The sequence below is a fragment of the Pelmatolapia mariae genome, linkage group LG1 (assembly GCF_036321145.2).
Source record: "Pelmatolapia mariae isolate MD_Pm_ZW linkage group LG1, Pm_UMD_F_2, whole genome shotgun sequence".
Lineage (NCBI taxonomy): Eukaryota > Metazoa > Chordata > Actinopteri > Cichliformes > Cichlidae > Pelmatolapia > Pelmatolapia mariae.
The window spans coordinates 28,710,810-28,822,566 of record NC_086227.1 but is presented as its reverse complement, the minus strand read 5'-3'; the positions used below and the strand labels follow the sequence as shown (position 1 = coordinate 28,822,566).

Below are 111,757 nucleotides of genomic sequence, written 5' to 3'. Positions count from 1 at the left end.
AACGCGGAATCAAACACGCTTTTATTAATTAAAAAAAGTACACACACATATATATTTGTTACTAAACGAATGAATTTCTATTAAAAGACTATTATTCCTGAGGCTAGGATTTCTTAAATTAATATTTATCTCATTGCTTAACAGCATAACTAATGAATAAAGGATCCAACTAGAAATGTGCACTGTTTCCAATCGTGCCAACCTCATGCAGTCAACATATAGAATAAAGAAACGTTAAAAGAAAAGCTATTTTTAAGGTTATTATTGAAAAGTGATTTGTTAAATCAAATGATAATCCTCAGTGGGAGATCATCGGAAAGAACCATGCAGCGCCGTGCGCAACGTGCCAATGGGACTGCTGCGTAAAAGCATCAGAGCGAGTTTCACACTGGATGCCGACCTGTTTGCTTCTGTCCTCAGATGCTTTCTTATCTGACTCGGCCTGCTCAGCTCTGTCCAAGGCATTCTCCTTGTCGAGCTTGAGCATCTGCATCTTCTTCTTGATGGCATCCATGGCTGGTTAGTGTCGGCGGTCTCTGCGTAAACCAAACAAAAGAAACTGAATGAAGGGATCGGAGCGTCTGAACCACTCTGAACGCCAAGCTGGAGTGCGAGCTCGGTTAGTCTGTAGTGAGTCAAATATGTATTTTGGCTGGGCAGTTACTGGATACCGAATACAGTTTTGGAAAGAACTACAGCTGCTTGCCAACGTGGAGACCCGTCTTTTTTTCCTAAATCTCTTCACTGATTCGCTCCTCCGAGACATTTGACCACTTCTATGACTATACATGGGGTACAGACGTCAGAAAGGCACTACCCTCTCACAGCAAGACGTCCACTCCTATTTCTAACACCCTCCAAGTGGAAGTAAAGTGTCAAGACTCAAAGAGTAGTTCTCTGAGGGGGGTTATTTGGAATAAATGTGTTGGTAATGACGACTCAGTTAGCACCCAGAAAGATAAGCCACAAACTACAATACATGTGAGAAAATGTACATTTAAGACATCAACTGACTTTTATCCTATAATTATTTTAAAACCTACTACTACACAACAGAGCCAAACTGCATCCACCAAATTGGGCCAAAACCATGTTTTAAATACCTTTCCGAAGCACTTTGTGACTGTTTTTGTCTTAAAATTTGCTATATAAATAAATTTTGCTTACTTGCTTACATAATCAGACATTTTGTTCTGTATCCAGAAATAAACACTTAAAGAATTACTGTACCAGTTCTTGTATCAAAGCTATTCCCACAAAGCAAATATATCTGATTGGTTAAGCCCCTGCGAAGGTTCTTCTCCCCTGGAGGGCTGTCATATTAGCCAGTATGGCTTGTTTGCTGCTCAGGGATCATTTCAGCAGCTCCCTTACAACATAGTTCAACATCCAAGCAGCAATCAGATAGGCTTTGCTTTCGGTAGAGTTATATCATCAAGTCTGTCCAACTCTTCTCTCAGCTAATACATGTGAGATAATTCCAGCTCAGATTTGCCACAGTGGGTACAGTGGTGTGCACATACAGAAGCTCTGGAATTTCAACATCACCCCCTCCCTGCGCCGCCTCAGTGAGAGTTCACACAGCCACTGGCACTGCTGCAGCTGTCACACACAACATACAGTCAGGACGGTTGAGAATTGATATTTTAACCTACTGTTGACTACAGTGATTGATTATTTGCATGTAAGAAGAACTGGACCCGAAAAAGAAAGTTGTGTAATACTGTATGAACATCACTGACCTTGTCTTACATCTTAACAAATAACAAAGCATTCTAAGAATATTTTGTCATCTCCTACTCGCTTTGTCCCTTATGCTATTTGTTGAGTGCATATTTTGGAATCTTGCTGCTTGGACAGCACCTGCTGGACTCTGTCCATGACCCCATACTCTTTACAGTTTGACTTTCAGAAGAGAGGCATCAACCACTTTTTAAACAAGCAAAGCACAAGCACACCAAATGATTCACTAATACTGTATTTGATAAACCACAATTTTATTATGTGAATGATTGTTAATTCACATGCTTAAAGAAGAGATTACAAGATCATTAAATAATTATGGTAAAATCTTGATGTTTTTAATTCTCTCCCTTTATCTCTGATGTACCTTTGCATTTTATTTTGTTGGTGGTCTGGTCTGATATCCTTCCTGTGGAGCTTTATTAAGGCAGTCAGCTGTCACTGTGTTGTCATTCTGCCATGTGTTTGTGGACAGTTCAGCAGCCAGCCAGGCATACCAGTCATACACAGAGATCAGAGAGGCTCAGGGCGCAATCCATGTCACCCTAGCACCCTGGATAGATAGAGAGACGAACATCGTCACATTGTACATGTCCAACAAATAATGATTTCTTCAGGTTAGGTTAAGGGAATTTGAATCATGAGACAGAAATGTATCAATTTGATAATTAAGAATGATGTATTTTTTTTATTTCTTCTGATTTTAGCAAATATTGCTATTTTTCTCCATGGCCTTGATACACAGACAACATTTTCAGCCATTTTGCTATCAGCCAAAGTGATCATTTTCTAAATCATTTGGGTCCTTTTGACCTTTTGTTTTTACCACCAGACCTAAAATTAGCAGCACCATGGCTCAGTGTTTAGCACTACTCCCTCACAGCAAGAGGTTCCTGGGTTTGAACCTTCTGTGTGGGGGTTTATACATTCTGTCATGTATGCATGGGTATGCACTCAAAGATGCATGCTCAGTTAATGGTTCCTGTCTGGGTCCAGAACACACATAGATAATTAATCCGCAAAGTTTCACTTTCAGTTCAAAGAAGACTTTTAAAAAATGTCACTAGTTAAATTAGATATTAAATGAGTGCTGTCAAACCTGTTAAAGCTTTAAGGCAGACAGGTGTGATAACTGAATCAAACCTCAGTGTTTCCAGAAGTCCCTACATGCAAAGAAGTGCATGGCCTTGTTACCATTATGTCACAGTCCTGTGAAGAGCCGCATGTGAACTGTAAAGGCTGCAATTTCATTTCATTAAGTGGTGATTGGTTATGACCTGTTTGTTGTTGCGAGGCGCTCATAAATCTAAACGCACTATGATTGAAAGATCATGCGGGCTTATGCGCCATCTTGTAATTGACTTCTTTTATTTATGTAATTTTGTAACGCCAAAGGTATTCAGCAGTGTTTTTACAGTTTGGTGTCAGACCACAAATATAAACTTCGTCACAGATCTGTTGAGACGGCTGTGTAAGTAGCTCCCAGACAAAAATAAAAAAAAATAAAAAATGGGAGTCTGGTGATGATATCATTGTGAATGTCTAGACTGGAATTTCTCACTTCCTCCTCAATAATTAAAAGATACCCACACATACTGCTGGCTTTTCACTTAAACCTGGTGAGTCAAACTTAATGAAGCTCATCAAAAGGGTTTAGACAGATTCATATGTGAGGCCGTGCAAATGAATGAGTGTGTATGAGTGTGTATGAGTGTGCAGCGTTCTCGTCACGGTAATCCATTTTAGTGCACCAGTGGAATAACACCACAAAAACCAGCTGATCTGACCCTAATCTTTTTATTGAAAAGAAAAGGTGAACGTGAGGTAGTGAATGTAGAGAGATGGGATGAAAGAGCAGATGAGAAGGAGATCAAGATGCCGTTTGTCCCCAAGGCGCCGCTAACTAACGACGGGTAATCTTACATTGAGCACAACTGAAGCGTCAAGACTTGCTATATAGTATGCTGTAGTCATCAGTAACTGTAGCTGCTTTCTGACTTCAATTATAATTAGATTTAGGACATAAAAATAATGGATGAGCTGTCTTCTATCACCTGCTTCTCCACATTAAATGCAATGCCCTCGTCCTTTCAGCCAGGGTTTTTGCTGTCTTGTCCGCAGCCAACAGGGCCTCTTGTTACAAGTCAGACCCACTGTTAACAGAAATGTTTTAGCAGCCACACAGTTTCAGATTTCTGCCAGATAGAAAAACACATGAGGTATTTGCTTTAAAAGCTGATTTAGTGAGAAAATGTCAGGGGAAAAAAAGGACTCCAGGTTTTAAAACAGTGCCAGGAGCAGCTGTGCCACTGCAATTGACTTTGCCTCCTCAAATTTTAGTGCTGGACAAATTTAGCATAGGCTTCATTTTATAGTCCAGACTCAATATAGAGTCAGGTTTAGTGCTGACTCAGAAATACCAACTTGTCCTGACACAGACACTTAAAGAGACCTTGTTTGTTCGCCAGAAGCTACCCCTCTTGTTATTCACTTAGAGTGGTTTCACATTCTGCAGCTCCAACATCACACATGGATGCAACAGACATGATGAATCTGATGTTCTACATTATCAGCAGACTGTTAAATTCTGCTTTCTGTAAATATGATATCCCAACATAAAAGTCTTATAGTATGCTGGTAATAAACTTCTGGTAGAGTCCTTATATAGCATGATACTGAACCTTAGTGCATTTTAACTACACACTAAAACGAGTTCTTGACACACAGGATTAAACACTGCGTGGTCAAAGTTGAACGTGATATGTTTAAATTAGAAATTATTATTATTAATGGTCAAGAAGTACACGTACGATCTTATTCTCACCTAATTTGGTTAAAGATATTTTAATTTATGACGCCTTTGATTCAATGTGTGTTCCAGATAAATATTATTATTATTGGCAGAGGGTTTTGCCAGAATACAAGTGCAATCTTGGCAGCCAGTAATGATCTACATGTGATCAGAGTTCTCAGATATATTCAGAGATAAACCATCAACAAGCTATAAGACAAATTGGAGTAACTTCAGTACTTCAGTTTCTTTTCACAATAATCTTGTACTTTACAATTGAAACTAGAGCAAACTTTAGCCCACAAAAAATATTTTTGTTTCATAATGCAAATGTTTCTATTGTTACTGAACCTCTCTTTAAATAATAGAGATAATAATAATAATAATAGAGATCCAGTGCATTTTACAAAATGTTTTAGTTTCTTTTAATTTTGTCCTCACTAAAAGCCCAAATGGACCGTTTCTGAGGACAGACTTTGGTGTCAGTGGTCTCCAGGTAGCTGCACTTGACTGCACTTTCAGCATACCAGTGAAAAAGATGTTTCAAATGTGAAGTTTTAGAATTAGCCTCAACTAACTGCTAAGTATTAATAATTTCTTTTTATTTTTTTATTTACAGGAATATTGGAAGTTATATGCAATTTTAAAAGCCAGTAGCCCTGCATGGTGTAACAATCACTCATGCACTCTGGATATAGCTGCACGCTCCCATGAATTGTGGAGTTTTATTTTATATTATCTATATATCCATCTATCCACCCATCTATTATCATTCATTACCAACTTGTTAATTTGTTTAATTTAAAGGTCAAAGTCTGCATTTCAGTTACATATTGGCTGTTTGGTTTTCAACTGTGGTGCTGTGCTGAGGCAAAATTACAAAACATATACCACTATACAGAAACTCGCAGACCTGACTGCGTGCACACTACAAGTAAAACAACCACACAAATTTTTATTACATTGAAATGCTTTATTTTCAGTGAATACAAAAAAATAGTTTTTATCGAGGCCAGATAAATATCTTTTATATTGTATGTTATCATTTACCTTTATTGTAGCGAATTCCTAATTTTATTTCTGTTAAGGAAGGGGGGCGAAAAACAAAACAAAACATACAGAACACTTCAAATAGTCCACAGCATTGAAAATGCATCACAACATCTTAATGGTGACAGATATATCGAAATGTTCTTATCACATGTTTCGTTCATAGTTTTAAAAGCACAAGGAAAGAAAGCCCACCCATAAAATTTCAGTGACTTCATAACACACAATAAAGCAGTGGACAGGCTCACGTGTCCAGTCTGTCGTCATTTAGAAGCACTGTGGTACATGCCCATGGAATGCAGTACTAAAATGTGTTCATCCGTGTAATATACATATTCAGTATCTTCGGCATACTGATAATACATTTTAAAGGACGACACTTTTTTTTTTGACTGGCAGACAGTTCCTCCATCATCCCTAAAAGGCCTTGCATGTGGCAGAGAGGAAAATAAAGGGGGTGCAGTTGCTTTTAGCACTTAGAGGAACAGTACGCTAGCGAGTGGGAAATCAAATGTTAACAATCCACAGACATGAACCTACATTTAAAAGAAAAAGAACAAAAAAAATAGTGTGTCCACTTCCATTCTATTGACCACTGAGGTGAAGCTGTCACATAAGCAGACCAAACAGTGTATGGGCTACGGACTAAGGCACTAATAAAAACACTACAGACTTGACTGATAAAGCAGTGAACCCACCCCTCGCTTCTCACGCTCACACAAAAAACACACAATGGCAGAAAATTTCTCTGAATTCAGTCCCAATGCTTTAAAACAAACAAACAAACTTAAAGGTGATGGTCTGTCTTTAGCTCTTCACCGTCGTATACTATCCTCACGTGGAGGTCTGAAACTATCTGCATCCGAAACACAAAGCCATGCATTTTCACAGCAGGACCTATTCTCACAATCTACTGTAGTTTAATATTGAAACAGAGTCCATATAGTAAGACGTGAACAAAACACATTACAAACAAAAGGTTGTTCTATTGCAGCGAGTAGCATATTCAGTAACGTAGCACGGAGCACCCAGAACAGGAGAAGGATTAGTGTTGCAGACTGTTCACTTTCAGGTCATTCATGTTAAAGATTTATTCGTGTATTTATTTATTTATTCATTCATTTGTTAGAATCAGCTTATTGACCAATCTTTTAGATTCTGAATTTTGTTGTTTCCCGAATTTAGAAATGTGGAGATAAATAACATCAGTCCCTGGCAGTGATGAATTTTGCTGGAAAAAATGAAAGAAAAAAAAAAATACTAACATAAGGACCAAAGTAAATCTGTTGGGACCAATCATCAGGAAAAAGTGCATGCATAGAAGTGGCACTCTGCATGGCATTCGGCTAATTCAAGTGATCCCTGGCATCTTTCCAGTTATTCCAAACATGCATTATGTAGGAGTCGGCCTGCAGGGTTACGCAAACTTTTCCATTCTGCACGAAAAGTATAAGCAGAGCTCTGGATTATTACTTTAAGTTTACGTGGCAGAAGGGAAGCTAACACTGCCCCCTAAAGCACCATCCATCTTATTGCATCATGATCATATTCTGTTCATACTGTATATAGGTCCCATTACCCGAAATGACAAATAATTGAGAAAAAAAAAGACTTTTGAAGGTCTTTGAAGATATTTGATATCTTGCCAAGAAGCCACCCAGGACTCTGCTAGTGGTAGTAAATAAATGAGACCGTTTGCGACCCTGAAAGAGACAGCTCTCTGCTAAAAATACTCAGGAGTAATAAATATCCATTTTATGGTAACATGCCCTGCGTAGGAAAGCATTTACATGGTAACATAATGTAAAACATTCTATTTGAGTCTTAGAGGCTGCACATGAGGGTCCTAAAATCAAGGGTTGTGACAAACGTAGAATTTCTTGCAAGTTGCATTAAAGAAGTTTTGCACGTGGAGCGAACAAAGAGTATAAAAATTAGAAGAAAGCAAGCAAAGACGCTTATATACTGTAACTCTCTACACAAAGAGAGGATTGCTAAAAAAAAAACCCCTCCAAAACACTTTCACTGTTGAAATGGCCCAAGAAACATCCATACGCAAAATCTGACCTTCCTTCATATTAGGGTTTATGGCCACTGAATTAAAGTCAAGTCATGCCACAGTGATTTACACGATTCAGACAGACATTAAGGTGCCAGATTGGGGTATACAGGCAAACATTCATACAATATCAGAGTACCAAGCAGAAATGTTTTTGCTTTCAGGGTGTTGTTGCAGTTAAATGGCTATGTGACGTGAACAGCAATACAATCAGTTCTTCATTTTAAAGTTTATGCACAAGAGCTGCAAATTGTTAAACATTACAAAAATGGCGCTTAAGAACAAACGTGAGAGCACATGTGCTGTTTGAACTAAGCATGTCACATTCTGGTTTAGATCACATCAGTTTGAAGTAGTTATACATTAGGACATGAAGAAGTTCTTCAGGCGATCACCACAATCTTTTTGTTGTTTTCACAAAGTAGTCAGTATCACGTAGTAGTTTTTAAAACGTGCTAGTAGATGACCTTACATGTTGTCAGCGGTGTTCAATGCAGACCTTGGTTTGTTAATCAGTCACAACTTATCTGGATTCACTGGAGGACGGCGTACCAGTCCAGGTGTGCCATTAGCAGGATACAAATATGCACACAAAAACAGATGTGCTCTTCACACTGGTGCAAGCGTACGTAGCAGCAAAGGTGAGGCTGAATAACTAGTTGCTGTCCTCTCGCAGTTCGCTGGGCAGGAACTTGTACTGCTGCTGCCTTATTTGGGCCAGTTTCTTTCTGGCTTCTTCCAGCTCTCTCTCCTTTCTCAGCATCTCTTCCTGGGCGGCGATGATCTACACAGGCAGTGAGGAAACTTTTATGTCAGAGCATATATCATTTTAACCTTTTTTAATACACACACAACCCAAAACCTGCAAAATATGTAATTGTCACAATGTAATTGCAATTTTTAGAAAATGTACTACCTCAGTGTCTTTATGCCTTATGTTTCTGTGTGTTTTTTGGTTGTATAGTCTAACTTAAGATGTGTGTGAATGCACTTGTGTACAAAAACAGGGGATTTGAATTCCATGTATTGACTGAAGAAGACAAAAGTCTTTTCTGAGAACACTGACAACCATCAAGAGACAAAATGAAACGTGAAATAATTAACAAGTAGAGGGCATTTCAATAGCTTGTCAGCATTTTTCAGCAGCATCAAATCAATACTGCCAAATGCCATCACCCAGCAGTGCTGAAGCATGAGAAACTGAAAATATTTGTAAAGCTGGTGACTGTATTTTTTTTTTAATGTCAAATTCTGGATGCCTACAGGAGCAGATGATGTTGCATCAAACAGATCAATCATTAACCAAGAATGAATCGTCATTGCTTAGAAATGTGTGAAATGAAATTTCACTGACAATAAAACTGCTGAACACACCAGAATGAACAGATTTATTTTTTAATGCAACAGAAACTGGTTTCAAAATTAAATGCTCCTAAAAGCATTACCTGCGCAATTCCACCCACAAACTTCGTCTTCACCACCACGTTGTCTTCATCTGATTTTTCAAATGCTGCCTTCTGAGCTGCCCGCACCAAATTGTCAGATGCTTTCTTCACTGCATTTCCAGCAATCTAAAGGGCAAATACATCATTTACAGAACAGAACAACAACATAAAAACAAAAATATACAAGTACTAGCAGCTCAAGATGAGAAAACTACAGCGTTTGACTAAAAGCAATCAGTTCCTTTTAACTGGTGCAAAGATGAGCATAAACATTTTCTAATTAAATGCACACCTGTAAAGTAAGAGCAAAAGCTATTGAAGATGATCGCTAATCCTCTTCATATCAACGCTTTTAAATTAACCTGCTGTGTTTACCTGTAGTCTCCTCATGGCCTCAGAGTCTTGGTCAGCCTTCACCTTACAGGCCACCAGTAGCTGAGCAGTAGAGGCTGCCACCTGTTTGGCTGAAGAGATGAGTTTCTCCTCACTGGCGTGACCCTGCACTGAGGCATTTGCTGCCTCACACAGGTTGCTAGTTGCTGCTGCTACCATACGTGCCTGTTTATGAAAAAAAAGTTAATTTATTTAAAGTGAATTTCTGGCAGATGTGATTGTAACCTGTGTAAAACAACACTTTTCACTCCAGCACTTACAGCAGAGATCAGCCCCTGGGACCACTGTCCATCATCCACAGCATTTGCAGGGACGGAGCCCACTTTTCCCTGAGCCACCAGCTCTCTTTGGGCAGCTGAGGCTGATTTAACCAAAGCACTGGTGGCTGCAGCAATGGATTTAGCTGCCTCTAGGATCTGCTCCTCAAAGTTCAGGGTCTCGTCTGCTTGCTGAGGGAGAAGAGAACCATTCAAATGATTAAGTCTTTCGCCAGTGTGAAATTTAAAGAAATATCAAAGTTGATTAATCCTCTACTCAAACTGAAGTACTTATCACTGGAAACAGATGAACTTTGGATTCATTACTCCGTTAAATAACATTTTGTATGCACATTTTTAGACAGGACTTGATTGATCATCAGTGACCAAGGCTGGGACACTTGGTAAGAGAAGCAAAATGATGATTCATCCAGATACAGAGCTTCTTCTCAAACTGCAAGAGCTGATAAGGAGCTACATACAACAACATCAAGCAAGACTCTATAGAAAGCATCCTATTATACTCATCTGCTTTTTTTTTTTTTTTTCCTAAACACATACGCACACACCCTTTTCACACAAACACATTCACACCACATGTCTGTAGACAGAGCGGGACACTGTAGGAATATGTTTGATATATAGTTGGGACTGAATAACAACCTAATATATCAAACATATCAGACAGAGCCCTGCAGAGAAGGCCTCCGGTGGTGGGGGCAGGCAGGGAGGGAATAGGGAGGGCGGGGGGTTAACTGGGAGCTAGAAGACACAGACTGGGACAGGCTTAAGCTAGAACTACAATGAACTAACACAGGTGGCTGGATCGGTGGCAGGGTGGGTGGTGGAGGAGTGGGATGAACAGGAGGGAGGGCACAGTAAACATGATGGTGTTTGAATTGATCTGAATGAAGACAATATTATGTACAGTATCATGAATTTTAGTGAGTTTGTCAATACAACAAGTGTCAGCTACAGAGATCACATTAATACTTCCATGAACATGAATATGCAATTATATATATATACATATATATATATATATGCATGCACACAGTACTGTGTAAGACTCTTGAGCTATCCCTCATTTCTTCATAACTTGCACAAAAATAGAAAATGGGTGGAAATGGGTTATTGAATTATGTAATTTAGTTTGGACAGTTTTAATGAGGTTATGACCGCCTATATTCTTCAACACAGCCTAAACTCTCTTAGGTAAGCTTTTCTGTAATTTCTTTAAATTCTCTTCAAGAAAAGTTCTTCAGTCTCTTCTTTGGATGTTGGCTGACTTTTGTTTTCTGTCCAGATGAGACAACATTGTTCCAAAAATGTTGAGGTTCGGGCTCTGGGGAGGCCAGTCCATGACGCAGTTTCCCATTGTGTGGTTTCTGTCCAAGTATGGTTTCACTGCATTGGCATCGTTTTGGGAATCATTGTCATGCTTTATTCCTGGTATTGCATGATGGATCACAATTCTGCATTCATAATTCCATGAGTTTTGACAAGGTGGCTTACTGTTGTGAATTTCTCTCCTGACCTCTGTACATACATAATTTGGCATACCTCAGCCGTTCGTCCTGGTTTCCCTTCGTTAAGAATGGCTTCTTGACAGCTACCCTTCCACTGAGACCATGTCTGCGGAGGCTTCAGTGATCAGTAGATCAATCAACTGAAGGTCCAGATGCACCTCTCAGGTTTTGTGTCAGGTATTTGCTGGATTGCTCTCCATTACTTAAGACATTACTTTCAGATACTCTCCATCTGCTGTAGACAATTTTTAGGCCTGACAATTCTTCTGTCCTTCTCTTGTCCAGTTTCCTCAATTTAAAACAGTGCCAGTGTTTTGGGAAACATGTTTTTGTAAAAATACTATTTTATACCTGTCAAAATTTGTCTTTGGCATTTTTGTAGATTCAACTAAAGAAATGGGAACAAATGGGAAATTGGAGGCCTCATCTCTTTAAAATTGGAAACATCCTGTCTCAGAGTGATGCAGAAAAACGTCTCTGAGCCTTGTTCTGCCAGAGGTTTCTTCCTGTTAAAAGGGAGTTTTTCCTTTCCACTGTTGCCAAGTGGTTGCTCAAATTGGGTTGTTTGATTGTTGGGATTTCTCTTTATTATTGCTGGGTATTTACCTTACAATATAACGCACCTTGAGGCGACACCTGTTGTGATTTAGTGCTATGTAAATAAAATTGAATTGAATTGAACAATGTTAAGCAGCTTAAAAAAGTCCTCTGAAAATTGTCGGGTTTCAAGACTGGCCAGAAAATGAACAAAGAAAAACTTTGAAAACCTGGAGAACTATAGCTCAAGATCAGTTAAGAAAAATATAAGCCAGGCTGCTTCTCTGAAGCAAAATTTAAAGAAATATGGGATGGCTCAAGATTTTTGCACAGTACTGTATACAACAGCTTGACAGACAGGACAAGAAATAGAGCACCCTTTCAGTAATGTAACAAAACAAAATGTGCTATTTTGTTACCGTAAAATTGCTCCTTGTACAACTTCCAATAATAACACTGAAACTTGGATATAAACCACACAAAAAGATGTTTACAGGCACGCACAGAGCACTGTTTAGGATAGACTTGAACGTATTCCTAAGCTCATTTATATAATGTACAGAGCTGTAAACGCTGTGCAGTCCAAAGATCAAAATAAGAAGTTTTATCTAAAAGTCAACAAATCACTTGGCAGTTACAAGGATGACCTGTAATCTGAAAAGGTGAAATATTTAGTGCTCAGATCAAAGTGCACTCTACTCTAAATCACTAGTTTTTACATTAAATAAACTAACACATGTCCACATTACAGCACTGGTTGGCTTGTTGTTAGGTGCTTGCTGGGCAACATCATAATATCAGGCGATTTGGTGTTTTATAGTGAGATTATCAACCACACCCAATAACATTTCAGATGCCTCCTGTGACTCTTTGCAGAGGACCTGACCTTTTATTGGTCACCATTAAATTGTTACTACATAAAAAGCATTTAAGCAAGCTGTAACAGTAAAATCACACACACACACACACACACACACACACACACTCAATAATAATGCTATAATAAACAGAGCAATTACAATAGGTCCTTCACACACTAGTGCTCGGGCCCTAATAACAGTCTAGAGGTTATAATTTTTAGGCAATGTGTGTGTATTTTTACTTTTAACAGTTACATTGTTGTGTTGGTACTTTTTAGTAAAACAACTTTAATTTGGTTACCTGATAAAATTAGCACCAAAGTGCTCCAGCTCACTAATCTATAATCTATATTATAGAAAAGTTACATTATCATTTTCTTTTTAGACTTAACATTCACTAAAATTGTAAAGTCTGGACCGATAAAGATTTAACTAATGTGGCCAGCAGGGGATCCTGAGGCGTTTGGTTACAGGTTTTTTTGTAATGTTTTTGCGGTTTATTCCCCTTTTTGCATCTTGGAAACAACTCTACATCTTCAAAATAATTATTTAATGATTTTAAAGTATTTTAGCTGCTCATCACATCATCTTTGAAATACCATATAAACATCACCTATAGGCCATTAGTAAATTGATTGTTTAGGAATGATTTTCCATTCATACTTTAAATTTTCAAGTCAGGACATTTTCTTGTAACAGAGTATTTCTATCCACACATCATCTATCATGAAAGACTTTTATGAGCTTCATGATGAATATTTCTTCTTTATTTCCAGAGACTGCTGACAGAAACAATATCTTAGAAAGCTTTAAACTGTAAAAAAATGGAAAAAGGCCTTTTGACAGGTCCTGTCTTTCTCTTTAACATTATGTTGACACGATTATCTCCTTCACCTCTCTCCTCATTTATTCACCATACAGTCACCCACCTTTGGCTTGGCTCTGGGTTTGAGTTGCTCGAGCTTCTTAGCTGCTGCTTCGATGGACGCCGCAGCACCGAGCAGCTCCGTCTCTGCGATCACTGTTGGATCCTCGGGATCCACCCACTCTGAACCTGAGGCAGGCAAGCACACCCATATTCATGAATAAGATTTGAATTTGTAAATAGGATTTTATTAATGCTTCACAAAGCAGTGTTTTGACCGAACATGCTTCACACTGTGATCCAAAGAAAACAAGTACACCGTGACCACACACAGGAAAGTGTGCCATGTATCTTCACATCCCATGCATAGCTGACAACAAACCATCATTCACTGCAATGGAGACAGAGTAATGGAACATAAAAGAAAGCATGATGGATAGAGCAGATGGATGTAACTGAGAAGCCTGAGAGCAGCTGGATTTGATGAGATTAAATAAAATCGATGTTAGCGCTGAGGAGAGAAATTATTTAAGAGCTCACAACTGGCACAGTACAGAAAACGGCCCTAACTTACCTCCATCTGTAGCAAGAGAAGGAGGACAGGAATATTACCAAATGTTTGAGTAAATAAATATTTTTTTCTGTTACATGAGCTTTTTAAAAATACATTCTACCATTAATAGCAATATAATATTTGTTGGGAGCCTTATTAGAAAGTAAATAAAAGCTTTACTCATATGAATTTGTGTTTATTGCATGACATCTCAAAAGGACTCCTTGTGTAACATGTGGTGATGTGTGACTGTGTGCATTACCTTTCATGGCCTCAGCAGTCTGGATGAGCTCTGTTACTGCTCCCGCTACTCGCTTGGAACAAGCTGCCAGATGCTGCTTCTGCTCTGCAGTAGGCTTCTGCAGTACCTACAAACACATGGGTGCAACAGTGTAAACTTAAAATAAACTTTTCCTTATTATTTTTTATATATAGATACATAAAAAGTGTTGCAATGGTGGATGCTTATATTAAAGATGCTTAAAGTATCAAATAATGAGATTAGCGTTTGTACAAGTTTTTTTTTTTTTTTTTTTTTTACAGACTTGCTGGTGCAGTATTCAACCTACCAGCAGTACATGTTCCAGCAGGTCAATGTAAGCAGTTGTACATTCTGCTCCAAACATCAGTGCTCTGTTCTTCACCTCCTCACTGACCTCGGGATGGTAGGCTGCTTGCTGAAAGACACAAACACACACTTATAAATTTGTGTGGGGATGACATTTGTGGGTCAGAATTCTAATTTCAGTTTTTGGTTTGCATTTGTAGTGGCGAAAATGATTGATGCTGATGATGCTGGGCTCAGCCTTAGAGATGGGGCGAAGAGCTTAGACATTCGTAGAGAGCTCAGTGTAGACCCACTCCTCCTTCGTGTAGAAATTTGGGCTATCTAGTTAGAAGCTAACGATGCCTCGTTTGCACCTTTCTTTTGAAAATTTATGCCCAAGTTGAATGACACTTCAGGTAAACCACTGGAGATCTGGAATACCCTGCTTAGCCTTTGCTACCACAACCAAATTCAGATAAGTGGGAAATAATGGATAGATGGACATATTTTCTTTTTTTTTGCAACTTTTTGGAAGTACCGCAATAAATCAAATTTAGACATGCATGACTTGTTTGTGGCAATAGAGCACCTTGCAGGTAGTGAGCATGTCTGACATGGCTTTGCGGCTGACGTTGGCAGTATGGATGATGTCCTCCTGTCGGCCAGAGTTCCCTGCAGCCACCGCTTTAGCAGTTGCCATGGTGATTCCTTTAGTCATGCGAATGAACTCCTCAGGTGTGGTTGTCTTGTTGGGAGCATCCCTGGATTGAAACACCTGTGGACATTTTAAGTGCACAAACTTAATTCAGGGAATATTAAAATCAATAACTCCTCACTGTGGAAAAAAAACTAAAGATGTTTACTTTGTCACTCACTCAACATTTTCAATAATTACAAAAATATTACTCATCACACTTGCAAGCTGATCAGTCCCCTTTCTGAAACGTGTGATGCCACCATACTGCTAACTAACATTCACAAGCTCGACTCGTCCTTACCGACATTTCCTGTTTAATACACTCGATTGTAGCCTCAAGTGCTCTGGTACCGCGAGTAGCTTCATCCTCCACAGCTTTGACCGTCTTCAGCAGGGATGTCACATTTGTCACCATCACCTGGAGAAAACAGAGAACACTGTGTTCAGCCACATCCAAGCTCTGAATTAGAAATAGAGGAAGGACAACAGAACAAACCCCAAATGACTGACATTATGGAATATTTAGGACAACAGTCTTATTACTATGATAATATTACCAACGAGGAGGTTCAGTATTTGGTTGTTTTTTATAATAACCCCCCCCTCCCCTGAAAAACTTTTATGTATAATGTATATGTAGTTGTAATTTATATTTAAAAAAACGTCTAGGACTGTTTATTTTATAACTAACTGAGCAAATAAACACATCCCTAATCAAGATATTTCACTACACTGGTGGGCACAGCCTTGACGATCATCACATATGGGTGACACCTTTTTTTTTTAATATATATATTTCCTTGGCTCATCATGTTTTTATTTATAGTTTGAACTAATTTAATTCAGATGAAATTTCTATAGCTCTGTAATTTCACACTTATGTTGGAACAGTGAGAGGACATAAAAACAGAACACATCCAGTTAAAATCAGCTATAATACACCATACTGAAAGATAGGGGGCACACAAGCCCCATAAAGGAAAGACTGATTTGTCAGAGTTAACCCCCCCACCCCACCTCCAGTCCTAAAATTGTATGCGAGGCATGTTGTGATCTTCAGAGAGACTTCATGACACTCTGTGGTGTTGCTGACTGAGAACTGACATTTTTTTTCCCAGGCTTTACAGGTTGAGGTGATAATGAGCAGTCGACAGTGTCATCGGTGAGTTATGAGCCGTGACTCTGAAAATTTACAGCGCATGTGTGTCGGAGCAAAGCACTAAGCATAATCATCTTGGTTAGAAGTATTAGACGCTTCCTGCTATCCCGAACAGCCTGACAATTTCCATTACCAAGTCTCCAGTTTAACTCTTGTGGGTGATTTTACTGATTAATGACTCGGCCTGAGTAAGGGGAGGATGTCTGCGCATACAGGATGTGGGACGGTGGAATTATTGTCATCAATTTAAACTGATGTCAGTTCCAGTTTTCCATTTGAATAATCAGAAAATACGAACATAAGAGAAACCAACAAAAAATCAAATAGATTTTATTGTTTTTATTGAGTAAAATAAAGAAAATTCCAATATCCAGATTTCTATATTCGAGCCCACTGGAGGATGTTAAATTAGATGACAGTTTCAGCACTTGCAGACTGATCTCCTCACCTTCGCAGCGCTCTTTAGTTGGTACATAGATGGATCATCGGCTGCCTTGCCAGCGGCACACTTGGTGGCACTAATGAGCTCACCCAATGCCTTGGCCACATCTTTGACAGCATTTATCAGCACCACCTAGAGAAAGGACAGAAAGACATCGACTAATCACTGTGCAGTCCAGGAAAGCAGAAACACTGAAAGGTTATTGCCAGTCGCAGTTCATAATTCCATAATTCCTCCTATTAAACAGGCGCACTAGACAAAGGACAAACAGAAATGAGAGGATTACAAACACAATAATGGTCAACCTGTGTCTCAGGGTCATCAGAGCCAATGCTGGCAGCACCCAATTTGACCACATCTGTGAGCTGGGTAATGGTCTTGGCAGAAGACTGAGCAGCCTGTGCCAACTTCTCCTGACCGGAAGCTGCGCCGGACACCAGCATCTTTGTGTCCTCAACCAGAGCTTTAGCAGTCTTCAAAATGTTTTCCCTGAAACAGAAAAGGAAAGATTAAAGAAGGGGAAAAAAGACATAAAGAGACATAAAAAAATTCAACTGTGTGAGAACTGCTGTGAAAAGGACACACATATTGCTGCACAGCTCTTTTAATATCAAAGGCATTTTTTCATGAAAGCTTGTGCAAGCACGAGGAGGATTGCTAAGGTTATATAACAAGTCATGTCAGTTATTTTTTTTCCTAAAATTGACAAAGGAGATTATAGCAAGCAGCTGCAGAGTTTCTTCTATTATTCTGAGGTAGCTGTGTGAGATGCTCGGAGATTAAGTGATTCTGTTTTCTTTCATCGTGTCCCGAAACTGCTTATCTACACTTCAAAGATTCTTCAGTGAGATACAGTGAAACGTCACAAACAACCATCTGTAAGGAACTATAATGAAAATTTAGTAATGGAACACGTCTATTCTCTGCCCGTTTTGCTGTATTTTTCTTTACACACTAGTATTTAACGGCGGAAGTGCTGCCTTACAGCAGACAAGTGTGAGAGCAGGACAATAAGAGAAGTGTCACTCTGTGCATTTTTCAAAGCCTTAGGATAATTTATTGTTTCTATCAGCAGAGATTTCCTCCCCGTTCAGCAGCTAATATGTCACTCTGTCAGTCTGGGATGAAAGATAACAACAGGGTGTATTTTAGACTCCTGTTGGGTCTTGTAGAAATGTCTTGCACTACTAGGTGCACTTCAAGCACTAACCTGTGGTCGGCAAAGGACTCTTCGTTCTCTGCGTTGAGTGTGCCGGCGGACGCAAACATTATTGTGGTATCCAGATCAGCAATGATCCCAGACACAGCAGTGGCTGCTGTAATGCAAGCCTGAGTGCCCTTATTGCCTGCCTGGAGGGCTGAAAGCACCAAAGACACCTGGGGACATGAGCAGACCGTTAACCACACAGGTGAGGATGCGCAGAGGAAGGCTTTTTTCCCCCCATCAAGGATAGGTTGGTAAATTTTATGATGCACATTAATAAGGACAAACAAGTTTGGCAATTTGCAGCAAAGTAGTGTTACTTTTGGCTCAGTTTGAGTAAAGTACACGTTTACTAGTCAAAACAGAGAAGAGCAAGAGGGGAAAAAATGTCAGTACGTTGCAATGTGCTAACTCAGTAAAATAAATGTGTGATGCTTTTGAAGTATTTCCTTCTTATGTGTAAGTGGTATTAAAACACTGGCACACTTGAATTATTAGAAATAACAGCTGTGAAAAGCTCAGACAAGAGAAAACTTGATAAGAAAACATGTCAAGTATAATGTGTAAAATAAATATATACATATACATTATACATGCTTTGGAATCCTATAATTAAACCACACACAGATAAAATGCACCAGAGCCGAATCACTTCATGTGAAAACAATTCGCTAAAAACAATTTTACTCTAACATTCAATGAAAGAACAACACAGAGGAGAGTTCAGAGCGGAACATACTCGGCCAAGCAGAAATATCTGCAGCCTAAAGATGAAGCAAACAAACAATCGACAACAATTAGCCCGATGGGTTTGGGTTAATGGATGGGGGAACTAAGATAACCTGTTTTGCTTCAGTAGTGGGCAGAACTATTGTAACAAAACCGGAACAAAATAAAAAAGCACAATGTGTTTTTAATTAAATAAGGCTGTCCCATTTTATTGACAGAACAATACCTTCTCTGTGACTGCACGGGCACAATCAATGAGCTCCCGCTTAGTAAAACCGTCAGACGGGGTGATCTGCAGAGCTCCGGCCTTTTGGACCAGAAAGATGCAGCCGTGACCAAGGTCCTGCACTCGGGTTTTGATCTGGAAACCAATCTGCAAACACAAACCAAAGCAAGAACATAGAGGAGGTGGGGGTTTTTTAAATAACAAAATAAATAGTTAAAAAAAAGAATGAAAAAATGCCTCATTTCTGTTCCTGGACTAGAGAAGCTTTAATAATAAGATTTGAGCAGGTGGATGGAGCTTGTGTGTTCACAATGCACACAGCCAAGAAAAAAACCCCATAACAGAGTGTTTAGAGAAGACAGAAACTGGAATTTTGATTAAAATTCACCTACAGTAAATATATTTATATATGAATAACAGAAAATAAGGAAGAGCACATTAAGTTCCCTTTAAATCCACAGCAGCCTAAAGGTCACAAAGAGAAAATTCCCATATTGAAGGAGCAGAGCTCTTTTGTAGGTGAAAACTGTTTTCAGAGTCCTCCTCACCTCCTCTGGTTCAGCTGTGTGAGCAGCCAGTCGTCCCTGAACAGCGAGCTGGCTGTAGTCCACAGTCACCTGTGATGCCAGGGCTCCCAGCTCATCTGGACAAGTCACTGATTTGGTCATCTGATAAATGGAGGGAAAAAGAAATTCAGCACAAAAAAAACAAAACAGATTAACTTTTCTTCACTTTCCGTCAACAAACTATCGAAAATCATTAGGGCATTAAATTAAGGCTATCATCACGAGGTTACTAAAGTGATCAAATGAGAGGACAAAAGTGGAAATGGGACAAATGGAGAACATTAAAATAAATGAGGGACTGCAGGTAGATAAATAATTTTATCAGATCTTTGGATTCTCCCAGGTAGATAAAATCATTAAGTCTGTCTCACTTACTGACTACACTATGAAGTGCTGTGAAGTCAAAAATCAATTTTTCTTTTATAAATGAGCTTGTTTCTCTTCTATTTAACCAACTAGTCATCTCACAAAGATGGAGAATTAGGACCACATAACAGGACAATTTCTACTAACCGCAGATCTGCTGATAAACTACAACATCAAAGTGTGGATTATCAGAAAAAAGCTTGATTTCAGAATTGACATGTAAATCAAACTATTTCGTTTATAATCAACAATAACCCATTCGTAGGTCACAGGTGTACTTCAGGAACAAAAATGTTAAGAGTTATTTTGAGAGCTTACCATTTCCTGAGCAGTGACAGCAATGGCTTTAGAGTATTTCACCATACTGGTCTGGTAATCCACAAATGAGCCCTCAGGTTCGGGTGGTGTACCTTCATCCAGCTAAGGAAAAACACACATCAGCACACAGTTAAAATGCCACTGCATTTTTTCATTTTAGGCACGATCGGTTTGTCCTTCGCAAAAGGAACAAACATCTTCAAACGTGAAGGAAATCAATTTTTCAGCTCTTTACTTGTAATGGCACGTTAAATCTAATCTACCCTTCAATTATACCAATTCTGCCAGGTGTGCAGGCATCAGCAAACCGACATTAATGCAGCTTTATATTCAGGGAAACCCTCTGTATGAATGATAAACACTCATTATGAATTATCCACTCTGTAATTACAGCTTTAAAACAGCATCAACCCCAAAAACATTTGATCATCAGCTTGCAGTTCAAACATTATACGTTTCTAGCATTTCTGCCAAATTAGACTACTTGTAATATCACGGAAAAGGCAGAGAAGACAAAAGAGATTCCAGAAAAACATGCTGGTACTGCAAGATAGCATAATACTGCAAGTGCATGACGTTTGCACCTCCTGCTGATAGAAATAATGCGTTAAAATCTGCAGCCTCGACTAGGTGACTCAAAGTTAATCAGAAAAGCTGTTTAAATCGCCGCTGCTAAAAACCACAATGGAGGGTGACCATTACGCCAATGGGATTATTTGGGAGGATTATCCCCATTTAATCAACTACACTGACTGACACACAGACAAAACACGCACCTGCATGCTCAACATGTACCATGTATGAACCATTTTCATAAATTATTCATGACATGCCACACAAAGTTGATGCAAAGATGCTGTTCCCTCTGGTGAAGCCACACTCCTGAGACGCTTCTTCACCTTTGCAATGCTCCTCACTCAGTACGGTAAGGAGAAATATAATTAGCTGATGCTAGCTGCTGCCTGTACTCGAGATAAAAGGATTTTTCTTGGTTTTCAGGCCAATAGTTTCACTGTTAATTGGAAAGATAGGTCAAATTATCTGACTCTGAGTAAGAATGGCTGCGTTCACAGTCAATGTTCCTTTGCTTCAGTTGCTCGTGATTTGTATTAATATGTTAATCAGTGACTTTTAAATGATGCCTGGGAAACATTATGGTTGTAATCAAGATGTTACACAGAGCAACGGGAAGTCATGGGTCAAATGAACACAAGAAAAGAATAAAACTTTAATTAGATGATGATTGCTCTGTAACATTTGCTTCCATAAGACAACTTCTGTTATCACTATTAACTTTTAATCCATTTACCACACACTCAGTTTCTTTATAGCATTCTGGTTTCTGTAGGTGGGAAATGTTTCAAAACAGGATGTTTCCCCCTACGCAGGTTTAAAAATTCGTACTAAAATGGACTAACTGTGTAATATAATATCAAGTTGCTGCATTTTTAGTGTAATACATTTAATTTTCCATGCCTGTTTTGGATGTTGGGAACAGGGTGGACAGCAGGTGGTTTTGCTCATTGTAAGATAATGTTGGATGATGTATTATCTGACTAGCAGCCATGCTGTCTTGCAACACAAATGAAGACAGAATAGAGCTGTCAATCACCACGTAGTTGGTGATGAGCTGAAATAGATGATGGTGAAAGGCAGACAATCGCTGATGCGGACAAAGAGCTTAAAAAGTGGAGTTTTTTTAGAGCTGCAGTAATGTCTGTTATTTATGAACCAGAGAGTGCAATTTAATTCACCCAATAAAACTCTAAGCATATCTTTAAATTGGTGTAGACGTTATTCTGTGGTATCTGATCCAAATGACGACACACTGTAACCGGCTGCACTCACCTTGGCCATGGCATCTGCGATCGACTCCACCATTCCTCCCACCATTCCCACCTCACTGGCAGCTTCATTAAGTGTCACCATGATGTCATCAACCGCCTCCTTCATGAGCTGAGCTGCCTCTGCTATAGCATCATGCGTATGGGATGCCTGTGAAATGTGACATAGCACAAGCACATATGAAATATACGCACCTCCCATTTTCAGAGTTTTAAAATTACCTTGTCAAACTAGCCCATATATCAGGATTTATTTGCCTTGAGTAACATTTAGGTTTTTGCAATATGTATTTGAAACATTATCCATTTGCACTGAAACCAAGTCACTTTTGCAGTGTTTGGCTGAATCTGAGCAGAGAGTATAGCTCTGTACACTATAAACACTAGAAGCCAAGACATACTAGCACCCATGCATGTCCATGTCATAACATCGCCTCTAGTGTGTTTGACAGATAATGTGGTATGCTTTGGATCATGAGATTTGTTGGACGTGGGCTAGCACGTCCAACAAATGGGACGATGGGCAAATTTGCCCATCACCATTTGCCCATCATATTATGGCCAAATACTGCTTTTTTACCTGAGGTTATTCCTACAGCTTATAGCTCTATGAATTTGAGCTTTTGTCACCCCCTTTTCCATCTGAGGAGAAGAATAGGCTGCATTCTCTATGTCTGGTGCAGTTTCATACCTATATTGACGATACTCAATGTGATGTACTGTTGGTCTGCTTAGTTAATCCATCCAGAGGTAGATCTCCGTCTAAACAGAGGCTCTCCTACTGGATTATGGAGTCCATCTCCCTGGCATATGGTACAAAGGGACTCTCTTTTTTCCTCAGTGTGAAAGCACATTGCACCAGAGGAATGGCATCCTCATGGGGTCTTTTTAGAGGTGTTCCTGTGAATGATGTTTGTGCTGCAGTTACTTGATCGTCACTGCACACTTTTGTTTGGTTCTATCACTTGGACCTGGCAGTCCCGTCAGTGGTTCATTGTGTCCTCTCTGCTCGGTCTACCATGCAGTCAGATGATGGTGGTCTGACTCTGGTTCAGCAGCTGCTTTGTGAGGTGTATATATATTTGATACTATGTGTGTACAGAGTGAATTGCCTGAAAGGGTACAAACTGTTCTGTCCTCAACTTCTGTTCCCTGAAGGAGAGGAATTAGATACACCACCAGGTTGCCCCATTGTGCAGCTGGGCTCGGTGAAGAGCAGCTATCAAACTGAGGGATGACTGTGATGATAAGGGTGTATTATATGCAGGCAGGGCCTCACATATGTCACATATCATTTGCCTTAATGGCGTGAACAGAAGTGTCTTCAACCAGGAAGTGTGATATCTCATCCTATATGTGTTATATCTTCTTCAACTCCTTCAGGGAACAGAAGTTACTGACATAACAGTTTGTTTCTTTCCTCCATTTGGTTTCATCTGTCCAAAGATTTTTCTTTTTTATTTAGAGATATAAAAAATCTTGTCTCTGAGTGTAACCAGTGGTTTGCACTTTATTGTAAACCCTCTTTATTTCCATTCATTACGGTTTTTGAAGACAATTATGTGCTTACCAAGTGTTCAAGAATTGGTTAGATGCTGTGAAACTGTTTTACTTAACCATGGAAATAATTCTGCAATCAGACCTTTTTGTGCTGCCGAGCTGGTCAGTGTGCATTCATTATTTTAAAGAATTTAGCAGATTATTAATTTGATTACTCCTAATTCTTCTAGGATTATTTACTTCTTTTGTTTTTTCTGCCAAATGTCTGTAATTCCAAAATGGTTAATGCAGAAATTTTGTAAAACCCTTTTAATTAAAGCTGAAAGTCTCCACTTTAATCGTATTTTGATCGACTGATTAAAACTGTGGTGGCACACAGGCGTAAAAGGTGCCCGTCTCTCCCTCGTCACACATGTGTGATACTCTTTTGGTCCCGTTGTTTGGTAGGAGTTAAAAAGGCCTAAATGATGACACCCTTTGCTCCACCCTTTTGACACATCACTGTGTATCATAAGTGTGCAATAAATACAGTTAATTATACTTGTTGATGCACTGGAAAAGTTAATGATGGAGATCATTTTCCAATATGTGTAAAGGACGTGAAGGAGCACTTTAAACAAGGTGCATAAAGCATAAAATGGTCATGCCTTTGGGTTTCCTCCACCCTCTTTGGCAGCATAGAGCATTTGCAGAGCCGACTCAGCCAGAGTCTTTGTTTGGTCCAGGAAAGTCATCTGCTGCTGGTGGTCCTTCAGCTTGGACGCCACACCCACGGAGGCCTTGATCAGTGGCTCAAAGTAGCCAGCCAACTGAGTCACCTGAGGTAAAAGAAAAGTTTTTAATGAGTCCAGAGAAACAGCACGAGTCAGCACTAGACAGCCTACATATCGCTAAGTGTCATATTCACACGTGAAGAAGCACGGTTTCAGAAAATGAGCAGCTTCTCAAATTATTTCAAAATGGTACGGTCATATAAGTGTTAAACCTTTTATACATTTCACTTACTGGGCACAATTTCAGGCCATTAAGCAGACTGTTTGGTGTGCAGACAGAATAAAAAGGAATATGTTGCAGTAATAATCTTCTTTACAACACATGAAAAAAATGCTGATAAGTTTGCAAAGATGGACAGTGACACAGAGCATTCTAGTGGGAGGTGAAAGTTTACTCATATAAAAGTGAAACTAACCCTGCTGCTTGAACAATGCATCAACTATTTTTTTCAAAAATCACTATTATTTAATGATAGATAATGCTGAGATAATTATAACAGCCCACGGCTAACATAAGCATACAGGCAACACTCCTGCCACTGAATCCTGCTGCTGACAAAGTACAACTTTGTTGCTCCACAGTTGCAGTATAATAATAATTAAGGCACTGCCCTATATACCTTGTGTCCTAGTTGGGAAGCTTCGCCCCTGGCAGCAGTGGAAACGGGGTCAATTAAGTGGCCAATTTCCTGCACGGTGGACGTCAGTTGCTCTTGTAGTGCCTGAAGAGAGGAAATAAAAAGAAATTGGTTTTTGTGTTGCTTTTTATGGGAGACAGAGGTGCATTCAAAGAAGGCAGCTGGGACCTGCTAAAAAGCAGGAAACATAACAGAAGGATAACTGCCCTGAGCTACTCTGACTTTTAATATGCGAGCTTAAACTTTTTATTATTTAGCAGGTGCCAAAACTTCCCCATTAAAGCCAGTGTCAGGGTGTTAAACATAAGACTCACATCCCGTCCATACTGTGCTGAAGGACTACTGCAAGAACTACTGCCATTCAAATATTTTGTTACATTTAAAGACACAAAAAGAAAAGAAAGAAATAATCCCTAGTCTCTCTTGAATGGTCGGACAAAAGGAAAAGGACAGAAAACCTAATTAATACCACTAAAAATAGACTCAAAACCGACAGATTTAGCATGCAAAAAAAAAGTGGGAAAAGTGGAAGTGGGAAAAAAGAAAAGGCAAACAGAGCAGATTAATATCTACGCAAGTAACAAAAAGACAAATGAAAACACAGACAAAGTTTGTGTCTGCAAAGATCCTGAGCCATCTTCCGATGGCCGCTTACCTCCAGTGAGATGTCGTCTCTGCTGGGTAAGTTCTGGCTGACAGCGGCCAGAGAGGCCTGCTCAATGTCCCGGATACATTTGTTGATGTTATCGATTGACGAATCGCACTCCCGCTGGCCTGGGGCCTTGTCCCTGCGAACAGGAGAGGAGAAAAAGAGAACCAGAAAGACAAAAATGAGTAATGAAGAAAGGAAAAGACCAGAAGAAGAAATGTTAACATTGGAATTATTAAAACCCAGACACATTGCAGGATTTTTATCCCCCCCCCCTTTCTCTACTGGCTTCCTCATCTCATTGCTGCTCAGGTCACATCTGCCAAACTGTGGCCTGTAGGGCCTCGTCTCTGCATAGGGAGATCAAGCCAGGCAGCAAAATTAGCTTTGAAGCCTTTGATTTGTCTGTGGCTCCGGCCTCATGGGCAGATTAAGTTCGTTAAACATCCATTTCCATGCACGGTGGCACACCAAAAGTAAGACTAAAATAAAACCTCATCTCTGTGCTTAATGAGGCTGACAAAGTTATGAGCCCGGCTGTTGCAGGATGCTATGTGTATTCTTTGGCCTGAAATATATCACTGAATTCTATTACACTCCCAGTACTGAATATGCAGTCTAAAAAGGAAGACAGCGATAAGGGCATCAGAACTGAAAGCGACGCTAAGCCGGCTACGCATGAATGCTAATGTGCAGATGTTCTGAGACGAATGAGAACCTTAACATTCAGTGTGTTTGACTCAGGGAATTAGCCTCTCATGGGCATCAGTTTTGTTCTGATCAAGGTCAGGTACAAAACTGTGTGAAAGAGGAGATTAAAAATGTGAGCTGCACAAAACACAAGTGTACGTAACCCCAGGTTACAGCTTTTGGCTGCCCCCTCTCAAGGTGCTTTATACAGCAATACAAGCAGATAAAAAGGGAGCACAAACTGTGTTACGCACAATTCATCACTGCACGGAAATAGACTACAGTGGTGTTGAAGTGCGATAAATTATTAAACTGATGATTTGGAGTCTTCCTGGGTTGAAAGGGTTTCACAATCCCTGCCAAATCATGATATTATTTTGTTTTTGTTTAAACTCATCTAGCCTAGCTGTTTGCCCATTTTAAAGCTTAAATCTGAACAGATGCTGGCACTAACTTCATATTTATCTAACAGACATGAGCAGTATTGATCTCCTCAGCTAACCATCAGCAACAAAGTGAATGTACCTATCACCCAAAATGTCAAAGTGTTCCTTAAATGTGAAACCTTTGCATAAACACTCCTGCTGTAGTTTGTCTTTTTGCATCTAGTTTTGTAAAATCTCACTGAATCATTGTTAACTAACCGGATGGCTGTGATGAGACTCTTGATGGAGTCGGAGACAGTACGAGAATGACCGGCCAGGACGGACCACGTGGGCGGGTCTTTTGGGTTGATAACCAATGAGCGTGCGGTTTTGAGCAGATGGGTGGAGCTATCAAGCATAGACCGTGCCGACTGGAGGATGGGCTCCTGTGCTGCAGAGCCCTAGAGAAAAAACAAACTCAATTGAAATTTTGCATAATTTTCCAAATTTTTCTTCAACTGGTAAACTGTAAAAACGCGCAACAGTCCTGCACTAATGTTGACAGAGCCACACCTCAGTGCTGATTTTAGCAGGCACGCTGGCAAACTCTGGGTTGGAAGCAAATGTTGTCAAGTTTTCAACAGCTTCAATTAGTGGAGCCGTGGCGACTCGACACCTGTTCCTGTTTTCCTCTGAGAAATCACCATCTAAAGCCTGGAAAGTGAGATAATGGAATTAAAAAAAGGGTGTATGAAACAAATAGCATTAAAACTGACTGTATTAAAGTCATCAAAAGCGCTGAGAATAAATATTTTTAAAAAGACAGACATATACATAAAAACAGGGATTCCTCCAGATTATCACACAAGTCAAAGACAGAAATGTTATGTCTAAGCTAAGTTTATAGCTGTACAATGACAATTAGGTCACAGAGTCAAACTTTTGACAAGATAGAAACCTACCTTAATTGTTTTGACCAAGTTGGCAGTGCTGTTGGCAACCTCCTTGGCAGACTGCACAAAGTGCCTCTTGGCAACAGGATTGGTTGTCTTAGAAGAAGCGAGACGACAGGCGTTGCACAATGCCGAGGTGTGCTTAGCAACGATGGTGGCTGCTGAGAGAACCTGTAAAACAGTAAAATGGTAAATTGTCAGTGATACTGCAGGCATGGACAATCTTGATATAAGATTGATATAAGAGGCCCAAATGTAAAGCAAATGTACAGTCTTATTATTTTTGTTTTGAATGTTTTCTGGAACGTTTGGCTTCATGAGACAGTTGCCGCAGAGATAAGAAGAAATGAGATGAAAGAAAGCAGGAGAATGCAGTTAAGGTCTGGTTAGCAGGGAATCGACTCAGGAACTCCCTGCAGACGCCCATGTGGTATGTGTGCAGTTTTGTGCCATTACCATTTATTTGAACTAAAAATAATTTACTAATAAAAGATCTTCATTAAAATCTCTGGTATAGACCGATGAGCTGAAATGTGACTTATGTGAGAGTGCTTAGGAAGTTGCATAATTAGACAAAATGTTAATCTTCAATGCAGAGAGTTGTTGATGGAAATAAAGGCAATAATAGAGCAAATATTAATATTAGACTTCCAGATCTGCAGGGAAAGCATCTGGCTACCAAACAGTTGGATGCTTCTGCACAGGGTGTTTGCACAGAATATTAAGCAATTCGGAGCAAACAGATAACCGTCTACTTCAATAATTCTGTTTTCTAGAAATTTCTTAATTCTGACTGTTGTGGTGGTCTGCATTTAGTGACTGAATTTTCTTTCGAAACACTTCTCTTAAACACAAGAAGTTGGGTTTATTTAAACAAACAACAAAAAAAGTCTACAGATTACTTTATGTGAGCGTGAACCATCAACATAGGAATCTCTTAATGCAAGTCAAGCACCAGAGAAAGGCAGTAAATAACAAGACAGAATCAAGAACAAAACAAGACCGAGCTGCAGCAGATTAAACTATTCTGAACACATATCAGTCCAACACACTGGTCTGATAATGAATCATACTCTAACATCTCTGCAGAACAGCGTAACCACAGTGCTATGTTGGCACTGTACATTACACTTTTATATAATTAACTGGCTTTGGTTGTATATGAGGAGAACAGTGGATATACCTGGGAGGGGCTGCTTTCTGGGTCAACAAGATTCTGACAAGCCATCTGGATTGCTTGGTTGGCTTTAGCAAACTGTATGGGATCCACCAAACCCTGGTGTCCTGCCTGACTGTTAGGGTCTGACACACCCACCAAGTAAGAAGCCTGTGGAAAAATAGCACTCATCAAACAGCATTCCCCATCATCACCCCGACTGCTGTTTCTTTATTTGCCCAGGGAGCATGACAATCGCTGCTCTAACACTCTGTACCTGTCCTGCGGCTTCAGTGAGGCCACACAGGGCTTTAGAAGCTGATCCCACACAGTCTCCAAATGCAGACACGTCCCCGGTTTTGCAGTTCTGAGAAATGCCAGCCATAGACTCTCCCAGGACCTGACCAGAGAGTCGGCAGAGAAGAAATGGTACGTTTAAGATGCCTAATTGGAAGTGTGCCGTGTGCTTTGTATCTGTCTGCTTTAGTCAAAAGCCTACCTTTGAGTTCTCCATCACACTCTCGATACAGTCAAAGTAGGAGAGGTCACTGACCGGTTCATTGGGGTTGTCAAGCATTCCTCTGACAGCCTGGGAGATGAATAAAAGTTTTATAGAAGTTTGAGAGGCTTTTATTTTCACTTTATTCTCATTAGTCAGTGCCAGAAAAGAGCGGCGTCTTGTAATCTACAGCTTGTATTGAAACTCGCTGACACCATTGATGATTGCGAATGCTTGATCACAAGGTGGTAAAGTTTTATTTACCTCCAACTCTCTCAGGGCATTGTCACACTCCTTCTGCCCTGGAGCCTGCTGTGTGCACAGAGTGATCAGCTGGTTGATGCTGTCAGTCACAGCTCTGGCATAGAGAAGAGGAACAAACATCACACTCCAGTCCATGAGAGTATAAGGGAAACAGGCTTTTATTCTGTGTGCGTCGGTTTTGAAATGTGAGAATTATTCCCGCTTGTTTCTGTGTGGTAATAACACAGCTTATACACTCAGCCTTGCAAATACCTACGTCTTTTTTGTTTGTGCAAGCTTATCAATTTCATCCCCTTATCTGATCGTCTCAACATTTTGTTTGCATCTCTCTTTTTGTTTGCTTTTAATTTTTTAAATGACCCGTTATGGTTGGCAGCTTCAATTGGCCCCATTAAACCCATTAATGAGTATGTTATCATAGCAAGCAGATGTCTGAGTGCATTTTGCTGATAATGTGAAAATCATAACAAAGCCCACTTGCCTTGATAGACGCTTTTACCATATGCTCATTGCCGAATGAGTAAAGTGGTAGTTTAAAAAACAGATCTAAACCAATAGCAATAAAATATAATTATTATGTTCATAGCTTTGAACAGCTAATTATTTGCTGTTAGTCTTATTGCCGAACCCTGGATCTTGAGCCTTATATCGACTCTTTGATCTTAAGATCTATCATGAGATACTACCAATCAAATGTGCTGTAAATATTAAAAATCATGGTTTGTGGGTGTGGGTGTGTGTAGGGGCCAGCTGTAGTACCTTGCTGCAGCAGCTAGCAGGTTCTTGGCGTTTGCTGCTGCTGGGTCCACAGATAGACTTTTAGCAGCCAACAGCAGTTTGCTAGAAGCCATGGAGATGTTCTTCAGGTTACCAATCACCTGCACCTGGTCGTCCTTTTTCTAGAATGACACACACACATAAGCGTGTGAAAATACATTTCAAAGGAGTCTGAAGTCTTTGTCTCTATACTGGGATATCTGAGTTGTGATACGTGCTACTACTGTCTTAATATTGATGACCAGATGTTGGAATTGAAATACAAAACCAACCTGAGTGTGCCCAGCCATCTCGATGCCAGCATCCAGGAACTCATCAAAGTCTTGGCTGAACTTTCCAGAGGCCACAGCCAGCTGGCTGCTGGAGCCTCTGGAGGCATGGACCACCTCGCCTGCTGACTGGTTTAGTTCAGCTGCTGTTTGGTTGAGCTCACTCTGGGCCTCCTGGAATGACTTGGAGGCCGGTGGGATCTGAAGGCAGCACAAAATAGAATGATTCAAGATGAAAGAAATTCAATTATTTTTAAGCGTCAGAGTAATATCTAACAGTTCCCCAATGCATTTACAGTAGGTGTATCAGCAATAATGATGTCACTTTAGTGCTAACCCTATAAACTGAAAACTGTCTGTAAACCAAAACATCTTTAGTCTTAAGTTTGAAACTTGACAAATGTTTAAAAAGCAATAGAAAAGTAAATCTTGACCCTTTCCTGACTTGCATGCTGATGATAGAATGAAATCAGGTTTACACTCCCGTCAGATGAACAATGCTGCTGAATGATTTAAAAGTGGTCCCTAAAGAATGCTTGAAATGATATTTAAAAGGTCAGTCCTGCTCTTCACTTGTACGTGTCATTAATCACATATTTCTCGAGGTTGTTTCTTTTTTCCTCCCACCATGGGAACGGAAAGCAATCTGTGATGCCGATGTTGTGCCGGCAGAGCTCCGATGACTCACGGTTTCAATCAGTAGCTTCTTGCTGGCCTCTCCGATGCTCTTGAGAGCCATGTCCACATCCTTCTGGCCAGGTAGACAGTTGACGCAGTTGTTTAGGGAATGAGACACAGCCTTCGCCACCTGAAACACACAGCAAACTGGGTTAGGAGGGTGGGCACAGGTGGACAAGCTAATCTAGAAATCCAAACTCAAAACGTTAATGAGCATAGCAATTATCCCCAATAAGTGCCAGTTGTCCATAAGGCTGAAAAAGTTTTTGTCAGATGTAGATGTAGTGAGACTGTTCAACTGTGCCAAACTGTCACGCCTCTGAAAACAAACATTTTTCACTTCAAACTGCTGCACTTTTTAATAGACTTATGGAGTAGGCCATTATTTTTATTTTAAAGGGTCATTTATTATATAGTTCATTAGTTTATATAATCTTTTTATTACATTCATTTGTTGTATTACTTTTATTTGTATATTTTATTTAAGCCATTACTTATTTTCATAGACCTGAGTCTTAAGAAACTGCATCTCATTCTGTCGTGTTTCCTCATGGAAAATAACAGATTTTTTTTTTCATCATAAATATCACATAGCCAGACCTGAAGCACACAACATGACATGAGATCTCAGTGAAGCAGTTCAAAGATAACAGAGAGGCTCACACATCCAAACTTAATTTGTTTTACTAAACGTTTCCAAAAGGTCTTAGATAACACTATTTGGTTATTCTAATATTCATTTTCCTCCATTGATACCACATCATTTATTCATTTTGAGTGGAAAACACCTGGGCAACAAGGTATAAATAATTAAAATACTTTGCAATAAATTGCCACCTGGTTTATTATAGAGCTACTTGCTAAATTTGACAGGTGTTCACTTGACTGCATCACCAAGCAGATGTAGATGTCCTTCTAAACGTAAATATTCAACTAAACATATTAAGCAAAAGACAGAAAGGCTGATTAATAAATATATTAAACAAAAACAGAACCTGGTTTCATCTTTAAAAGTCACATCATATAAATTCACAACATATTCAGTAAGATCTATTATTAAACTTCCTGTTCAATTCCTCCATGAGTCCCAGGGGAAAAATATTACTTTTAACAGTGTATTTCATTTACACATGAGGTAGGAATTCTATCACATAGTCAAGGACTTAATTAGTGCTTCTAAAGCCGTTCAGGATTGTTCAGGAGTTTATTTTGATGACTTTACTTTTAAGGCACAGGTGCCATAATCTGAAAGGAAGCCGAGGGCTGGACCGAGCCTTCCTGCCATCTGCAGTGTTGGACTCCATAACCTCGAGCAATTCTGAACCATCTCACCTGTGCCAGTCTCTGCTGGCTCTCAGCGTCTCCGGGGGAAATCAGTGCCTGCTTAGCCTCATGTATGAGAAGCGCAGAGCCCTCCATAACGTCACGGGCCGAGTCCAGCATGGCAGCCGCGCCCTTGGGGTCCGTAGTGGAAGCAGCAACGCCACGGGCTGCTTGGGCGAGTGTTTTCAGAGCCTGAGCTGTCTCTCTGGCTGCTATTCCTACACGCGGGATGATCAGAGGTAAGAGAGAGTACAAATGTAACTGACACAGAGGCATCACAGTGCGTTATTAAAGCTATGACACTTTGTGACAAGACAGTGTTCACTGTCATCTTCGAGTCATAAAAATTTGTAATGGCATTTGTTAAAGGCACAAAAAGTAATTCTTCTGTCTCGAGAAATGTGAAGCAACAAGCAACAAAACAAAGGTGCCATGAGGCTCTTTCCCTCACAGACAGGAACCGACAATGAGAGTCTCATGAGAAATGTGACATCTCATCCACAACAAATTAGCTGGATGGGATAAAACAAATGGAATGAAACCATATTATGGTTCAGATAACAAGATTACTCAAGGGGGAGGAAAAAGGAAAAAGAAAAAACGGGTTCCAGGCGATGGGTGTATTTCTCCTCTGGTTCTTTGGACTGTGCTCTAACCGAGGATACTGTTAAAGCTAATGAAATCACCAGCGAGCCTTGTGTGTGTTACATTCTGGAGAGCAAAGCAAGAGATAATAGCACAGGATGAACTTGAGAAAGGTCAAGACAACTAGTGACCATAAATTCAGCTCATTAAGGTGCGACATCAAGCTGCGGGTCTAGTTGGTTTATAATAAAGAAGTAGGCCTTCTTGAGGCAATAGATGAAAGGTTGTATGTGGTTTCCTAAAACGATAAAGATTTCTTCCTCTTGCCTCGGTTTGAAGGTTTTTTTACTAGAATGATGTCAGCAGTACCAACCTGTGTAGTGTTCATTTCCTTGTGCAGCACAGGTGAGCAGCTGAGCCATAGAGGATCCCACAGACTTGGAGGTGCTGCCCAGATCCTGAGCACACTTCTCCAGCTAGAGAGGGGGGGAAAAAGAGAAGATAGAGGCTTTGTATTTTAGTAACTGAAAACAAAATATTAGCCTGCAAACTCGCTTCTGACATGCTCATGCACTGGCAGCATGAGCATGTCTTGAATCTAGTGCAGCTCAGTCCTGACTCTGTTTTATGGGGCTACAATGTTTCTTACTGATTCTCCAGGAAGTGGTTTTAGTTGGGCATTCACAGCAGTCATCTTGGCATCTTGTAGCTCACTTCTTAGGGTCTGGATGGCTGTAAGGGCAGAGTCTATCTCCATGGGGCCACAAGCTTCATGAGCCTAGAAAAAAAGCAAGTATATGGTCAGTTACAGCTGTTTCTGTTTCACCTGTAAGCAATGATCTTTGAACAGAAATGCAACTTTTTGTCTGTTCCTATGAGGTCTAAAATTTATATATGATCCACAAAGGTAAAATATGTTCTTGCACATGCGATCTGCATGTCCAAAATCCAGTCATTTTGTGAATACTATGCATGCAAGAATAAATTCCTACATGCACACATGGGAATGCAAGAATTCCCATGCGTGTCTATGCTCTACCTTCTGTGCAGACGTCCTCAGCTCCGCCAGGCAGGTGGCCAGGTTCTTGGCACACTGACCCAGTTGCATGGCTGCAGCCTGATCAGTCACCGTGGGAACAGATGACTTGGCCGAGGTCACCATCTTACTGCCAGGCTGTAGAGAGAGAGACATGGGAAAGACAGGGGAAAAAAAACATTTATTTCAATTTTAAATAAAATTTTATTTATTTAAATCTTATAGGGCTCAACGGAACACTTTCCCTTAGAGAATCAAGCAACCAATGCACTGTGTAGTTCACAGACTTGGTGATATTTCTTCAAAGGGTATTATGTGGGGCTCTGAAACCCCAGCTAGGTATTTAACACATAATACCATCACACCAGCATTTCTCTAACCACCCGCTAACACCAAAAAGAGGTTACCGGCCTATTTTTAACGTCCCCACATGACAGAAGCACTATTTATACTTTTAGCCTGGTTTCCAATGTAGGACTGAAGTTACCCAGTACGAGTGCGGGCACACAAACTTTTAACAATCCCCACACCAGCAAAACAGGCAAACCAAAAGATCATAAAGGGCTGCACCTGTAAGAAGTTCTGGCTGGCAATAATGAGGGCCAACTGTGCACTCAGGTCCTCCGGTTTGGCCTGACTGCCACGGACTCCCTGGACAAGCTGTGGGATGTGATCTGCAACTGCCTACACACACACACAAACATGGAGACACATTACCATAAAGATATGAAAGAAACATAGTATGAAGCATAAAGTTTCAATGCAGTTCACATAAAAAAAGCCAAAACCACCAAAAATAAATGGCACCCTGCTGTTAGCAACATCCCTCACCTTACAACTCTGCACCAGCTGCTGGTGAGCAGCTGTGTTCTTGTTGGAGGCGGCGGCGTTTTGAGCAGCGGCAATTGTCTGTGTGGCTGCAGCTGCAGCTTGCTTGGCAGCATTCTGAGGAATAATGACAAGACCCACACAAACATCACATGTAGAATATGGTTTCACAGTCACGGTGTCACACTCTGTTCACTCCTCTGCTTCTGGATGCTGAAATGGTAAATATGCTGCTATATATGCAGCATAAAAGACTAATAATTAGGAGTGGGACTTGTGTTGTCATACATTTTCTTCTTATATAAAAAAAAAGATGTTATGTAATAAGACTATATACAAGGAAAGTGCATTTAAAAAATTTAATTAAATAAACAAACAAAATCAGGTGAATTTTAGAAATCCTTCTGAACGAGCTCAACATTATTATTTGAGGCGATATTGAGTTGTGAGTCAAGCAACCTTAAGGCACACGAGCAACTTTCGATCCATTTTGATTGTACTTCTTTTCCCATTTCAGGCAAAAAGAAAGAAATAAACAAACTGAAGCAAATATTTAAAACCTGACATTTAAATGGTGAAAACAGCTTACTAAACATCAAAATATCATCTTCCCTAATCTTTGGTGCCTCATTTGAACTTTGTAGACGGTGACACAGTATCCTAATACTAATACAACTTTAGAGATGGTGACATTTAGAATTGGTGCTGGAGATAGCACTGTATCACCTCCCAGGCTAAACTCAGGAAGAAATATCATCTGTCTGTGGTAGCTTATTCACTTGGGTCGATGTGCAACTGCTAATTTTGCTCTGCTGACCTCCAGTCTGTTGATCAGTTTCTTCTTGATGGCATTCTGAGCAGCAGCATTAGTGGCCACACGCAGCCCCTCTGCAGCCTCCCTCAGTCTCTGCTGCTGGTCTTCATTTTCTGGGTAGGCTGCTGCTCCCTGAGAACACACTCACAGATAAGCATATACATGACAGATAGGCAAGGCAGGAAGAAATAATCTTAGAACGTCCAGTCTAGAGAAATCTTTGAAAATGACTTTCCCACTGCTCAACCTGATGCAAACAATCATTTCTTTGTAGACAGCTAAATGTCAGGAGCTGTTGTTTATTCATATCAAGAAGCTTTTCCATCTTCCTGTTTATACATACAGCAGTACATGTTTACTGGGTACTCGCACCTTCCCGTCTCCTGCTGTTGGAGAGAAAGCTCAGCCTGCTGCCATTAAGTTAATTAATGGGGAGCATCACCTGCAGCTACACAGAGAGGAAGGTGTGCATGACAACACATGTCATTAAAGAAATATTTAACCTCACTGATGCTACTGGCAGAAGTCACTGCGACCCAATATATCACGAGCACACAGACAAAAACAAAACTCATTTTGTGCTCCAAGAGCATTAATCAGAGTAAAAATGTTGTTAGTAACCGGTTTCGAGTCGGTGCAGTTTGCAGCTGTCATCAGCCTGTTGGCAACTGCTGACACCATTTAAATAGAGCAGCCAATTTGCATAATTATTAGAAAGTGATGTTTTCCAGAGGGTGTAACAACACTTTGCGAGAAAGAATTCATCCTGGGGAACTAGTCTTTAAAATCCGAGATTGTTTAATAGCAGCAAGGCACGCGAGTTTCAGCAAGTCAACAGTGCTCAAGCATCAGCATTGATTTTACAATTTGGAGCAAAAGAAATAAGCTAAATATGCTAAACCCGTTACCAAGGCAATGGTTGGCTAAGGTCTCAGCTTCCATTCACACGGATAAACATACAGCTGTGATGGTGATAAGTCTGGCATCAGACTCTACCAACCAGCTGGAGGGCATCATTTAATTTTCATGGTGGGAGTTGAGAGTTATTAATATCAGCGTGAGATTCTGTTGACAGATAACGGGACCGATGTAGAAAGATAGCAGATAAATAATTTGGATAGAAGACGATGAGATAAGAGGCAAAGCTAAGCCTGACCTCAAAAGTCTGGGGAGAATGAATTTTGATGTCCTCGCAATTTTAATGTTGCTTTCATAAAAAAAGTTATGAAGAAATAAGTAGATGAGAGAAAACTAAACAATCTATTGCTTCAGACCAATTCTGTGAATTTTACACTTTAGTTGATTATTGTTTCTGTACTTCAAAGTAATTCCTAATCTCAACTATTGCTGTTTACCAGAGGAAGGTTTAAAGGAGCAGGATTTTCTTCATTTCATTTCAAAGTATAATTTGTTACTCAGTGAGCTCCAAAACTGCCTGAATGTTAATATAAAAGTCACTAATCACACAACTCCAAGTGTCCATAAATGAACTAAACAAGGCCTAGATTTTTAATGTGTAATTTCAAAGCATTTAAAATAAAATAACTCTAACACACAAACTCTACAAGTACAAAAGAATGAGCAGTGTCACTAAACCACCAACGGTAATTCACAACATTAACCAACAACAATTTAATGTGCAGCTTAACAAGAAGACTGACCCTGTAGATGTTGACTTTGAGAAAAGCATCCTAGAAATAAGGATCAAGAGGGGTTTTTTCTTTTTAAATTGAAAAAGTTTTTAAGGTCATCTTTTATTAAAGAATTAGAACCGTGCCAACAAGACCAAGCAGAATAACCCCTCTCCCCTTTGTGTGAACACACACACATACACCTACCTCCCTCTTGGGGTCTCTGGTTCTGCTTCTTTCCCCTCTGCAGTCACTATAAAGGTCATTTTATACATACCAGAGAAGCAAAGCCAAGCCCACTGGATCTTTACACAATCTTAAAAATGCCATTACTGAGATTAAAATGAAATCTTTAGCTCAGTTCAGTCTTTTTGGGGACAGAATAGGTATCAAAGACAAATTCCAAAAAAGATAAACAGGTATGTTTTTGAAATTTTAGCCTAAGGAGATAGAGCACTAATTGGAAGGTTGCTGGTTCGATACCTGGCTGCTCCAGTCTGCATACTAAAGGGGCAAGATGATGAACCCTGAGTTGCCACTGATCCCTTGATCGCAGAGTGAATGTTAGATGGAAAGCACTTAGAGAATCAAATTTAAATCATGCTTTTTATTTGTTTTTGTTTTTAATGTCTCTGTAAAGCACTTTGAATCACCTTGTTGTTGAATTGTGCTATATAAATAAACTTGCCTTGCCTTGCCTAGATGCAAAAAAAGTGCTGTGTGTAGGATAAAGTGTTTTGATTGCTCAAGTCGACTAAAAAAGCACTATATGAGAACCAGTCCATTCACCATTTAATAAATATGATTCTTACCTTTGCTGCCTCCACCATCCTTGCTGTGGCATCAGCCAACAATTTAGCAGCTGCCAGCAACTTCTTAGAATTGTCGACGTCGACCTCGGCTTCTGCATCGGACCTCATGGCATTCACCAAGTCGGAGGTGGCCTGAGCCAAGACTCGAGCCTGACGCACCATCTCTCCTGAGAAACACAGCGATGGATTAAAGAGGAGAGATGAGGGGAAACAGAGACAGATGAGACGTGGGTAAATGTAGAAGGCTCCCTTAACCCCTCCTCGTGGAGTGGTTTTCTCAATGAATGGATTAAAATTATGTCAGTGAATGTTTTCTACTAATGTGATGTGCAACCCTACAAATTATCAACAAGAGGTATTTAAACACCAAGATGTACAACCATGCACTATCAAAAGCAAAAAAGAAAAAAGGGTATGTATGAAAGTATGAAATTCTGGCTTAGGAGGAATAAAATAAAACAAAAAAATAATACTGGCTTAGGAATTTTGTTCAATTTCAGGAGCCCAGTGATGGACTAAGGATCTATCCAGGGTGTACACAGCCTCTTCCAATGTCAGCTGGGACAAACTCAAGTCCCCCCTTCCACTCTAAATGGTTAGAGGTTTCAAAAAAAGACCAGGTGGTTGCTTGTTTTTAAGAAACCTGTACTGGGTACTTTTAGATCGCTTTACTGCAAATGCTTCCAAGTTTACTGAATAATGAACAATTTGGATAACAGCATTTAAAATTTCTTTAACCACTTGCAATATTAGTCAAACCCTTTTCAACAACTGCTTTCTTTTGTACTGATTAGTGATAACGATGCAACAATGTTCCCATGCTGGCAAACCCTAGCGGAGGAGATAAACATTTTAACAAGACAGTATTGATTTTTAATTTGAAATATTTTAATTTTCTATCAGTAAGACAACATAAAAGATCCCCTTCAGACATTTAAGCTTATATAAAATTTACACTGCTTTGAGCAATCTTTTTGTTTCTGTGGTTTTGCCACAAAAAAGCTCAATTAACTAAAAGGCAGAAATCTTTACAAAGATTCAAGTTTCACTAATACAAGCACGACTCCAACTACATTATTAAAAGAGATGCATATGAGGTATAAGCACCGTGATGAGTGAGCATCAGCTTTTAAACAACACGTGATATTAGAAATCCTGCTTGCTGGTACACATGTATTCAGGTGAGCTCAGGGAAATGTTCAAAAGAATCAGATAAAATCCCTCTGGTGTCAAAGTGGAAAGAAAAAAGCCCAACAGATGTAACATTGATCAAAAGACCTTTTTTGAGGGAAATTTTAAACCCAAGAAAGTATAAGGTAAGATATGGAATTTTTAAGCTTTCTTATTGTGCATTCACTTGTATTACCATGGTCTGAAGTAATAAATATGACTGAGATGTAACAAGGGCCCCTTAAAAGAGAGCCTGGTGGGAGAGAAAGGAAATATACAAACATGTTTCACTCGGTGTGGGTGAAGAGTTGTATTCCTAACAAGATCTGGAGGACTTTATATCTCCCTTATGACACACAAAGAAACAAGTGAATGTAAATATTACTAGCACATTTCAAACTTTCCTAGACTAAGTCTAAGAATACAGACTAAAGTATTAAAAAAATAAAAAATGATGAAAGAAATTATTGTTTATAATCTATGTGTCAAAGACACACACCCTAAAAGCTACTTTACGATAAGCCTCTGTAATTCATGTGAATGTCTAAGGTGATCCTTCAACCTGACACTACTGACGGAGCGACTCTTTTTATTCTCTTCACACTTTATCTTTTTTATACTGGGTGGGACATAACATAACATACCGTCTTTGACAACCAGTTCAAAGGCGGCGTTTTCTGTCGTTCTTCTTTTATTTAGCTCTCAGAAGAATAAACAGCAATTTCTACTGTCAGGCCAATCACTTTGTCAGAGCTGACCTCTAGGCCCTGACATTCTCAGTGCATCTATATCTATCTATTGGTCTTTCTCTACTGTCAGGCTTGTTAAAATCACTGTCAGCTTTTCTCTGTGGACTTACAACGCCTGACAGGAGTCCATTCAAACCCAGCATCACGTCAGTCTGTCAGAGGAGAAGACAGGAAGAGGCACAGATACACAAAAGCATCTACTCAGGGACTGCAAGCCTTAGAGATGTGGTAAGCCAGTTTTTTAAAAGAAAAATGCACCCACTGGCACTGTTTTAATGTATTTGTCTATTTAAACTCAAACTTCTTAGAATAACAGGTTGAGTTTCACATTATTAGCTCTAGAGTAGGCTGTGGTAACTATTTATATACTTACGGCTGGTTTTTTGGAGGATCCTTCAGGCCGATTCAGCTCTCGTGGGTTAAAAGTGTTGATAGGTCAACGCTGACACTTGATTTCACTTGGACAGCTTAGATGGCACTTATCAGCTAGTAGCTGTGAGCTTTGCCTACAAGCCACTGAATGTGTTTTAGTCATTGTTTAATTTCTTGGTGTTCATTTTTCCCCCTTCTGCAGATTATCAGCAATTACTTTCATAATACTTCTAAATTTGGATGATGGAAACAGGTCTTTCTCTTTTCCTCCTGCCCAACAGCTCCATCGTCGATATCCTTTGTCCATTGTATGTGTTATCCCTCCTCTGCACATGTCCAAACTGTCTCATGTCTTCAAACCGCTCATCCTGCGCCGTCTCTCTGATGTCCCCATTTCTAACCCTGTCCATCCTGGTCAATCGCAACAAAAATCTCAGCATCCACAAATCTGACTCCTTTTTTGTTTAAATCAGTGTCACTGTCTCCAAACCATACATCACAGCAGGTCTCACTACCACCTTGTAAACCTTCACCTGTCACAAATCACCCATGACGCTCACACTGTCCATTGCTTAGGATGACTGACCCCAGGTATTTAACTTGCTTCTTCACCTGTCCACTTGCCTCTCTTTCACACACTGGCTCTTACAGACTTTAATTCCTCTTCTATCCAGAGCATACTTCCACCTGCTTCCTACTCTTACTACAGATCACAATGTCACCTGTGAGCATCAGAGTCCATGGAGACTCCTGCCTGACCTCATCTGTCAACCTGCTCATCACCATCACAAACAAAAAGGGGCTGAGAGCTGATCCCTGATGTAATCTCACCACCACCTTGGACCCATCTGTCACGTCTAGCACATACCTCATCACTGTCTCACTGCCTCCTCATACATGTCCTACACCACACTCACATACAGTACCTGTCTGTCACTCCTGTTTTCCTCATACATTACCACCCTTCCTGAATTCAAGTGAGGAAGTGTGGCAATGTACATGCACTGAATGCATAGCATATTTCAGATTTTAAGGTACTAGAAAATTCTCCTCAATTGGACTCACCAGCATCTCCCATTGAGCTGAAAATACTCTCAGTGACAGTCATAATGGTGTCCGTTGCCTGGTCATAGCGCCCAATTGGTTCTCCCCTTGAGGTGTACTGACGAACATGTTGCAGGAGATCTCCTAAAGCCTGGCTAACCACGCTGGCTGCTGCACTCACCTTTAACACAAGAGATTCATTGTTTATTATTCCACCAGGCAGCAAAAGGTTTAGCGCAATGTTGATCTAAACGAAACCAAACTAACCTGCTTGAGAAGTTCGCCATCTTCTGTGGCTGAAAGGCAGGCCTGGACGCAGCTTTCCACCGAGCGGTCGACAAGCTTTCCAGCTTCAATTAACTGCTCTTGGCAAACTGGAGAACTGATAGTTGGGCTTACCACCTACGTCAACATAAAGATGAAAAAAATATAATTACATTTCTCACATAAAAGAGGTAACACAAAAACTATTTTTTAAAATAAAAAGGCCTCAAATACAAACAGGAACCTTATTTACACTGGAATAAATGTACTACTTTAACACTCTTTCATCATTAATTAAACAAAAAAACCAAAGAACAGAGAAAACATAAATTTAAAAGGACTTCAGCATACGGCTCCCATCACGCTGCTATGAACAGAGGTGAGGATTTGCTTTGTAAATGCAACTATTCAGATTAGGAGCCGGGAGGGCATTTAAACTAATTAGAGACATGTGGGCTGTACAATTACAGATGCACAAATATGATGAGGGCACAGGGTATTTATCAGTGCCTTAGCACATACTGATTTTTTTTCCCCACCATAAAAATGGAAGTTTGCGCTGCAGAAAAAATGATAGGTTATTCTAATATTTGAGGAAATCATTTAGTTTTTATCAAATCTACAACACGGTTTTTGTGATTATCTCGCAAAGAGGAAACCAAATGCAGTCTTTCCCAAGTGTTTTTCTTGTAAGATCCAAAGTGTAATATTCACATCCAAGACAGAATGAATGCCAAAAAAAAAAACAAAAAACAAAACATTCAATCAGCACGTCATTTCTAAAAAACAAGCATCATATTTAATGTATCTCATGCGAATACTGCTTGATGCGAGCCATTTAGTATAGCTTTGAAAACTTCTGTCTGAAAAGATTACAGAAAAAACAAAACAAAATAAAACCATATGGCAATTTAAAAATGAATCCAGTACATAGTTTACACAGCCAAGCACTGACACCGAGTACTGTCTGCAGCACATGTAGCTGAGTAGTATCACAACTGAGGAGATGATGGCATCGCTTAAGTTTTTGAAATAAACAATTAACCCATAAATTTTCCATATTGTACACACAAAGAATTTTGATGGATCTTTACTATAATATACACAATCTCTATCTGCCTGTTTATGAACTCCTCCTGCGTGATTAATAGTTAAGCCAAACTTAGTACACAGGTACATCTTTGGCCCTTAAGGGTTCAAATAGGGTGCAAATAATTACATCATCACGTTGTCCAACAACCACCAACCAATAAGCTGAAATGACCCATTTGCTACATTTATGTATCTGTAACATCTTATAAAAGCATTACATCCTTTTAATTTCTTGAAAATAATGTCTTAAATCCATAAATCGTCAACGTTATTTATATACCAAATCACATTGCCTGGCATCCACCTTTCAATGTACTAGCGCAGGACCTGAGCATTGCAGGGGATCAACAAAAATGGTTTAATTACGATATTTTCTCGCTCCTTCTTATTATGTATATCAGTTTATAAACAGACCAAACAATACTGTTGCATGGGCATGTACTAGTATATTAAAATCTGATTCAGTAAAAGGACTAGGATGTTACAATCCCTGACAAAGCATTGCTTTAAATGGAGAAAATCTTGGGGGATGGCTGTTATGAGGAAAAGCAGCCCAGAAACTTTACCAGCCGCACACATCATTGTGTGCCTCAACTTTCGCTCTTTTACCCAAGCTAATCTGCCATTTTTCCTTGGTTAGGTTTAGGGATTAGAGATCTGATCTTAGTAGCTAAAAATTGGAAAACCTGTATCTGGCAGACTCTCTCTGTAAATCATTCAACATTTCAATGTTTTTTCTTTCCTTTGTTACTCATGTTATAAGCTCCTTTAGCTAGCAAACCCAAAGCTACTGTCATTCAGTACATCAAATCTGACCTTAATATCCAGCATCTGCTTGACTCAGTTAAGGACAGAGTTATGGGGAGTGGTCACCAATAACACGCCAATTAAGTTGTTTTTTAATGGATTAACTATATATGAACCTTATTATAAACATAATAAATTTAATCTTTTTCGCCAACACTTGTGGTCAAAGTAAATGACGCTTACAACTCACAACCTCCACTACTTTGTTGTATTAACTAAAAACAGGCAAGAAGTGGGAGTATTTATGTCTGTTGGCTTGGTCCAATATTAGTAATACTGGATGTAAAATAAAACATTTTCTTCCATCGGTTGTGTGTGGGGAGAACACAGTGAAGAGTGAAGGAAAGACAAGTGATCCGTTTCACACACACAAAAAAAGACTAAAAAAGTTACTGATCTACATGTCTAAAGAAGAAGAGACAGACAAGAAGATATCATAATTAATACTATTTCCGATGTTCAGCTGTATGGGGTATATCCTACATTAATTCTCTTCAGGCTGTAAGGGGGCAATCAACTCCCCAGGCTGTCTTTTTTTCCCCATTTGGCTCACATAGTTTTGATTATGGAGCGCAGACAGTTTAAGCTAAACACAATGAATTGTTGTCAGTGTCACAGAGGGCCGATGGAGCAACGGAAAATATCTCTCAACCAGGAGTTAGATAAGGGATTTAGCACGGAAGTTCCTAACATCGAAGATCTATGTTTAGTTTATGGAATAAATGCAGGAATATTAAAACAGCAGATGATATTTCAAAGCTGTATTCCTTAAAAGGCCTACTGGTGTAGGCCCAAAAATGTAATATCGGTCAAGTTTTAAAAAAAATATGATTCATGCCTGTGACGACTGGTGAAGGAACAGAGCTCTTCACTTTCATATCATATCACATCCAGCAAAGCATATTTTTGTACCTTGGCACATGCCACCAGCTGAGAGGTGGACAGGGCACACTGTGTGGCTGCAGCAATGACCCGGTTCTGGAGGACGGTGTCCTCTGCAACCTGGGCCACATTCTTGGCCTTCAGCACCAACATGGCTGCTGCATTGGCCACTGCTTTCGCCAGATTCATCAGGACATCCTGTAAAGCAACAAACATGGAAAAAAACATGGAAATCCACCTCATTAGCAACATTATGTACCTGTACATATATAACATTTGATATAATAGCCATAAACGAATGGAAGAAATTGCAGCAGCAGCAGCATACAGTATAAATGAACATTTAAACCAACACTATAGTGAAGCAAAAATCAGTGCAGGATTGTCTGCAGTTATATGCAACTAAATAAATCTCAAAGCTTCAGCCTCAATAATCCAATTAAACACACATACGTATTTAGCCACTCCACATCTGTTCAACTCATTAACTGAATTGTTGTAAAATGCACAACAAGCAAAACATGGAATGTGTTTAGGAAGGCAGGCTAAAGAAAAGCTTCATTGTTTCTAGATTAAAAGCTAGGAAATCCTTGAATTCAAACCGAAAACGTGGTCAAAATATGGAACAATATTTTGGTCTTTTTCCCCTGGATGCAAGGCGATTTTGATTAAGTGAGTGGCAGTTCCAGAGCATTGACTTTTCTCTGAATGCAGTGAGGTGATAAATGGCTGCAGTCTCACCTGAAACCTCTCGTCTGTCTCGTTCTCTCCAATCTGGCGCAGGAGGTCTCCGCTGGCCTGACCAATGCTGCCTGCTGCTGTCAGCACAGTCTGTCTTGGCTGCAGAAAACACACAGGATGTGAAACTGTATTTAAACACCCGGCAGCATTTTATATCTTGATTTGTGTGTTGTGTGCGTTTTATCAGCAGCACTCAAATCTACAATTCACCTTTCCAACTATCCGCATGCACAGTGATGCACACCTGTGTAAAGCCTAATGGTTTTTGGTTAAACACTGTACAGTACATAGATTTTTTTTTCAAACAAATTAACAACACATCCTTACATTAAAGTCCTGCAAACTAACTCCAAACTACGTGCCGATCAGCTCAGCTTCAATATCCCGTCTTTATTCAGATTCACCATAACAATTTAGTTAGTTAAAGCTGTCAAGCAGTGGAAGATGGTAATATAATTAGGTTAGTTCAGGACCAGGAGAGAAAATAGATTATTCAGAGACGATCCATTGTCTCATGGTAGAGCTGCTCTGTGACCAATTTGATTAGCTTTTTTAGGTTGCCCATTTGGACTGAAGAAAAAGCTCCACAGGCACATACACACAAAATCTGGCATTTAATGGAGTACAAATGGCGAAAAGTTTGCTTGATGCTTGGAATCCAGAGTGAGGACTCAGTTTCACACATTCTCCATTTTTTTATGCCTCTATCAATGTGGCCACCCCTCCTCCTCCTCCCTCTGGCCTCAACACAGTGTGCAAATTTGGTCCTCCCTTCATATTTTAGCTTCTATTCTAATACCTCCTTTATGTCCAGACCTTATTTGACTTTAAAACGACAACCAAAGCTGACCGTCCACATATTACATATGCAGTAGACGATATTAATTAATATACAATGCTGCTTTTTAACTTAGTAGCCATCGGTTTTGCCACAGTAATAGATATGGCACTAAAATGTAAAGTCAACCTAAATACTGAAAGAGCTTAAATTGGTTTATTTTTATATTCTTAGAGTTTGGGGTGCTTTCGCTCACCTCTCCAGAGGCTGGCTCCACAGCCTTCAGCAGGTCAGATACGGCCCCTGCAAGTGTCCTGGCAGCCTTCATGAGGTCGTTGCCTCCTCCTACATCGTCCTCCATGAGTGCAGCCAACAGCTTCACACCCTTTGACATTTCAGTCAGGTTGGAGGATATGGTGGTGATGGCGCAGCCCACCGCTGTGTAGTCTGTGTCGGTAGGATCGGCTAATTATGATTAAGAATGAACAGAAGAGAGGAGATCAGGAAAATATACGGTCTCAGAGAAGTGATTATAATAAAGGTACCCCAAAACGAAAGATTCACCGAGTCAGTCAGCTAACTATCAAAGGTATTTGCCTTTAACCAAGATTACAGACTTTGCATAATCACATAAGTTTATTTCAGCTGAGAGAAATAAGCAAAAAAAAAAAAAAAAAAAAAACCCTAACAAATAGTGAAGAAATTGGAAACAATTCCCAAGAGTATTAAGCTGAAAAAACCACACCAATAAATGATTTTCAACATGAAGTGGCAAGACTGGCACAAAGCCAGCCGACACCTTCACCAGCCCACATTCTCCAAACCACAGCAGGATATGAGAGAGCTATTAGACTTTATACAGGTTCTACAATGATGATAATGAACACCAGAGTGATGGAAAAATTCTCCTTTAAAGTCACTAATTGGCCAAATAATTTTAACTGCAAGAAAATAGCGCCGCTAACACTTCCTCGTAAAAGTGTGAGCACCACTACTTTACTACTTTACTAGCCTTATGTAGAATTCCCAAAATACCTAATTGCGTTTATTTTAAATAAATGTCAGCACTGAACAGTGTACACCAGAGACACGCTCTACTGTTAAGACTGAAATTAATTATATTTTTTCCTATAAGCTAGACTAAATCCACGCTTTCTTAGTGGACAAACTGATTCATGTTCTGAAGACGAAATTAATAAAGAAAAGCATTATCAGATTGTGCTGACTCCTGCCAGAGCCACTGACCAGCCGTGAGGTTGACAACAGAGGCTGTTCCTGCAGTGATGGCGTCGACCTGGGAGTGGATCTCGTGTTTTGACTCATCCATCTTGTTTTGGATCCACACCTTGGATGCCTAAACAGAGACCACAAATCATCACCGAAGCATGTAAAAATACTACAAACATGATTTTCAATAACACATCTTATAGACATATTATTACTATTACAATATCAGCATATATATTAGGAGTTCAAGGGCAATGCAGGGTACCATGTCTTGTCCCAGCGGTGGAAGGTTGTCCACCTCCCCCAGGTCTATCTGGGCTTTCTGCACAGCTTGCATGCTGGTGTTGATGGTTCCCATCAGAGCTTGTTGTGCTGAGCTCTGCACATAAAGATAAAAACATGTCACCTTACACTGCGAATATTAGACTGATTCTTAAATTCACTAGTTAATGTGTGTGTAACCCATGTGCAGCAGCATCACTACAACCACCTCTTACACGTGCGGCTTTAACAGGGAAGAAAACTTTACAGGCATCATTACCAGCGGTGGCATGTGTCCACGGTGCATCTGACCCATTGTGATCTGCTGCTGAGGGGATGGCATGGTACCCATGCTAAGTGATTCTGTGCCGATTGAGCCAGAGCGGATCACCCCTGGCAGCGCCACAGAGCCGTGCTCCACCCGGCCCATACGGTTAAACTGCTGCTGAAGGATGGTGGACCTGCAAATATGATGCATGTAAAACATTAGTCTACCCAGTTCAAAACATAGCTGTGAAAATGTTTAGTAAGAAAAAAGAAATTACTAAGCGAGCACATTTCTGGTTGTTGGCTGTGAGGATACGTGCATTTGTGACTGTGCACAAAGCAGAAAGATACTGAAAAGTCTTTGCAACGTGTACATCTGGCACACAAAGGTTTGTTTTGTTTTTCTGCAGATAAGGCCTTCCAGAGTTTGGCTTACTATGTCTTTGTAATATTAAAGACGATTGCCTACAGCCAGTGAACAAGTCTGGATAAAAGCGGGCGAAGGAGGAGAAAGAAAATACAATAACAATTGCAACAAATACTCTCTCGGTTGAAAACAGGAAAGCAATATCAACTGAGGCATGAAAGGAAAAGGACTTCAGTTACACGCCGAGAGTCCACTGTGGCTCGGTGAGCTAATATACATCTAATAAGGAAATGTTCAGACAGAGCCTTTGCCTGTCCGGTGCAGCAAAATTTCCTCACATAATGATTATCTTTCAGGATAAGGAAGTGAGGTTCTGTGAGATGGATGTCTGAGCTGTGGTCACAGGCGGCAGAGAGACGGAAATAAAGAAAGACTTAATCTTGTGCTTTGTTCAAATAATATGAGAACGCCTTGCACCGTGCTATTGTGCTCACAGTCAAAGCATCATCATACGACCGTTTATACTCAACATATATTTGAATAAAACTGGGCTTAAATAAAGACTGCTAATTTATGCTAAACAGAGGCTACATTGCTTAGAAAATAAACAGGACAAACAGGTTTGCAGGCCTTACCAGCAACCAGCTCAGGTAAAACTTGCACCACTTTTATTTAGCAGGCTAATACACATACTTTTTCGGGGATACAGACTCCTCGAGCATTGTTGACTCCTCGTCACCTTCTAATCCAAAGCGATCCTTGCTTTGCTTCTGCAGGAAACAAAATAACAGAACAAAAATTTGAGTGACACAGAATTGCACACTTGCAATTTGTAGGTTCATGACATATTAGGTCATTCAGAGTAAAATACAACTGAACCTTGAACACACCTGAGATGGATGGTATTCTAACCCCCAGAAAAAGGAGGGGACGGCAGTTCTAATGCCGATAACAGTGATAGGTAATTGTGTTAACCATGGAACCTCAGCTGTTCACTCTAAGCTTTATTACCAGCTCCTGCTGTATACCGGTGCCACATGAGCCTTTCCACATGTGCTTCTTTTTATTTAAATGGAGCTGTATGACACAGTGGCTGGGCTCTGTCTAGTATCAACAGATGTGAGAATGCATCTGTCACAGGAAGATATTGATTCGTGAGGATTCATCAGCATCTCCAGAGATAAATGTCTCACCTTTTTGAGAATGATGTCGATGTAACCGGCAATGAGCTGGGAGATCTGTTCCCCTTCAGTGGTCTGTACAGAGTAGTAGCTCTCTTGGTACTCCCCAAAGTCCTACACACACACACACACATCTTATACATGGATTTCATCGTGGATTGTAAGGAAAGTAACCACTGCAGAGTGCACTGTGCAGGCTAAGGATTTACTGTGAGGATTAGAACACTACACATCGCACTGGTTGACATCAAAAAGCTGCAACATACAGAGAATTGGATTAAACCAATAGCAATCTTGGGGTAGACGTTTTACAGGACACTGAAGATTTCTTTCAGGAGAGCATTGCAAAGGTTACTTCCACATGTATTGTTTTTTTTTAAAAAAAAAAGGACTAAGTAAAATAAAGAGTTCTTTACACTGGCACACTTAAAATGCTAAACCTTCCACCATGACATCTTCCGAAAGCTGCAAAGCAAACCTGAAATCACAGCGTCACAAAAAACACGCGGACTAAATAGCAGAGCACTCTGCTGAATTAACAGCAGGAAAGAGGCTGGGTTAATTTAATTAAGATGTTGCGTCTTCCAGACCTGCAAGATTAGACCCATGTTGCTGACACAAAGAAGGGATTTTGACACTGACAAAAAAAAAAAGTGTTCAATATCTGAAGTGCACTAGGGGAAAAAGAGCCATGCAGGCTGAGCGTAACAGTGATTGTTTTATAGCACCGCAGGAATCGTTGGGTTTACCGTGAGCCTGTCACTCTTATTTAGCATTAGCAACACCATGCTCAGTGCAAACAGAATGAGTAAAAGATAAAACACGCCCCCCAACAGAGCCAGCATTACTGAAGTATTCAGAGCTCCTGCTTTCTGTAATAACAGTGCTCTAAGTCTTTGGCTTAAAGGTAGAAAATGCGGCTCTTACCAAGGTGAAGCTCTTGGGTGATGCTGCCCACCTCTTCACAGTGGTAAGTGGCCACTCTTGAACTACATCTTTGGTCTTCTCATCCACTCTCATCACAGACTCTTTTGTGATACCCAAAAGCCGTGGCACCAGTTTATTCTTGCTCTTCATCTTTTCCTGCAAAAACAAATTTGAACCATGTAAACTTTACAACACTGCCAAAAAGCACAAAATATAACTGAGGGTATAAAGTGCGATCAGAGACATTTGAAGCACAGGGCAGATTAACAAGTTAAGCAAATCATGTAAATTTATCTTCCTCTCAGCACAAAGGTCTAATTTTTCTGTCACAATGATATGCCAAGATGGGTACTTATCTGTTCAACCAGTGGGGGGAAAAGCTAACTTTTCCCAGTTAGCAATTAAAATGTTGCATCTTAAATCATGTCTTTATCTGCCTGTCAACATCTTTCAACCTCCTGCGAGATCTCCTGTATTCACTAAACCTCTGATGTTATACTTAAGTTGTTTCCTAAGCCATAAAGCATTACATTTCTCCCCCCCTTTTTCTCTTCGATGGAAAGAGCAAACATTTGTTCGGGAGCTGCAATTGGAGAACAGACAGAAAGTGCTGGACTGTGACACGAGGGGCAAAGAGGTAAATTGTGCAAAAGTCCTGAAGGGCCCATAAACTCACTGGGGCCTCTGCAGGTTATAGGTTAGAGACTATCGGCTGATTGATTTATTTATTTATTTTTAAACAGGGTTGTTTTTAAAATGTTTCTGCTCCATAAACTTAACCTCAATGATGACAGACAACAAAAGGTGAGCAGATATAATGGTTAAAGATCTATATTTTTATGTATAGAATAAAAGAATACACAAGCCACTCGCTAAAAGCTAGAGAACCAATACAACACAGTGTCTTTCTTTCCTTTTCAAAAACCAAAAAACAAGATGCATCTTTGCTCTTTATCCTTTTGTGATGAAAGCTATTAATGAAAAGCGCAAGTGACTTGTCCCAGTAATACCAGGAAATATCCAATTTTCTACTAGAGAGCAGTGAAGCTGACAGGAACAAATGATGCAAATGGAGATTTCCATTGCAGGATGTCCTCTTTGTGACTAATTACGTGGGGGAAAAAGTCACTCTGATACTCTTGTCAGAACAGTTTTATAGGTACTGCATTTGGAAGTCGGCAAATTGCTCCCATCAGCTCGTATCTGTTGGCAGCTGGACTTCTTCAAGAGATTCAGTATCCCCGGTTTACCTGTGCAATGTCTCCTAGTATATCTCATTCACTCCACTTCCTCCCTACTCACTCTGAAATAATCTTAGTGCCACACTCGGCTGCACAGACAACATTTGGTTTCCTTCCAGGAACACACTGAACTCCCTGCAGAGGAGTTGCTGCCGGTGTGTGTTTGTATGTGTGTTAGCGAGAGAGGTGCGCAAGGGGAAAATGCATGGCAAACAAATCACAAAAGGGTTCTTGCTTTTGCACGCAGCGCATTCTTTCATCTCACTGGGAGATTTTGGTTTTTTGCAACAGGTACTCTGCTTAGTTTAAGGTGACATAACGAGCTGCGAGAGTTCAAATAGGAGCAGACAATTTATACAAGCTGAGTCCACCATCAGCCTCTTTATCCAGTTAGCACCAAACCCAGAGGACAGATTTCATGCTGTGAAGATAAAAGGCTCGGGCTACAGTTTGGCTAATTCCAAAATCTGCTTCCTATTACAATAAATAAATAAATAAAAAGGCAAGTAGAGAACTTGAGGCTATATTCACTTTTTGAAGGAATAAAATAGGGCATTGGTACTTCAAACATTTGGTAAAAGGAGAAATGGATGATTTTAAAAACTTACCTTGACGAGGAAGAAGGAGACGCCGTATGTCCGCAGAGACCGCGCCAACTTGACATACTTTACTTTTGCCTCAATCTCGGTCATCTCGCCACAGTTCTTGTGCTCCTGCAGGTCAGATTTTTCATGTATTGATTTTCAGAACACTGAAAATCCCCCCCGTTTCACGCTTGTGCACCAATGTGTACATTTATCAAAAGGGACGACACGAACACACCTGGAATATTTTCTTCTCAGCTCCTCTCTGCTTTATGTACTCTTTGGGTAGAAACTCTTTCAGGCTAGAAAAGAAAGGAAGAATAAGAAGCTGAAACTCGTGAAAAAAGTGTGAACTCTCCTTTTGTTGTTTCCTTTTCTGTTTATTTCTGAGAAAGAAAAAAAAAACTAATATTTTACACGTTTTTCCACAGACGTCATGACACAGATGCTTACTCCAAGAATCCGGGTTTGTGTTTATGCTCTATATGAGGTCCAAACTGGATCTGGGCCTGAATCCCTCCAAACTCACAGGCCTTATCAAACGACACCGGGTGGGAACCGTTCAGGATATCATCTCGAGCCTAAAAGACAAATTAAAACAGTCAGTAATTAACTGTGACAGCCTCATGCCATTGCTTCAAGTTTATGACTTTATTTTCCACTGTATCTGTTTTCTAGACTTGCATAATTCTTAATTGATCAACAAAAGTCAGCCGTGTGCACATTTTTGTAGCTGCTTGTCACCATTAGGAGACAAGAGAAAAATGGATTTTACTGCATATCTTCTGCTTACATCCTGTTTTAGTCAGGAGAGGAGAGACACTCTTATCCGAGTGTCTGTTTTGACACTGGCAAACTGCTGCTTCAACAGTCATGAACTGCTGAAATGAAAAATGACAGGAAGACATATTTAAAAGTAAGTTCCAGACCTGTACATAAAGCAGATTGAGTTGAACTGGGTCTCTGGAGTCTACATTCTGGTCAGAGTAGAAGAACTTGCGTCTCAGGAGAAGAGTCTCATTCTCGTCCACTCCCTGCTCCCTGAATGTTCTGCTATGGTCCAACCAGTTCACTAAAAAAAATTAAAAAAATAACAAGTTCATAGAAATCTCTTGTTAAAGAGGCATAGGTCTATTATCTTTATTTAATGCTCACCATATACAGTAGCAAGTTTGTTTTGTGTGTGTGGTTTATTTATTAATTTTTTTTTTACCAGTATTTGTTTTTGATAAACACCAAATTGCATCTTCACATTAGTGGCTGGAAAAAGCAAATATAAATACATTTAGCCCGATTCAGGAAAAAAAGGGCCACCTGTCATCTCTGTAGCAAATTTCCTCTTTTGTGGCACGTGGCCCTTTTTTATAACTCAACTGTTTAAATTGTATGAAGGCATAAAAGTTCTGCAGTGTTAGGGGCGTGGCTGCTTTAAGTGGCAGATGGGTGCTGAAACAGGCAGCTGCTGTCTGCTACGCTTTAGCTAAAATGATAACAGTGTTTGCAGTGCTGGAGGCTCACTTTGCAGTTAACTGTACTACAAGCCAGTTTAACTATTTACTTATATGTTACTTAGCACTAATAAACAGGTATCTGTGTCTATAGATCCACCTTGCCACTCAGGTTTAGTAGGGCTGCATATACCTCCAAATACAGTAACTTTTGGCTTCTGAAAGCTAAGACAGCTAAAATGCTAAATTGAGGTTTAAAATGGGACTTCAAACCTGCTGTTCATGGTGGCTCCATCTTTGTTTTATATACATTATAAGCGTATGGGACAACAAATGCTGCAAAGTGAATTTATGGACATTTATTTGGATTTGACATCAACTATAATTAACATAAATTAAACAGACTATGGTCCCAACCAGACTAATCCACATCCCCTTATTCTTGAAATACAAGCAAGTCCATCTTTCCGATCTCCATTCAGTCCTTCCCAGGTGAGGCTCACCTTTATTACAGAGTAAGGCTTTAATCTTCTGCTATATATGAGGGAGTAAAAAGGGAAGAAAGGAGTGATTTCGCACACAGGCACAGAATACAGCTGCATTCCTATCTTGGATGCAAAATAGGCAGGAAGTGAGATGTTTTGACCTGGGATCAGGAGTTTTAGATTTAGTACCCCCAAATTCCAGTGAAAGCTGGTAGATATCGCAGAGAGCTGTGAACGTGGGCTACTAAACTGCCACTGTGTGCCGCTTTCCATACATAACATGTTTCTGGTAAAACACTTCACTTTTTTTTTTCTTTTTTTTTTTAAAATAGGGAAAACTCATGTTTGCATTTCTTTCCTGAACTCACAGTCATCGTCTGTGTGAAGCTTGGCTTTCAGCTTTTCCATCTTCCTCTCGTCTCGCAAAAGTGTCCTGTCTTTCTTCAGGGTACCCATGCCATCCTCCTTCTTCTCCTCCACTGTCTCCTGGATCAGAGAGTATTCCTCATAGTTTGTAATCCCTGGGGAAAGAAAGGATTCCCATCAGAGATAGGAGGAAAAGGATTTCACATGGAAAGATTATTCTTTTTGTGTGTGTGTGTGTGTCCATAAAGGTTCAGCTCAGATTCAACAGATTTGTAACACAGAGATGATTGGCAGCATAAGAAAACAAAGATATGATGTACCTATTCTACTGCATATAGTCACAAGCAGCTCTCCCACTGTTTTGGAGTCGTCCACCATGATAGTTTTGACAGCCCCATCCAGCATTTTAATTTTCTGTGGTCTTTGCTTCTTCTTGTATTCAAGAATATCCTGGTTGAAAACAAAAAAGGTAGAGAGAGGGGGAAAAATATGAGTAAAATGAAGAAAGAAGAATGAAGGGAGAGAGAGAGTCAAAGTAACTACTTAGAAAAAGATCACAAGCATCCAGGTTGCGTGGAGAGAGGGGAGAATAAAGGCCAGAAAACCGTATTTAACGGCTGCCTATCACAGCCTGCTGCTCCCCTCCAATCTCAACAATGAGACGAGATTTGGTTCAGAATAATTGGTCACAGTCATGCCTTCTACCTGGGTTGCCTTTGGTGGATTTAAAGAGGAGAAACCATTTAGAGCTGCAAAACCACAAGCACAAATGTACCGAGGGGCTGTGATACGCAGTTAAATAGAACACCAGAGTGTATCGGGCCTTTGGCAGTGGGAATCAGAGCCTCTGAAACAAGCTGGCAAGCGATCTAAAGCTGGCTATAGCACTTCTTTAAGGATCGCTTTTAAAATCTTCTTTTGATGTTCTCAGTGTCTTGGTTCCCAATTTTAGCTTATGCTTTTATTTTCTCAGGGTGCTTCTTTGTTTTGTCCTCCTGTGCATGATGTGTGTCTGAATGAGATTTTTGGCAGCTGTTTCAATTTCTCTTTAGTGAATTTATGTCGATCTAAAATGTTTTTTTAATTCAAATAAAATGTTTAAATACACTCAGACAATGAAGCATTTTGCTGATCTATTCAACACTGCACGGCTTCAACTCCCACTCCCACTCTTAATGGCAGGTATCAGAAGTATTGTTAGCAGAGGTGGGAAGTAACAAAGTACCAATACTTTGAAATTGTATTTAAGTAGAATTATTTTGTCCTCCCTACATTATAACACAAGTACCTCTAACTTTGTACTCCTTATATTTTGAAAACAGGCTTGTTACATTACATTAGGTAACATCTGAGGGGAGATATTTCCTGTCATTACACACATTTAAACAAAACTAGACAATATACTGGTGGATCCATCGATGGTGCTTATGCAGTTAAAAAAAGGGGAGGGTGAAAGAGACAAAAAAAAGCAGGAAAAAAAACATAATACAAAATACATAAAAATACACAAAATTATATATGTCAATCATATGACTTATTGTACTACACTCAGGGGTTATGGTTGCAATACTTCTGATTCTAACGAGCACTGCAGAAGAGGAGTGAGCATGAAGGGAGTAAACTTTTCTTTTTCTTTTAAGTGACAGGTAATTTCAAATTTCTGGCAGCTCACCAAATATCAGCAAACACACAAAGTGTTGGTCTGTAGTTTGTCACACAGTGTGTCTGCTAGCTAAATGTTCAGCTTCCGTATTTCCCAGGAAGGGAAAAGAATGAGCGCTAACTTTACTAAGAGATGGAAAGATATAAAGCCGGACAGCAGAGGGAGAAGGCAGCTACTTGCTTTTTCCATATTGTGAAATATTCTGCAAATCAAATTAAAGTGACCAACTGTTTGTTTTCCAAAGGTTCCACTGGTCTGTTTGCAGTAATGCACCATGTTGGATGGGTGCAGCGAAGCTGTGCTGTTCATAGTCAATGTTATGTTCCATCAAGGGTAAATTATATTTAAGTTGATGATGCTGATTAGATTCACTCACTAAATTCCATCTTTATGGGAAATCAGCCATGATAACTCATATAATATCTGCGTATATTTGCTCAGGTGTGGTGGCAAAGTCACTCATCTATAACGCAGGCAACAGCAAAGAGAGATAGTTATTCTCTGCTTCAGTTCTACTTAACAGATGTTCAAGCTGAATAAATTCATTAGAATTCGAATTTAGGTTGAAATGAGATTCACATTCCTTTGTATTAATATTATTTTTTATATTAGTATGGCGTTATTATGGCAGGAAGTTCAGTTAGCCTTTTATTTATCTGAGTGAAACTAGTACTTACAACTTTTAGAACTGTATTTTTTTAAAACACAAGTATCTGTACCTCTACTTATGTGAAGAGTGTTTGCAATTTTGCTACCTCCAATGATTAGAAAATGTGTGAGACGCTGGGACCACCAAGCTCCAGTTTATGCTGTTTATGACACAGCGTTATTCACATGCGTGTGTGTGTGTCGCCCCATGATGTCAGTTATCCATAATTTACGGTTACATTTATTTACCCCATTGCGGAGCATGTAGTAATCCAGCGTCCTTCCAGATTCCAACCAGATGCCTTTTCTGGGATCTTCATCCGAAAGAAACAGGCCATAGTCTGAAGCTGTAGCCGTAAGAAAAAACAACTCTACTTTAGACATTAAAGAACTGAAAATGACTCCCTAGGCCAGGATCAGATTAAATGACATCAACTCTATAATGACCCCCCTATGACAGCATTTACCACATGTTCTGTAACAATGGTCATAAGAGCGCAAGGCAAGTCTGTAAACATGGAAAATCAAAAGAGGGATGATGACTTTGGTGCTGCTGAATGGAACAGATAAGTCAGACCTGCTACTTGTGTAAAATGGAAAGCTATCATTGGGGTCATGGAAGTAATGGCAAAAATTTCAGACTCCATGGTTGCCTAATTCAGTGGTTCTTAAACTGTGGGATTAACTTTGCAGAGTAAAGAGCCAATGAAATCTAATTTTAACACAAATGTGATTTATGTAAAGCAAATTAAACATGATTTAATTGTCATATTGACATTTCAATCACTGGATGTCAACTTGAATCAGTGATTGATACACAAAAACAAGATGTTGTTGGGTTGTTGTTGTTTTTTTTTTTTTGTTTGTTTTTTTTTGGGGGGGGGGGGGGTCTGAAAGAAGGTTCATGTCTGAAAAAGTTTGAGATCCACTGACTTAATCAGAAGCACAGCAGCCAAAATTATGACATAATCTAATCCAAGCATTAGTTTATTGGGTAGCATTACCAAGAAAGACACAAATCTGTGCTGTCACGACAAATACTTGAAAACTTGGTTATAAACACAAAAAAAAAAAGAATCAAGTCTTCTCACAGATTTGACAATTTGTTTATTGACTGCAATCCAATTTAAAGCAGTGTAATTGACATATAAACCTACCAAATGAGACTTTAACGTCTCTACATTTTGTAAATCAAATATTATCTTTGTCACATTTCCAACATATTGCTTTTTGCTGCCTTTACCACAGCCAGTAAAGTTTATACTTCTCTCTTTGTCTTTACAAAGAAAACCCCCAATCATAGTTTGTTTTTGCAACCAAGTAGGGTTAATTCTCACCCTGTCCAGTTTGAGCCTCTGGGACCCTCTCTCTGATGATCCTGCAGGCATCGTAGATGGCTGTGGAGGGCTCAAACTGCATCGTCTTCACAACGTTGCATTGCCGCACGCAGATTTTCAGTGACAACGCCACCATCTTGCCAGGCGGTGCGGGCGAGCGCTGCTGCTACACCTGGCAAAAATCAAAGACAGAGGATGAGAGGTTGAGTTTATTAACAAGGCGCGAGTCTCAAATTTGAGCAGAGGGAAGAAACTCGTTGAACAGGATAAAAGAGCCAGATGGTGAAGAAGAAGAAGAATGCCCCTTCAGTTGTTTTGGAGGGGAGGGTCTCTGAAACACAAATATCTCTATGTTGTTGTTATATTCTAATATTTCTAATATATCCAGTGTGGTACCACTGTTGTGGTTGATGCAGATATCACCACGGGAAAATGCATAACCTAAGCTCTTGTAGTATATCACTCTTTCATAACACACACTTAAGGAAAACATCTCCTTGCACCATCATAAACAATGAAATTTTATGAATGTGAAGTGCTAATTTGTGCACAGTGAAGCCATTGTCGTGCTCCATAAAACAAAAAGAGCTAACAAATTTATCACTTTTTGAAAATGGCCCATCTGGTCCCTGCTGGGGACAAAGAAAAAGTCTCTTCTCTGTGAAAGATTTAAAAGTAAAGCAGAAAAGCAGCAACAACAACTGGAAGCAGAGAGGCAGCTCTCTACAATTGTTTTCATACTAGGTGGGTAAAACCTGCTTAAGACTTGGTGTTTCTTTGCCAATGGGGGGAAAAAGGCAGCAAGAAAAGCCTGCATGAAATTTCCTTCTTCGGAAAGGAAACAAAGCAATTTCCAACTTATCTAAGATAAAGTCAACATAAGTCCTACATTGTTGAAATAACAGAATGCTTGATGTTCTCTTGCAACACGCAAACCAACAGTGTAAGAAATCACACGCTGTCAATCAGCTACCTTCTTATCATCTGTGTCCATTCATTTTTTTAAAAAGAAAAGAAAGACAATACTGAGATGAAATAATGAAAGTCCTCTCACACACTGCTGCATTTTTTATCTTAGATGCTATAAAAAATGCTTGCTTTAACAATAGTTTTCAGTGTGTAACGTGCAATTTTAATCCATTTTAGTTTTATGTCATTAGAAATGCACGAGGAGGAGGATGCTGCTTGTATACTTTCAGATTCAACACTGCTGCGATTCACAACTAAAACGGAGAAAAGAGCCGTGACCTTGTTGACAGAGCACATCCTGTCTGTCACCAATGGGAACATAGGAATACCCTGTGGCACAGGAGGGTCAAAGGTCAGAGGTTAGCCTGGGCCATAGCTAAAGTACACAGGCAGCTTCCCCTCTGCTCCGCTGGCCTCTAACCCTGACTCAGACACTCAAAATCTGGTTCCTATGTGAGATTGGCTCGCACAAAGGAGTGAAGCGTTCGTCTTGCACACCATGTTGACATGTCACTGTGGTATTCTGAAGCCGGTAATAACACAGCCAGCCATTTTTCAGATATGCATCTCAAGTTGGGTAAAAAAAAAAAAATCCATTATGTTAATGTGTTTTGTCTCAGTTTAGCACTTGTTAAAATGTTCTATTAACAAACCATTTACGCAGACTTTCAAGCCTGTACATTTCTTATTGCTGTGTATTCCGTCTTAGTCAGTCAAGCCTTTTCCCAAACCTCCTGCTGATAGTTCTTGGAGCCAATCCAAACACTTCAACCCCTAACAACTGGCTCTTACTCAAAATATAAAAGTGTCAGATCATGACATTAGCGAAAACACCATCCTAAAATAGATATGAGCTGCTATTCTGGTGATCGCCCGCTAACCAACAATATGAAAACATCTCTCTTAAAAGACCAGTTATCAGCTATGAAAAAACAAACAAGGTGAGCTTGTGGGAACACTGTCAGGGCTGAGGGTGGTTTACTAGTATATGAACACATTTGTGAAATACTACAAATTCTGCATCGCTGCATGAAGCATCAGCAGCATCTGTTTCAGAGTCACGATTGGGTTTTTTTTCTATTCCCTTCATCTGCTAACAGTGCTTTCTATCTTTTTGCCAAGAAACAAACTTTACAGAATTTCAGTAATGTAATCATCAGCCTTTAGTGGAGAAAGATGAACAGGAGGAAAAGATAAACATTAACCCCATTTCCAAAAAAGTTGGGAATGCTGCAATCACAATAATAATGGAACCAATGATTTGCTTATAATTTAAAATCTAGATCTGGAATATGGCCATGTTTCCCACTAACCTACATCAATAAGAACAACGATTCCTATACTGACATGATGGGATTCAAGCTGCTTGATATGGAATTTCAAAAGTTTCTCTTTCTTCTAGTGCTGTCAGCGTTAATCTCGTTAAAATGACGTTAATGCCATAACCGCATTAACACGGCAAATCTCTGTTAGCGAGTTAACGCGGATTGCCCCATGCAAGGGCTGCATGGCGTCAGCGCGTTAAGCTCGTTAATACATTAGCGCCGTGCAGCCCCCAACGTTATTAATGTCATTTTAACGAGATTAACACTGGCAGCACTACTTTCTTCATATCATTCACTTCATATGTATTCAGTAAAGGTTTTCAGTGGATGAAATATCTGGAATCAGTCCAGTCCTTCAATTGAGCCAGCCAGAGCCAGAGTTTTTTGCAACTTTTTAAAGTGCTCTTGAGCAATAGTTCAAAGTTTTTCTTTGGACATTGGCTACTTTTTCACACCAGTGATTGTAATTTTCAGAAGAATTTTCAGAAATGGTCTCAGTGGATGAGCGGCCGTCAAGAAACCTTTCTTAAGGAAAGGAAACGGGAAGAAAAGGCTCGGGTGTTTGAAATTACTCAACAAGTGGCTGAAAATCTGTGGAAGTTGTCTACAACCAACTGCAAAATAAGGTGGAGACTCCATCATCATTTGGAACTGCAGGTTTTGGAGAGCTTATCAAAATCTGGTGGCACTTTACATTAAATTATGAAAAGTACCATCAGTTGTGAATTCACCATGCAATACCACCTGGAAAGTATCTCATTAGCAAAGGTTTCATTTCGGAGCATAATGAATATAATAATGAAAATAAACACACAGGAAGCAGCGTGGTTCAATAACGCTTAGCTCTTAACAAAAAACAGACTGGAACCAAATCCAAAGCCGAGCTGGAGAACTGTTCCTGAAGACTAAAAGAAAGGACAAGAAATCCTACCTAAGAGACTTCAGTTAGCGCTGAAGTTTGTCATAACAAATATTGACTTTCAAGCAAACTCTGATTTTGCATTAGTTTCAATGAATTGCTCCTTCTATTTGCCATTTTCCCAGCAAAATATAAAGAAAAGGGTGGCTCAAATCTTTTGCACTGTACCGTGTCTAGTAATGGAGTCAGTCACTTGACTAGTCTTTATTTATATAAAGATTCAGAGCAGAAGTATAAATTAAGCTTATGAGTTTGAGCTTCATGTCTTCTGCTTGAAACAACCAAGGCTGTCCCACTTTCTCCTTAACCTAGAAGAAGCAGTTTCCACAATTTTCAAAAACAAATCTGAATTATGATCTCCCGGGACAGTTTTTCCAATTTATTTTAATTCTTTTTATTTAAACAACATTCAAGCATTTCTGTATAAAGGTTTGTAATATTACAATAAAACTGTGACAGGGGAAACACAAGTAGATTCAGCCAATCACTAACAATAAAGGAGGTATGGTACCACAAGCACAAAAATCCATTTTTGACTGCAACTTTATGCATTTTCCTTGTCCCTGTTTTGAACATTTAAACTGTAGCATAACACATCTAATTAGTGTCAACCATGCTGCTGAAATGTTATTCTGTGCAGTCTCCCATTTCAATAGAGGTGGCAAACCTGGCGATGGATAAGTACAGTGAATGCACAGTAAGGCCACAGACTGTTTGGGTCCCGAGTCAAATCGGAAGTGTGGAAACTAAAAAAACAAAAACAAACAAAACAAAAACAAAAAAAAAAAAAAAGAACACCCACACAATCGGCTCACACAAAATCCTTTTAGCCTTAGCAGTAATATGGAAATTGGTTGTCACACAGCATGTTTTACTTATCCTCCCTTAAACCCTTTTGAGCTTCTGTAAGATGTGAGTCCTCTGTGAATTATAATTCCATTTCACTGCACACAAACAACATATTCACGAGAGGAAACGATTTGTTTCCGTAAACAAACACGGCTAAAAACATCCCGAGCATGATAGCCGTCAAACTTTTTACCTGCTAAAATCCAAATCATGCACGGTAAACCAAATGATGAGCTTGATTGAGAGCATGACACTCCCGATAAGGCCCATTAAAAAAATATGAAGGTTCATCCTACATTAAGGCAAAGCAGCGTCTCCATCGACGCCAGATTACCGGCAAAGCGTCCCATCGTGCATTTTCGCTTCTCTGAGATGAGAAAGGATTTGCCGAGATCAAATGTGATTGTAAAGCCCCCAAAACACTTGAGTACAGCCAACTCATTAGACCGCAACAAAATCCAATGAGGGAATACAGCTCCAGTGGGCATGCAGTACCAACTAACCCACTCAGTAATCGTGTATGCACCTAAATTGAAGAGGCAACTCTTGATTTAGTTTTGAAAGAAAAAAAAAAAGAATATTCAGACATAAAAAGCACACAAATTCTAAGAGGAACATAAATGACATATAAAGGCTTTACCTCATTAGGATATTAAACAAATCTGTAAAATAAATAAAAAATGCATAGCCTTCTTGAAGACAAATATGAAGACAAAACCAAATCTTTTAAAACACCTGAGACTCCAGTCATGTGAGCAGCTAGCACGAACCTGTAGCTGTTGACATATCAAGTAGGAAATCCATTCAGTTATTGTAATTTGGAATGGATAGACTGATGTTGTTAGTATGGCATTTAAAAACATATTTTTTTAATTTGGTATATTGCTAGTCAGCCAGATGTTAATTAAAAATGAGTCTGGGAAAACATTCTAATATTACAACCCTTAATTTCCCAGATTTGGTATTATATTAGCCAAAGCAGCCTTCTGTGGTAAAAGACCAATTAATTGATCAATTTACAGGCAAAGAGAAAATCTATGGGTGTAAACATTTTTTATGGCAATAACCAAACAAAGAACTCAAAGAAAGAAAGATTCCAACCACTTGCATCTCGAGTTTCACTTGATTCGATGAAGAGGAGTTGTGTTTTCAGCGGTGACTACAGTAGTCAGCTATTTCATTCTTGGCATAATTTCGCTCCATTCTGGCGAATCCATCTGGAGGCAGGCCCGTCTGTTTGCCTGCACACTTTGATTACCTGCTCATCTGCTTTTATGTGGCTGCACAATTCATCCACCTGCATCAGGGTGTTGTCAGTTAGCAGCCTTTCTGTCTATTTTATACACCTGCCTCTCAGAGCTACACCTAAACATCAAAGCTAATTGCCACCAAACAGCAGAAGAGGAGTTAAAACCACCAGAATGTGAGGAAACGTTAGCGATTTTTAGGAAAGGAAACCCCTCGAGCAGAGGAAAAGGTGCCGCTGCCCTCACACACCGAACCACCAGTACATGTAAGAGTAACACAGACAGAGAACATATAAATCCTTAATCATTAATACACTGTAGACTCCCACACTCAACACAAAGCCTCCGTTCCCCTCCTGACTTTAAACCCACTGCACCAGTTACACCTACACTCCTTTGATGTACTGCAGGCTCACATAACGAAGAATATTCAACAGGACCGCTTTGCTGTAAACAACATTTTTCATGTGACGTACACCAACCATAGCAGAAACTTATTCAGGGCCAGTTTAATCACAGTGCACTGGCCCTTTTTGAGTAATAAGTGTGGATTTTCAGGGAAGTGTCACTAAACATGATGACTAATATACATTGTTCTATGTATATGTTCTATAAAAGTCCCCTTTACTCAGTACATTTCACGCATGGATTTTGGGATGGAATAATCTAAATTTAAAAACAGTTTATTTTACTTCAATTTCTTAACCTTCACTAATTAGCACTACAATCAAAGAGTGTTTTTCACCAGAAAATTGCAGGTTATTACAGTCTATAGCCACGTGGTGTAGTTTGGCCCTCTAATTGAATATGTGGGTGGAACATGTCTGCTGGTGTCATTACTTTTAGATCATGCATAACTTGGCACCCTCATAGCTTAGAAAATTTAAGTAACTGTAAGAGCGTGCATTTCAAAATCAAGCTATTACATTTTCCTAACCCTACCCAAGTAATGTTCACATCAAAATGAAATCAAACCTTAAATTGATCCCAGCAAAAGCTCAACCCCAAGTCATCCTAATACTTGGTTAAACATCCACACCTTTCTGTTAAATGCGCTGCATTTCTGATAAGAAAAAACTTGATCCAACGTTAGTTAATTTTAGTCTTGTGCTCTTACCCAACTAGAATTGTGGGTGGGTGGAAACTATCACCTCTATTATTGAGCGGAAGCTGGGGTAAATCCTGGTCAAACTGCAAATCCATCCACAGGATTAACACAGACAGGAAACAAACACCCATAATCAATTTAGAAAAAACAACTAATTAAAACAAGCCAATATCTATATCTTTAGTTAGTGGAAGGAAAACAAGGAAAACCCATGAACACGAGCAATGTCCCAAATAATCCGCAGGTTAAAATCCAGCATATTCGAGCTGTGATGCACCGACACTCCATACTTATTCTTGATTCTCTGTCCTATGATGAATGCCATCACAAAGAAAAACTAAAGTAAGGAAAAATTCTTTGCCAGCAACAATGAGCTCAGATTTCAAACAGGCGAGCCCTGAAGGTCTTCAGCATTTTATCTACGTATCATATTTACCCTGAATAAAGGTGACAATGTACATGTACCTGCTGCCAAAGACTATGTCCGAGAGGCCGACAGGGAAGTTAATACTCTTCAACAGAATTGCCATGAGCAAAAGGGAAGTGCCGTGAATGTGTTAGCTTAGACACGTCCCAGGTGCATCCCTCGATCTCCTGCCACCTGATCTTGACAATATGACTTCTATATGCTGTTTAAAGTAATGAAGAGTGAGGAATTACTCTAGGCTTGTAGTTACTTGCAGCACTGTGCGACAATTTGTAGTACTTATGCTTTACTCATGCATTTCTATTTTGGCCTATTTTAGATTTGTGTTTCAAAACAATTCCCCCAAGAGCCACACCTCTTAAACTTATCATTCAGGTATCGTCCATCCCATTGCCAAAGGTGTATAGATGTGTTCTGATGTTATCCGTCTCTTCTAAACAATGGTCTACCTCCATCTCTCATCACAAAAGCTTTGTCAACATGGAAAAGTCCCCCAAAGTCTCAAAGTGCACCGATACATTTACTTCATGTTTGCATTCATGTGAGTTACGAAGCCTGCAGGCTGTGTAACCCAGTTTATTCCTAAGACAGCACTTTGTAACAGACCTGGTGCAATCTAACTTAAGGTAAGTATTCTGCCTGCGAGATAATACTGGCTTAAATACTAAAATAACAGAACACACCAAGTGTCTACAGACAGTAAAGATGACAGATTACAGGATATGCTGTGTTGTGATGGAAGCTTTATTCTGTAAGATGTGCACCGATTCACCTGTGTCAACATTTTGGTAACTACCGGGTAATTCCAGCCGACAGGAGTCGGGGGTTTTGCCATACATCTGCCACTACACCTCTAGTAAATTAAGAAAACTACATCTCTATCAGAGAAACATGATGTAGAGAGCCCTGATAATCGAATAGTGCATGCTTGTGTCTTCCCTGTATTTGCACAGACAAATGAACCCCACACATCTCAAATAGCAACTTATAGGTATCCCTAAACTCCAATATAAAAACTAACTGTATATCACCACTTATTATAGCAAATCAACTGCATTGAATTGACTTTGTTGCCTATTGACTGTCTTAAATGAACACATTATCTCGACTCTGTGGACACACTCTATCAATAATATAATGACCTGCCAAGACTGCTGCCCTTCCTTTGGGTTAAGGATTAGGCTGCACTGACTTCCACTGGAGCTAGTAAATGCACATCCAAGAGAACAAATGCTGACAGATGCCAAAGGATGGGAGCTGTCAGTATGGTTTGTGTTAAGCACTGTGTCATTTGAGTTAGAAACTCAGAGACACGGGGTTTGACACATGCATCACACCAGTGGAGACAGACAGTTCACAGAGAACATGAAAGAGTAAAGGGAAAGCGTGTTACATTTTGTAACTGTGCACAAAGAATTTGATTTCATGTGTAGAGAACTCCCAGACAAAGAGCTCGTGAGATAAAGGGAAAATTAGAACGAGCGCTAGAACATGTAGCTACCATTCAATAGATCAATGAGGCAGAGTAGTGCCTGCTGGGAATGCCCATGCCCTATTACAGTAACATGTCCTCTAATCCAATAATAGAACAGCTTACAAGTCAAACAGGCCAATCCTAGAGGATTTCTGAACCAGACAGACAATCAATTCGATATTTAACCAGAGCATGTTAGTACCCTACACAAGGCCAAACTGGGCTAGTGCAAGTCCATTTACACATAGTCCACCTGCCTCTCAGTTTATCATAGTAACATATAGCAACTTGTTGTTCCAGATGAACACATCACTTTCTAATTTGAAGTTAAAAGTTGATTTATTCTCTGACCCAAAGCACTGCACAAAGGCAGCGTGTATTTATCATGCAGTAGCATTCACTGTGCACATGCCCCTAGGAGATTGAGAGCAATCGCTGTTGTTGTTCTTTTGAAAAAAGAAACCCCTTTTTAAATGCCTGATAACAAATACCAAGATAACAAAGTTTTAATTAACCATGTCTGATAGCAAAAAAAATCAGTGAAAACCACATACAAAAGCTAAAACTTACACTCTAGCCCCAGGGTGGAAAAACTAATGTGCTCCTAGAGCATGTTACAAATTGCGATCCATCCATTTTTTATGCACTGCTAGCGAATAATGATCATGCTGTGTAATGCAGTACTTTGTCAGGCTTCACCATAGTAATTCTGAGTGGGTTTAGTTGAATTATTATAAGGCGACACATGCTAACACTGGCTCTTAAACTCAAAGTCGCTGGCATAAGTCAGCATCTTTGTCAGTGGTTCTCAGTCTGAATGCTGCAGACTGGTTCAGAAAAAAAACCCAAAAACTTACAGCTTAGCATTATGAATAAAAATCGAATTAAAATATATTATATACTGATTAAATAACACAGAAAAACACTTAGAAGAGCACAAGCAGTGGTTACATTCATGTGAGACAAAGCTATTAGGATGTTGGCCAACAAGTGCGTTCTATCATCTAACACAAACGTAAGGATTCATTTTCTAACTTGATTTGTAAGCTCACACAATAATCGACGTAGAGGCTGCGAGAGTTCTACTGGAGGTAAACCACAGGAGGAAATGCTTGAAGCTTTGAGAAGAACGAAAGGGCACCGTTTAATCAACTCCTTATAATTCGGTGCTGTGCTGATGTTCTAAAATCCTAAATCGAAAAGAAACCACCCTCCAAGCGCTGTAAAAATCGGTATTGCTCATTTTTAGCACCTTTTGCACAGCTAACAGCCTGCTGGCCTTTTCCATTGCTCCTCATCTCCACTGGCCTTTCAAGTGTTTCATATATTCGGTTAATGTTTTCTCAACTACACAAACACCCTCCCACACATAGGGTTGGTCGTCCTGACAATTATTCCATGATGAATGAGTTTCAGAGTGTTTACCAATTTCATGTACATCTGGAACAAGCCAGCCTTTTCTTCTAAATAACCTCAGCTGCCAATAAATCAATTTTTATGACCACTCATATCCAAAGCAAACGCAGTGTAAACAAGGCATTCTAGACCCTCTCTTGACTATTCATCAGGCAGAAATGAAATTGATCTAAAGCACACAAGCTTAGTCACACACACAATCAAACCAGCACAGTTAGAAATGAGGTCATCATCATCATCATCCAGCCAGCATGAATGGGGCTGCAGAGGACAGGAGGTTGAAAGAGTCAGTGGAAAGTGTTGGACGAGGAACTGAGTAAATATCGCTCTGCTCTCGCTCTCTCTCTCTCTCTCCGAGTGCAGCAGAGTCAAGTGGTGACCCTTGCTTACTGCTCACCATGTGCATTCCAGTTCACACAGGCTCACGCTGGGTAAAATGTTTTTAAACTAGAGTCACCGGACTGAGCAGATGCTGAAAGTCTTTCAAATGCATCAGTGCATAGGAGACAAAAATGAAACCCTTTGGGAGTACAGTCACATGCACATACATACACATCTGGTTTCAAGGTAAACTTGTTAATGAATATTTATGGCTGTGTTCCACGAGGCCTGTGGTGTTTTCTTCTGTTAGTATCAGAGAAATAGAAACACTCAAACTCCACTGTTTAGTCTTTTTAAGTCTCAGAGGAAGTTTTGATAAATGCATGTTGGAAACAAGTGTGACTGAGGGAGAGAGGCTTTACAGGTGTCAACCAACTGTATTTTTTATTTTACATTTTAATTTATTTTTTTTTTAAGGCCAAATTGGAAAATAGAAAAGAAAATTCATGTGTCGGATAACATTTTAAACAACCAATCTTTCTTCTTTTTGGCTGTGTTACAAATGCTCAAATAAATATAATTTAACATCCATACAACTAAAAATAAAATTGCTATACTTTAACTGCTTTTCATTATTGCCTAGTTTTAAAAAGGCATGTAGGATATAGAACATTCACACCCTTCTACGTGGGGAAAAAAAAAGTTGCATGTTAAAAAACCCTGCTTGCATAATTATCCACCTGGTTGGTGGTGGGGTTAGGTGACAGACTGCATATGCCACAGGTCACAAACTCCAAGTCTTTTGTGTGCCTGTGTGTTTTTGCATGTGCATTTGAAAGAGAGAGAGAGAGCTTGGCAAACAGCTAAGCCAGGCAGGTGATGCATCTCTGTCGGCAGCGGCTCTTGTGCAGGTGTCGAGTTTCATGCAAGCGAAGAAGAGAGGCAAACAGTCCCACAACTGCAACACTTTCAACATAATGAGGCAGTGTGAAACACAGTCAGCATGATCATTTATTATCATTACCCTGTTTTTTGTTGTGTTTGCCTACATTAAGTAAATAAAAGTTAACGGAAAAATTGCTCAAGCTGTTACTAATGTTTCCGGGAACTGAAAATCTTGAGTGACGTGAACCTGGACCACATCAGCCTCTTAACTAGAAGTAGGGAGTCTACTTGAATCTATCCAAAATATGAGGCCAAACCACAGTCACCCCCATCATTTGGCTCAATTTGTCATATGGATATCAGCTTTGACGGGTACTTGAAAACAAACGTGGCTGTGTAAGACTTCTCGTTTCTGAGCCAATACTCGGACTTAATCTTGCATTACAACCCTCACTTACTCCCACACTGCAGTTTTCCAGTAAAGACCACAGCTTTTGTTTTCTATTTAGAATATGGATTCAGCCTCTAACAACTCCATTGCTACTCAAGGATCTGTTCAAATACAGGTTGCTATGGTTACAGAGGCAGGTTGTGGCTCGACTATCATCTGATCTGCTTTATAAGGCATTAAAATGAGAAAACACTGGCGTCCGTCTGATATTCACGTGAAAAAGAAAGTTTTCACAAGACTTTATGTGGTTCTGTAAAAAAAAAAAAAAAAAAAAAAAAAACTAAGTACACCCCATGATTTAGGAAGTTGTTGAACCACCTTTAGCAGGCAATAGCTTGAAGTGATTACTTTCTTTACAATTTTATCAACCTTTCACATGTATGTGGAGAAATTTTGGCACGCTGTTCTTTAAAGCGTCGCTTCAGTTCATTTATGTTTGCAGTCATGCGTTTATCCAGAGCCTCTCTTAAGGTCTTACCACAGCATTTACTTTGAATGGAAATTACATGCCCGTCTACAAACACTGGCTAACTACTTTCTTTGCTGCAATGAAACTGTGAAAAGTGTAGCACAAACCAGAAATTGACAGTTTGTCTTCAAAATGAAAGTTACGCATTATGAAGCATGTTGGCTGTAGTGCTGAGGCACAGCTTTTACTTTGAAGGCAAACCTTGTCCATTTCTAGTGTGTGTTGAGATTTTTTATGCTCTACCAAGCTCAACTTAGCAAGTATTTGCAGACCAACACAAACAAACAAAAAATACAAGTAATCACTGCAATCAGAAAGTAGCCAGAGTCAGCAATCTTTGCGAACCACTGACAGTCAATACATATTTTTCCCCAATAATTGGTGATTGCATCACACCCAATAAGGCAAACAACTCTTGAGCAATGTGTGCATGATGTCACATGAGAAACCTCAATACAGAGGAGTTCATGGTCAACTCAATGACTGCAACACCCCAGGTCCTGTAAATGAATCCCAGTGATCACCCCTCAACCTCATGCTTGGTATGAGGGGTTTGGCAAAACCCAAACACCACTTACCAGCACAAATATGCTACTGTGCATCATCACCACTTTGTGCGTCATGAAATGGCCACATCATCTCCACTCTGGACCAATGAGAGCAAAGTGAAGATGCTTGGTTCAAAGTTGATTCACAAGTTTTGTGCTTTGTTCAGATGCAACTTTGTGAACCTAAGACATGCCACCGTGTGTGTGTGTGTGTGTGTGTGTGTGTGTGTGTGTGTGTGTGTGTGTGTGTGTGTGTGTGTGTGTGTTTTGTTTTTTAAGAGAGAACAGTCTTTCTGGCAGCCCCTCAGTGTTTTTCTAATTGTGCTGTCGTGAACAATGACATTTAACATACTGACTGAGGCCTGTAGCGTCTCAGATGTAGTTTGAGGGTTTTTCCAACTTCTCTGAGCACTGCACTGGGCTGAACATCGTGGCATTTTGTTAACACACACATGAATGCTCTGGACCAGTAAACTGCCAAAACTTCTACTTATATAGCGGTGCTCACACTTGCTGATGATCAATTAATCAAGTGCACTTGATTAATAGCACCCAGTTGCTATTTACCCTCTTAACTCCTATGGAGACAGTAAGGACGTTCTGCATAGAGTCCTACGAAACTGTTTAATTAAATGATATGCAATCAAATAAAAAATCTACTAAGGGTGCACTGATTATTATATTTCTGAAAAATGTAAAAAAATAAATAAAATAAAAAAATCACGATTTGTCAAGTATAAATACTTTTCTTGTTTGTTTGTTTTTTTAATTTGCAGTTATTCAGTTCCCTCTTTGGTAAAGAAATATTCGCTGTTTGAAATGTTTCAGCTTTTCACACAATTTTTGAACATTTATCCAGCGCAGAATACAAGAAAACAGATAAATATCAGCAACATGTTATATTGTATTTTCCAACCTGTCAGTTTCAGTGAGAAGGGCCAGTATCTGCTAATGCCGATATTCGAACGAGTGAAATCTTATTTGGGAATTACACAAAACTGATTAATAACATTCCCTCATTCTATTTTTCTCATCCCAAACTGGGTGTAGCATGTTGCCAAAGTCCATGATTCAACCCATCGTGGCTCCATCGTGACAGACAACTGCAGCCACACATCACAAAAAGAAAATGTGTATGTGTGTGTACCGAAATAAAGTGAAGGACAAAACTCATTCTAACACAATCTTTTTACAACAGCAAGGCCATTTCAAAGACGCTACCAGTGCCCACCTTGTCGTTCCAGGTTACCAGATTATTAAAAGACCCAAATCCAATTCACTGCCATTGTTTCTTTTTTTAGCTGCTGTTATCTAAAGAGCTGCATCAAGCAGAAGTAGCACTATTAAAAAAGATACATTAAAAAATAATAATAATAATAAAATTAATGAATGAAGGGTCATCCTCATATAGAGAACAATGTAAATACAAAGACTGGTCAGAGGTCTATAAAGCTCATCTTCCTCTCAGACATAATTGAACACAGATCTCAGTGGACCACTTCCTCTCATCCCATCTCAAAACCACAGAGGACAGCTGGGCAACATCCATCAGAGAGCCAAAAATCCAAGAGTCACCAAACCATTCACAGACCACCCTGCCAGTTAGAGCTTTGACACAAATGTGACTCACTCCACATTTGTTGTCGTTCTTCCAGGCTTTGCAGGTTCTGAACAGACAAGCAGGCGCGAACAGATCTCTGTGCATGAATGTGCATTTGTCCATCTACTTTTCTTTACCCACATTCCTTCTGACAGGGCTGCAATTTGTCTCGAAACAGAACCGAGCTGATCTATATCTCGTTATGTAAAGCCAGTGGCGTAGGGGGAGATCTGCTATAGGGAACCGTTTTAAAAATGACTCAAGTAAAAAGGATGAGTTATAGCTCAACCTACTCTAAGGGCTTGTATTTTAACTATTTCCATTTTGCACTGCTATTCTTGATAAGTCCGAGGAAATAATTCACATTTAAAAGATTTTAACAATTTTTACACTTGAAAGCAGCTTTAGAAATCAGCTGTAATATTATACATTCAAATTTAACATGTAAGTACTCTGACTTTTGGCTTTTACAGGTAAGACAAACTTTGGAGAATATCAGCCTTGGTAAACAAATGCATCAGAAACACAACATTTATCGAGGCACAGCTTTTACTTTGAAGGCAAACCTTGCAATAAATTACACCATTACTCAGTTCAAACACAAACAGAGCTTTTCATGCTAAATCCAGACCAGGATCAGAATATGACACATCCTACTTTCAACAAGTCTCTGGTAAATAGTGCTCTAACAAAGATATTATGGAGCCAGTTTGCGCAGCTGAGTGTACAACAAGACATAAGAGCTCGGGACAATGTTGGGAGAATAGGGTGAAGAAGCTTGCCGAAGTTGTCCTTTCTCAGATGTAGTACATGACAAGAGAAGGTCCACATTAGATTCCCTTTCACAACTGAAAATATTCAGTTTGGTTTAGCTAAGGGAGCCTCCTGGCCCATTACCTGCGCTATTCTTACAATAGTGCAAATCAGTCTAATCAGACATCAGACTTTGTACTGGGGAGCTGATGGATTTAACATGTGGATTTAAAGCCTTGATTGTGCTTTGTCTGCTATGGTCCGCTCAGGTCCGAGTGACTTAAATTTCATCATCAGACAATGAGTGCAAGGATCTGGGTGAGCCCCACGTGACTGTGCAGATTTGTATGGGAGAATTTACATTACAATGCACCAACTACGCATCCAGGCAGCAAAGGCCTACAAGCGGACTTCAAGGAAGTATAACAGGAATGACTCTTTGGCTATCATGTCTCCAATATGATATCATGTTTGGGTGTAACAAAGTATAACCAAAGCTCAATATCCCATTCATTCTCATACGCATTGCTGTCAAGTCTACAAAAAATGTAAACCTTTTATTTTTATTTTATTTTTTTACAATGTGATTTTCATACTTATATCTCAAAACACTTTACAGTTATGACATTGTAACCAATAAACTCTGCCATTCACTAAAGGTTCATATAATCTCTGCTTTATATGCTTTTAATGTTTATTGGATGGACTGTGTTTCACGTGTGACTGGTTTCGTTAAAGTCTGAGGATAATCCCTGATGTCAGATAATTTCCATTAGTCACTTTCCTCCATAATAATTCCACATCCATCTGTAATAGCAAAAGATCTTCATTTTGAACACGAATACTGTTTGGATGAATGCAGATAGTATTTAAGTGATTAATGTAGCAGTGCCAACTCCAACTAAGGGCCGACCACTGATGAACAAAGATATAATCACGGATGAAAGTGTCACTAGAGATCAAATAGAAATGACAGTGGTTTTATCAGTATCAAGCCAATTTATACATAAGTGACAATATTAACATTCAAGGTCCAAAGTACATGCAACATTTTTTATTTCAGCACGCTGAAAGTGGCTGCATTTATTGAATTTGTAGCTATTTCACTGTAAATCTATAAAAATCAGACTTGTTTTTTAATAACCCATAACAAAAACATATAAAGATAGTCATCATTTGAAAACAAAAACAAAAAACCCCAAAAGAAAACAAGAAATCCAGGGGAGAATACCCATGATAGCCGGGTTGATTTGAATGCCAAGAAGGCCAAAGGATTTCCAGACTCTGAGGCCCCCCTCTATTTGGCAGTGATGCAATTCCGATTACACAACCCTTCCCAATGGCACAGTCACTCTGACTGGAAAAACAGGTGATTCACTATAATGGTGTCAGTTAGCTGGTGTGGTGATGGCCTCAGTCTCACCCACCAGGAGGCATGACCTACTATCTGCCGGTAAAATGTCTTGCTGTGGAAGGAATTCAGCAATAGCTTGAAACAGTCAGGGTGGGATGTGGCCGAGAGCCATTCACTTCACAGGGCGAGTAAGACCAATTCTCATATGAAAAATAAAAAATAAATATTTAAATTTGTTTGTTGACAAACCAAAACAATAGTCACATTGCCTACTCTGCTCATCACTAGCATTTTACTTTCTGAAATCACAGACAGTCCTGGATACAACAACAATAAACTAAGGGTATTTAAATAGAAAGTACATATAGCATTGCTACAAATATCACATCATCAAGCAGGCAGGTTTCTGCTATGCCGACTGTGAAATCACTTCTTCCTCAGCACAGCGCTCCTTGTTTAAGAAATACTTGGCATTGCTGTTGAATGATGCTGCTCTGACTCACTAATTCCACAACATCTGGTCATAGTCAGTTGTAACCACTGCTTTACAGTCACCATAGTGACATACCATATCATCATGGTTAGATAAACCACAGACAACCTCAGCTGCAAGGTATCAGATCGATGACAGAGATTTAGTGCATGATACTGTACAAAAATATATCTGCAATTTAAACATTTATATTTATATAATATAAGTTAGTTCATTAATTCATTCATTCATTCATTAGTATATTGTTTCAAAAGAGTGCAATAACAATATAAATCAAAATTATATACTGCAAGGTAAAAGACAAAGCTGCTGGGTTAAAAGTGACTTATTTCAGTAATCCAGCATTGGGTCAAACATGGACGAATAGAGCACCAAGATAGTCCAGCCCAGAATTTTGGGTTGATGTGCCTGGAAACATTAGGCTCTTCATATCCAGCACAACAGTTCCCATAATAAGACTACATAATAGAATAAAATCTGTATCTTCACAGCATTATTAGTTCCATTTACAATTAATGAATCTTTCCTGGCAAGAAAGAGGCTGACAGTGCAACAATACATCCACTCAGGGCTGTACCATCGGCAACAGCTGCCGTGTTTAAAATGCAATATGTCGGCCATGCAAAGAGAAACAGAACTAAAACAATTGGCAGTGATAAAAAGAAACAGAGTATGGATTAAAAAAATAATTTAGAAAGGTTGCTGTCTCATGAGTAGCAGAGCAGAGGTGGTTCCACAGCATGTGGAAAAAGCATGTGAGGTTGTCACACAATACCTTGGAAAATTAATAAATTATGGAAACCTGATCTGCTGCTAGCTCAGACTGCTTCTTTGCCCATCTACTGAGATAAAGTCACTGACAAATAAAGGCACCTTTGTGTCTACTTTTTTCAGCAACCGTCTACTTCACCCTATTTTGGTGTATTGCTGGAGATCCAAGGAAGTGTAGTGTAGTGTTTAGTTGGTAGCTGTTAGGATGTGAATAAGGATAAAAAGCCCTCACAATGCAAGATACAGGGAAACCCAGTGCTGTTGTTTGTGTCAATGCTGGAAAGCAAGCTGCAGTAAAATCTTATACATTTCACATTCATCAACTTTAAATCCTGCAAAATGTGAAGAAAAGATCCTGAACTCAAACTAATATTTTTATAAATATATTTTGTGGCAATCATTAAGACAGCCAAAGCTGGTCTATATACTGTATGCGCCGTCTATCAAAAGGTTCATCTGCTCACAGCTTCACAAACTGAGCTCATGCTGGACTAATCATGTGAGAGCAAACAGAGTACTGAACAGCTGGAGGAGGCTAGGATCACACACACTAGCTGAGCCATGACAGATATAAACAGACTTTTAAGGAAAAGTTTGGACTGAGCTACAAATTTCTTGTCCCCCTCCTCCTCTCTGTCTCTCTCTTTACTGGCTGCTCAATTCTGAACATCCCACCATATTAAACTAAGATACACTACCATTTTCAAATGTAATGCGTTGTTAAATGAATGGGAAACCCCTTTAAATCTGGGTTACGCTACAAAAACATGGAAATGTCAAACACTCTGCAGGACACCGATTTGTTTTCAGCTGTGTCTCTCGGGGCGTTAAACAACGGTCAACACCAAAGGCAAAAGAAGCAATTTTTTAGCAGGCACAGCAAGATACAAAACCACAGCGTAATTAACATGTTATCACTTCAAAAAGCCGATTCTTAACCTATAGCCTGATTATAATTTAGGATTACACTTAAAGCACATCTGATTACATTGAGATCTGCCTGTTTATTGAAGCTTGGTACAAATCAACATCCGAGCTCATTAATTGCTGGAAAACTAAAACACACAGCAACTGTAAACTCATTTGCGGAGTGGAACATAGTTACAAAGGAGCTGGGCACCAGATGTTGCCTAGTTAATTGCCCCCAGAAAGCAGCACATTGAGTCGACTTGAAAATTTACATTATTGTGTGCTGTTAGAGAGGTCTGTATACAGGCAAACACAATTTAATATATTATAAAGTCTACTGACTATTAGTTAGTTGAACGTAAACAGCATAATCTCGAGTGTCCACAGAAAAGATCACAGAGTAATTGATAAATTGTACAGGTGTGTGTCTTGCTTACACACTCACCCCCTTGCTGGGTAAACACACAAATGGAGCGGAAGTAGACTGTTTAGTTTCAGCGGCTCCCTCAACTGATGTGTAATGCTTTAGAGTGAGCTGTACAGGTGAAGTGCTTAAGCTTTCACTGTGAAACTGTAATCGTGTAAGTGAAAAGAATGACAAAAAAAAAAACCCACTGAAAAATAGAAGGGCGGAAAATACAGTAAAACTAAAGATGCTGCTGCTGCAACTCCAAACAGCAGATAAAAGCAACACGACTAGAAATCATTTAGTGTGCTTCCATATGGCTCCCCGGCAGCTGGAAGCGACTCCTGATCATCCCGATAAGCCTCGTCAGAACAAACATGTAGCACGCGACAGAGCAGTAACCTAACTGTATAGGTTCCATTAACACAAAGTAGCACGTCTTCTACAATATACACAAACTGGATATTTTATCAAGTAGCTGATCGCTAATTTAACTATGTAGTCAGCTAATCACATGCAGGCAACTCAGTGGATTTTGGCATGTAGATCTGGTCAACGCAAGCATCAGAATGGAAAAGAAATGGCATGGTTGTTGAGCAGAAGTTCACTTGGTGAAAACGCCTTGTGGAGGTCAGAAATTTGACAATGACCAGACTGATTTGAGGAAGGAAACAGTGACTCAAATAACCACTGGTAACAGCTAAAGTATGCAGAAGAGCATCTCTAAAAGCACAACACACCAAACCTTGAAGCAGATGGGTTAGAGCAGCAGAAGAGCACACTGGGGTCCTTTCAGCTAAAAACATGAAACTGATGCTCATCAAACTGAAGAACAGATGAATGGAAAAACATTGCTTGAATTCTGCTGCAACATTTGGATTGTAGGGTCAGAATTTGGTGTAAACAACATGACAGCATGGATCCATAATGCCTTGTGTCAAAGGTTCAGGCTGGTTGTTATAATGTAACTGTGTGGAGGATATTTTCTTGGCACACTTTGGGCTTCTCAATACCAAATAAGTTTGTTTTAAATCTTTATCAGCAACCTTTACGACTAGAGTACTCAAACACGTTTCTTGTCAGTGAGTTCACTGTACTGAAATGGCTCTACAGTTATCAGATTCTCAAACTGTTGGAACGGCAGATTTCCATCATGGATGTACAGCGGACGAATCTGCAGCAACTACGTGACGCTATTGTGTCAATATGGAATAAAATCTCTGAAGAACGATTCCAGCACCTATGCCATACAGAATTAAGCAATATCTGAAGGCAAGACGGGGTTCAACACAGTACTAGCAAACTGTACCTTTTAAAGTGAATGAATTTCATATTCATCCTCTAGTAGCATTGGTAGCAAAGTAAGACCTTGCCACTGGGAAAATTTCATTGGCGTCCAATCTGTCTCAGTACAGCATAAAAGTCAAAACTGCAAAGCCTCCATTACAATTATCCAAATGTGTGATTTCACACTTTAATTTAATTTAATGAAAAGCCAAATCACACATTTTCAGCAACTTCTCTTTCACCCGTAAGTGGTGTTGTGTACCATCTGTAATGACTTCTTTTTTTCCCCCTCCCAATCTATCCAGCCACAGTCCAAACATGTGATTTAAAAGCTTTTCTGTCACTATATGTGTGCAGCACGTCTCCATTAACAGCCTCTTACCTTATTCCTCAGGAAAATGCAGCCCTGGATATCTGCTGATCTTCACAGCTGAAAAACAGAAAGGAGGATTTTTATAAGCCACATTTGCAGAATGCAAAAATATAGACTTGCATACAAAAGATAATTACAAATGTTAATCTATACAGTGATTAAAGCAATGGATTCACAGCAGGAGTATTCATGCTCCACTGAAACAAAATACCTAGGCCTATACTTTTAGATATGTGTAACAGGCTATGACATATTTAACAGCAAATAAGGATAAAATACACTCCAGGCAAAGCATAATTAGGATATGCACAATAATTACTTCCTTGGTGTTAAGAACAAAGAGGAAAATGCATTCAGTTAACTAAACAGATGCAAATAAGTCAATTAAAAAAAAAGCAGAACAGTTTAACTAGAATATTTTAAATGTCAAAAAATGAATAGTTACAACTATGTAGCACACTTATTACACAGCAGTCAGACATTTTGACTAAATGACATTTAACCAACAACATTGTGGTTTAAAATGACCTACTTCATGTGAAGACTGCACTTTACAGGTATATCAGGCTAAAACATTTGAGGTTTGTTTATTAAGAAAATGAAAAAAAAAAACAATGTCCAAGGATACAAAGGTTTTACAGACAATCTACCACAAAAAAAGATAGCAAATTTAATCTGTGCTATAGCTGTATATGCAGTATTTTTCTACAGCTACAGTTTCCAAATGTTCAGGGCTGATCAATACAGCAAGACAGCCAGAACATTTCACAACAGGCAGCATGGATTATTACACCTGCCCAGGCAGTACAATATCATGCCCACAGCCAGAGTTAATGACAACTGGCTGCAGTGGCTCCAGACAGGGAGGAGGACTGATGGGTGGACAAGTGAGAGACACTCTTAAGGTGGATCATCGAAGGGTAAACCAGCACGCTGCAGGCACACTGTCGTGCCTGTCCTCTCTCCCACGGGAGGCTCTGCACACACTGCGGTAACACCGTCACTTGCATTACTGCACAGTTGTCTTGAGTGTGAGAATGCGACATCCTTGCAGTCCTATACCCCAATGAAGTTATTCGTTTTCACATACAGCAAAATGTGAAAAGATAAAGTACGTTTCACAGGAAGCCAGAACTATCCGTCAATTAATACATCCAAGCGGTACAAACAGTGTGATATTAGGAAAGGCAACTCCAAAGGGCTGCATACTGATGAAAGCAAACACTGGCCAGTGCTGCTAATGATTCTGATTACCTGCTTAATCATCAGACTCCACTGGAGCTTGGCTTTTGCTCAGGCAATCTGCCCCCTGAGTATTATTGACTCGCTGACATTGGCAGTGAGTTGAAGAAGGGTTTAGGTTTCTTACTGGGAGGCAACTGATTCACACAATGACTCACTTCTCCAGTCCCACTAAGGAGGTAAGAAATCAAACTTTATGATAGCAAATGTTCATTAAAAGAATGAAACAAAGAGGAAAAAAGGCCAGGAAAGCAGCATGCACCCACGCACTCTTGTTTGATGACTTTTTTTTTTTTTTTTTTTTTTTTTTTTTTTTTTTAAATTTAGCTCCTTCTGCCTTGACAGAAACAATTAACTTTTTGCTACTTGACTTCCAACAGCTTGAGAGATTCTAGTATGCTAGTGGCTAAAGTAGCCTATATTAAATACTAATAGTATATAACCCACTAGTTTCAAGCATGCCTATAAAGCAGAACATACACTCATCTAATAGGTTAATTTACCAGAATTTTTTTTTTTTTTTTTGGGGGGGGGGGGGGGGGGGGGTTAAATCCCTGTTGGCAAATTAGTCAGTTTAATTTTATTTCTATAACACCAAATGACAACAACACTTGCCTCAAGGTGTTTACAGTGTATCCTGCTAAGCAGCGCCATTAGCTGCTACTTGCATACAAGCTGATAGCCTTAAGCAGCGATAAAAATCTACTTTCAACTGAAAAGCTAGGTGTTTCTCACAAACCACTATAGTTTTTAGGTTATTATGCTAATAGTAGCTAAAGTAGCCTACATCAGCATCTACTAGCATATAAGCTGATAGCCTCAAGAACAAAAACACCACTTTCAACAATAACAAGCTATTTTTCCCCCCAGCGATTTCCAGAGTGTTATGCTAGCAGCATTAGCCACTAGTTATAGCTGATAGCCTCAAGCAGAGATGAATGTCACCACTGTACACAGACAGGCTATTTGCATGTTCTTTTGCCTTAACAAAATCTAGGAACACTGTTAACCCCACTGCATCTTTTCCTAGTAGTGGCTAATGTAGCCTACTACTATAGCATACTAGCTGCAAGATGCATCAGATGTGAGTACCGGTAATTTTTCTAGTTGTCGCTACATGTGCAGCATCATTTCAAAGAATCACACTGCTCAGTTTAGCAAAGTAGCAGGAGAAGTAACTGTGTCTTACTTTAACATTCAAATTACAGTTTTGCATAAAATGGTACACTGTTCCCCAATGTTTATACCCTGTGATAATAGATGGTTATTAGATGACATTTAACAGGGTCTCCTATTAAAGACACATTAGAAAATGAAAAGGAAACTTTGACACAGATCAAACAACAATAATTAAAAAAAAAAAAAAAAAAACAACATGAAAAGAATCATTGGTAATGCCTCAAGGAAAACAATTAAGGACAAATTAAACAGGGTACTTAAAGAGAGAGGGGAAAAAAACAAATCTCATGCAACTAGACACATATTTGCACTCCTATAATTCTTTCATCTGAGTCTGAGGGGAGCTGCATTGAGCAAAATTCAACATGCTTGATTTAGGAAACTTCCAGGGGTCACCACAGGCATAAGTAGCAACTATGTGCTTAAAAACCACACTTTACTTGGAGGATATTTTTGTTCTAGCTTAATTAGTCCAATAAATAAATAAGGCTGCAGAAAGTTATAACTGAGTAGGGGAAACTCTCACAAGGTATCCCTGGGGTTTCCAGAGGTGTGGCGCATTGCTGAAGGCAACCTTTGGAAGCACAATGCACCACTGGGGACCTCATTGTTCAGTCCTGCTTGTTTCATTAATAACACGGTGTGGATTGGACAGAGTGGGGACAAGCTGACAGTGTGTTGCCTAGGAAAAGCCCAAAAAGGAGGCCTTTAATTAAGCTGCCCACTATGATGCCCCAGCATCAAACTATCAACAGGAGATGATGTTTGCTATTAAGCAAATTTAAATTAATTATCTTAAACAAGTTTACTGCAAACACAGCTGCCACTAAAGCTCTCCTCTAAAAACTCAGGGCTGGGTGCTAAGTTCCTTCATCCAGGCCATCTCAAAGATCAGTGGCAGCTGTTCACTGAGGGGGAGCATTGCTCATTCACATCTTTACCAAATTCTGCAGAGATTTGCACAAACACAGTCTTGCTCAAAGGAATAGTTTGACATTTTGGAAGACTTATTATTCTCATTTTTGTTGCTCTCTGCGCCTTACATATGAAGTTAAGTGTTAACTTCATGACAATAAATGCACTTGCAATGCAACTGTCCTGTATTACAATCTGAAATTGACTTGCAAATAGAAAGATTGTGAATCCCAAATCATGGCCAAATATTTTCTTCTCAAGTACATGGAAGCTTATTATCATTTGAAATCCATCCAATAAATCAAACAACCCTAATTACATTCAATTAGCAAAACAAGTGGCTCAGCGTCAAGGACAGGCAGATCTACCACTACCATCAACAGCAAACCCTGGCTCCAAATGGCTTCACAAAACAGAAGTGTCTCGATAAAACCATAGCACTACTACCTGAAAAAACCCACAGATGTAATAGCAGGGATAATCTTTGTTCCATAAACAACCCGTTTATAAACCACAGACTGAAATTGTCAGCTCTTTGCAGAGAATGGGTTTTGGTTTTTTAGAAGCAATGCTGATGGGGAAACAACTTCTGGATGATGCTCCTGCTGTTTATATGTCAGTAGGGGAGCACCGATAGTCCCAAGTCATGGTAGACATCCCAGCATTGAAGATACTGACTAATCGTCTGTGTTCTTTCAGCACACTTTGTATAACTTGATATGCAATGACCTAAATGGCAGCATGGATCTGGGAATGATAAATGTGATGGGGGAGGTGTGAAGAGAAGACTCTATCCATTACCCTCACTGGAAGCGACTAGAACTATAACTGCACTAAAAAAAAATAGAGCTTGCCTCCAGAAAAATCAATAAATTAAAAATAAAAAATAAAAATAGACCTTTAGAGAACTCAAGATATGACAGGATGAAACCCTGCAACAGAACTAATTGATGAGAAAAGTACATGAAGTAAAAGTAAACAGATATATTTTAATCCGTACCACCTGTGTGAAGCAGATAACGTGACCTTTCGGTGCAAATGCCAGCTCGCGTTTCACTAATATCAACCAGAGCAAAAAACATTTAGTGATTCAGTGGTTAGAAGGTTCGACGTTTGAATCACATGGCTCTCTAAAGCCTTTCTTTGCAAAAGGTGCATGTTCTTTCTGTACCTGCACTGGTTTTCTCTGCATGCCAATCTTTATAAACACAAATCATACTTTTCTGCTGACTTGTGTTCCATTAATATACTTGCTGAAAAGGAACAAAGTTTTGCAGCTTACAGTGTGATCCCACCATGAAAAAAAAAACTAGGGAGCTTTGCTTGAAAGAAAAATCAAAGACTAGTTGGATTGGATGTTTGTATTTGAGTGTGCCTGTATGTCTGTGTCTATATGTCAGGTTGGGTATCAGACGCCACCTCTCTGGGGACATCTCAGGCCCTCCAAGGTTTGGAGGCCTATCTCCCCCCACCACTTCCCCTGCCGGTGGCAGACGCCCTCAGACATCGGTGCGTTGGTGGTTCTTTGTGTCCGGGGGTGGGCGTCCGGGTACACACCGGCTCACTCCTTGGTGGCTGCTTATCGGGGCCTGGAACCTGGGGCTCGCTCGGGCCACTTCGGGGGTGGGGTGCCCTCGGCCTCTCGGCCTGGGGCTCGGTCACTCAGGCACAGCTGGCTGCCGGCGGAGCTCACGGGCACGTCACTGCAACCCCCCCTGGCTTCTGCTCCGCGGCTGCTGAGTGATCCCTCATCTGGGACTCTCCTCAGCTCTTTCTGGGACAGTGGCGCGGCTGCCCCTCTGTTGGTCTTCCTTGGTCTCTTGTGTCCTGGGGGCCTCTGGATGTCTGGAGTTTTGATCTCCTCCATACCTGCTTCATGCCCTGGAGGATGGGACTGTGGCCCCCCACACCCTCTAGCAGATCATTACATTAAGGAACCTTTTAAATACAAGCGCGCTCATGCTCACAGGTGTACACACAGGTGATCACACACACAAACTACACCCTTTTTGGCTCCTACCTCAAAGCACACTGTGCGCTGTCGATCTTACGTGCTGCACAATAATGTTTAATATTAAGTATTTAGTGTTATATTCCCATATATCATTGTGATGTTGTTTATTCTATTACTCTCGTTTTCTTCTGCTTGTTTTCTTTTTTCTTTCTCAACAGGTGATCCAGGTGATCGATATATGTATTTTTTGTCTGCTTATTTTGTTGGTTTTTGTTTTTTGCCCTTTATCCCCGTCCCTCTTCTCCGCTGTTTTTTTTCCCCCTCTTTCTTTCTCCCTTTTCTTTTCCCCTGTCCCGTATCTAGCAAGTAAAATAAACAATAAAAAAATAAAAATAAAAAAAAAAAAAGACTAGTTCCTAACCTGAAAACCTTGGACACATAATGATAAGAAAACATCTATGAATGAATCTAACAGGGGGGGAAAAAAACTAATGGCAGTAATAGATTAAAGAAATTCATAGCTTCTACTTTTATCTGCTGTTATTTGCGCTTTATCCTGCTTGCGGAGCTCCAAAGTGCCACAAAAAAAAAAAAAAAAAAAAAAATTCAGCTCCTTTTTTAAAATAATACAGATGCATCTCTGTACAGCATGATGAGAGAGACAGGCAGACAGAGGTGAATTAAAGTGATGGATATGAGCCATTGTTTAAAATCATGCTAATATGGTATATTATCTAACCCAACAGTTGGAGTATGGGGGGGGGGTGTCACCTAGTGCTTTGGCCAACCAGGTGGTCAATTTAAGCCCAGACTTGTAATACAGTGGCAGAAATGCTTATATTATATTATGTAAGACATCTAGTGCAACACAGTGCATGTCCCCTATAAGAATAAACACATTTTCACTAGGAAATTAAACATAATAATAAATACAGGGCCTTATCACTCTTCGTTCAGTTTGGAGTTTTTCCCCCCTCTTACTTCTCTTCTTTCCCCCCTTTTTTGGCATGACATCTGGGGAACAGCTGGTGCTTTGCATCATATGCAAGCACACATACACACAGTTGTTACACAGGGGTTAGGAGGTCAGGAGCCCCGTCTCCAGACACACCATTTAATCTGGTCTACGTATAGACAGTCTCTGCACAACCACAATTACACAAAAACTGAGACACACACACCAGACCCTCTCTCATCTCTCTTCTATACAAGGCAACCACTCAACCCTCTCTGGGGAGGGCAGAGATTCTCACTGATTAGCTCTGCCTTTCCAGATAGTGGGGAGTGGTGAGGATGGGGGGTGCGGGTGGAGGGTAGGCACGGCTACTAATTCAATTACACAGATTCTAGTCTGTGTTCAGGCCGACTCCTAGTTCCATGAATGGAATCAAAACCACCCCGGCCGAGTGGGGGGTGAGAGCAGAGTGCCAAAAATATGTTTAGATTTGTGATTTAAACACTGGTTGGTTTTGTTTTAGCTTGGGAGAGGCCGCTATTATTCTCTGGCTGAACACTGGAAACCCCGTTATGAAATAAGGGTTTCACAGGATTTCTGACAAAAACATGTAAAATGACCCCCTAAAAAAGGGGAAAAGACAAAAAAAAAAATCTGCAATTAGTTGCTATTAAAACTCAACTTTATCCACTGAGAATAATATTTATCCCCATGAAGCTAAAGTGTATTTAGACAAGAGGCAAAATAGGCAAAATTAAAAGACAACACAAACTGGAAATCCGAGTTGCTCTCTATATACTAAAAATAAATCTAAATATCATTTTGTGTAATTGCTTTTCGAAAGCTACATCCACCAACAATAGTGCAATGAAATACTCCTATTTAAAGTTCCTGCTGCCAAGTTTCTGTGAGCAGCTGCCAAACAATAAGAACTGAAATGACAAAAGCAGGGACACCTGAGGAAAACTATCAAAAAGAAGCAGAAAGAAACTAAAACTACTCAAATAATGTGAATGTACAAATCATAAAAACATACATTTATAAATTTATGAAGCACATTTTCAGGTGCCGTGGTTAGCACTGTTGCCTCACTGCAAGAAGGTCCTGGGTTCGAATCCACCATCTGGCCAGGCCCTTTCTGTGTGGCGCTTGCATGTTCTCACCATATCTGCAGCCCACAGACATGCAGTCAGTCGGGTTAGGTTAATAGGTGATTCTAAATTACCCAAAGGTGTGAATGTGAGTGTGAATGGTGTCTGTGTTAGCCCTGCAACAAACTGGCAACCTGTCCAGGTTGTACACAGCCTCTTGCCCTGTTTTAGACGGAATAGGCTCCAGCACGCTGTGACCCTGAATTGGAGCAGAAAAAAAAAAATGGATGGCTGGACAAAGTTTTCTATTTTAAATTTTTTTTACATTCACTTCACATTTCACTTGTTTATTAACCGTCATCCATCCCTAGAAGTAAATCTCCCCTAAAAAAAATTCCCTGAAAAAGCTGAAACATTAAAGACTGGCCAAGTCAACAAGATCCTTCCTTTTTCACCATCATAAAACAGAACAGAGCAACCGTCAAACAAAAGGCTTTATGCAACACTTAACACTAGATAATGCAAATGCACAAATCAAATTGGCAGAAAAATAATATCAGTATTAAATTGACATAAATACCATGTCATAACTTTTTTTTTCCCTTTTTTTTGCTGTCCATCTGTCTTGAAAATGGTTTCTGGAGAAGCTCACCAAGTTTCAGAGGTAAAAATCTGGGCCTTGGTCCAGTGTTTCAAACAGGTTTTGCTGGACATAAAGATACCAGCTGCTAAGCAGTCACGGCATAGCTGAGCAGCTTGATTCTAATCATACTTTTGCACTCCTTGGCAGGGTGTGATAGAGCCTGTACTCTGGTTACACCTTCTGATCACTTTGCACAATCCTGTACTGCATTTGGAGCTAACATCTTGATGGGAAAAACACCAATTGCTTTGGTATAGCAAAACTTCACCACTGGACTAATCTAGAGCTACTATCCATTGTTACTTTGGTCAATATACGGCAAAAATGTTGCCACTCACTGCTGGCAAAATAATAATAAAGCTCTTATATGTGCCAGAACAGCTGATAAAGGCCCAAAACAGTACCAACGGTGCTGCGTGAACATCAAATCTAGTAAGAAAGCTACAGAAGTTACTTGAGAAAATGTAATCGATGAGTGCCTTGATTGGAGGGAGCTTTTTATTTTAGCACATTACACCACAGAATAGTTGGCTTCTTTTTCCTTTTGGTCTTCTCGGCTTTAAATGTGCTCACCAACACGGCCGCCAGGGTCAGTACATTATTTACAAGGTACAAGAAATCACCAGTTTAAAAAGCCATGTCTCAGTCTGGCAGTCTTGCAGATTAGGATGGTCCAACCTTCCTCATGAGCTGCTGACCTAATCTTCTTTTGCATCTCAGCCGCACAGATATGGGAGTCCTCTAATCCGCTCATTGGATGGACAGCTGCAAACAGACACTTAACGGTCTGCTGCTGTAGCTCTAGTCATTTTGGCCTTCAAAAAGCAATGCGGCCACGAGCTACAGTATATGGATCGACATATGTTTAAACCAGCAAAAGTACTGCTGAGCCACCCTTCATCTTTTTCATTACCTGCATTTGCAGTCAAGGTTTTCTAAGTGGGCGAAGTGTGGGTTTTTTTCAGGCGTGACACTTTCTTAAAGCAAACACCCCCCCCACCCCCCCCACCCCCAAAAAAAGTGTATGCGGCAATTTCAGGACAAGTGAATGTGATAACAGTTCCTGGCAGGTAAGCCGACAAACAGGCAGGAAAACCAATTAAAAAGCAGTCTGCTGGCTGCTCTGAGGCCCAGTCACAGCAAAGGAGAAGAAAAACATGACATGGGAGGTAAAGTGACTTACAGGCCTCCGACTGCCTATTGTGGGTGAACAATTCAGCTACTCCAAGCCCAGTTTTTCAGAGCCGTCTGCAAAGTGAAAGCCTGACCCCTTGCTTGTCAGTTCTATTGTTAGGAGAAGGCAAGAGCCGCTCCCAATTCACCTCATACTACATTAAATGCTATGCATTGTTTGGGGAGTTTCTGGCAACAGAAAGCAGACAAGGTGGTGAGCGTGCACACACTCGTGCACACATGCTTCTCGATTTTAAGATCCCATCGTTCGAAGACAGAGGAGTTATAACAAAGACTGCATTTAATTCTAATGACCTGACCTTTGTTTTTAAAATACAATATCCACATTACTGCTGATTAGAGCAGGGTGATATGACCAAAAATATTTATCACGATATACATTTGAAAATTTGCGATAATGATATAACTGACGATATCATTGACAATAGACAAAATACTTTACAACTCCACAACTTTATTAGTGCAAAAAAAAAAAAAAAAACCCATCAATGTATTTTCACTTAAACAAGCAGCTTTTATGTGCATTAAAGTTATATAAATATTTAACAGTGCAAATGCAAATTCCTTGCTGACAGTTTAACCAAAAGGCATTTCCATTGGAAATTGGCTGACATATCCTCAGCATAACCATGTATAATATCCACAAAACTTAAAGCTCCTGCCTACGATAGCTGTAATGCTCCGACAATCCATCAAGCGGTGCGGCTTCGTAGTTTAGCAAAGTCGTACTAAAACATTTGACAGATTTTCGAGCGCCGTGTACCACATAAAATCGTTTCGAGGTCAGTAAACACAACCAGAATTCATACATAAAGGCACACGGGATTATAAGGGGCACTTTCGATTTTCAGAAAAATCAAAGGATTGATTTTAAGTGTTCCGTATTTTCCAAAAAACACGACGGCCCGCTAGCATGCTCTACCAAAAATAGTGCTTTGTTGTGTATCTGACGGATGAAAGCTAAACCAGTTCCACACCACTGAAGTTGCAGCATTTTTACAAACCAATTCTGGTTCATTCGTTTCATTCAACGATCCGCTTTCGCCCTTTTCATTCTCCATCGCCGCCATGCTTTTTCCGCCATGTGCGTATGAAAAAAAAGGCACTGCGCATGCGCGTTTTACCCATATTCTATCGCGATATTTCATTTTCTTATCGTTGCCCAACATTATACCGGTGTTACCGTGAACGGTATGATATGGCCCAGCTCTACTGCTGATGTCATTCAGCTAGCATATCAGTGTTGCTCCATCATATTTAAGCCATCTTGAGCTTACAGACCAAATCGTTGTAGTTAAAATCTAACTGGTGTCAAATTTCTTCTTGGTATTATTGAACACATTATCCATTACCCAATCCATGCTGACAACCAGGTCTTGGTCAGCCATTTAATATATTAGAAACTGATTTATAGGCTAAACTACACCTGTGTCAAAACGACATGCAGTCATTATCTAATTAGTGTAATAATCTAATGTATGTAAAAATAATTAAAATTAACAGATGGAACAAAATGCTGGCTACAGCACTCACAGCATTTGTAGTGTAAAAGCACAGAAGTATAAATGAAGAGGAAATTGTCCTTAAGTACCTCATTTAGCATTGTAGTAACACTATAATTCTAGTGGTGTAGGAAGCATCTCAGGAGGGTTGTTCATCGTATTATGTTTTCTACGCAACTGACAGTAATACTAAACTCAAGCTAAGTTAAGGCACGGTGACCCATTTCCTGTCATCACAAATCATGCAAGAGGAGTCAATTTTTTAGATACCCAGACAAACACAATGCTAAAAATTCAAAATGTCACACAGGCAGTGTGAATATCCCAGCCCTCTATGCACCACACTTCATCCGTTTACCAGATGTCTGTGCTGATTTACAGCCTAGTGAGTCCAACCTGTGTCATTTCATCCATGTGGCTGGGTCGGGGCTGAGGTGTTGACATGCTCGCTAACCACAGGCTTAGGAAGAGATAGGGCTGTAAGAATTAAGAGAGGGTTAGATTCGAATGGGGGAAAAAAAAGAAAAGGTGAGATAAAGAGAGAAACCGTTAGGGGGGGTTATGGGGGGTGGCACAGCTACTGTTTCCTGCGAGGTCAGCAGACTGGGGCTGATTCCAGGACAGCTTATCTTTCAGCAGGAATACCACAACCAGACCAAAGGAAGAGACAGGAGGGAAGGAGGCAACCAGCACTATGAATTCTTAGCATGTTACATACCCGGAGGAGTTGATGACATTAATGACAGATACAAAGGGTTTTTTGTTTGTTTGTTTTTATTAGATGAGATTTGGGGCAAATCAGAACAAATAAAATATGGTCAATGTGACAATTATGAAAATTTTAAAGTCCCGAAGTCCATATTTAAGCAACTTATACAATCCCTACCACAGTGTTTTAGAGGTGATGGAAGTTTAACCTTGATCTCGATCGCGAGATTAGAAGGTCCAAACATCTGTGACGACGGAAGTCCTTCAACATAATAGCAGCGGAAATAATTCACTGCTAATTATTATTACAAATCTGCAGTCTGGGTTGCTGATATAAGGTTGAATAGTCTGTTTCACTGTAAAGATAATTTATCTAATCACAGCCTTATACGGTACCATAAAATCTGTTTTCAGAGTTATCAGGAAACATGTTGCCTTAATTTGTTAGTTTAATGATTAGGCGTCACAATAGTTATGGTTACAGTAATGATACACGTGTCCCATAAATAATGTAAGCTGACCTTGTTTCATTAACAGGAAAAAAATGACAATATCATTAATCACTTAATAAACTTGACTATTACTAACATAGGAGAATTGGTGGGGAAAAGTTCAGATAGTATTTTTTTCCCCGTTGTATTGACCAGCTCCATCTATGTGTTTGGAATCTTATAATGTTCAATCAGGCTTTAAGGGACACAGGTAAGACACAGAGGACTGGTGGAAATAGCTGGAAGCAAAAAATTTTGACTTCAGCTCATGTTTTGTAAAACCAAGTTTAGGCTATACTCGTGGGGGAATTTCATTCATATCCTCTGATAGGTCTGTCTGCCTTAAGCACACGAACTGTCTTTTATGCTCTCTGATGTTAATGGACCAGCGTCAGAGTTGAAATATGAGAAAAGTCCAATGTTTGTACTTTGTATGGTGTGGATAGAAAAGCCTCTTTAACCTAACTTTTTTTTTTGTCTATTATTCATAAAAGGTTTTTGAAGTTTCCTTTGAGCCTGGAACTAAAAGTCAAAGCATGCGCAACATACCACAAGTACAGGAATTAGCAGCCATGGTGACAATGCCATTCAAACCGTGCTTGTGACAGATCTGTTATTAGTGTTGATCAACTTCTAAGGGAAATATCGCTCTCTTTAGCTCCTACGTATTCCACTATGTTCACAAGGTAGTTGCTAACTTTCCTCCTGCTGTTTTGTGCTGCATAGTATAGAGTGGTTTTGGTAAAAACGACGTGTAGCTTAGGAAAAATCCAGTCATTTTATAATTCTCTGTAGACTCATTATCAGCCTCTTATTGTTAATATAGAAATATTTATTGCAGCCATTTTAATGGACAGAAAAGTGCATTTTTGTTCTTGTCTCTCAATAAAAATGCAAGTAGTACCAGACTGTTCGTCTCAGTGACCATCTGTGTATTAAAAAGGAAATTCCCTCCAATAAAAAGAAAAAAAAATTGTCGGTTTCAGGTGAACACAGCCTGCCTTAGTAAATCCATGCAAGGTGAAGAAAATCATTGGAATGCATGGCAGTCCAAAGTATGCAAGGGTCCCAGGTTTCTCGCGAGTATTCACCTGCTCACACAGCTGCATTAAAAAGCCAATAAGGCTTGGCAACACACTTAACAAAACTCTAATCAAGGAACAAGCTGCACTTGATATCTTGGAAAACAGATCAAAAACAAAAAAAAAAATCCCATCTGCCACTTGTAACTGGCATATAAACCCAGCATGATAGCAGTGCCTGTTGCCAGTTCAAAATCCAGACTGAGCCCCTGCATGAACATTTTCTTTGACAGCGGCCAGCAACAAATTTCCACCTGCTATCTGCTGACTGACCTTATGAACATAAAGAATATTTGAGCAAAATAAAGCTGAGGAGACTAGCGGAGCGCAGATTTATGAAATGCCTATTTGAACAGACTGCTGCTTGTAGTATGAGAGATCGAAATCAAGAAGATTTTATCATTCCAGTAAGAGGGAACCCATGCACTTCCTTACTCAAACCCCCACCCCCCACAATAAAGATGACCTTTAAAAAATAAAAACAAATCATGGCATTCTAATTTTTCCCCTCACTCCTCTCTCTATATTTCTACTTGATGTGGTCCAAATATATCACTGTAAGATGACTTTAAATTTAAATCCTATAAAACTTAAAAGTTAGTTTTTAAAACAACTTTTAGCTTCACTTGTTCAGCTGATATATATCTAGTTTATATTTTTAAATAAAGTACTAGTGTATGTAAATGAGGATCACTATTTTGGTGCACTGCCGCTGTTATATGTTATGCCCCAATCACTGAAGCCCACAGAACTGGTCAGTGACCCCCTGGCAACCTCCAGCTGACAGGGAAAAATGACTATCCAGTGACGAATTGGCAAAACCTTTACTTTGAAGACAAATTGTCTCCATTTCTGGTTTTTAGTTTCACTACCGCTTAGCCATGCAAACTATGGGCAACTCGCAATCTACCAGCAACCAAAGCAATCACAGGGAGGCTTTTTATGCAGTAACACCATTGCAATCAAATTAACCTGAGGAGAGGAGGAACCACTCGCCAACCAGTTGGGGAATACACATATTTCCCTATTAATCAGAGGTTGCCAAGGTGCCTCTATGTGACTGAGGCCTTACTTTCTCTTTATGCTGAAGCAGGTTCCAGGTCTCTCTTTTTCTGTCTTATCAGCAACACTGAGTCATCTCAGAATAAGTAGTAGAGCGATACGTAGCCTACGCAGTTCTGCTTTTTTGTTTGTACCACGCAGCCTGCGTCTATGCCAGGTGGACTGTGCTACAGTAACTGCGGGAAACCTTTTTGTGTATGCGAAAGATTATATGTGCAAAGCTGCCAGTGTGACTCAAACATTATGAAGTATAACACTATAGAGATATTATATCTGATATGTATGTATATGTCTTGTTATAATAATTTATCCCTTAACTGACCGCCTCTGTGTGCCGAGTGCATAAGACAGTAGTACGCTGCATTCACTGATATGATGAGTCTTAAAAACCCCAATAAGACAGACTCAGCTGAGTCCAACAACTTTTTTCTGGCAGAAACCCTGAAGAAAGACATCATTCAATCATGTTGTCAAAGAGTTGAAGGAGTGGGCGAGGAAGCCTCCCAAGTAATTTCCCTGGGGGTGTGCTCTGCACTGGGGAGATAAGTAACCCGACTGAGGACAAGGCTGGCATTCTACCCCAACTCCAAAAGACAAAATGCCTGAGTCCATCTAAATAGAGGAATCTGACAATGGAGCATTTGTCTCTTTGCCAGCTGGAGAACAAGCTCCCCACAGACATGTAGATATGAAAGACAGTGCGCAACAACTTTAAGCTCAGAAGATTACTAGGAACAATCTTATTTTAAATTGGCAAAGCAGAAAATACTGACACTGGATTATCTAAATTAAATTCAAACCAGGACCACGAGTGATTATACCGCTGTTTGCAAACAGTGGCCTTTGAAATTAAGCATGCGGTGATTATGAAGCATCAAATCTCATGGTTTTCATTTATTCTACACCAAGAATAATGCCAAGATGAAGTCAAGACCTTGTGAAATCACATGCAATTCATATAGTGCACATACATACAGTGACTTAGAAGCTAAAGGTGTAGCAGTGATTACGCAAAGCCGACAGCAACTTTTGACTTAGGATCAATGGAAAAAAAATACATCTCCAGACATTCCTGCCTGAATAACATTTCAACATGTACAGGTAGTACATTTAGCAGCCTAACCACCATCTTGCAGCTGTCACCTGTCACAGCCACTGTAACGTGCACTTTTCACTATGTTTCTCATCCATGTAAAGATGATCCATTTGGGGGAAAAAAAAAGAGTTAAATTGTAACGTGTTAATATGGCATATCTTATTTGTTGATTACACTTTTAAAAATGCAATGAAACTGTAGCAGAAGAAGAGACGTCTGCAGCCACCAGACTATACTCAGTCAGTGGCAGCTAATGTTACCACAGTATTCTTGGGGGCTAGCTGCATTAGTGTGCACTGTCCATAACCCATTGCACATATAAAATCCTATTTTAAGCCACTTGATTAACACTGAGCTCTCCACATGTAATGTAAGCCAGCTGCCTGAATCGTTTCACTGCCTTAAAAAAATAAAGGGTGATGTTTACAACTCCACATAGCGAAGCACACTCTGTTTGAGTGGTGTTTTGTCTTCTTCTTACTGTCCCCATTTTCTACTCCGAGAGGCCTGGCAGCGCTCCCGTGTGCTCTCCCTTAACTAATAAACAAAGAATGGTTTCCCTTATATAGCTCTTTTCAAAGTCTACAACATCCACATGCAACATCAGAGGTTTGCAGGGAGTTGGGAAGCACAAGCCTGTTCCAGACAGAAAGGCTTCGGCCAAGGGCAAAGGAGCACTGACAGTGCGATTGTGTAACACATACATTAACAGCCATTTAAAGTGTTATTTCTGGTGCCATCCATCTGCAGAATTTTGCAGCGTCAGGTTGGATAAGTTTGTGAGGGGTGCAAAGTGAGACACATACTATACAAAAGTATCTGGGGGGGAAAAGCATCATACCAAGAGGGAAGCAAAGAAGGGGGAAAAAATTTATAAAATAATATTAGTATAATGTTCGAACACAAAATATGCCTCCAGTCAGATTTTACAAAAAAGGACTCGCAGAATATCGGATTTTCACAACACAATTAAACTTGATAAAGGATTCACAAAACTTATGATATTACAAGACATTTAAAAAATAAAAATATCATTCATTGTAGTATTTTTTTTTAGATGAAGAGGTTAGGTCTAGGGCTAATGTGAACCAGGAGGGTGCAGGGTGGTGGTTCCAACTGGCATATCAAGTGACAGTAAACATAATTACCACAACATACTAACATCAACAAATCTATAAGGCAAATAGTGGCAAAAAATACAGGATGAGCAAATGCCTTTGACATAGCTGGGACTCGGTTTGTATACAAAATAACATGAAGTTAAAACAAAGAACCAAACCACAGTGACCCAAAGTGGCCAGCAACCAACTCTAGACACAAATGTGAGTCAACGTGCCGGCCACAGTGGCCAGGTTAGAAAAGGATTCAGCTAGAGAGAAGCCTCAGCAAGACGCCTCATCGTCCCATCATCCTTAGCCCTGGCCAGATTTTAAAAATAACCTATACTACAACATAAACTTTGCAAAGATAAAAAAGGAAAAGAGAAAGAAAGGATAAACATACTAAAGAGAGGCATGTTGGTAACAAGAGGATAAAGTCAACTCAGTGCTGACAAAACACATTATCAGTCAACCATGTGTTTAACTGATGTTTAAAAATGTATGTGTTCTGCTCTCTGATACTGATGGGCATAGAGCTGTTTTGGAGCCATTATAGAAAATGCAGACTGACCTACAGAACCTCAAAGGAATAATCCAGTTCTTTCTAGTCAAACGCCTTGTAATTTGATTTCTATTTGCACTGATAGTAATAAACTAAGTGGTGAAGGAGCCATGTTAGGCACAATTTTCTAAATAAGACAAATGCATTTAACAACATTTTATCAAAGCCCTTTATCAAAGATTTTCAAAGTTCTGTTTTATAGCAACTATAATGGTTTTAAAGCATTAAGGCCTGCCTGCAACCATGTAGTAATTAATATGGGAAAATCTGCATGAACATATGGTGTTTCATTTTATGTTATATTATGTTAAATTGGTAAAGGTGCCCAGCCCATAGACATACACCTTTCACCACCACTAAAGAAAAACAGCCAGGTCTGATGTGATCCTTTAAAGGTAAATGATGTGAAGTTTTACTGTGATAGTTCATGATTTTCACATGTCCAGACCATTTACTCTTTCTGCTCTGCAACACTGAAGCCATTTCAGTCCCTCTGCCAGTAGGGCGGCCTTATATAGAGAGGTGACTCCCCATGAAAAGCATTTAGAGCAAGAATTTATACTTATGGGAAAACCAAGAATAGCCTCCCCAGGCTGCAGGAGGGCTAGGGAGGAGCTAACGGGTGATGGTGGAATACATTTCCAGTACTCCCAGAATGAACACTCACCCCTGTGCAACAAAGCTCCAAGCTGCTCCACAACAGCTTCCAGGGGGAATTCCAGAGTAGGATTATTTTCACGAACCGCTACGTCACAGCGACAGAAATAATTTGATGAGTGACACAAATGTTGAAATTTGTCAACAAACAACATTCATGTCGAGTAATGAGAACACCATTTGTCCATGACTTCGTCGTAACATTATTCCCCGACTGCCCAGGCGGCTTCAAAGCGACAGAAGAAACATGTCCTCATCTTTAAAATAGAAGGGTGGGTCTGAGGTTTTCATTGGCAGAGCAATCAAATCATGATGTGCTCATCCACCATTTTTAATTTTCTGGCAGTGGATTCGCTAGATTCCCAATGGATTCTGGAGATGCTGCTCGCATACCACCACAGCAGTACATTTTTCCTTTCTTTATGCTGTTGTCTTTTTACACCATAGCAAAACTCTTGCTCTTTTTGTTGGACAATGGTCCGGCATCTGAAGTTTTGGGTTGGTTAAAAGAGACAGGACAACAACCTTTGATAAGTAGGAGACTGCTAGTGTGAAATCTAGTAAATGCCCAATATTCTCTTTACTGACCAGCAGTTGGAGTTTTTCAGTGTTTAAATTATTACATGCAAGTTATCCAAGAGAAACAGGCATAAGATGTGTAATCAGAAAACATTTACTAAGAAAGACAACATTTAGAGAATCCCTATAATCTGAAAGAGTTCTGAGAAATTCATCATCACATGTACAACTCCCGACTTCAAAGATTCATTAGTCGATTCATTAAGTTAAACCACTGCTGTAGTACAGAGATAGCTGCATAGTTTAATTTCTACTGCAGACTGACTCTATTACATTCTCTATTTAACAGACAAGATCCTGCAACCTTTAGGCAACTACTACGTTTTCTGGTTACTTCAGCCAGATCAAACAACCCCCAAGCAGAGAGAAGAGGAGGGTAAATGAAGACTGAATTTTACTGCCTTAAGCAATGTAAGATTTGCTGAAGAGAAATGTGAAAATTACAGCATGTTACATACTAACATGGTTCACAAGGGTGGCTGCCCACATGTGGTTTTGTACAAAACAGCCAATCTACACTGTTTGCAGTGAACTAGAAGTACCACACACCTGATTAGGTTTCATTTCTGCCCTGGTGACTAAGAGGCATGAGCCTCGAGGTGGCAACTACGGCAGCATGGATTTCTGCCAGAGATGCAGTCCAGTAATAGCTGAAGAGCTCAGCTGTAACCTGAAACACATTTCAGAGCAGATACTCTTTCATCCAAAAATTGAGATGATGGTTGACTTTGTCCAAAAGCCCTGAAACTGCAAGCTGATGTTTTAAAGAGAACCTGGATTTGTTCCAAGAAACACTGATCTGTCTTACAGATGTTTATGTAGCTTAAAAGGACATGCATTTCATCATAGTGAGTTTAGATTACAACCAGAACAGCTACCCTGGGGCAGGCAAGTTATTTTCCCGAAGCACCACATGGAAACCTGGGACTATTGTGGAGGCCAGCACAAATAGGTTTATAAAGAGATAAAAACATCCATCCATCCAGTCGCAGGGCTAACACACAGAGACAGACAACCATTCGCGCTCATTAACATAATAGATGCACACTAAAACCAAAGTTCATTATTATAATCCAAAAGCTTGCAACACAGCCCCATCACAAGCACTTAAAGCAAAAAAAAACAGCACTGGAATTCAGCAATAACTGTTCATTTCAAAGTACTAAACTGAAACAGGATTACTTCGCCACACTTCACCTTTAGAGCGCTACATCATATTCAACACGGTATTATTTTCTGAATTTATGAACGCGATTGTCAGACAGCATAAGAACGTCTGTGTTCCAGCTGAAGGATCGACCATCTCTAGTTTTGACAGAGATAGATAACTGCTGCGCCGAGGTTGGAAGCTCTGTTCTTTCAGGTGTGGAACATTTGACAAATCAATTTGGCAGGACAGTAAATTCTCAGCTCCTCTGTTGCCAAATAAGAATATCCTGTGTTAAAAGCCCACATTAGATGCTTTAATGCTAGAAAGTATGATTCCGGACAAAATATAAATGTATCTCTGGGCACAATGGCACTCATTTGTTCCAGTTTAAAACCCTGTTGTCGTAGTAAGCAGCATGAGTTCCCATCTCTCGTCTCTATGACAACCATACTGGCTACCGCTGCTCCAAACTGCAAGGCATGACCAAAATTTTGTATTTTTAAACCAGACTGAGGGTCGTCCACCTCGCATCAAAGAATGTACAGAGCCACATATGGAGCCTGCTGCAGGGCAACAGTTGCTCAGACAGACTGCTTGCTCCTCCTAAAACATACTTCATGTTTAATTATAGACAAAACAGAAACCACCACCCCCTCGGCGCACACACACAGTGAACATATCCTGCCCTTGAGTCATGCTGAGTATTTAAAACTAATCAATTAGGAAAGGCTAGTTGTGCAGAAATAGCTCTTCATGTTACCAGTGGGCAGTCACGGTACTGGTTTCTATTTGTGATGCAATCTACATGGGATGGTGAAGTGAGTGGGAGGCAGGCAAACGAGAACTCAGTGGGAGGTGGGAAAAAACAGAAAGTAGATACGATGTGCCAAGAAGGCAGCCTCTGCTGCATCCATCCAACTGTAACCATCATCCTAAACTTACACATCACAATCAGTGCACTTGTTTGCTTGTTCAACTGGTAGTATTCTTTAATATCTGGGCATTAATCTTTACACTGTTCATTTTTTAATGTCGCAATACAATATTCTTTTTTTCCCCCACAGACATTTTAAAGAATTAAAAAGCCTGGCACTGAGACTTCAATATGTTATGAGCCAATCACTTGCTGCCAGTTCTTACCTCATAAATGAAGGATAATCGAACGTTATCCAATCTTTTCTCTATCTGACACTATCCAAAAACTCCACATAAGAAGGAGGCAGGCACAGGGAGCCTCTCTGATGGGAATCTTGTGATTTCACTCTTGCGTTTAAGGCCATGCATGCCTAGGTTGGGCACAACAAACTGTAAAATTCTCTGATTTTGTTAACTTGAACTGGGCCAGACACTCATTAAAATGTCTCCAGTCAGATCCTGGCATAAAGAACACCAAAATATTCAGTTTTTTCTTCCCAGCATGTGAGACATTTAATTGTACAAACTGAAGTTTGAAAGAAAGAACCCTTTGTATTTTAATCTTTCTGCCTCTCCCTGTTAAATCCAGAATCAAACTCCTTCTCCTCACATACAAGGTCTTGAATAGTCAGGCCCGTCTTATCTTAAAGACTACATAGTACCACATCACCCCAACAAAGCACTTTGCTCTCAGAATGCTGGCTTACATGTGGTTTATAGGATGGCTCCTAGTTTGGATTATGGAGACAGACTCTCTCTATATTTTTAAGATTAGGCTTCAAACTTCACTGTTTGCTAAAGCATATAGTTAGGGCTGGACCAGGTGACCCTGAATCCTACCCAGGTTACTCTGCAGCAGGACTAGGCTACTGGGGGTTTCCCATTGAACAGTGATGTTCATACACCACTCTGCATTTAATCATCCACAGTGTGTCTATTGTCCTGCCTTCCTCTCCTCACCCTGATCGGTCATGGCTGATGACTGTACATCCCTGACCCTGGTTCTGCTAGAGGTTTATTCCTGTTAAAAAGGAGTTTTTCCTTCCCACTGTTGCCAAGTATTGTCTGATTGTTGGTGTTTTCTCCGTTCTAACACAGGTTGTTAGAACGTTGGATGGCTGAAAATTTCCTCCAACTCAACGAGGGGCAAACCGAAGTCCTCGTATGTGCTCCTGACATATTTTTATCGCAAATAGTGAAAGCTCTTGGTCCTCTCTCAGGCTACGTCCACACTAGCCCGGATAGATTTGAAAACTGTTTTCGTCTGAAAACCCTCCGCGTCTACACTAGCGTTTTCAGTCGTTTTCACAGAGTTGTGCGTCCACATTGATACGGCCCAAAACACTTACATTCCAGTCCTGCGCATGCGCAAAAGTGAGTGAGAATTAAAGAATTTGAAGAAAAGCTATCTGGAGCATGTATAAACTGATATTAATTTTTTTTAAGGGCTGTCAAAATTGAGAGCAATCAAAACAGCTGCTGTATAATGCCCCCCGCTATCTTTGTCTAATTGGTCACATGACTGCATCACATGACTAAAATGCGTCATCGTTTTAGAAAGTCTGCGTTTCCGAGTGTCCACGTTGCGACGGGACAGGTCTGTTGTGAAACGTATTCGTTTTCGAGAGCGTTTTCAAAACGCTGCGTTTTCCCTTGAGGAAAGCGCCGTCTGGACGGGAGGCCAAAACGGAGAGAAAACGATGCGTTTTCAAACGAAAACGCATTAGTGTGGACGTAGCCTCAGTGTATGCTAAATCCTCTATCAGGAATTTAGGTGTCACTTTTGACTCGACTCTCACATTGGATGGTCATGTGAAATCTCTGGTTCGGTCTTGTTTTTATCATTTAAGAAATGTGGCTAAGCTAAGCCCGATTTTATCTCGCTCTGAACTGGAGATTGCTATACATGCATTTATTTCCTCGCGCTTGGACTATTGTAACTCGCTGTTTATGTGTCTAAGCAAAGGTTCTCTGGATCGTCTGCAGTTTGTGCAAAACGCTGCAGCTAGGCTTTTGACAAAATCCTCTAAGTATTCACATGTGACACCGTTGCTAGCTCATCTACAATGGCTTCCTGTTGAATTTAGAGTCCATTTTAAGATCCTGGTCTTGACCTACAGAGCTGTGCACGGACTGGCACCAGCTTACATCTCTGATCTGCTACAGCCCTATGTCGTTTCTTTTTTTAAAAAAAAAATAAATATATATTTTTATGACTCGTTATCTTATGTGCAGCACTTTGTGATTCTGTCTAGAAAGGTACTATATAAATAAAATTGTATTTATTTATTTATTATTTTTGGGTTCATTATTTTACAATATAAAGCACCTTAACGTGACGGCTGTTGTTATTTAGCACATAAATAAAACTGATTTAAATTGAACTGAAAAAAAAAAATATTATACATAGAGGGAATTCTGCAGTTGTAGCCAGAACCGCAGAACAAGAAATGTAACAGTGGAACAGACACTTCTGCCTCTACTGTGTGCAGGTCAGCCATACGGCCATGTTGAAGCTCTTGCCTTCATGAAAATGGCCCTACAGAGCCTTTTCAGATGAACTCTGTGAGCTGACATGAAACATTAAAGTTGTAAATCTTGTCACTGGGTCAGGCCTATCTGATTTAACACTTTGATTTACACAGCAGCATCAGGTGGGGTTTAATGTGGGCTGCAAGCGCTCCTCGAGTATTTAATTTGTCATAAACACAGTAGAAGAACTGATTTATTTGCTTACAGAGCAGCCATACAAACTCACACTGCAGTTATGCATACACAGGTTGTTAGAATACAAGGCAGGAATGTTGGACTCCACCAGTAACAGTGCAAAGAGCTTCAAAGAAAGGTATGTAGAGAGTATAAACCACTGAATAGCTTTTGCTTAACAAAAAAACAAAACAAAACAAAAAAAACAACACAAAAACCCCACTCTTTTTATTTAAGAGCATGTTTGCACCCATGGATTGAAAAGAATCATTAGCTGAATCCAAAGTTACAGCTATGCTTTTTTCCATCACTGAGGCTGAAGAACATAAAGGACAAAGATAAATGTCAAAATGTTAGTTTCACCAAAGGGACCCACCACACATACTGACATGCTGAAGTCAAACAAAAACCTGATTTAAGCGACGGAAAGTTAGACCATCAACCATTCACGACTGATAAAACAAGTCTGCTAGTCTAGTTGTTCAGAGGCTGAACTAACAAAGTAGCAAAAGAGAAGAACAGATGATGTAAAATAGCCCAACAAGACGTCCCTAAACAAGGACAAGCAGGCACCGTGTATCCAAGTACGAACGCTGAACATAGATGAGACTATTCTGACTAAGCCTGCTCAGTGCATGCTCAGGAGTAAAAGCTTTAATGTCATCGTTAAACAAATCAACAGCATCGATGTGACATGAGTCAAACTGCAAATGTGATTAGGCATGCTTGAGGTCATCACTCCCCTTTTCACCCTGACAAGTAATTCATACAATGATCATCTATAATTGCATACCCACATAAGAACATTGTCACTCAAACAGTTTAAACTACACCAATTATCTTTGCCAGCTTTCTCAGCCAAACAGTGATGCTTAGTTACCAATCTGGCAACCAGCTCCAAACATTTGTTTCAGGCCCTGAGAGCCACGTTAAGAAAAAACAACAAAATTAATTCCAGGTGACCAGCTGGGAGCTGCCCTGGGAAACAAACGAAGAGTAGAGACAGAGCTTCACGAGGTCAGTGCAGCATTAAAAGCAACCAGAGCTGGTTTACTTCAGAGCGACTCTGGAACGAGCATCAAGGGATAGCTGCTGCTTCAGAATTTTGAACCTAAGCTGTATTACGTTTGATGAATGTAGCTTTCGTTGCACAACTTTCACTGTTTTCCCTCCACCTGCATTACAAATAGTCTGTTCACTTTGCAGCTTTTGCATAAAATACTTTTTTTAAAGGGTAAACAGTTCACAAGCAGAGTGTTTTTTCCCCCTCTTGCAGTCTCTCAAAGAAAATCTCAATAGAAAACTTGAACTTGCTTGCTGTACACAACAACACTGCTGACCCTGACCATGAAAATAACACTTTCTGTACGTTCCTTTTCCCCCTGCCAACAGAGCACAGCAGAAATATCTGGCTGAGCATGGCAACCGCAAACTAATCCGCTGCATTATCAGTGTCATTAAAGTGTCATTACGGTTTGCTCATTACTTCCTCTCTGTGGTCAGAGGTGACAGCAGAGGCCCGATTTCATGCAGAACAATGAGAAAAATCTATAAACTAGCCATGTGCAGCTGATGAGTAACCCCACAGATTGGACTTGAAGCCAGGAGCACATTTCCATTGAAAGTTAAAACCCCCAACAGATATCGACAAGCTAAATGATTATCACAATCCATGCAATCTTCCAGCTGTAAACTTCTGCTAAACCTATAAATAAAGCATTTATTAATGTGAGAAATCTTTTAAAAAAAATAAAATGTGTGATACTTTGAAATGCAGAATGAAATACTTCATCAAGAACATCTCTGCAATTCTCACTCCATCTCCATTGACTTCAGCACTAAATAACTGAACAGTTACACTGGGGAAAAAAACAGAAAGAAAGAAAAATAAAAAGGGCTTTTGTGCAGGACTCCGCTTTGAAAAACTACTAAGAGTGTAATGGATGCATAAACACACTCTCCAAAAGGTCAGCACAGTTGCTAATGTAATGAAAACGCTGTTGATTGCTGCTTTTATGTCAAGGAAGCCAGAGTGAGTTTGGCCAGTTTAATAAATGATCAGTGTCGTCGCCGGTGCCAGAGCTGCATACCAAGCAGCGGCGACGGCAGATAGTAACAGCTAGGTACGGGGGCTTGGGAGAATGACATTTTCACAGAGATGTACAGAAGAATAAATGATAAGCACGCGAAAACAGAAGCTGGGCTCATTAGACGAGAGCTGCCATTTTGAAAGGACAGATTTTAACACAGGGCAACTTGAGGTGGAGCGATGACATTCTCTTTTGCTGAAGCCCCTTTATTAACTATAGATTTCTGGGCAAACATATCCGATATCTGCCGAGCATTCCCCACAGGGTATGCTGTCCTTACTGTCAGCCAGATCTCAACGCTCAGACTCATGTTCAACATACCTAAAAGAACAGTCACAGGAGAGCACTCTCCCGAGGCACTACACACACGCTCAAGCCTGCAGCCAATAAGGTCATGTGTCTTCTTCTGACAAGCCAAGGTCTGGGCAGCTTTTGGGGGTGGAGGCATCCAAAGGAAGTGTGGGGGGATCCAAAGGAGGTGTGTGTGTGCGTATGAAGGGGGGGGTGTTCAGGAGAGTACTTTTGCATTACAGGCAACTCTTCCTCAATACCTGGCCAGCAATCTCATGAGAACTGTCACAGTCTACACACCAGGCTCACTGAAATTCCCAGGCTGCTGATAGGTCCATTCATTCTAATACTAGTAGCAATGGCCTGCACTGATCCTTCCTCACACACAAACTTAGCATACACACACACACACACAGGTGATCTCCCAGCTCAGTCCCACGCCAAACAAGAGGAGACATTTGGAGACATCACCAGATTCCCTGCTATACTAATAATAACAACAACATGTGATCAGTGTAAAAACATAACCAGCCTCGTCTTTCTATGAAGGGGTGTGGCAGCTGAGCCACTCATCCTCACCATTTAGTCAACACAACCTGCTGCAGTGGTGGAGCCATACATTACTCCAAGATGTCGCGGTTTGCATTTTCCATCACAGGTTAGCCAGAAGAATCGCAATCACGTGCACTCAGCCATGGATAAAAGGTGGCAATAACGCCCACAGCTCAAACATAGGTGCTCCCCTCCTCCTCCTCCTCCTCCTGCAAGCCATGTGATATTGGGCGATTGTAACTGGCTTCGTACAGGTTGCAGCCTTTAACGCGTGCGTTTCCGACGCAAGCGCGTGAAAAACAACGATTTAAAAAGTTGGAAACAATTGCCTGCTCGTACGAGAGGCAGCTTGACTGACATGGAAACATGGCGGAGGTTGGTTTTCTCCGGCCAGTGCAATGCAAGTTAGGATACCAGCCGCTCCGTGAAGTCTTTAGACTCCGCACTCACCGCACGCTCGATCCTGCAGCTTCAAAGGCCAAAAGAAGGGAAAACGGAAAGATAAGAGACAGAAAACCAAACTCACCGGGCGACCCCCCTGCTGCAACCATGTGGTCTGTACAAGTCGCCCAAGAAAGAAAAAGCAAAAAAACGACGCGATGCAACCACAAAAGTCAGCAATTAGAGACCCCCACAAGTTTCGTTAATTCAAATGAGCATCACGGCGACTGAAAGACCGCAGATCCATTCAGAAAAAAATGCAGCGCAGTCACAGAGCAGAGAGAGGGGCTGGGACTCTCACGCTCACACACAGCATGCAGTTTGATTAAAAAGCTTGGTCGGAGAGGTCAGGCAGATCTGCTGCTGCCAGGGGGGGGAGATGGTCACCAGATTAAACCGATTACAGGGGGGGTGTAAACCTACCTTCAAATCCTCTGCTGGGGCATTTCAGGCAAGTCAGCCCTGAGAAGATGCACATTAGCCGGCAGCCCCGCTCCTCAGCACTAAAATATCCTGCGCGTTGAGGGGAAATTTCCAAGTGGCCAACAGTGTGTGAGCAGCAGAGGTGCCGTGTGTATGTGTGTGCGTAAATGGGGAGGGGAGGGGACGGGGGATAATCCTACGGTGGGGCAAAGAGGAAATGCGTCATTATTAATGGCCCAAGCGTTTTGTAGTCCGTTTGGTCATAGCTATACCCAGTTAAACTACAAAATGGATCGGATTAGGTGATGTAGTGTTTCACACGTTTTCTTCTTCTTTTTAATAACGGACGAGCATTGATGTACTAAAACCAGAAACTAAAAAGAAAAGAAAAGAAGAAGAAAAAAGGCACGCAAACATCAGCACCTGCTCAAATATTTTGAAAGTCCAGGGCTTGGAAAAAAATATTCAGCTTTGATTTTATAACACAGAAGGAAATGTACCTAGTTGATAATTCTCATATTTAATGCTACTGGTTCTTCCCACACTGAAAAATGGAAATATCTGACTGACTAGGCAGTATAGTGGACAGCAAAAGATCTCTAAACTACTTGTAGGGTCACAAAAACATATTCATACACCAGCGACTGAGAGAAACTTTCTCTCTCCAGCAGACAAATATGCAGATGTTGATGCTGATGTACAAAACTGCACCATATGAGCCAAATTTCCAAATCAGGAAACACTAAAAAAAACACTTTTTTTTGACTGAACACTGAACTGAAAATCAGCAGATAGAATGAATTGAGCTTGAGCTTATAGGACTGCCACATTTTCTAGAATGCATCTTAGACTGTCTCCATCACCTCTCAGGTTATATACACACACAGTCCCTTTGACCTTGACGGAGTTATTGTCTTAAACTCAGTGAAGCTCCCCCAAAGCCCCAGAAGACAGCTGCATATATGTCACAATAGTAATAAATGAAGAACTATGTATTAAGTCAACCTAAGTCAACGTCATGAAAGTGGATGTCTGAACTGCTAATTTCATCCAGGCCACAGTTCTGAATCATCAATGTTTGTCAGCCTTCTTACTGACATTCACATCACCCACGGCCTGCCACGCCACTAAAGTGAGGTGTTGTGCCAGCAAGTTTCTTTTTAATAACCAACTGAACTGCTTAACGGCTTTAGAACTGGGAAATAATGTAAAAAAAATCAGTTATGTGTGTTATTATGTTTTACCAGTTCAACCCACTTAAGGTCAAATGGAGCTATATGTGCTCCATGACTTAAATGATGGATTTAAACCACTGATTTAAGCCATTTGAGAAATGGGACCCAGCAAACTATGTGGGAGCGAGACAAATAAAGGAAACTCTACACAGTATTTAGGTGTTTTACTTTACAGGGGCCACTCGGGTTAAAACTGAACAAAAATATAAGTTGAGGGATTGGAAGCAGTTGTTCCACATGCTGTAAGTGGATGTCGGGTTCTTGTTGTCAGGGCAAACTGGGGTGAAATGTGAACCTAAGTGGGGGGAAAAGCTCAAAGATGTCGACCCCAGCTGGAGCAGGACAACTACAGCTAAATACCAAACATTGTCATGGAAGCCCCTTGATACCCTCAGTGCCGTTAACACTGTCTGCCTCACGCTGAGGTCCGTCTGCCCCTGTAATCTCTATACTTCCACAACGACTCCAGCTTAAATCACCAGGCACGTTAATGAGCATTACAAAATAAAAGCCTGCAATTTTTCATTTTGCTTTCAACAAGTACTCATAGACATGAAAGAGGAGGGGGAAATCCTTTCAAGTACTGCAGACCTACCACAATAAGAGCTATTCGGCTGTAACACTTTGATTACTGCTTTAGTTTGATGAACTACATCTATACCACAAAACAACATGCAGGAAGCCACAGCACACAAACTACTAGGTGGGCACATAATATGCTATTTACACTGTGCCGAGTTAATTGCAATGAGCAGAAAGCAAAATAAAGAAATGCATAAATCCTTCCTCTGCACATGTAATCACCTTTAAGCCCTCTACAAACCAAAATCAGCCAAATGCCGCCACCTTGTGGCAGAATACATGCAATACATAAATGAGGGCAACACTCACTCCAATTTAATGCTCTTACAGATTTTAAAACTTTTTATGAGGTAATAACTAAAAGTTTTGTTTTTTAGATGTTTTGAGGAGGTTTAAGTCTGCAACATAAGATTCGTGACAAACCTATCAAAACTTTTGCTGCCCCTAAAGAAAGATTGAACATAGATTCAAAAATTAGACGCTTTCCAATCCAGACTTTAACAGCCATTAATCTATTATGCTTCTTAATGTTAGTAAATGCAACTGCACAGGAGGAATATGCTATTAGGTTTTACTTTGAGTTGAAAGCATTTTGAAAAAAAGACTGCATCAGTTAACAGAAATATACCCAACAAATGTTGTATCTGTACAAGCAGAACATATTTTTAATCAAAAGATAAAGGTGTTGACAATATTTTGTACATGGCAGAAAAATACATTTAGATGTGAAGCACACACAAATCATTCTTAAACGTGAGCTTTATAGGTTCTGCAACTAAAGCCTTCCAGGTTATATCCAGGGAAAAATGGCAAGACTTCCAATAATCTAACATTTGCAAGTCACAGACACATGGGTGTAGCTGTTTTGACTGCAGTTTAGTTTCAAATAACCATTCCTTAAAATCTATTCTGTTCCATGTTTTGCACTTAAATCACAAACACACAAAAACATCTACTCCATTTCATTTAATATTATGGGCTTTGGTTCATGTATGTCGGACTCCATGCCTGGCAAGCTCAATCTCCTGCGTGCAGCTGTCTCAATCTTCTGCACCAGCTCCACATCCCAGGGATGGGTGACAAAGCTGAGCACCTCCCCATCCTCTACACCACCTGCTCTCCCTACTCTGCCTGCTCGGTGGATATAGTCCGTGTGGGATTCTGGGAAGTCGTAGTTGACGACCAAGCGCACTCTGGATGTGTCCAGGCCACGTGAGGCAATGTCCGTGCATATCAGCACGTCTACGTTGCCCTTCTGAAAGGAATGGAAGATTCCTGCACGCACAGCAGCAGGCATCTCCCCTTGGAGACGTGCATGCTTTACCCCCATCTCTTCAAGCGAGTATCCAACCCAGTTGACGGTGGAAGACTTATTGCAGAACACCAGAACTGCGCCTCCACCTCTGTCTTGCTGCAGCAGCTTCAGAGCTTGGTGGAGCTCTAGGATCTTGTCAGCACCTTTTACCTTCAGGAATGTTTGTTTAACATGGAGCATAAGAAAGTGCAGCATCTTGCTCCTAATAATAACTATTTTTCCAAGATCTGTCACCTTGCTGAGCACGTCTCCCACACCGCCTGGGAAGGTTGCCCCAACCATGAGGAGCTGTGCTTTGTGACCCAGGCCACGTGTTTCCTTGGGATCACTAGCAACGTTGATGTGGAGCAGGATGTTCTCCAGCATGTCAGAAAAGCTGGGGTCGAACATTGTGTCAGCCTCATCGACCACAAAGAACCTCAGCTCACTCAAATCCAGACAACGCCTCCGCAGGGCCTTGACCAGAGCACCTGGCGTAGCCACTAAAATATCCGGATGATCCCTCCTGAAGACTGTCTTGATGTGTCCCACACCTCGTCCTCCTCCAACGGTCCTTGTAACGAAACCAAATGGCGCACACAGAGTCCTGGACACAGCTGCCACTTGCTCTGACAGCTCTCTTGAAGGCACAAGAACCACAGTGCATATCTTGTGTGCACTCTCAGAGTAACTTTCAGACTCCCTATCAGCCTGCAGTCTGTGAATAACAGGTAGGAGATAACTCAGCGTCTTCCCACTGCCAGTCTCAGCAGCACAGAGTACATTGTGACCTCTCATGACTTTGGGGATGGTCTGCAGCTGCACAGTGGTGGGATGTTTAATACTGAGAGTCTCTAAAGTCTCCACCAGCTCCTTGCAGATGTGGAGATTGTTAAAAGTGGCTAGCGGTTTCTGTCCAGCGTCCTCATTCCCGTTTTCAGCAACGTAAGGTGCAACAGCCTTGACGTTGTTGATGCTGAAATAGTCACCGAATGATTTGTTATGTTTCCATCCTTTAGAGCAAAGAGAAGGCTGCTCGAATTTTCCCAGGATGTATCCGGCAGACTGGTTCAGAGCTGGGTTCTTGCTCTGGATGAGGAGCTTTCCAGCTTTGATGGTGTTGATCTTGCTTTTGCTTCGAATTTCCTTCACGTTTTCAACGCGTCTCTGCAGGTACCGGGGAATACGAATGACCGCGGTCTCTGCTCCAGTCTGACAGAAGCGACTCTGACCGAGAGATCGAAGGCAAGCTGACGCTTTAAAAAGCTCACAGCAACACAATCTTCTTGATCCGAGAGCTCTGGACGCTACCAAAGCCAGATGGGCGACCTTCACAGCCTGCATTTTAAATACTTAACCGGCTCGCAAGTGTCCAAAGGTCAGCTGACGAGAAAAAGCAGCAAAACTGAACCATAGAAATTTGGAAATAAAGCTGATTAAATTCACTGTAATTCCACAAAAGACAATATAAAGGTCCAAAAAGGCGCAGAAATTATATACTAGACAGTCATGTCGCCATGCTTTCCCGGCGAGTGCTGATGATGTCAGTGGGCGTGGCGTGACGAGGTGTACAGAAAAGCCGAATCCCGATTCAACTCGTGTGTTTTGTTGTTTCATTGTTTGAGCTAAATTTTAACCAAAAAGACAGAAATGTAGCTTACGAGAGATTTATTATTATTTATTATAATATTACACGTCCTATATTAATATGCCATGACTATTTTTGTTTTTTAACATTTTATATTTATCATATCTACTTGTGTAATGTGAACGTTTGCAGTCGGTGGGGTGGTGGTTTGCACTGTTGTCTCACAGGAAAAAGGTGCTGGGTTCAAAAACAATGGCTGGGCCTCTCTGTATGGAGTCTGCAGTTTTCCCCTATGGTCGTTCGCCTTCTATCAGGGTAATCTAGCCTTTCAAAGACACACGTGGGTTAGGTCAACTTGTAATTCAGGATAGCCATAAGCTTGTCTCTTTCTCCGTGTTAGCCCTGTGACAGACAGGCTGTCCAGCGTGTATCCTTCCTAGAATAGGCTCTGGCCTTTAATCACCAAGAACTGGTTATGCAGAAGAAAAAGGAAGAATGAGATAATTGGCAAGAGGGGAAAGAAAACATAATGAATTTTAAAAGGTATGATTATATTTAAAGATACACACTGGCATTATAAAAGAATACATTTATTAAATAAAGTCAATCGAGGGTCCCAAGAAAAGAATTCTACCTGATTAGTGCATCCACTTTGAAGTTGTATTCACCATAGGGCTGTTACAATGGTAACTCATTCATCTGATGCCTGGCTTGGGCATTCAGCACAGCCTGCTGTATATGGTAATGTAAGAAACTGTAATAGATTACTCTAGGGTGAGAAAGCACACTGTCATTGACTCAGCAGTGACTGTCAATAACAGTCCACATGACTTTGAGTTCTCCTCAATCCCCTTGACCAAACAACAAATACCATTTGTAGAAGTTGTAGCCTTAGCATGAAGTTTACTCACTACATTACATTATAAGAAAAAGACAAGAACAGGTATGGGTTATTTGTGGAAGGACAAGTATGTAGCAAGACTGATGTCATGCATCAAACCATTTATAACCTTAGGCATGGTAAGAAACAAAATCCTACAATTATGCAACACAAAAAATTACATGCTGAACAAGAACATACAGAAAGAACAGTACAATGACACATGCATAAGATACCACTGGGTGGGGCCTGCTTTTGCCTTCAGAATGGCTTTAATTCGTTTTAAGGCACAGCTTAAACAAGGTGGTTGAAACTTTTGGCCTGTTGGTTCTTATTGACATGATAGCACTATACAGCTGCTGCAGTGTCATTTGCATATCCATGATGGGAATCTCCTGTTCCACCAAATCCCAGTGGTGCTCTACTGGACTGAGATCTGAGTACAGTGAACTCACTGTCATGTTCAAGCAACCAGTTTGAGAGGATCTGACCTGTGGGACATAGAAACCCTATCCTGCTAGATGGGCACACTGTGATCATAAAAGAGTGGACATGGTTAGCAGCAGCATCAAACCAATAAATCCAATTTTCTATGGTCCAGTTTTCCCTGTGAGTAGCATTTGGTATGGCCTTCTGCTGCTGAAGGCCATCTACATCAGGATTTGACAAGACTGTTGTGTGCTCAGAGATGTTCTTCTTCATATCTGCATTGTAACAGCTGATTATTGGAGGTTACTATTGCCTACCTCAAAGCAGTCTGGCAATTTTCCTCTGACCTCTGGCATCAACAAGGCATTTTCACTGACACTCACTGGATATTTTCTCTTTTTTCCACCATTCTCTGTAAACTTCAGAGATAGCTGTGTGGGAAAAATCACAGTAAATCAGCATTTTCTGAAGTACTCAGACCGGAACATCTGTTA

The 111,757-nt window shown here is 40.1% G+C and overlaps 2 protein-coding genes across 3 annotated transcripts; both read right to left on the bottom strand.

The window, feature by feature from the left end:
* Positions 1-5,495: 5,495 nt before the first annotated feature.
* Positions 5,496-105,413, bottom strand: tln2a (talin 2a). 2 transcript variants are annotated; one of them, XM_063477895.1, is made up of 58 exons: positions 105,256-105,413; positions 78,685-78,732; positions 58,322-58,493; positions 57,234-57,331; positions 54,994-55,123; positions 54,676-54,828; positions 53,304-53,446; positions 52,828-52,955; positions 52,613-52,676; positions 52,399-52,503; positions 50,550-50,705; positions 49,635-49,736; positions 49,135-49,211; positions 48,088-48,268; positions 47,812-47,925; positions 47,565-47,673; positions 46,576-46,784; positions 45,542-45,640; positions 44,831-44,998; positions 42,023-42,157; positions 41,777-41,936; positions 38,421-38,587; positions 35,981-36,109; positions 35,167-35,280; positions 34,906-35,019; positions 34,339-34,473; positions 33,949-34,077; positions 33,673-33,775; positions 32,724-32,932; positions 31,402-31,521; positions 30,717-30,914; positions 30,427-30,566; positions 29,668-29,761; positions 29,404-29,493; positions 29,182-29,304; positions 28,932-29,075; positions 27,758-27,919; positions 27,369-27,509; positions 27,075-27,256; positions 25,747-25,879; positions 25,074-25,175; positions 24,328-24,498; positions 22,185-22,331; positions 20,337-20,438; positions 19,635-19,754; positions 19,087-19,233; positions 18,138-18,304; positions 17,233-17,416; positions 16,934-17,059; positions 15,628-15,744; positions 15,219-15,404; positions 14,652-14,759; positions 14,345-14,450; positions 13,594-13,718; positions 9,742-9,930; positions 9,464-9,646; positions 9,089-9,214; positions 5,496-8,427 (listed from the first exon to the last, which is right to left on the bottom strand). In XM_063477895.1, exons 3-58 carry the CDS (start codon positions 58,455-58,457, stop codon positions 8,299-8,301), a joined length of 7,629 nt encoding a protein of 2,542 aa, XP_063333965.1. In that variant the 5' UTR covers positions 58,458-58,493; positions 78,685-78,732; positions 105,256-105,413; the 3' UTR covers positions 5,496-8,298. The 2 variants fall into 2 exon arrangements, with proteins under 2 accessions (XP_063333965.1, XP_063333974.1); XM_063477904.1 differs by lacking the exon at positions 105,256-105,413 and adding an exon at positions 104,918-105,137.
* A 2,346-nt stretch (positions 105,414-107,759) lies between these two features.
* ddx28 (DEAD (Asp-Glu-Ala-Asp) box polypeptide 28) lies at positions 107,760-109,886 on the bottom strand. The gene has a single exon (XM_063463771.1). It carries the CDS (start codon positions 109,708-109,710, stop codon positions 108,025-108,027), a length of 1,686 nt encoding a protein of 561 aa, XP_063319841.1. The 5' UTR covers positions 109,711-109,886; the 3' UTR covers positions 107,760-108,024.
* Positions 109,887-111,757: the final 1,871 nt, after the last annotated feature.

Excerpts from the sequence above, each read along its gene's own strand:
- ddx28 (XM_063463771.1), bottom strand. The coding sequence starts at position 109,710 with ATGCAGGCTGTGAAGGTCGCCCATCTGGCTTTGGTAGCGTCCAGAGCT.
- tln2a (XM_063477895.1), bottom strand. The coding sequence starts at position 58,457 with ATGGTGGCGTTGTCACTGAAAATCTGCGTGCGGCAATGCAACGTTGTG. Across the intron at positions 14,451-14,651 it reads TGCTGGAACATGTACTGCTG|GTACTGCAGAAGCCTACTGC; the intron begins GTAGGTTGAATA and ends ATGTGTTTGTAG. Across the intron at positions 9,931-13,593 it reads AACCCAGAGCCAAGCCAAAG|CAAGCAGACGAGACCCTGAA; the intron begins GTGGGTGACTGT and ends CTTCTCCCTCAG.